The sequence below is a fragment of the Onychomys torridus genome, chromosome 10 (genome assembly GCF_903995425.1).
Source record: "Onychomys torridus chromosome 10, mOncTor1.1, whole genome shotgun sequence".
Lineage (NCBI taxonomy): Eukaryota > Metazoa > Chordata > Mammalia > Rodentia > Cricetidae > Onychomys > Onychomys torridus.
In genome coordinates this window covers 45,124,876-45,269,054 of record NC_050452.1, presented here as the reverse complement: position 1 = coordinate 45,269,054, position 144,179 = coordinate 45,124,876, and the positions used below count along the sequence as shown (strand labels likewise).

At 44.7% G+C, this 144,179-nt stretch overlaps 3 protein-coding genes across 4 annotated transcripts; 1 reads left to right on the top strand and 2 right to left on the bottom strand.

Moving 5' to 3' along the window:
* Positions 1-17,742: 17,742 nt before the first annotated feature.
* Positions 17,743-27,141, bottom strand: Tlr1 (toll like receptor 1). Of its 2 annotated transcripts, XM_036201126.1 has the most exons (3): positions 27,122-27,141; positions 26,572-26,695; positions 17,743-20,240 (listed from the first exon to the last, which is right to left on the bottom strand). In XM_036201126.1, exon 3 carries the CDS (start codon positions 20,172-20,174, stop codon positions 17,787-17,789), a length of 2,388 nt encoding a protein of 795 aa, XP_036057019.1. In that variant the 5' UTR covers positions 20,175-20,240; positions 26,572-26,695; positions 27,122-27,141; the 3' UTR covers positions 17,743-17,786. The 2 variants fall into 2 exon arrangements, with proteins under 2 accessions (XP_036057019.1, XP_036057018.1); XM_036201125.1 differs by lacking the exon at positions 27,122-27,141 and having other exon boundaries at positions 26,572-26,760.
* A 9,137-nt stretch (positions 27,142-36,278) lies between these two features.
* On the bottom strand, positions 36,279-41,325 carry Tlr6 (toll like receptor 6). The gene is made up of 2 exons (XM_036200920.1): positions 41,089-41,325; positions 36,279-39,985 (listed from the first exon to the last, which is right to left on the bottom strand). The coding sequence occupies exon 2, from the start codon at positions 39,950-39,952 to the stop codon at positions 37,532-37,534; it is 2,421 nt and encodes an 806-aa protein (XP_036056813.1). The 5' UTR covers positions 39,953-39,985; positions 41,089-41,325; the 3' UTR covers positions 36,279-37,531.
* Positions 41,326-59,595: 18,270 nt separating this feature from the next.
* Fam114a1 (family with sequence similarity 114 member A1) lies at positions 59,596-126,395 on the top strand. Its single transcript, XM_036200994.1, has 14 exons — positions 59,596-59,635; positions 68,508-68,863; positions 84,650-84,737; positions 94,800-94,913; positions 95,045-95,154; positions 98,177-98,311; positions 102,087-102,239; positions 108,047-108,170; positions 114,446-114,537; positions 116,298-116,459; positions 117,599-117,738; positions 119,331-119,403; positions 123,648-123,701; positions 125,472-126,395. The coding sequence occupies exons 2-14, from the start codon at positions 68,516-68,518 to the stop codon at positions 125,586-125,588; spliced, it is 1,710 nt and encodes a 569-aa protein (XP_036056887.1). The 5' UTR covers positions 59,596-59,635; positions 68,508-68,515; the 3' UTR covers positions 125,589-126,395.
* The last annotated feature ends 17,784 nt before the right edge of the window (positions 126,396-144,179 follow it).

Here is a 144,179-nt window from a genome sequence, read left to right as displayed (position 1 = left end):
GGGACTGGAGACTTTCCTTTCCTACACAGCTTCCAATGCAGGGAGTAACGAGACATGCCGATAAGGACTCCTGGGCAGGGTAATTGTGGTGAAGGTAACGGTGTGTCTCTACCACACGCCGGTAGATACAGCAGGGGAAATAAAACAAAGATCAGTTGAAATATCAGGCACTTTGAAGGCTACTCTACTCCTCCAGATTTCTCTTTCTCTGGCACCTTTCAAATGCCCTCTCCTTTCAGTGGAGAAATTCTAAAAACTATGTGGCTACTCCCAAAATGGTTTAAAAATAAAACCCCTCTGTTGTTTTTAGTCCATGTTGCTGTACAAGTCACCTCAGACTCAGCAGGCACCACAGCCAACAAGCAGTTACCCCTCACGGTCTGGTACTGAGAAATCAAGATCCAAGGCAGGTGATGGCGGCCCATGCCTTCAATGCCAGCACTCGGGAGGCAGAGGTAGGTGGTGGATCTCTGTGAGACAGAGGCCAGCCTGGTCTACGGAGTGAGTTCGAGGACAGCCAGGACTACACAAAGAAACCTGATGAGTTGTTTTGTTTTGTTTCGTTTTTGCAGCCCCATAAGCCTCTCTGCCGATGCAGCAATCCAAATCAGACCAAATTAGAAGAAGCCCCAGTTTAATGGGTAAAGTGTTCCCCGGTGATTCTCCGGCCCCCCAGAGAGGAGACTGGGACAAGAGATCAGAAGACCACGTGTTGTTTTCTGGGATGCAGCTTATGTACCCTGTGGGAGTGGTCTTGAACCTCCCTGGGGGAGGAGCCCTGTTTGGCGGGCTTTGAAGGGGCGGGTTTGGGAAAAGAGAGGGGAAGGGGAGCTGAGGTGGGTCTTCCACCAGAACATTCCAGACTCTTTGGGTACATGGATGCCAGGGTGCCAGGGGCTGAGGTGGAGCTTCCACCAAAGCAAAATTCTTGTCTCAAAAAAACCAAAAAACAAAACAAAAAAACAAAGGCGGGCGAGGAGTCATCAAAACCCAGGGCTGGCGGACTGAGCGCCTGGTAAAGGGTTTCCCTGGTTCACAGAAAAGAGGGGAGAAGAAAAGAGAAGCGGACCGGGTCAGAAGGGAGAAAGTCAGGGATTTTCTACACAGCTGTGAAGTGCAGCTAGCCTTTTATTTACATAATTGCTACATTTTATAGAAAAATACATTAGTTATCCGTATTGATGATATCATTCTTATATTTTGTAAGCTTTTGCTCCTGGGAAAACTCTTCGAAGGTCCTGGAGGGCCGACTCATTCTGGTGGTGAAGTCTCTTAACCATCTGACTGCCGATGACCTAAGAGGCCTTCGGGGCTATTTTTCTTTGCTCACATATTAGTGATTCCCCAGAGGACTACATGTACTAAAATATTATGGGCTGTGAATATGCAAATATACTTTAATTATCTTAAGTGCATTTAGTTCCTGACAGACTTTCAAACCATCGTATATTTAAGGGAAAGTTTTCTGTATCTACTTCAAAATATTCCCAGAATGCCAGTTTGTAACATGCCTAACAGGGTAGTTACTGCTCAGTGGCTGTGCCTATGGCATCTAGTGTGTAACTCTGAAGTCACATTTTTCCCCCATTTCTTTAAGATTACATGTTAAATATTGGGAGATCTCTCAGGCTAGCAAGGTGGCTTACTTACTAATTAAAAGAAAACCCACAGACCCGACTAACCTGGGCTCATCGGGCCTCACAGAGACTGAACTGACAGCCAGGGAGTCAACATGAGGCTGACCTAGGCCTTCTACATATATGTGACAGTCGTGTAACTTGGTCTTCCTATGGTACTCCTGGCAGTGAGAGCAAGGGAGGTCTCTGACTCTGTTGTCTGCTTTTGTGACCCATTTCTCCTGCCAGATTGCCTCATCCAACCTTGGTGGAGGAGGGCATGCCTGGTCTCACTGCAGGTTGAGATGCAATGGCTGGCTGATGTCCATGGGATGCCAGCCTGTATCCGAAGAGAAACAGTGAAGGAGGAGTGGATGGGATGGGGAAGGGGAAGATGGGAGGTAGGGGGACTGGGAAGAGGTAAAGAAAGGAAAGCTTAGGTTAGGATCTAAAACAAAGGGGGAAAAAAAGAATCAGGACTTACTTAAGATTACAGGGGGAAAAGGCACTTGCTGCCAAGCCTGAAGACCAGAGTTTGATCCCCAGAGCCACATAGCAGAAGGGAACAACAAACTCTCCTCCGACCTCCACATGTGCACTGTGCACAAACATGTGTATAATAAATACACGGAAAATAAAATGAAAAAGATCGCCCACAACACTTGTCGCAAACAGTAATTTCCATGCATTCAGGGTCTCTTCTGAAGTTCTGTTCACTGTTCACTGCGCTCAAGTCCAGACTTAACTAGTCGTGGTCTGTGCAACTCTTAGACCATCATTTAACTTTTGAAAGGTTTTCCATCCACACAATGAGGCTCGTGCGAAGGTATGTAAACAGATAAAGTCCTTTAGCAGTGTGCTGACCACATCACACACAATAAATAGCAGTTATTATAGACGAGAGCAGGACAAGGCAGCTAATGTGCCACTTTTAAGGCTTGGAGAGAACTCAGTCGTCAAGATGAAGACTGCTTAAATCGGAATGAGTGTGAAACCTACATTAAATAAATATGAAGACCTTCACAAAGGCAGAGCTGGTACTCTGATTTCCTCCTAGCCTTCAGGCAAGGTCACTGGGTTGACAGAGGTAATGTGACTCTTTTCATCTCCCAGAGCTCTTTAAGCTTTTAGATCTGAGGGTCATGGCCCTTGAAAAACCACAGTGACCCCCACCTTGTGGCATCGCTTGGGCTGGGATGTCAGACTTTCCATCTCTTGAGTGATGCTTCCTCCTGCCCGATGCCACAACCTGATGGGGAGTTAAAACGAGAGAGGAAGCACTCCCACTGAACTTCTCTTAATTTAAGAAAATAACAAGTTCCTGTTTCTCAGGCAGTTCATACGTGTTGTGGCGTCTCATTAAGACATCTTAGGAGTAAGACATAAATGTTATATTATTGCTATTGTTGTATGGAGGATTAAATCAAGGCCACAGGCATGCTAAGCACACACTGTATCACTGAGCTCTGACACCCACCCCAACATAGGGCTTCATGAAAGACGCCTCCAGTAAGTAAGTAGTATATATTGTCACTGCATTAACGCTATTGTCATTATGTGGGAAGCAGCTGAAAAGCAGAGAAAGTCCTCCATCCACTGACTGTGATGTAATGTCCAACCCAAAGACACTGCACAGTAGCTGTTGGTGGCTTGCTAAAGAACATATCCCTAGTCATTTCCCCTTTAGTGATTCTAGTAAATGGAGAAAAACTTACAAACCCACCAAAGGTTGAATGATGCTGCAATATGAGAACAGGAGAGACCAATTTTTAGTGTTTCTAGGTGTCTGACATGGAACTGTATGTCTTCCATACAATGTCTTATTCAATCTTTTCAATAACCTGACAAAATGGTGGTCACTATTATTCCTGTTTTTCAGATCTAGAAGCTAAAACTCAGAGATTAAGTAACTTGCCCAGGGCAGCCTAGAAAGTAGTAGAATAGGGATTTGAATTGGGATCTGTTTGGTCCCTTCTGGGTTGGAGCCAAATCTCAACCAAAAGCATTTTCAAACACTCGAGGCTGCAGCTTAGGCTGTGATGACCAAGGTGGGTACCACTCCCCTGCCCAGCTGCTATGGGAGCTTCTTTCTCAACTTCAGTATGCTGCTGTGATGGGATGCTCTGCTATGTGTCACATATATTGTGTGTAAATATATTGAGAATTATTAATTTACAAGCTCAGCCTAGGTCCTCCATGAGAATGCTCTTGTAGCCTCAGTTTCCTTGATGTGACCCCCACAGCAACCCCTCAGCCGTCTTTGGCCACTTCGGATTTCTGGAGCATCCTTTTGGAGCAAGAACTGCAGTGTTGAAGACCCATCTGACCTGCCCCACTCCTTAGACATACAATGAGATGTAGCCCTTTCAAACAGTGATGGAGCTTTAGGTTGTTAACATAGAGAAACTCACCACCATCCCTAAGACCATCCGCAGTGGGCAGAAGAGCTGGCCAGGTGCAGCCTGCAGAGAAAATAAATGCAAACCCTCAAGCCCCTGCAAGAGAATTCCTCAGATCAATAGCCCCATGCTCACTAACCATTCATCTTTAGTCAAAGTAGTAAACACTGAAAAAAGATGCAGATGATTTCTTGGACAAGGTCAGAAGTGGCTGTGGGAACAGTTTGAATATGAGTTTCCTGTAAGGTTCAGACCTCTCTGAACCTCAGGTTTCCCCCTCTGCTGCATGCTGATGGCATTACATCAGCTAACACGGAAGAGCACTTTTTTTTTTAAATTGTGGCAAAATCCATATTAAACTTGCCTTTTAAAGACTGTAATTCTGGGGTGTTAAGTGCATTCCCATGTTCTGCAGTTGTCTCCACTATCATTTCCAGAACCTTTTCATCATCCATCGTCACAAACTGACACTCTGTGCCCATCAGCACCATCTCCTATTTCTCCCCCTTTTTGTCCTCTGAGATCTACTGTTCTATTTTTCAGAACACGATGGTTTTCGGTGCCATCTGTAAGTGAACTCAGACAATATTAGTTCTTTTTATTCTTATAGGCTTGTTTCACTTAGCGCCTTTCCAATCCGTCCCTCCCCCCCCCATGTTCCAGCATGCCTCAGAATACCCTTCCTTTTTAAGACTGAATAATACTCACTAAATGCACAGCCACATGTTGCTTATCGTCAGACATTTGGGTTGCCTTAGGACTCTGGCGAAAAATGATGCTATGAAAAGGGAGCACAAACATGCATATTCCTGTATGTAGAGTCGCTGGACCATCAGGTGTTTCATGTTTCCTTATCTCTTGAACTGCCAGCTGGCTCCTGAGCATCTTGGAACACGTTGGTGGTGCCTTGCTTCCAGGTTCAGACCAGTTACTCTCTCTCTCAAATTAGGTGGGTTAGCAAAACGATCAGAAGAAGAAAGTAATCCCAGGAGTCAGTCACAAGGAGGTGAGACGTGGGTAGAGACTGTCTATTGAAGGGGATCCTTAAAACAAGTGTTAGTCTGCATCCAGTCACTATGACAAGCTCCAGAGAAAATTGACTGACAGTAGAAGAACTTTATTCTGGCTTTTAGAGGTTTCAGTGCACGGTTCCATCACCCTGTCACTTGGGGTCTGTGCGAAGCAGGACATCATGGCATGGAAATCATTATGAAGCAAAGTTACTCATCTTGAGACACCCATGAAGCAGCAGGGAGGTGATGGGGGGAGGTGATGGGGGGAGGTGATGGGGGGAGGTGATGGGAGGAGGTGATGGGGGGAGGTGATGGGGGGAGGTGATGGGGGGAGGTGATGGGGGGAGGTGATGGGGGGAGGTGATGGGGAGGGGGGCAAGGGGGAGGGACACCAGAGGAACGAACTAGAGACAAAATACATCTTTAAAGGGCAGGTGAACTCTCATCTATCTATCTATCTATCTATCTATCTATCTATCTATCTATCAATCTATCTATCTATCAATCTATCTATCTATCAATCTATCTATCTATCTATCTATCTATCTATATCTCTATCTCCATATATATACATATATAAACACACACACACACACATATATAAAATCTTTACACACAGAGAGTGAATAAGGGGTTGACTGAGGCGAGAGAGGAAGAAAGGAAAGTCTAAGTCTGTATTTCTCACTAGATATGTACTTTTTCAGCTTGTTTTCATTGTGGAGAGTTTGTGTGTGGGTGTGCACATCCGTGTGAATGCGCATGGAGGCCAAAGGTCGACATCAGATGTCTTTCTAAATCACTCTCCACCTTATTTTTTGAGGGAGAGTTTCTCACTGAACCCCCTACTGACAAATTGACTAGACGGGCTGGCCAGCACCCTGTGATGCACTTGACATCTCTGGACACCCAGCACTGGGCAGCCATGCACCCAGCTTTTACCTGAATGCTGGGGACCCAAATTCAGGTCCTCATGCCTGTTCAGTGAGCACTTTGCCCCTACCAACTTGTCTCTCTAGTCCCCTTCTTTCTTTGTTTGGGTTTTGTTTTGTTTTGTTAAGTACAGGGTCTTGCATGTAGCCACGGGTATTCTCAAATTTACAACCCTCTGCTTCAGTTTCTGGAGTTCTGCAATTTCAGGGGTGTGCTCCATGTCTGGCTTGCTTCCCAGCTCCAACAATTTGTTCTTGTTTGTGATTGTGGTGATACTGGGGATGGAAGTCAAGTCGTGTGTGTGATAGACAAGCCCATACCACTTAGCCACACCCAATACCTAGCAGAGCTCTCTTTGTGACTCTAGTCGGGAGTTACCGTGGATCCAAAGCTGAATTGCAGAGGTCAGGCACGTGATAAACATCTTGTCAGACACTTGAGCTCAAGGATTTCCCCCAAGATTCCCTAGTTTGCATCGAAGCCACCTGCCATCGTTTTACATTGAGTGTGGGAAAAAAACACCCCAATACACAATGAGTCATATCTACTAAGATCTTTTCTAATACATCCGGTTTATATTCACTTAGGAGAGCCAGTTTTTAACTTCCAAGGATTTTTGAGAGACAGTTAAAGGCAGCCAACACTGAAAATGGAGTTGTGTCTACTTGGTATTTGAACAAATGGCCTTAAAAACAAAAAACAGTAAGCACTCTAAGCTCTTCACCATGGTTGTGCCTGACTGTTGTACTGTGTGCCCACCATGGTTGTACCTGACTGCCCTACTGTGTGCACACCATGGTTGTACCTGACTGTCCTACTGTGTGCACACCATGGTTGTACCTGACTGTCCTACTGTGTGCACACCATGGTTGTACCTGACTGTCCTACTGTGTGCACACCGTGGTTGTACCTGACTGCCCTACTGTGTGCACACCATGGTTGTACCTGACTGTTGTACTGTGTGCACACCGTGGTTGTACCTGACTGTCCTACTGTGTGCACACCGTGGTTGTACCTGACTGTCCTACTGTGTGCACACCGTGGTTGTACCTGACTGTCCTACTGTGTGCACACCATGGTTGTACCTGACTGCCCTACTGTGTGCACACCATGGTTGTACCTGACTGTTGTACTGTGTGCACACCGTGGTTGTACCTGACTGTCCTACTGTGTGCACACCATGGTTGTACCTGACTGTCCTACTGTGTGCACACCATGGTTGTACCTGACTGTCCTACTGTGTGCACACCATGGTTGTACCTGACTGTTGTACTGTGTGCACACCGTGGTTGTACCTGAATGTCCTACTGTGTGCACACCATGGTTGTACCTGACTGTCCTACTGTGTGCACACCATGGTTGTACCTGACTGTCCTACTGTGTGCACACCATGGTTGTACCTGACTGTTGTACTGTGTGCACACCATGGTTGTACCTGACTGCCCTACTGTGTGCATACCATGGTTGTACCTGACTGTTGTACTGTGTGCACACCATGGTTGTACCTGACTGTCCTACTGTGTGCACACCATGGTTGTACCTGACTGTCCTACTGTGTGCACACCATGGTTGTACCTGACTGTTGTACTGTGTGCACACCATGGTTGTACCTGACTGCCCTACTGTGTGCACACCATGGTTGTACCTGACTGTTGTACTGTGTGCCCACCATGGTTTTGCCCTAGAGAGCCTTTCTGTCTATTTATCAGCATGGTGAAAACATTGTACTAAGACATTCATGGCCACCTCTTTCCAACTCCACCTTCTATCATTGACACATTGAAATTGACCACGAAGGGAGTGTGTGTGTGTGTGTGTGTGTGTGTGTGTGTGTGTATGTGGGGGGGGTGTGGGGTGTGGGTGGGTGTGAGACAAAACTGGCAAACACCCATCAGAAAATTGGAATTTAATTTATTACGTTATTAAATTCCTAGATAAAATAATGAAGGGCTGGAGAGATGGCTCAGAGGTTAAGAGCGCTGGCTGCTCTTCCAGAGGTCCTGAGTTCAATTCCCAGCAACCACATGGTGGCTCACAACTACCTGTAATGAGATCTGGTGCCCTCTTCTGGCCTGCAGCCATACATGCTGTATACATAATAAATAAATAAATAGATAGATAGATAGATAGATAAATAAATAAATCTTTTTAAAAAAGATAAAATAATGAAGAGAGTGTTACTAATTTTTCAAAGCATCCCCTCCCCTTTGAAGTCCATTGTTGGGCATTTATCAGCACACTGCTGTATCTGTGTTGTTCACATCTGCCACGGAAAAGTGAAAACACTCAGGCTTAGTGGCACACTTCTATAATCCTGGTAGGGGGGTGGTTGAGGCAAGAGGATCATCGTTCTCAATTATACAATGAGTTCAAGGCCAGACTGGAGTACATACGCCTCTGTCTCAAATACAGAATGAAGGCTGGTAAAAATGGCTCAGGTAACGAAAACACTTTCTGTACAGTCCCTGAGTTCAGTCCCTAGAACCCATGCGAAAGTGAAGGGGAGAGCCAGCCTCACAAAGTTGTCTTCTGACATACACACACACACACACACACCATGGCATGTGTCACCCACCACCCACATAGATACACAAATAAATAGATAAATATTACCAAAAAAGAATATTTCTTATAACTCATTGGTTCACTTTTCCCACAGCAACATTTGTCTTTGGTAAATTATTCAGGGTTTACATTATCTTCTATTTAAATGCTGACACGTCACTCACTGCAACATCATACCCTATGACAATCTAGCACCATACTTTTTAGTTTTTCCACTTTATTTGTTTCATTTTTTCTATGTATATGTCGTGTTTGAGATAAGATTTACCACACTCTCAAATAGCTGTCTACTCAAAATTTTAATACACTTAAAGTGACTCCACATTCAAATGATACCACCACCTTCTGCCATCTTGTACTAGTGTCTTTATCACTGTTCTATGGCTGTGAAGAGACACCATGACCACAGAAACTCTTACAAAGGAAAGCATGTAATTGGGGCTTGCTTACAGTGTCAGAAGTTTAGTCCATCATCATGGTTCAGAGCATGGTGGCATTCAGGCAGTTATATGGTGCTGAAGAAGTAGCTGAGAGTTTTGCATCCATATCTACAGGCAGCAGAGACAGCCACCAGGCCTGGCTTGAGCATTTGAAACCCCAACGCCCACCCCTAGTGACACACTTCTTCCAACAAGGCCACACCTACCCCAACAAGGACATATCTCCTAATCCCTATCAGGTGATGCCACTCCTTAATAACCAAGCATTCAAATCTATGAGCCTATGGGGACCATTACTATTCAGATCACCACACTCCATTCCCTGAACCCCTGGGCTTGTAGCCATATCATAATGTAAAAATGCATTCAGTCTAATTTCCAACGTCCCCATAGTCTATCACAGTATTGGCACTGCTTAAAAGCCCAAAGTCTCTTCTGGGACTCATGGCAATCTCTTAACTGTAATCCCCTGTAAATCAAAAAGCAGGTCACATATTTCCAACACAATGACCCAGGATATCCATTGCCATTCCGAAGGGAGGAGAGGAAGCGTAGTGAGGAAATACTGGACCAAAGCAAGACCTAAAGCTGCAGAGCAAACTCCAAACTCTGCATCTCCATTGTCAAAGCATTCTTCAGACCTTCAACTCCTTTCAGCTCTGTTGACTGCAGCTCACTTCTCTCTCTTGGGCTGGTTCTGCATCTTGTCTGCAGCTTCCTCAGCAGATATCCCACAGCTCTGGCATCTCCATCATTTTGGGGTCTCCAACAAAATCCAGACTTCACCTTCACAGCTTCACACAATGGCCTGAGCCTCCATGAAGGGACACCCTTGACACATACCTGACCTCAGGGGCTTTCTTTAGGCTCTGGGGGAAAGTCTATAACCCCTTTCTTATAACCTTTACTCTAAAGCCAGAACCACATGGCAGAAGCTGCCAAGTTCTGGGGCTTGATGGGGCTGAAACATGGTCCCCTTGTTCGATTACATCTTCACTAGCTTTCTGTTTTTGATGGTTTCCTTCCCTGCTTAAGCTTTTCCTTAATTCCTTTTCACAAGTTGGAAGCTTAGCTGGGTGGAGTCTTGCCCTGAAGTTCAGCCCCCACTTTATTCCACTTAGGCTTTTCTTAATCTGTTTATCCCTGAGTACAGGACTTAGCTCCATCCCACTTTCTAGTGCTCCTTTCTCCTCGGTATATCTGTAATCTTCTGTCCACTTTGTTTTTCTCTCCTTGCACAGCTTGCTCTTTTTCATTAGAGATCTGCAGAAGACTGGCCACTAATAAGTGTTCTAGTGGAAGCCCCACTTAGCCCCTGGCATCCATGTACCCGAAGAGACTGGGATGTTCTGGTGGAAGGTCCACCTCAACTCCCCTCCCCAATCTCTCTCCCAAAACTGTTCCCTCAAAGCCTGCCAAACATCAGCCCCTCCCCTACAGCTGCCCTCCTGTTCCAGACCCCCACCCCCTTAAAGCCCACCACAAGCCAGCCCCTCCCTGGGGCTGCTCCAGACCATGCTTACAGGTTACTTAAGGCCTGGCAGCCATATTTGCCATGTGACTCTTCCCCAGCCTTCACAAGGGTCATCCAGGATTGCTTTGCTCTGTTTATTAAACCTGGATTTATTAATTCAGTTTTATTTGGCATATTACATCAGCAGCAGTGGGAACCCAGCAACCAGGGATTTCAAAACTTATCAATAATCCCATGATACAGTCAATACTAGGCTGTTTTGAAATCTCCTCTGCCAATGCCATTAATCCAAAACTCTTCAATTTAGCCTTAGTAGACTTTTAAGACAAGGGCAAAAAGCAGCCATATTCTTTGCCAAAATATCACAAGAATGATCTCTAGGTCTTTTACTAGTATTTTTTCTTCTATGAAACCTCTTGAGCCAGGCCATCATAATCGACATTGATGTCAACACCACTGTCTTCCATGCTCCTACTAGGATAGCCCATTTAAGCCCAGTTTAAAGAATTCAATTGCTTCCTAATCTAAAGTCCCCAAGTCCATATTCCACCAACAAAAGCTACAATCAGGCCTATCATAGCAATGCCCCACTCCCTGGTACCAGCTTCTTCTTAGTCAAAGTTCTATTGTTGTGAAGAGACACCATGACTTGGCAACTCTTATGAAGGGAAGCATTTCCTTGGGGCTGGCTTACAGTGTCAGAGGTTTGGTCCACTATCATCATGGCGGTAGTAGGTATGGTGGCACACAGGCAGACATGAGAGTTCTACATCTGGATCTGCAGACAGCAACACTGGCCTTGGCTTGAGCATGTGAAACCCAAGCCCACCCCTAGTGACACACTCCCTCCAACAAGGCCACATCCCCTAATCCCTGTCAAGTAACACCCCTCCTTAACAACCAAGCCTTCAAATCTATGAACCTATGGGGGCCATTCCTAGTCAAACTACCACAGTGCCATTTACTTTTTCAAGTTTTAATAGACCCCTATAACGTCAAGCGGTCTTGGAAGAAGAGAAGTATTCTCAGGGCCAGCCCGTGAGTAAGTCACCAGCAGGGTAGTGTCTGCCTCCTCATTCTCCAAGGAATAGTGTTTGTTAGCCTCTTCTTAATTCGCTTCAGTAATTTTTTAAAATTAAATCCCATTACCTTCTTGTTTGGATTGTTTTACCCAAGAGTTGCTTTTCTTTTCTTTCCTTTTCTTTTCTTTCCTTTCCTTTCCTTTCCTTTCCTTTCCTTTCCTTTCCTTTCCTTTCCTTTCCTTCCTTCCTTCCTTCCTTCCTTCCTTCCTTCCTTCCTTCTTTCCTTCCTTCCTTCCTTTCTTTCTTTCTCTCTTTTCTTCTCTCTTTCTTTCTTTCCTTTAAGTAACCCCATTTTAATTTGAGAATACCACCTCTGGCACCATGAACTCTGGCAGAGCCAAGGATGAGGATACATACCATCCATCATGGCTCTGGCAGAGCCAAGGAAGGCAGGGAAGTTGCTCTGAAGTGAAGAGGAACCATCGGAAGAAATGAAATGATAGGCAGCGAGAATGAGTGTGAGCCAGGGAGCCCAGCTCCTTTCTGCATTCCGGCCGGCCAGCTCTTCTTCCCTGTCACCGTGCAAGCTGGGAACTCGGTGATTTTACTGATTACCAAAAAGAAAACAAAGGGCTGGGGACTTAGTTTAGTGGGTAGAGTGCTCGCCTAGTGTGGACCAAGCTCTGGGTCCTGTCCTCAGCACTACCCAAAGCCGAGTGTGATGGTGCACACCTATAATCTGCACCTAGGAGGTGGAGAAGGCAGGAAGGGCAGAAGGGCATCCTCTGCTACGTAGTGAGTTTGAAGCCAGCCTGGACTACATGGGGCTTGTCTCAGGGAAAAGGAAAAGGGGTGGTGATCCCAAAGAACAAACCTTGGGGACACTTGAAGGGACACTTGGGCAGCACCCAATTCAACGGAAACCTTTTACCTTCATTTCTGGGTCCATTTTTAACAAGGAAACACTAGTGTGTCTATTTTACAGATGAGAACAACGAAACTCGGGGAGAGGAAGGACCTTATTCAGTGGCACAGAGTTATTGGAAACTGAGTGAGGAATTCATGACGGAAATGCCTTTGAGAAAGTCCGGCTTTAAACTTTGTTCTCCACTGTTCCATCTCTTGGAGATGACGTTTTTGACCTCTGGACCCCGTTTTCTCACATGCTGGTTGGAGACTTTCCACGTACAGAAAAGTGTAGAAGCAAATCAAACGCTCAGCTGCAGGCGAGCAGTGATAATGCTTTTGCATATTCCATCTAGGCATTTTTATATGTGTCTTAACATAACAGAAACCATGGAGCGCTTGCAGTTTCGTATGTTGGCTTAATGTCATGTAGTTGTATAAGCATTCTTCTGTGCTAATAAAACGCTTCCTCCATGTTTAAAATGTTATGGTAAAAATACACAATGCAAAACCATCCATCTTAGCTCTTAATACTTTACTATATTTCTTTATTTTGTACACACACACACACACACACACACACACACACACACACGTACCATGGTATGCATGGCGAGGCTAGAGGGCAACTTGTGGGAATCAGTTCTTACCTTCTATTATGCGGGTCCTGGGGACTGAACTGAAGCTGTCTGGCTTGGCGGCAAGCACCTTAATCCCCTGAGCTATCCTACCAGCCCATTAACTCTAATATTTTAAATGGCTATCCAGATGTCTATAAAGGAACACAACACATTTGTTCCTTATTGGAAAATTCGAGTGTTTAAAATTTTCACTGTTACCAAAGACTCTGCAATCAACAAACTTGTGAAGAAATATTTGTCCACATCTCAACTCAACTAATTTCTCTGGGACAGATTCCAAGAAGTGCAATGACATGATAAGGAACATGAGCATTTAACAGGTCTCAGCCTTTCACCAAATCACAGTACCCTCCTAAAGTTACTGTAGCCACAGAAAAACAGTCATTCCGCTGCTCCCTCACTGTGGTGACAGTTTGATAAAATGGGATTATGTCAGCCTCAGTTGTGAAGGTCCCCAAAGCAAGTGGACCCACGTGTCATTAGTGCCGCTGCTGCATAGCATGTTGCTACTCTACCTCAGGAAATAGCTCAGCTCCAGGGGAAGGGAGAGCCCACTCCACAGAATAAAGGCAAGCTAGCCTCTCCTTCACCTGGAAGCCAGAGAACCCAGCCCCTGACAGGTGACCGTGGTGAGCACATTGACAGAGATGAACAGCCAGAGTTGGTGGCTTTACAAAGGCCAGCTGTGGCTGCTCATGCCGGTAATCCCCGTTCTCAGGAGGCTGGGCAGGCAGATTGCCTGGAGTTCAAGACTAGCCTGGGCTACAGCGTGAGACACTGTCTTGAGCCTAAACTCCTGGAAAAGGAGGAAGCGAGGCCAGCAAAGGAGGTGAGGAATGAGCTCAGTGGATAGAGGACCCTCTGGAGAACACCAGGTAAGCCTCTTCCCATGAGGGAAATATTCACGTTCAACAGGAAGATCTCTTCTCCAAGAAGAATGAAATTGAGGGAGACAAGCGGGACCCACAGCAGCGGATGGGAAACAGCAGCTTCCTTCCCGTTAACGGGGAGGAGAAAGTAAGTAGACACATTCGGGCCTAGTTTTCTTTGAAAGCATGAGGTGCTGTTGTTAAATAACATTTTTTCTGTATTTTTTTTAAATAAAACTTCCCCTGACATTATAAGTTTATTCCAGAACATATAAAACATCCAGGGAAGATATTTAATAACAATAAAAACAATATGTGTTGATTAGTACACCACTGGATATCAACACTGTAGAAGTTAATTACTACTAATGTTTAATTATGTCTCATGTGTACAGACACACACACACACAGACACACACACACATACACAGACACACATACACAGACACACACACACACACATACACACACATACACACACATGCACACACACATACACACACACACACACACACACACAGACACACACAGACACACACGTGTACACACACATGCACACACACATACACACATACATACACACATATACACACAAACATACACACACGTACACACACACGTGTACACACACACACTCACACATACCTGTACACACACACACACATACACACACATGTGTACACACACATTCTCACACACACACATGTCTTACTTTCCTACTGCTGTGATGGAACACATAACCAAGAGTAATTGGAGAGGAATTTATTTGGTTTACATAACCTGAATCAATAGTCCATAAAGGCCTATTTGCTTTTGGCATTAACGTGGAAAGACTGCAGAGGCTTGGACCATGAGAGTGTGTACCAGCTGCAGACTGCTGACAGGTCGAATCAATGCGTGAGAAGAATGCGCCCCCTGCTCATTTCAGTGGAACACCGTGGAGGTGGGTTCTGTTCTTTATGGGTCCTATAACTCCCCGAAGAGGAAAGATGTGCATCTCAGACTTGAGTGCTGGGTCATAGAACTGAGCCACACGGAAAGCTTGCCCTATGACTGCTACACTTTGGGGAGCATTTTGAGCAATTTTAAATCTAGAGGTGTTGATCAGCTCCCTTATGGGTACTTTTTTTTTTTTTTGAGCTGAGGATTGAACCCAGGGTCTTGCGTTTGCTAAGCAAACCCTTTACCACTGAGCTAAATCCCCAACCCAAGGGTACTTCTTGAAAAATCTATAACATAAAGAATGAAATTAGCTTAGAAAATTTAAGTAGTTTGTTTATAATTGTCACAAATGAATGTAGAAGTTAAAACTGAAATCCAAACTGGCTTCGGATCTTGCATTTAAAGTCTGTATTTCTTTTCTTTTGCTTTCTTTCCTTTTTTTTTTTTTTTTTTTTGTTGTTGTTTGTTTTATTTTGTTTTGAGACAGAGTTTCTCTGTATAGCATTGGCTGTCCTGGAACTCACTCTGTAGACCAGGCTAGCCTTGAACTCAGAGATCCACCTGCCTCTACTTCCCGAGTGCTGGGATTAAAGACATGTGCTACCACCGCTGGGCTGAATTCTATTTTTCTTCTCATTTATCTGTTTCTTACTTTCATTGCTTCATTTTTTTTTATCTGTGCTTTGACATGAATTCTTCATCTCTCAGCTTGGAATTCTTTGGTGGCAGATGCCAAAAGTGCCGCTGCAGCCTCAAGGCAACCTCCACGAAGTCGCTTGTGAGTTCAGCTGTCTTCATACAGGACTTGATCTAATGTCTCAAAATCCTGACTTGGTTGGATAAACTCCAAGAGTCTTTGTGCCTCCCTGCAGAGACTGCCTTTTAACTTTGGGAGTTAGGTGTCAGGGGCTGAATTGTATCTTCCAAATGCCTAGGTTGCACTCCTGAACCTCAGCACTTCAGAATGGGACCTTTCTTGGAAATGGGAGCGTTGTGGGTATAATTAAGAGAGAAGCATTAGTACCGGACAGAAGCCAGACCATAGATGTCTGTATGAAAACAGGAAATGAGCACACAGAAGCAGACAGGCAAACGGATAAGACAAAGTGGAGAAACAGGGAGAAAACAGCCAGATGCAGATCCAGAAGAGGCGGGGAGCAGGCCCTTCCCTCCTGGCTCTCACAAGGAGTCGACCCCACCTTGCCACGACCGTGAACACCCAGCCCCAGAACCGTGGTCTCCCCAAAGTCCCCGAAGCTACTACAGAATCGCTTGCTAAGGAGTTGAAACTGGATTGTGAAATCTAGAAGCGTCACGTGGGGAGTGGAGTGGGCCTAGAGGGAATGGAAGAACCAGTTAGAACGACTGTTTGCAACACCACTACAGAGTAACAGTTTCATGGTTCACGGTTTACGTTCACCTCCCATTGTCCTTCCTAGATGTTGTGTTTGATAAACCCCCCGTCCTGGCTCAATAGACAAATTAAGACCATTGACCATATGCTCCTCCTTTACTTTCTCCTCCTCTTCCTCCTTGAGATAGGCTCCGACTATGCAGCCCAGGCTAGCCTAAAATTCAGGGATCTCCTACCTCGGCCTGGAGGTTGCTGGGATCACAGGCATGCACCAGTATGGCTGACTGCAAGATGGTTTTTGTTTAACTGTCGACAACTATATACTAGTCTCATTGGTGGTGAACCTCATGTCTCACCACACTGGGACAGCAGCCCCAGAGTAAGCCTGGGTGCTTACTGTCTTTATTATAACGGCCTTTTTGTTCTTCACCATTACATATTGAGGCTCCCTTCAAGACCCAATGGGAAACCTAACCTACCAGTTCCAGTTTTCTTGGTTTGGTTTTTGTTTGTTTTGAGACAGGGTCACTCTACAGAGCCCTGGCGGTCCTAGAACTTGCTATGTAGAGTAGGGTGGGTGGCCTTGAACTCACAGAGATCCACCCACCTCTGTCACCTAGGTGCTGAGATTAACTACCTGTTATTTCTAAGATGGCCACATTAAATCACCTCTGAACATCACTGTAGCTCCTTATTTCATTCCTCTTTCTGGATCTGGAGACATACTGGCTACTCTGACTCACTGTGAGTTCCTCAGGACAAGGGGTTATCAGTACATGCAGTCACGTGTAGACTACACCATCAACCCCTCCATTAAGTGGAAACAGAGAGGAGAGCTTTATAGGCAGGCAATTTATGTGGGAAAGTAATATCAGGACCTAAGAGTGAAGGGATTCAGGGGTTGAACCCAGAAAGAAAGACGGGAAAGTCAACCTGAAGTGAGCTGAGTTGGAGTTTCTCTTCTGTTGACCCAGCACACAGAAATACACGCATCTGCAGAAGGAAGGGTTTCCCCCCATTCTATGGTAAATTCAAGGAATTTGGTGATAGCAAAGAAACAAATGATTCCCTTCAGTGTTTGAAATTAATGGTTTGGGGGCTGGAGAGATAGCTTAGCTCTGCTGTTTCAGAGGACCCACATTCAATTCCCAGCATCCACACGGCAGCTCCCAACTGTCCATAACTCCAGTTCCAGTGACTCTAGTGTCCTCTGCTTCTGGGCTCCAAGGGCACCAGACATGCATGTAATACATACAAAAATACATGCAGACGAATACCTATACACACAAAACAATAATTTTTTTAAAAAGAAAATGAATGATTTCAACCAAAATTATAGCACTCATTTTGGGGTTCATGCTAAAGCCAACGGCACCATTATCAGAACTGTCCAAAGTAGCAACACTGATAAGGAGAATATTCTTTTTTTTTAAAGATTTATGTATTTATTATGTATACAGTATTCTGCCTGCGTGTGTCCCTGCAGGCCAGAAGAGGGCACCAGATCTCATTACAAGTGGTTGTAAGACACCATGTGGTTGCTGGGAATTGAACTCAGGATCTCTGGAGGATCTCTTAACCACTGAGCCATCTCTCCAGCCCAAAGAGAATATTCTTATCTCTGTATGTGACACATGGCTTCCGCTTGGTTAACCAGCTTGACATTAATGGCTGCTCTTAGGTTTGCCCAAAAAAGTCCATGTTTGCTCTTCTCTGTAGGCCACTCCAAGTAAGTCCTTCGTGCCATGAGAGTTTTAAGCTTGTGGTAGTTGCTAGGGATAGAGTACTGTGGAATGGGCTCCAGCAAGATCAGGATTAAGTTGTCAGACCCTTCATGGAAGAGATTGTGGTGTGCAAAGCAGAGTTCATAATGGCACCACTCACTCTGGATGAAGTGAGGAGACAACACGAAAATGGACTTGTAACTCTTCTCGATGAAATGGATGATATTCTCCACAATGCTCTTGCCAGGGACAAAGTTTCTCTCATGGAGGCAAACCCGTATGCCATCTTTCTCTAGGTTTGGGAGTAATTCATTCTTCACCCAGGCAGAATCGTGCCCACTGTATGAGACAAAAGCATGAAACTGGAAATCCCTCTGGAGTTCTTCTACAGGGGTGTTCCTGGCCCTGTGCCGGGTCTGTGTCCACTGAAACACCATCCTCAGATACCAGGGCAGATCAAAGCAGAGGCAGAGGAAAGCCACGATGGCAGCCAACACCAGCAAAGTGACCCCGATGGTGACAATCAGCAGAACAGTATTGCAGGACAATGGAGACATGTGGAAGTCCTGCAGTGGGGTCCCCCTAGCGCTTGCTGGGGAGTCACACGTGTACAAATCAGGCCAGCCCTCTACCACTTCTCCTGACACTTGGCCCATGTTTTTGACAAATTCTCTCAGCTCACATGTACATTGGAATGGGTTGTTCCCTGCTGTTATGGACCTAATCTTCTGACAGCTCTGGAAGAAATCTGCTGAGGGGTGGGAAACTAAATTATGCTCAATGACCAGCACAGAGAGGCTGCTGAAGGCCCCGCATCCAGGAAGGTCCGTCAAAGAATTGGATGCAACGTTGAGTTCCTGCAAAGCTTGCAGGTGGGTGACATCTTTGGGGATGCTCATTATTCTGTTGTTGTGAAGGTCAAGGACCTTAACCTTGGGAGGTAAGCATCTGAAAACAGAGTCAGTGAGCATATTTGAAGACAAATTTAAAACTAGCAAGCTCTGAGTCCAGGAGCACAGGCTTCCCCCCCCACCATAGCTTAGAGAATTCTGGCTAATGTCGAGCTCTTGAAGAGATGTCATCTCCGCAGACATAAGAATTGTGTTTTCAAGTTTCTTTAACTGGTTCTTTTGTAAAATAAGTGTTTTCAATTCAATCAAGTTTCTACAGTCTTTAAAAACCAAGTCTGTTAAGAGGTTATCTGTAAAGTCCAAATGCTGGAATGGGCTGACTTGGGATGGACAAAGCATGTGAAGCATGCGTGTTCCAGACACTGTGAAGTTTTGGATGTTCATATTGGAAAAGATACTGTATAGGTAATTTTGTGATAAACTGAACGCATTACTGACAACTTGATATATTGACAAAGCCTTCAAAGAAGTGTCAGAATAATTGAAATCTCTTGGCTCAAGTTCACCTTGTAGTTTCATGTTTGAAATTGAGAAATACTTTACGGGTGTATGCCATACACACTGGAGGATGCCCATGAAGGAATTCCATGTTGTTTCAACGTTGTTTAAGGTAAGGTTTGATAGTCTCTCATTCTTTCCAAGCTTTGACAAAGCCCTTAAGAAATAAGAGGCCTCGCTGTCTTCAACTACACACTTGATGTTAGATAGTTCCAAATTGACTACAGTGCTGACCGATACATCCAGAATAAAATTAAATTCTCTTTTCACAGGGAAAACAATATGCAGGATCCTAGTGCTGATGTGCTGAAGACTCCCGGGGTCTTCTTTTTCCCCATAAGTGTCTCCTAAAACCAGCAAAACCTTACTCATATTCAAATGAGCAATCGGCTGCACACTTGAATTTTGTAACTTAGTACCACTCAGTCCTAGAAATTCTAGTTGGGACATGTCACCAAACTCCTTGCATATGGGCAGGGCATCAAATGCATTGAAGGAGAGGTCTAAGTGCTTGAAGTTGGCTGTTGAGTGGCAAGAAATCACCCTTAACTCATTGTGGGACAAATCCAAATATTCCAGTTCCGGGTTGAATTTGAAGACACCAATATCAAGACACTGGAGTCTGTTGTAGGACATCATCAAGACCCTCAGCTTCAACAACAAGATGATGTCAGAAGCCTGAAGTACAGATATATTGTTTTGTGATATATCTAAAGTAGTTGTTGCCAAGGGTAGGTCTTTGGGCACATGGGTGAGGTTTGCTCTTGGCCTTCTAATGATGAGCTCACTTCCATCAGATAACTGGATTTCGGTAAGTATCAGTTCTAAGACAACGATAAAATAGAAGATGATGGAATTTGTTTTAGTCATTGTGTGGCAATAGACATTCCTGAGGTGGCTGCTGTTCTTCAGAGCATCTCGACATAGGAACAGGTCCTAGGAAAAATTCACATTAAATGGTTACATTAAGTTAGGCATTAAACAGTTTTTGTTCTTAGAGATTCATAAAATGAAGGCTATATTCTTTAGAGTTGTACAACCCAAAACCAGGAAGAGTGATAAATTCAGTAGACGGTGGATAGATAGACAATAGGTCCTATGTATGTGCCACGGGGCATGCGTGGAAGACAATTGTGGGAGTCAGTTTTCTCTTTCCACCGTGTGAGACCACCTGGAGACTGAACTCAGCTTGTCAGGTTTGGCAGCAAGTGCCTTTACCCTCTTAGCCATCTTGCCAGCCCCAAACAACTTTGCATACGGCAAGAGTTGGAGGAGGCTCTAGAGAGACCCCGGTCCTGTCCATGTCTGTAGTTTCAGCCTCCAGAATAAACTGCTGTTGTTTTAAGCCAATTCCTGATCATCTATGGCAAGAGCTGTAGGACTGGAACACAGATGGTCCACGGAAACTCCTTATACTGGATAGTTTAATGTCAACTTGACATCTGAAAGGAGGGAACCTCAATTGAGAAAATGCCTCCATAAGATCCCACTGTAGGGCATTTTCTTAACCAGTGATTGACGGGGAGGGCCCAGCCCATGATGGGTAGGGCTGTCCCTGACTGGTAGTCTTGGGTTCTATAAGAAAGCAAGCTGAGGGTCTAGAGAGATAGCTCAGAGGTTAAGAGCACTGGCTGTTCTTCCAAAACTCCTGAGTTCAATTCCCAGCAACCACATGGTGGCTCACAATGATCTACAATAAGAGATCTGGTGCCCTCTTCTGGTCTGCAGGCTGAACACTCACTGTATACATAGTAAATAAATAAATCTTAAAAAAAAAAAAAAAAAAAAAAAGAGCTGGGCCCAGGTGGTGCATGCCTGTAATCCCAGGACTCAGGAGGCAGAGCCAGGTGGATCTCTGTGAGTTTGAGGACAGCCTGGTCTACAGAGCTAGTCCAGGACAGGCTCCAAAGCTACAGAGAAACTCTGCCTCAAAAAACCAACCCCCCCCCCCCACAAAAAATAAAACCAGGCTGAGGAAGCATGATGAGCAAGCTAATAAGCAGCTCTCCTCCATGGCCTCTCCATCAGCTCCTGCCTCCAGGTCCCTGCCCAGTTGGAGTTCCTGTCCTGACTTACTACAGGGATGGACTATGGATATAGAGGATTATATAGATATATAGATTTGGTGTAAACCAAATAAGCTCTTTCCCCCACAGCTTGCTTTTGGTCGTGTTTCATCACCGCAACAGTAACCCTGACCAAGACACTCCCTGGCTCTGACCCTCTCATTCACTCATTTAGAACCGAGGCTGAGACTCCCTTTATGCTTTGAGGGAAAAGATCAGGTGTCCGTGAGTTTCTGAAGAGACCCCTGGGTGGCAGAGTCAGAACTGCCGGGCATCACTGGCACTACTGTTGTTACCTGTGCAAGTTTTGCTTGTAACTTTGGTCTTACCCAGAAGCTGATAAAGATCACAGTAAAAGGTCATTCATTCATTCATCCATTTATGTATCCAACAATATACGTTAGTGCTTTAGGGCCTAGACACAGAAGAGTGAAGAAGAACCCTGTCTCTCGAAACCAAGTCCTGTTAATAAATAGCCAATTTTAATTTCATGCAGTGGTTAAGTATAATCTAGAAAAAAATGAATCAGGTTAACTTCAGGTCTGAGGCAATGCTAAGTAATTAGTTTTGGCTGGTTTACTGGAGAAAGCCTATTGACAACCTTGGGGCTGAAGCCAAAAGAAAGCCAGAGAGCTAAGGGAAGAGCCCTTCCAGTGAAAGAAAAGGAAATTATAAAGTCCTGAGATGGACCTGAGGTGAGCTGGTCTGAGGAGGAGCGAGGCCAGCATTAGCCTGGGGTGAAGCAAACACAAGAGGCAGAAGGGCCAAGATCACTCTAGGCTTTGTTGGCCATGACAAGGAAGTAGGGTTAGATGCCATCTTAGTTACTTTTGCTGCTGTGATAGGAAGTTGGGTTAGATGCCATCTTAGTTACCTTTGCTGCTGTGATTAAAACATCCTGAGAAGCCAGGCGGTGGTGGCATAAGCCTCTAATCCCACCACTCGGGTATGGTGACATTTTATTTGTACTGAAATGTGACTTTATTTGTATGTTAATAAATAAAGTTGCCTGGGGGTCAGAGCTAATAGCAAGCCATAGCAGAAGCTGGACAGTGGTGACGCACACTTTTAATCCAGATCAAATGACAGGCTGATCTCTGTGTGTTCAAGGATACAGCCAGCATGGAGACACACACCTTTAATCTCAATACCAACCATAGAAGACCTGGAGGTCTGTACAGACAGGCAGTGACTAGGAGGTCATGTGGTTGGGTTTATAACCAATGAGAAGGCAGAACAGAAAGTCTGTAAAAAAGATACAGACACGGGAAGTAGGTCTCTTGCTGAGGGAAGGACAGGAGCTGCAGTGAAGGGTAAGAAAAGGTTTTTAGGGGTTGGGGATTCAGCTCAGTGGTTCGGTCCTCAGCTCTAGCAAAAAAAAAAAAAAAAAAAAAGTAAAGGTTTTTAGCTCTTAGCTATTACTCTGACTTCTTGGCTTTCATCTCTGCATTGGCTCTGTGATTTTTATTTAACAAGGTGGTTAAATCTACCCTCGGGAGGCAGAGCCAGATAGATCTCTGTAAGTTCAAGGCCAGCCTGGGCTACCAAGTGAATTCCAGGAAAAGGCACAAAGCTACACAGAGAAACCCTGTCTCCGAAAAACCAAAATAAACAAATAAATAAATAAAACCTCCCGAGAAGAACAACTTAAGGAAGAATGGATTTAGTTTGGCTTATGGCTCCAGCGGGACAGACTATGGCAGAGGAGGCAGGCAGCAGGAGCACCAAGGCTGGCTGGTCACATTTTCATCCATGCGCAGGAGGCAGAGAGAGAGAAGGAGGGTGAGGTGAGGCTATGAAGCTTCAAACCCCACTCCCAATGACAGACACTTCCTCCACAAGACTCCACCTCCTAAAGACTCCATAACCTCCCCAAACAGCACCCACTGGAGCCCAGGTGTTTGAATACATGAGCCTAGGTGGCACATTTCACATTCAAACCAGAATAAATCTGAAGAGTCACGAGGAAATTGAGTCATAACAATAATCCACTCATTCGTTCGTCCATTTATTTATCCAGCCAATACTGGAGGGGTTTGAAAATGGAAAAGCTTCAGAAACTCTTTTTTCGTTCATTCATTGAAGGAATGTTCCCCCCTCTGAAGTGCCAGGTCTCGTCTGGGGTTGTACCCATTGCTCTCTCATTGTCACATGCTACCTCACCTACCCTCCTGTTCTCACCTTTCCAGTGACATGCGAGAACAGAGGGAGCTGTGTTGAGATGTATGTGAGAGGCGTTTTAATTAACAGCTGCCCAGCTCTGCAGTTGTCTCCGTGAATTGATTAAAAACGCCCTAGGATGGTGTTAGAAAACAAGCCAGCAGTATACCAACACAGAGCCAGATCCCTGCCCACAGGTCCCTCAACACACATCCAATGGCATAGACAGATCTACAGAATTCAATTCTGGCTGGCTGGTGGTGGCGTATGCCTTTAATCCCAGCACTCAGGAGACAGAGCCAGGTGGATCTCTGTGAGTTCAAGGCCAGCCTGGGATACCAAGTGAGTTCCAGGAAAGGCGCAAAGCTACATAGGGAAACCCTGTCTCAAAAAACCAAAAAAAAAAAAAAAAAAAAAAGAATTCAATTCTGAGAGAGAACCCTGTGTTATGAAAGTTCCCCAGGCCAGACATGCAGACCTCTCTGGCTCCCAGTGCTCTGTCAGGGCTGATCTTTCTGTAGGGCTGTCCACGGATGCCCTGGCTATCCTGATTTCTTCACCAGCTGCATTCATGAAGACTCGGGGCAAGAAAGATGACAGCATCAAAGTTGATGTGAAAAGCAAGACTAGCCTTTTCATGGCATTGATTGCCCTGGGAAAGGCCGAGAAGTGTTCAATTATCCCGCTCCAGCTTCCCAATGAACTCACACACAAGGAGCAGTATTTACGTCAGTGTTAAGTGCTGGATTTGAACATTAACCTTCAAGTGGGTGGGATTAGGATGGTGCTGGATTTGAACATTAACCTTCAAGTGGGTGGGATTGGGACCTGGAACCCTTGGGAAGGTAATGAATCTAAGATCATGAAGACAGAAGTCTCATGAATGGTATCAAACCAAGTGCTTACAAAAAGGACTTCATAGGGCTCTGTTCCTTCCATGAAGACATGAGATGTTGGCCACCCACAATTCATAAGAGGGCTTTTGCCAGCCCTCCAAGCATAGGGCACTCTCAAAATGCACTTCTGGCTTCCAGAGCTATGAGGACAAACTTCTCTTGCTTTGTTATTTCTGTGCATGCGTGCGTGCGTGCATCGTGCGTGCGTGCGTGCGTACGTGCGTGCGTGCGTGCGTGCGTGCGTGTGTGTGTGTGTGTGTGTGTGTGTGTGTGTGTGCTTGTATGTAGCCCCAGGAATCAAACCCAGGGCCAGCACATGCTAGGCAAGCTTCTACTATGAGCTACAAGGTCCTGTCATTTATAAGCCGCCATTGTTCCTATTATGAAGCCCAGTCTTATGAAGACAATGAGAATCAAAATCATACCCAATAACATCTGGGTAATTCTGGATACTGGCCAGGGCTCAGTATCCCAGGGCTGAACTGCATGTTTTAATCAGGTCAGAGTAAACACAGTTGGGTATAAGACTCACTTGGGGCTTCCCTACTTATTTCCACCTGTACATCTAAATCAGAGACTTCCCCCAACGGCAAGGCCCGATTTCAATGAAGCAGTGGCCAGCACTGTCAGGCATAAGGCATGGAGAGCGTCTGAGGCAGACAGAGATCTCCATGGGCAGAATGAAGCGTCTTTGTTCTCTTAACCGCAGCAACCTCAAACGGTTAGAATCTGCCTGTGGCCAAGTAGGTGATGAAGCAGCCTGTCCCGGGGTGGGAAAGAAGTGTCCTCCAGTTCTGGTCTCACCTAAAGCAACTGACCCCTTCCACTTCAACTTACTCGTGGAGATATTCGGGTTATGAAGCCACTTTTCAATTCTATAATTAAGACATCAAAATACTAGGGCTGGTGAGATGGTTTGGCAGGTAAAGGAGGCACTGACATCTTGAGTTTGATCCCCAGGACCCACACAGTAGACGGAGAGAATCCCATAAACTGCCTTCTGAGATCCACATGTACACAGGCAAACACACACACACACACACACACACACACACACACACACACACACATACACTGAAGTAAGAAATGTTTTTTAAAAAGAAATCAAAGTATTATATGTGTAAAAAGATGAATTTTAGATATTTGTTGTAGATATTTTTAGATATTTAGATAATTTTAGCTATTTGGAGTTATCAATGGTAGATAATGCAATAAAGTCACTGAAAAGTCAATGTCTAGATCTTCTTGTCCAAACAAAACCAAATTCTTTTGTTACTGTTTTTGTTTTTGAGACACCTCTCAATATGTAACCCTGGCTATCCCGGAATTCATTTTGTAGCTATGAAGATCAGGGTGGCCTCAAACTTGCAGTGACCCTCCTGCCTCAGCCTCCAGAATGCTGGGATGACAGGTGGGTAGCGCCATGTCCTGCCAAAACATTGTTGAGCAACGTTGTGATAGTCACCGACCCCCCATCTATCTTGGAACCTCAAAACTGTTTTACCATTAACTAAAAGGATGATTCATTAATTGCACAGTGAAAGGAGACTTTCAAAGCATAGAAGTCTTCAGATACATTCGTGTCTGTTTTGATGATTCAGGGCAAGCTAAGCTGCCCTCAGATGACACACGGAAGTAAAGTGTTCACGTTCTGAAACTCTGGGGACATCAAATCAGGGTTTTGCTGGTCTTACATGGGACAACACCCACACAATAAAGCTGGCTCATTAAGTTCAGTTCTGCCAACATGTGTGAAGAGATTTTCTCCGAACTAGCGTAAATATTAACCACTGTTGGAGGGACCGCAAAGAGGCCAAGAGCTTTTCTGCCCGGCCTCCTATGTGACTTTGCAAACTTCTGCACTGAGCAACTTGAATGTGGCTTGGAGAGTATTTTTGAAGCCTACAAATCCAGTTTGACTTCTATCTCCCCAGGACAGTTTCCACAGTCTGAGACAACAGACAAGAGTATCTAGAAAGACTAACTCAGAATAAAAGTGAAAATAACCCTCACCATGAAAAAGGAACTGTACATCATAGCTCTTCTCCCGGAGAAACGGGATGACACTGCACAGACCGTTTTCATTGGTCTAATGGAACGCCTGAGACAGACTTCTTGATAAGAAAAGAAGTTCGTTTTACTTACAGTTTTGGTCCACACTCCAAGGGGTCACTTCTGGCAATGACCTCGAACGCAGAATCTCAGCACACCAGTGGGGGACATCCCATGGCAAGAGATGAGGACAGATGTGTGTACTCTGGTCACTCCCCTGCCATTTTTAAGCCACCAGTATTCAATCATGGACCTCTACTCTGATGATCTGGTCAAATCCAACCCTAGGTTCCTCCCAAAGGGCAAGTCTGACCGAGCTTCCTCTGTCTTGCTGCCTCACAGAAGGTAGTAAGTTCCAACACGTGGACTCCTGACTCATCTACACACACACACACACACACACACACACACACACACACACATACACACACACGGCATCTTGAAAACAAATCACACAAGATGAAGGTTTTCTCTGATTTAGGTTGAACAAATACTAGTTTCAAGTCACACAGTCACACTAAGCAATTACCAGAAGCAAGCCTACTTAGAGAAATACATATGACTTGATTGTAGAGACATTTTCTATTTCCACGTGGCACCTAGCACTGTCCTTATTTCTAGAAGAGTAATTTGTTTTACTTACCAAGGCAACCTGCCTCTCTGGCATAGCAATAGCAATAATGAATTCAAGCACTTACTTCCTCAAGGGTTTTTTTTGTTTTTTTGGTAACTCCTTTCAGCATTGAAAGAAAGGGCTCTTTACTTCCACCTACTGTTCATTACTGGAATCACACCACATAGAAAGCTTAGGTCCAAGTTCTCTGTTCCTAAGTAGAACAGCTTATGAAATGCATTCGTAGACTTGTAGTCAAATAGAGCAATCTCTTTACGGTTCTGTCTTTCTCCTTCACTCCAGTGGGCTCACTGATGTCTCCACTGGTGGAGTGAAGTTAGTAATTTGTAGACTGTTACAGGCTGAAGTCAACCTGCTTACCTGGGTTGTTGAGACGGTGTTGGGTGTGGGGGGTTTCTGGCGCATCTCATCTGCTTCGCTTTTCCTCTGGCTTTTTTGTTGGTTTGTTTTTCGAGACAGGGTTTCTCTGTGTAGCCCTGGCTGTCCTGGAACTCCCTCTGTAGATCAGGCTGGCCTCAAACTCACAGAGATCAGCCTGTGATTTTCTCTCATAAAGAGAATTTCTGAGAGACTTGTAGGACAAATGCTAGTCTTCTGGGTCGCTAGTTTCCAGATGCAGTTTGGAGCAAAGCTCTTCCATTAATATTTTCGACCTTTCTTCAGAGCTTCAGTTTGAAAGCTCTGTGTTAAAAGAACAAAAGACAAACAAAAACCTGCCAGCAAGGCTCTGCTTTCTCAAATAAGACCCATGATACTTCCTCTGACTCGGTTTTGGTCAGCAAACTCAAGGACTCTGTTCTGAGGGCCCCACTCTTACAAAACAACCACAACAAATGGGTAATCAAAGCTAAATGGCAGCTGCCCCCACGCTTGTTCAGTCACTGTGCGAACGTGGAGACAACACACCTCCTTCTGTCTGCCCTCCGCACATCTCTGCTGGATGCTTCATCCTCCAGAGTTCCCTAAACCAAGGACTCTGGGATTTCTTTTGACCTGTCTCTGTTCCTCATCTCAGAATTTGTTTAATGGAGAATATTTAGTTCAGTAGTCAAATTGACAACCAAGAATAGTTGTCATAGTTCCCAAATGATCTGTCCCTGTTCCCCATCTCAGAGTTTGTTAATGAGGAAAACGTGTGGTTAAATGTGTTTCTGAAACTGAAAAATAAATAAATAAATAAAGCACCCCCACCACTTCTTCCTTTAAACTCATAATTGGAGATAGGGGATGTCTTTGAGAATCCAGCCCTTGGCTCCTGTAGTAGTCAGGGTTCTCTAGAGGAGCAGATCCGACAGAATGGATCTGTATTTATATATATGGTTTATTAGAATGGCTTACAGGCTGTGGTCCAGCTAGTTCAACAATGGCTGTCTACAATGCAAAGTCTAAGTATCTAGTAGTTGCTCAGTCCACAAGGCTGGATCTCTCATCTGGTCTTCAGTACACATCGGGATCTTGGAGAGTAGGCTCTAATAACTGTGAAGGAATGGACTCACTGTAGTCAGACCTTTTCTAGCCCACCAGCCAGCTCCCAAATAACCACATGGAGACTCCTTATTAATTACAAAAGCTCAGGTGATAACTTAGGCTTGTATCTAACTAGTTCTTTTTTGCTTTTTCAAGACAGGGTTTCTCTGTGTAGCTTTGTGCCTTTCCTGGAACTCACTTTGTAGACCAGGCTGGCCTCAAACTCACAGAGATCCTCCTAGCTCTGCCTCCCGAGTGCTGGGATTAAAGGTGTGTGCCAACACCAACACGCTAACTAGTTCTTATACCTCAAATTAACTCATATCTTTTAATCTATGTTCTTTAACCTGTTACCTTTACTTGGTAAAGCCCATTCTGTTTGCTCTATGTCCCTGGCATCTCCTCACAACACTTCTTCCCAACGTTCTCTCTTCACCCAAATCCTGCTTAGCTATGGGCCATCTAGCTTTTTATTAAACCAAGTAGTAGGTAGCCATTCCAGCATTAGCCTGGAAGGTCCAACCCCCATTGAGACTTCAGAAACGGTCACGCCAACAAGGCAGGGCTGAGAGAGGACGCTGAAGACCCAGGATCCAGATGTGAGGGCTCGCTTGGTGCCTGGACCCTGAACACTGGAGGTAGACCAGGCAGAGTTCTCCAGAGAACACTGCTGGACTGCGCCATACCTTTGCCAGACCCTACAACCTACCTATCCCTTCATTTGTAAGTTACGCCACAAAATAATCCTCCCTTTTAACTTTGTGGAGTTGCCTTAATAATTTCACCAATAAAACCAGAGTGACATTTCTTCACAGTGTACAAAATGATTATTCCATAACACTTGCCAGTGAGAGTGAGGACAAGCAGGCAAAGAGCAAAACCTTCCTTCTTCCTTGTCCTCTCCATAGGCTGCTGTGAGAAGGTGTGGCTCAGATTTAAGGTGGGTCTTCTGATCTCAAATGATTGGACTTCAGGTGGGTCTTCCTACCTCAAAAGATCCAATTAACTGATAATTCCTCACAGCAGCTTGAGTTTTTAGTTGATTTCAGAGGCAGTCTGAAATAACAACCACGAATAGTTACCACAGCTCCTAAAGGCACGGGATCTATGATCCCAGCTCTAAAGAGATGCCCAAGGATGTGCTGGTGCAATTATGGCACAAAGGTTATGAGATAACCAACCACTCTCAGGGCAGATCTAATTAACAGGAAGGAAGTCCTTCCTAGTACCTAGTACTGTAAAACTGCTAAAAATACTGTGAATCAGGAGGTTATAAGCCCTAGAGGGGAACTTATCACTGTTGTCTTGCTAAATGATCATGTTGTCAATCTGCCTTCTAACTATGAATGTTTATAAGCATAGGGTAGTGCTGCCTTCAACCTTAGCCAGAGAAGCCCCTCTCTGCAGTGGTCAACACTTCACAGACTCCTAACTTGTCAAAGTGCTGGCAAGAAGTGATTACTGAGGGCTCAGTCCTAAAAAGGGCATCTATATCAACCTTCACCCAAGGCTCAGGGGGCATCAAGGAAGACACAGCATAAAGCCCATGAGAGCTGGAGAATGGGGAAGAGGGCTGTGAAATGCTGGCTTCTGGTCATCTCACGATTACAGCACCAACTGGGTACAAAGTGGAACTCACTGTGCCTTGAATTTGTGTTTCCCAGGCTAATAATGGCATCAAACATCTTTTCCCATATATTTTGACCATTTCTACATCTCCATTCAGATTCATGTCTTGTAGGGGTGGTTGTCTGTGCTTTACTCCCTGAAGCACCGCCCCTAGTAGGCAACAGGTAACTGCTAGGTACTTGTCCCCGACCCCATGCCCAGCCCTTTTGTTTTATTTGTCCTATGAGGATCTCAAACCCAGATCTTTAGGCATGCTAGGAGAGCACTCTGTCACCAAGATAAACCTGATCCTTAGCATTTGGTGATCTTTTATCAAACATGGTGTGAGGCAGGGATCAGACTGTTTTTGCATGTGGATATCCAATTGTCTCAGCCCCGTGGTTGAGGATGGTCTTTTTTCCATGGGATGGTCTTGGCACCATCGTTGGAAGTCAACTGAGCGTCGATACACAGGCTTACTTCTGTTCTCTAAATTATATCCTGTTAATTAACTTGTTATCCTTGTGTTGGATGGCTCCATTTTGGTCACTGTAGTCTTGTTGTGAGTTTTAAAGTCAGAAGAGTACAAGTCCTTCTTTCTCAGCTCATGTTGACTATTATGGATCTCTCTATGGTAAGAATTTTAATGTCAGTTGCAGAACGCCAGGCAGGTGAGCTGTCACTCGCCTTGATTTGTGAAGACAGGGTCTTTCTGTGTAGACCTGTCTGTCAAAAAAAAGAAAGAAAGAAAGAAAGAAAGAAAGAAAGAAAGAAAGAAAGAAAGAAAGAGGGCCAGCTGGTTGCTTCTCTGCCTCTCTGAGCTAGAAGGTTTTCACCCCAACATCTGACTCCCAAGTCTTTATTGGTAAAAAGAACAACTTAGACAAAAACAACAGTTAGATTTATTTTGGCTCACAGTTTGAAGGCACAGTTTCTCATCATGAGGAAGTCATGGCAACAGGCAAGCGAGGCAACTAGTCACACTACATCCATAGAAAGGAAGCAGACAGAGATGAGAGCTGGTACTAGCTTGTCTTCTTTTTATTTACTCAGGAATCAGCCCTTGGGATGGGACTGCCCACATTTAGGGTGTATCTTTCCACCTCAGCCTAATCTAGAAATCGCTCACAGACAAGCCCAGAGGTTTGTCTCTTAGGTGGTCCTGTATCCTGTCAAGCTGATAAGCAATACTAACCATACAGGTAAATGGGCTTCATTATGGCATTTGTGTATCTGTCATTATACTTGTCCCAATTTGAACATATAATTCAACTATAATCTGAACCGAGTAACTGGGTCATAGGACAGCTCTATTTTTAGTCTTTTGGTCCAGCTCTGTTCTGATTTCCATAGTGGCTGCACACGTTTGCATTTACACCGAATCTGTATAAAGATGCCCCCTTTCCACATCCTTGCCGGCATTTGGTGTCCTTTGGTTTCTTGGTTATGGTCCTTGTGACTGCAGTGGAATGGAATCTTAACACGGTTTCAGTTTGTATCTTCCTAATGCCGAAGGGTGTTGAACACTTTTCAAGCATTTATTGGTAGTTTATATTTCTGAGAATTGTCTGTTGGATGCATTAACTCATTTAGCCCAATGATTTGGGCTCTTTAATGTTTATTTAATTCTGTTGGCTGTCTCTTCACTTTGGTTATTGCTTGCTTTTCTGGGCAGGGGTTTTTAATTTCATGCAATCCCATTTGTTGGTTCCTGGGATTGTTTCCCAAACTATTGGACTCCTTTTCCATGTCTGTATCTTGAAGTGTCTTCCTCTAGCAGTCTCAAGGTTTTAGGCCTTTCCTCCAAGTCTCTGAAGCATTTTGAATCTGTTTTTGTGTAAGGTGGGAGATATGGATCTAGTCTCATCCTTTTACATGTGAATATCCAGTTTTTCCTACTCCAATTGTTGAAGAGGCTACCTCTCTCCAGGGTCTGTTTTTGTGGAAGTTAGTTAGTTTTTGTTTGTTTGTTTGGTTGGTTGGTTGGTTGGTTGGTTGGTTGGGTTGGGTTTGTTTGCTTGCTTGGTTTTTTTTTTTTGTTTTTTTGTTTTGTTTTGTTTTTTTCAGGTTTGTTTTGTTTTGAGACAGTGTCTCACTATGTAGGCTTTGGCTGACCTGGAACTTACCACCTAGACAAGGTTGAGAGGTTGATCTCAAACTCATAGAGATCATCTTGTCTTTTCCTCCAGACTGCTAGGATTGAAGGCATGACTCACTGTGAATGTCTCCAATGCATGGTTTTGACACCTTTGTTAAATATTGGGCATGGTGGAGCACCATATTACACTTAATAATTTGTGTTCATTGAACCATGGATTGAAATCAACTTGGTCATAACGTATGATCTTCTTAAAGAATTTAAAAATTGGATCTTACCTTATTGATCTTCTTGTATTTATAAAGCAGAGACTAAAAGAGAATATAATAACCATACTAGAATTATGCAAAGAGGTAGTTCTTTGAAAATTAATGGGGTAGACAACATGCTAGTCAAAACTAGTCACAAAAAAGAGAAAACCTAAATTAATAAAATTAGAGAAGAAACAGGGTAGATTATGGCATATCCCAGAGAATTATTAATGAATACTTTTTGTTTTGGCCTGTGTTATGTATGTGCATGAGCACATGTGTACATGAGCCTCTGTGTGTGTGTGTGTGTGTGTGTGTGTGTGTGTGTGTGTGTGTGTATGTGTGTGTGTGTGCATGTTTGTGCATATGTGTACACATGGGTGTAAAAGCCAGAAGCTGATGTTGTATGTATTGTATAATTAATTACTCTTTACCTTGTATTTTGAGGCAAGACTTCAACCTGGAGCTTGAACCTGAAGCCTTTGGATTCATCTAGTCTTATCTAGGTCGGCTTGCTCCAGGGATCCGTTGTCTCTGCTTCCTCCGCACTGGTATTACAGGGCAGCCTCCACACTTGCCTGGCATTTATGTGGGTAATGCATATCCATATTCAATTCCTCACACTCGTGCAGCAAATGCTTTGCCCACTGAGCAATCTCTCAGTTTCTCCATCTTCATCAAGGAAAACTATAAAAACTCATCTTAAAAAAATAAACTGAAAAATCTCCCAAACGTTTAAGGAAGACCTAGAACCAATGTTCCTCAAACTGCTCCATAAAAGAGAAATATTAAGACTGTATTTCTTCCACCTCTGTGTATACATATCTTCTACAGTACCAGACTAGTATCATGAACTGTCTTAATTTATTCTTCTCTTGAAGAGCGCTTATTTACCCACCAACTTTAAAAGATAGTTTAATTGGGTATAGCAAACTTGCTTGGCAATAACTTACTTTTAGAGTCTGAAATACACCCTCCTGCATTTCCTGGATTTTAGGGTTGCTGACAAGAAATTTGATGTTATTCTGATGTTTGTCTTTATGAATTTTCTCTTTGCCGCTTTTAGTGTGGCTGCTTTGTATTGTTGACATTTTGACTATACCACATTCTGGGAAAGGGCTTTCCTGGCTATGTCCACTTGGAGCTCTAATTGCGTCTTGTGTTTGAATGTCCAGATTTTGAGAATTTTTGCTGTGACTTCATTGACTAGATGCCCTCAGCCCCTTCTCCTATCCCACGATTCCTTAGCTCTGTCTCTCAGCCATGTCTCAGTATTCTTAGAGGCTGTGGGTCTGCTCGTTGTTTTCCCTATTGGTATTTCAGTGCAGTGTTTTTTTTGGCCACGTCCTCCATCCTTGACACTTTTCTCTTCAGCTTGGTTTAGTTGATTAGCGACATCCTCCACTGTGAGTCCATTGGATGTGTTGAACTTTGTCATCCACGACTTTTTTTTTTCCAGAATCTTAATTCCCTTGCTGAATTTTCTTCCATGTTGTTAGCTTCTTCATCCATATTGCTGATTTTCCTCACCCCTGTGGCTGACGTTTCCTTCTCTGTTGCTGCCTCTCTGGTATTTTATTATCTCCCGTAGCTTCTACATTCCTACTAATTCGTTGAAAGTTTTGTACAATGTGTATCAATCAAATTCATCCCCCAACTCTTCCCAGATCCTCTCCCCTTCCCTAACCACCCAACTCTGTGTCCTTTCAAGAAGATTCTTCAAGACCATTTTAGGTTACTCAAACACTCTTGAATGTGTGGTCTTCCACCGGAACGTGGTCAGTCACCAGGGGTGACATCATTTCGGTATCTTTGTATTCCATAGTTGACCTTTCTCGTCTGATCTTTTGGAGGGCTGTGTTGCTTTGCTTTTCCATCCTTCTTGTGTCCCTGTGTTGTGATTTTTGTGTCTGCTTGTTTGGATAACTTCAGGTTTTATCTGGGCATCTTCTGATTGAGTAGCTTGTGCGTGGAGGCAGGATCTCCAGTACCACTTCAAAGGGGGAAAACCCCACCACCCTGCTGTAATAGCCATGGCATCAAACATTCAAGACCTGGAAACACATCTAAAAGCAGGTGTAGCCCATTAACATATCATCACCTATGATCACAAAACTGAAAATGCAACACCATGGGTGTCTTCTGTCCACACTTAGGTTTGTGATGTGTGGGCTGGGCAGAGTCTATCAACTTAAGTGATGTGCAGCATTGTTTCCTAATTGTTTCTTTTTCACTTTATTATAACGTTGAGCTTTTTTCATGTTTAGTGATAGTTTGTACCTTTTCAGTGTTAGTACCTTACTATATATTCTCCATTATGTTACTCACATTGGCCCTTCCAACTCTGTGCAGACATTTGATTCCATGCTCATCTTTCTACTGCATGATTTTTTGTGAAACAATGAATCTACATATTTTATGTTAATAGATTTCCTTGGTTATTGCTGCCATTCAGCTGAGTGTTAATAAACTTAACAAGACTCGGGTTTGTAGCATTTGTTGATATTTGGTATGCCAGCATTCCCTCCACAGCTGATTTCTGGCTGCCAGCTAATCTGGCTGCAGAACTGATGGATATTTAGCAGTTGGCCATGACTAGTCTATACAAGCTGGCTGTGGTGGTTTGAAGGAAACTGGATCCTGTAGGCCCATAGGGAGTGGTACTGCTAGGAAGTGTGGCCTTCTTGCAGTAGGTGTGGCCTTGTTGCAGTAGGTGTGGCCTTGTTGAAGGAAGTGTGTCATGGGGGCGGGCTTTGAGGTTGCAGATGCCCAAGCTAAGCCAATGTGACTCTCTCTTCCTGCTGCCTGCCAATCCAGATGCAGGACTCTCAGCTACCCCTCCAGCACCATGTCTGCCTGTGTGCAGCCATGCTTCCTGCCATGGTGATGATGGACTAAACCTCTGAAACTGTAAGCCAGCCCCAATGAAATGTTTTCCTTTATAGCAGTTGCTGCGGTCACGATGTCTCTTCACAGCAATACAAACCCTGACAAAGACACTGGCTCCAGCAGGCCATTGGCACTTTATTTTTTTGTTTTTGAGATAGAGTCAACCAGGTTGGCTTCAGACTCAGAGATCTGTCCTCTTCTGCTTCCCGAGGACAAGGTTAAAGGCACATGCCCTGCTACTTTGATATTTTAAAAGTTCTTTCCTACAACAAGTTCAAATATCTATGTTTTTCTCAAATGAAAGTTCTTAGTAATTTCAATTTTTTATTAAACAAATAAAACCCGTCTAAGAAAAATCAGAACACATAAATAAGTGAAAAGAAAAAACATTAAGTCCACAATAATCCCACCACATTTTTGTAGCATCCGTGGAGTTTTTTGTTTGTTTCTTTGTTTTTCTCTAAACCTATGAGTGTGCTTTGGCTCTTCATTCCTACTGACAAACTGTTGTTCTGAAACTTTTACCAATCTACCTATACACACACAGGAGGAAAAAGCTCAGCCAAAGGCCAACAAGGAGCTACAGGACACTCTGAGGACTAACACATGCCATTGCCCTCTTTCCTGCTAACATGAAGCCATGTAGACTCCTGCTCACACTGAATCCATCTGGGAGAGGAGGAGGGAGAGGAACTCTATATGAATGATGGAGCATTTACTTAAAAACGGCTGTGTCAGCTGGGCGGTGGTGACTCACACCTTTAATCCCAGCACTCGGGAGGCAGAGGCAGGTGGATCTTTGTGAGTTGGAGGCCAGCCTGGTCTACCAAGCAAGATCCAGGGAAGGTGCAAAGCTACTCAGAGAAACCCTGTCTTGAAAAACCAAAAAAAAAAGGGTTGTGTCAATATGAGAGCAGACAGCTAAGCCAAATGAAACTGAGCTTCCTCTGACTAACAAAATGAGCGCTACACCCATCCCTCAGCTTCATCCCATAGCTCAGCAGCATCAATGCTTTCATCTGCTCTCTGTCAAAGAAGTGAAGGAGACAGAAGCCAGGTCTGTCAGCTTTGTGCCACTGTGACTGAAGATCTTGCATAAACAAAGGAGAAAGTGCTCATGGCTTCCCTCCAGGTTCACCTGAGGCTTGAGGACCTGTGGGCATGCAGAGTATCATAGCAGTGGGGGCTCGTGATGGAGGGGTGGTTCACCTTCTGGTGATGAGGAAGCAGAGAGAAGGGGGTGGGGGAGAGAGAGAGCACACTTGAAAGCTAATTGTGGTGGTTCATCCCTGTCATGCCAGCACTTGGGAGGCTGAGGCAGAAGGGTCACTCTGAGCTCAGGGACTATCTGAACTACATATGCTCAGACACTGACTAAAGAACAGTAAGAAAAATGAGTCTTGAAGAAAACATAACCTTCAAAGGCATGAACCTAATGACCCACTTCCTAATGGCTTCAATCCTAATTATCCATTCCTGTGGGAACTCAGCAGTGGGTAAGTCCATTGATTAAGTTAGTACTTAATCATAAACTACTTACAAATAGCACTATTAGATTTTCCCCCAAGGCCTCCAAGCAGAAGCCTTTGGGGACATTTTATCTCCAAACCATAGGTGTTAGTTTTTGTTCTGTTTTGTACACTTGTCACAAGCTAGGGTCACATTTGGGAAGAAAGAACAATTGAGAAGATATCTCAGGCTGCAGGCAAGCTTGGGGGGCCCTTTCTTGATTAATATTGATGTGGGAGGGTGCAGCCCACTGTGGGTGGTGCCACCCCTGAGCAGGTGCTCCTCAGTGCTATAAGAAAGCACAGTGAACAAGGTGTGGAGAGCAAGGTTGAAAGCAGCATTCTTCCACAGTCTCTGCTTCAGTTCCTGTCTCCAGATTCCTGCTCTGAGTTCCTGCCCCGACTTCCCTTCATGGGAGACCACAACCATAAACCAAAAGAGTCCTTTCTTCCTCAGGACGCTTTTGGTCACGTTGTTTATCACGGTCACAGAAACCAAACTAGGATACCATATAAGAAGTACCTCCAGATATGGACTTAAAACCACAGTGCTCATCAGAGTCCAAGTTGACAGATTATTAAGTGGGAACTCCAAGCTTCACGTCTTTGCATCTTTTTCGTTGACTAACATTAACTTTGGAATAAAAGAAGCTCTAAGGTTGGCCCAAAAGAGCCCATGTTTGCTCTTCTCTGTAGGCCACTCCAAGTAAGTGCGCTGTGCCATGAGAGCCCGCAGCTTGTGGTACCTGCTGGGAATGTTGTCCTGGATGATGGGCTCCAGCAAGATCAGGATTAAGTTGTCAGACCCTTCATGGAAGAGATTGTGGTGTGCAAAGTAGAGTTCATAATGGCACCACTCACTCTGGATGAAGTGAGGAGACAACACGAAAATGGACTTGTAACTCTTCTCGATGAAATGGATGATATTCTCCACAATGCTCTTGCCAGGGACAAAGTTTCTCTCATGGAGGCAAACCTGTATGCCATCTTTCTCTAGGTTTGGGAGTAATTCATTCTTCACCCAGGCAGAATCATGCTCACTGTATGAGACAAAAGCGTGAAACTGGAAATCCCTCTGGAGTTCCTCTACAGGGGTGTTCCTGGCCCTGTGCCGGGTCTGTGTCCACTGAAACACCATCCTCAGATACCAGGGCAGATCAAAGCAGAGGCAGAGGAAAGCCACGATGGCAGCCAACACCAGCAAAGTGACCCCGATGGTGACAATCAGCAGAACAGTATTGCAGGACAATGGAGACATGTGGAAGTCCTGCAGTGGGGTCCCCCTAGCGCTTGCTGGGGAGTCACACGTGTACAAATCAGGCCAGCCCTCTACCACTTCTCCTGACACTTGGCCTATGTTTTTGACAAATTCTCTCAGCTCACATGTACATTGGAATGGGTTGTTCCCTGCTGTTATGGACCTAATATTCTGACAGCTCTGGAAGAAATCTGATGAAGGTTGGGAAACTAAATTATGCTCAATGACCAGCACAGAGAGGCTGCTGAAGGCCCCGCATCCAGGAAGGTCCATTAAAGAATTGGATGCAACGTTGAGTTCCTGCAAAGCTTCTAGTTTAATAATTTTTTGAGGGATGTTCATTATTCTGTTGTTATGAAGGTCAAGGTCCTTGACCTTCGGAGGCAAGCATCTGAAGACAGAATCAGTAAGTACATTCGAAGACAAATTTAGCACCAATATGCTCTCAGCCCAAGTGCATGTTCCTTCATGTGCACGAGAGTCCAAGGAATTCAGACTAACGTCCAGAGTTTCTAGAGAGGACATATTCTTAGTCATGAGACCTACCTTGAAAAGGTTCTTCAAGCCGTTCTTTTGTAAGATAAGTGTCTCCAATCTCTTTAAGGTGGAACAGCCTTGAAAAACACTGTCAGTGAAAACATTCTGGCTGAAGTTCAGAAACACAAATGTGCTTGGGAATGGAGGGCAGAGCATGTGGATGAACGGTGTGTCTGAGATGGTCAGCATCTCGATGTTCATCTTAGCAAACAAAGAGTACAATGCGTCCTTTGAAAAGATGAACACCTGGGTTGTCACATGCTCGATAGTCAATGCCTTCAGTACAGTCTCTGAGTAAACAAAAATTTCATTATTGATTCTTTCAACTATCGTTAAGTTGTAAATGTTGAGGTACTCCACCGGTCGGGGCCAAAGGAATTGGAAAAGTTGAACCAAACATTTCCAGGTTGTTTCCATGTGGTGGAGAGTCAGATTTAATAAGGTTGGACCTCTGGTGAGTTCTAATAAAAATGTAATTAACGTTTGACAGTTTCCATCATTCAATTTAATATTGCTCAGTTGTAAACATCCTAAGGCATTCACAGATATGTTCACTTCCACAGAGAACAAGCTATTTGGATGAAAGACCAAGTGGAGAGCACTGGTGTTCAGAACCTGAAGACTTTCTCTCTCGCCATCTTTTACATGATAGCCCACTAAGTCCAGAAGAACGTAGTTTAGGTGCAAGTGAGCAATTGGCAGCAGATCCAGGTGTCGGAACTTTGTGGCACTTAATCCCAAGAAACTCAGCTTCGTCAAGTTGCCAAACTCTTTATACACAGGCAGCACGTCAAAGGCATTAGATGAGAGGTCTAAATGCTTCAAGCTCAGCACAGGACAGCAAGAGATGTTCCGCAACTGGTTGTGGGAGACATCCAGGTACTCTAAATCTGGGTTGAACTTGAACACACCAAAATCAAGTCTCTGGATTCTGTTATGGGAGAGTCTCAGAGCCCTCAGCTCTGGCAGAAAGCTGACATCAGACACCTGAAGCTCAAGTATAAAGTTTTGAGACAGATTTAAGGCTTTTGTTCTTGGTGGCAGGTCTTTGGGGACATGAGTAAGGTTCCTGTTTGAATAGTCTACCACGAACTCAAGTGCCTCAGAGAACTGGATCATGCTTCTGACTATGAAGGCCAGGATGCAAAGAAAATGAAAACTTCCCAGAACAGGTTCTCTGTCTCGGGTCATGTTGCAACAGCTATCCCAAAGAGTCATTACCATTTTCTCCACAGCACTTTTACTTGGGTTCAAGCTCTAGAAATAAGAGAGACTTTAAGGTGAATAAAGATTAGGTAATGGCTTTTACGCTTCCATTTCCCAGAATCCCAAGTGCCTTCTTTATCCACTCTAGCATTCATCGCTATCCCATGCTTTTATGTAATATTTTCTCAGTCTGTAGCTACAGGGGACAATATGAACTTTTAGTGATTATGTGTCTTGACTAGTGTGGGGGCTTCCAAATGGATTCTTGGGAGGGTTTGCCTTTGTTCCACACCCAAAACTTTCTCAGGGCTGGAGCAGGCTCCTGGGTGGTATTTGCCAAAAAAACAAAATTTGAAGACCAAATACAGGAGCTGCAGCCACCTGAGCCAGAGGTAACAGGGCAGCAGAAACAGCAAAGGAGTAAGAGAAAAGGAGAGGGTATAAATATCCACAGGGAAAGCGGGACAAGGAGAGAAAGGGAGAGGGGCCAGAGGCAGGGAAAGGAGGCGCAGAGGCGTCCACACAGATACACACTCAAGAATTCACACCATCCAAGCTCTGAATTGCACAGAAAACTATCTGAGCGCCCCCCCCCCCCATCCCCTGACACTACCACCCTAGCAATTCAGTGTCCACATACACGTTTCAGAGAACACAGAAGCATCTGGATCCTAGCGGAGGTTCATTGCATTGGTCCTTTTGATGCTAGAGACTTATTTTTAGTCTCTGGATCTCACTTTTTGACATATGTTTCATAGACAGGAATATGTATTTCTCCAACAACTATTAGCCTAGAAGCTGCAAACTGAAGGAAATGAGATGAAGACTTTGAAGTTCCTGCAGTTAACACAAAATGTGGGAAGAGAGAGCTATGTCAAAGCATGTGAGAGAAGCCAGCCACAGTGGTACAGGATCATCTCTGCCCTAGAGAAGCCCAGGCAAGGGGATTGAGAGCTTTAGGTCAGCCTTGGCTACATAGGGATAGCATGTTTCATGAAGAAAAAATAAAGTACATGGAAGAATCTAGAAGGTGTGTGAGGCTAAAGTATGTCAATAATAACTATTTTCAGAGCCCAGAAGGTCTCACAGGCATCACATCAGGTCACAGACACTGATGTACATATCAATGACATTGAATAATGAGAAAAGATTACCTGAATGAGCCATGGAGGCACAAGCCCACAGACCTGTTTCACTGAGGACAAATGGCTGAGACAACCTGGCTGGCTCCACCTTCAGGTTCTGTTTTATACATAAAATTACTTGTGAGCTTGGGGCACAAAAGCAGGCATTTCTTAAATAGAGGCTTGAATTGCAGAGTAATTGGGAGAGGCTTCATCCGGCAACTGATGGAAGCAGATGCGGAGACCCACAGCCAAACATGAGGCAGAGCTCAGGGAACCCTGTGGAAGAAGGGGAGGAAGGAGGGTAAGAGCCAGAAGTATCAGGTACCAGGAGAACATGGTCCACAGAATCATCTAAGCAGGGCTCATCGGGGCTCACGGAGACTGAAGGGGCAATCAGGGAGCCTGCATGGCTCTGAGCTAGATCCTCTGCGTCTATGTTGTGGTTGTGTAGTTTGGTGTTCTTGTGGGAATCCTAACAGTGGGAGTGGAGGATGTCTCGACTCTTTTGCCTACTTTTGGGACCCTTTTCCTCCTACTGGGTTGTTTGGTCCAGCCTTGATATGAGGACACGTTCCTAGTCTTATTGTAACTTGTTATGCCGTAACATGGAGGACAAATGGTTCTGGGAGAGAGGAGAGCCTTGGGGGAGAGGCTGGGAGGAGTGGAGGGAGGGGAAACTGTGGCTAGGATGTAATATATGAGAGAAGAATTTTCAAAATGCAGAGATAAAACACCCAACATCAGTAGGTGGGAACTAAGAGAATGACTCTCAGCTACTACTCAGGCAGGAAAGAAAAATTAGTACAGTTCTATTGGGTGATGGTAATTTATGAAAATTCTTTTAAAACACACCTCTCTTTATGTTGGCAGTCCTACTGCTGAGCGTTCACTGAAGGGGTCGTTAGAGGTACTCACAAAGGCGAGATTACGGGACCGTGCATGATGTGATGAAAACTGAAAAGGTAAGCCTGGCTAGTGTAGAAAGCGATAACTCGTTCATAATTGACACAGCACACAGCTTCAAACACGGAATTTAAAAAAGTCTTGCAAGCCGGGCAGTATAGCTGGAGTTTTCTCCAGTCCTGCCCAGTCCTGTGGACTGACCCCACAACCGCTTATAAAATAATCACTCAGAAGCTCATGTTAATTAAACTGTTCGGCCATTAGCTCAGGCCTACCACTGTCTAGCTCTTACACTTAATCTCAGATCATTTCTATTAATCTATATCTTTCCACGTGGCTCCTGGCTTACCGACACTTTACATCCTGCTCCTCATTGCGGCGGCTAGCAACATCTCTCTCCTCAGCCTTCCACTTCCCAGAATCCTCCTCTCTCTTTGTCCCGCCTATACTTCCTGCCTGACTACTGTCCAATCAGCATTTTATTTATAAATCAATCATCCACAGCAGGGCAGTGGTGGCATACACCTTTAATCCCTGCACTCGGGAAGCAGGGGCAGGTGGATCTCTGTGAGTTCAAGGCCAGCCTGGTCCACATAGTGAATTCCGGGACAGCCAGGGCTGTACAGAAAAAAAACCTGTCTCAAAAAACAAACAAGCAAACAAAAAAAAATCCTGTAATATAACATTAAGTGAGTGGAAGGTTACCAAAATGCATATGTACCGAGAGTCTACTTGTAAAAATGCAAATTAAAATTTGGCACACACTAAACCTAGCGGGGAAAGAATATGAAAAAAAATATGCCAAATGCTAATGGTAGTTGTGTCCAGATCATAGTTTAGTTTTCTTTCTTATACTTTCAAGTATTTCTAAAATTTCAAAAATTTAACATCTTTTATTATTTCAGAATAGTATCTCACAATCAATGTAAAAGTTGTCTTTAACAGAATCCCAGCGTGGAGAAGGGAGGTGGTCATAAAGTCCCCCTCTAGCTGAGGAACTCCTGGCAATTGACAGCTGCTGGGGGTGGGGAGGGTCAGTTTTCTTCAGGTTGGAGCCCTTGGTAGGTCTGATGCTCCAGTGGAAGGTCACATACCCAAGAGTGTATGGATAGCACAAATTGGACTTGATGGGTTTAGAAGGAAAATAGAAGACTCTAAGGTGGGTGGGTGGAGAAGAGGGGTGGGTCAGGAAAGAGTTGGGAGGGTGAATACAATCAAAATACATTGCATGAAATTCTCAATAAACTATTGAATTAGCAAAATTTAAAATCCACCTGAAACATACCCAAAATAAAATTTTACATGTAAATAAGCATACTTGTATTATTTACAGTATTAATACACATACAAAAGAGGGCCATCCCCTTCAACACGATGGTAGAGAATTGATATGCATGGATGAAGTCCCATCCTACAAATTCCTCTGATAGCTTGTGTGTCTTGTCCAGGGGACTGTCATTCAGCCATCGTGTGGCCATAAGGATACATGTGAGTCCTGGAGGTTGCTCCAAACCTCAAGCAGTTCTTAGTACACGTTCTGTCGGACCTCAGGGTATGCGCGGCTGAGGGGGTGGGAAAATGGGAAGATACCACTGGAAATCAAGAGTTTATGTTTTTAAAAGGAAGTATGGGTTGGGGGGGGGGGGCAAGAGTTAAGAGTTGAATACAGCAAACAAAAAGTGAAAGGAAAAAAGGAGCGGTCAACACAACCCCTACTCCAAAACCAGAAAAGGTGGCGGATGGAGGGGGTTGCTGGGAAAAGTCGCGCTGAGAAGAAGGAGAAGCGGAAGGGTAGTTAATAGCCGTAAAGCAAAGGCGAGCATGAGAAAAGTTTTGTCATTAAAGTCTGCCAAACTTTGGGCGGAGGGAGAGGGCTGGACTCAAAAGTTACAGAGTGTGGGAATCCGTCACTTGCAACCACTTAAACAATGTTTGTTCAGAGTCCCCTTTGGACGCGGGGCACGGTGGGAGCTAGGGATGGGGATATGAGATCGCATAGGAGTGGCTGAATTAGTCTTCCCTCCAAAATGCCCATAAATCAGTGAGAGGTACAGAGCAATTAAAGATCCTAAGTTCCACGTGACCGGGAAATGAAACACTGTTTCCATACATCCAGCGCAGACAGTGTGATGTCAGGACCACAAAAGACTTCGTGAAAGGAGAAAACAGCCCAACACCACCCCCGCGGGTGTGGGGGAGGGACGGGGGGGGGGGGGGGACGGGGAGGGGAGAGGGGACTGAGGACTGACTGTCACACACACGAGTCGGCTCACTTCCTTGGCTGCCCGAAATGCCAGCTCTTGTCTGTCTCCCGTTAAGTCACACTGCCTTAGGTACTTCAAAGGACAGCCACACTTTAAAACACCAACCACAGAATCGTTCTGCAAACATTTCAAAGGAAGGCTACCTGTTCCCTACACGGCCCTTGCCATTTTCTTTCCCATTTGAAGCGTCAACGCAATAATTTGGAAGAAAAAAAAAATCCAGACAAGCCTTCTTACTTACCAAGACTTCCTTCTCTGAAGAGAAAGTAACCTCTGAAGTGCTCTGAAATAAATAAATAAATAAATGCTTGACCAAGCCCAGTCCTTAGCCCGGGAACAGCGGTCCGTGAGCGGTTTGGCGCCATCTCTTGGCCCTCGGTGGAATTACCCCACATATAAAATCATTTTTTTAAAGCGGAGCTGCCGTCTAAATCAGCGTCTAACTCCTTAGAAGCACAGAAGCAAGCAGATTATGAATGGCTTGGGATTACTAGAAATATTTATCTAAGGTACGTTTTGTCTTTCTTGCGTTTTCAGGCTGAATTTTAAATCACTATTAGAATAGAAAGTTACGAGACTCGGCCAGTTCTCTGCTATGACAGTTCTTCACATTTGCCCCCAAAATCGCCCCAGCCGTTCAAGCATGTTTTGAGCATTCTGAGACTGACAGAGATACTTTAAAAATAAAATAAGGCTCATGGTTTGCTGTTTGGAAAGTCAGTTCTTGTGGCTGATACACATTTAGCCTGACTTCACGGTGTGATGAACATTTGATACTATTGGGTGTCCTTAGTTTTAATCCTGGAAGAGCAAGCAACGCTGGGATCCTTCTATACCAACTTAGAAATTCGTTTTCTAAAGACCGTTTAGAATTGGAGAGTACACGCAGTCACGGCTGAAAGGCAAAGAGAATGAAGGGCTAGCCAGACACTTTTAAGAAGTGTCCCTGTACACACGTTCAGCTCTTGCAAAGAACTGAATACATGAGCTACGTGATCACCCCCTAATTGATCTCACTGGCTGCCATTCTCCCGTCTTTACAAAAAAACGAACAAAGCAAGTTAAGACTGTACCCTGGCCAGTGATCAGCATGTGTAGACATCACTTCTGCTTTCAGGAGGAAGGGAAAAGCAACCTCTTACTGTTCATCCTTACTCACCAAACATAAGAGGAAGTCGTCTCAGACTGGGGAGGGCCAGCAGGGAGGGGTGGGGCAAGGCTAGCAGCGGGTATGAGGGGAGACACCGGAGAGACCTGTTTGGAGACATAGGCAGAGGTGAGGGAGCCAGTGAGATGGGGGAGGGCTAGCAGGCGACACTGGACATGATACAGATGTATACACACACGCTTGTGTGCACGCACACTCACACCTATACCCAGGCACATATGCACACACCACCGAAGACTGGTCACATGACTCATGTCTCAACTGCATTGCATAATAATGTTGACATTTGGGAAAGTAGGCACTTTTCTTGCGAAGGCTGTCACAACTCGAAGAAACGCCTTTAAGGGGAAGAAAAAAACCAGTCGAATCCATGTAACACAGAAGAGGCCATATGATAGTGAGTTGACCAGAGGAGAGAACACATTGGGCTGCATTCCTCGCTTGGCTCCTTGAAAACTTTGGGCAAGTTGTGTAACCTCACTGAGATTGTTTTTTATCTACAGAATGGTCAGAGTTGTGATTTTCAGGGATGACAGCGAATATCAAATGACTAGAATGGTGACCGACATGAAAGAGAAGCCAGGAGAGTCAGGGGTTTGAATCCTGTGACAGCCATGTTTTTAAATGGGGAAGCAGAAAGACCACAGGACAGTGAGACCAAATGAAGCCAAGCAGCTGCAGAACCATGGCCTGGCACACACTGGCAGGGCCTGTCTTCCTGCCAGAACCATGGCCTGGCACACACTGGCAGGGCTTGTCTTCCTGCCAGAACCATGGCCTGGCACACACTGGCAGGGCCTGTCTTCCTGCTAGAACCATGCCCTGGCACACACTGGCAGGGCTTGTCTTCCTGCCAGAACCATGGCCTGGCACACACTGGCAGGGCCTGTCTTCCTGCCAGAACCATGCCCTGGCACACACTGGCAGGGCTTGTCTTCCTGCCAGAACCATGGCCTGGCACACACTGGCAGGGCCTGTCTTCCTGCCAGAACCATGGCCTGGCCCACACTGGCAGGGCTGGTCTGCCTGCCTGCTTGACCCTGAGCTCTTTACAAGTACTTGCCACTCCTCACCAGGGTGCTGTGAGATAAGTATTTTCATCACCCCACCTAACATTGATTGGTTCAGGAGTAGCTAGGAAGCAGGTTGTCAGGGGTAGGCATCCCCAAGGCTGTGTGCTCAGCATCACAGTACGCCAGGTTCTAAGACTCACAGGAGGCATGGACAGACAACCATTCGAATCAGACACAGAGACTGATGTACAGAGCCTATGAATACCTGCAGGCGGAGGCTGGAGGGAGAACCACCCTGCCTTCATTTCCAACTTTCTGACTTCTGGAACCTTAAGAAGAACAAACTGCTGTTGTTTTAAGCCACATGGCTAAAGGTAATTTATTACGCCAGCTATGGGAGATTAATACCAGGAGGGCATACATCGGCTGAGACACACACATAATGCTTTTCTCAGAGGTTACCTCAGAACTCTTGTCTTCCAGCAGAACCATCTTATGTCCCTGTGTGTGTGCGTGTGTGTGTGTGTGTGTGTGTGTGTGTGTGTGTGTGTGTGACATTTTTTTGGAGATAGCATCACACAGATGGGACTCAAGTTTGCAATCCTCCTGCCTCAGCTCTCCAGTGTTAACATTGTAAGCATGTGCCACCCTACCCAACTTTATGTGTTGTGTTACTTTAATTTTTAAAATGCCACAGTGGGATAAATAAGATAACATGGCCCAAGGCCAGCAAATATCCTGTCCCAGTTCAGACAGAAGCAAAACATTATTAAGTATTGATATTAAAGCTTACATTTGCTGTTGAATTTGTGGGGGGAGACAAGCCATGGCTACATAAAAAATGTATTTGTAGCACATGCAACCATATAATAGAATAAAAGATATATAAGGCCTTCAACAAATCACCATAAATGTGATTGAGAAACCCACAGGAGAGGACAAAGGATGCCAAAGATGTAAACAGATGGATAGCAGAGGGAGTAGAAACGGTCTCACGCGGGGAAGCACCCAGCCAAGCACCCTCACTTCCCAGGGGAAAACCCAGATTCAGACGCCCCTGGTGGCGTATCACTGCACACTCCTGAGACAGACACAAACTCAGACACTTAGTGATGCCAAGCCTGAGTGAGAACAGCAGGAAACAGGAGCTTGCCAGCATGCCCAGAGGTCCTGATTTGTTTGGAAATGGTCAGAGGAGCCAGGCACTGATACCGTTTTGATTTCTTGTTTGTTTGTTTGTTTTGTTTTTGTTTTTCGAGATAGGGTTTATCTGTGTAGTTTTGGTGCCTGTCCTGGACTAGCTCTGTAGACCAGGCTGGCCTCGAACTCACAGAGCTCCACCTGGCTCTGCCTCCTGAGTGCTGGGATTAAAAGTGTGCGCCACCACCGCCCAACTGATACCATTTTTGAAGCTCTTCTTTTTTTTTTTTTCAGAGCTGAGGACCGAACCCAGGGCCTTGTGCTTGTAGGCGAGTGCTCTACAACCCCGAAGCTCTTCTTATGAGCCTATCAAAGACATAGGAGGATCTAGGAGCTGAGACCTGCACACTAGCCTGGTGTCTGGTTTCCTAACTGAACTCTCACAGGGACCTGCAGGTGTCTGTCCTTGACTTTCTTCCTGATTTCCCTATTTCTGTCTTTCCCTCCAACATTTGAAACCAGTCCTTGGCATCAGTCTGCCTGATGATTTTGTTCATCAAGTTGAGTATGACCAGCCCTTCGCCAATTCTAGGGTTTTCCGCAGTCACGTAGTAAGCCCCTGCTGTATCCCAGATATTTTTAATACCTGTGGCTGTACTCCAGCCATGATCTGATTCGTCAGCATTCTGATTTCTGTTTCCACCTCAAGTCTTTCCCTCTGATGCCAACAATTCCCCAGCCTCACTGCGTTGGTCAGAAACATCACGACCCATCCCCTCACTGCGCCTCTGCATTCACACCCAGCTGCCTCTCTCCTCTCTCCTCAATCCGAGTTAAGCTGCTCTCTCCCCTGGACCACAGAGCCCTGCTGTGGGATGTCATTCTGTATGCTGTGAATATGTGTTGCTCTGATTGGTTGATAAATAAAACTGCAGTTATAATTAATATAAGCCCCTGTGTGCTTACTTGGGGGACATGAGTGGGAGAGATTTGTCCTGACCGCTGGCTGGCCAGGACACAGGAAAACTTCTGACTACAGAGCCCAAGTTGCTTAAGGGAGTTGGGAATAAATACCTGTACCTCTCAGGGCTGGTCTCATGGGCAATGCACACTGTGTCCTAACCTCAAGGGGGCGCAATCCTACCAGCCTCCCCACCATCCTTCCCTGGCCCGGCTCTCTCCTCCCCTTCCACACCCTTCTGCCCACGTCCTCCTTTACTTGTCTAACATTACTCCCTCTTCTGCTTTCTTGGTTGACGATGCTTCATGTCAGACAAAGAAAACACCTCTCCAGAAGAGCAGTGCTAGAGCGGTGCCCTCTGCAAAGCTCTGCCAGCCAACCTGAACTGCTCGTGGGGCAGAGGATTCCCATTTGCCTTGTGCCCTCAGTAAGCTACTCTTGGGATTAGCCTCTCTCTGCTTTAACATGATTCTACACACAGCGTTGTGGTTTCTTCACCTCTAGAAAGCAGACCCCTTACTTTAAAGGCACAGCCTCCTCATCCCTGTTCCTCCTCACATTAGAACACGGCTGATATACATACATACATATATATATATATTTTTTTTTTTCTAGTCACTGTCACAGTGATTCTCCTTCTATTCTCTTAAATACGCACCGATCAGGTTTCCTTCCCTGATGCTCAAGAGAGAGAACTCTTTTCAAGGCCATAAACCCACTATCATAATGCCAAACACGAGTGGTCAAGTTCCATTTTTCATCTCACTTGAATCATCAAGCAGCATTTTATATGGCCAGAACATCTAAAGAGGGTTTCTTTCTGGGCATTCTGGACATCCATCTTCCCTCCCTTTCCTTGAGTTAATTCCCTGTGAACTCACAGGCCTTACTCACAGGCACTGAGCTTCTCTTCCTTAACGCCATCCTGTCTCATGGCATCAACGCCAGTGAATCCCCAGGAACCGTCTCCAACCCAGATTTCCCTGAACTTCAGAATCTTTCAGCCAATTGCTACTAAACACTTGTGAGGCCATTCTTGCTGAGAACCAGACACTTGCATCCTCTCCTACCTTCATCTCCCAAACCGCCCTTTACATTCTTTCTCATCTGCCTTTGACCTTTCTACTCTCCCAGAATCTCGGTCCAAGATCCTGGAAGTAATTAGTAACTCTTTTCCCTTGTTGAAGCTATCAAGACTTACATCCAATTCAAGGACAAATTTTTCTGGGTTTTCTCCAAAACAGATTCATAAGCAAAGCCCTTCTCATGCTGAGTCTCACCTTCTCACGATGACGAGATTGTTAAGGTCAAGGCCATAAGGTCAAGGCCATCATCGCCATCATTGGTTCACAGGGATAAGTGAAGTAGTTTCTTATTGGCCTCTACATTTACCTCCACCCAGCCAGCCCAGCTAGACTCAGACCCCCTAATCATGGCACCCTTCTATTAAAAAACTGCAAAGCTTCCCTTTTACTCAGAAGCATGGATGGAGACTCCTGCTCACACACCGTACTCTAGGCCTCATGGGCTCCACAAAGTCTTTATCCCTGCTGGTATGCTGTCAAGCTAGGGCCTCCAGGGTAGAACCAGCATTCCTTGCTACATAATACACGCTTTTGAAAAGTTGTGGGAAAGCCTGAGGGTATGACTCAGTGGTTAAAATACATGCCACAGAAGTGGAAGGCCTGGAGTTCAGATCCCCAGAACCCGAGTAAACACTGGGTGGGCTTAGCAGCTGCTGTAATTCTAGCCTTGTCTGGCAGACCTGGGATTCTCAGAGCAAATTGGCTGTTGAGACTAGCCAGATCAGTGAGCTCTGGGTTTGAACAATAGGTCCTGCTTCTTTGAATAAGGTAAAAGAGCAATCGAAGATGGTTCATAACATCAACCTTGAACCTCCATGTGCATGTGCCCACACACACGTGCCCACACACATGAAAACATGCACACACATACACACACACACACAAAGAGAAAAAGAAAGAAAAATGTTGAAAACATTGTTCAACCATGCTGAATCACAATGGAGGGCGATTGGGACATGTCTGGTAAGGACAGCCGACTCTTCTACTTCTAACCTCTTGGAAGAGAATGTGTACAAAGATAGTTATTGCAGCATTTTCTGTAAATGAGTGAAATATGAAACACAGTACATATCCACTGACTAGGAAACTGATACACTGTGACACAAATGGATGTCTAGAGGACATCAAAATGAGTGTCCTAGAGCCACATGTATGAGCATGATTTGTAGCTAGAGTTTTCCTGCTGGCCCACAATCAGGACAAGTCTCTCTCACCCACCAGTCCCGCAGCTGCTCAGACCCAACCAAGTAAACACACAGAGACTTATATTGCTTACAAAATGTATGACCGTGGCAGGCTTCTTGCTAGCTGTTCTTATATCTTAAATTAACCCATTTCTATTAATCTATAAGCTGCCACACAGCTCGTGGCTTACTGGTATCTTAACATGTTGCTTCTCATCATGGTGGCTGGCAGCGTCTGTCTCCTCAGCCTTCCACGTCCCAGAATTCTCCTCTCTCCTTGTCCTGCCTATACTTCCTGCCTGGCTACTGGACAATCAGCATTTTATTTATACAGCAATGATTATTCTCAGACAAAACTTATTGTTGGAATTGGGAATGTAGCTAAGTTGGTAGAGTGATTGCCTAGCACGCAGGATGCCCTGGCTGTGATTCCCAGCACCATATACATTGGGTATAATGGGGAATTCCTGTAATCTAGCACTGGGAAGGGGAGTCAGGAGAATCAGGAGTTTCTTATTTGGGGGTGGGGGCTGGGATTTCAAGACCAGGTTTCTCTGTAACAGCCATGGCCGTCCTGGAACTTGCTTTTTTTTTTCAAGACCAGACTGGCCTGGAACCTTGAACACACAGAGATCATCCTGCCTCTGCCTCCTGAGTATTGGGATTGAAGGCCTGTGTGAGAATCAGGAGTTTAAGAACATCTTTGTCTACATAGAAAGTTTGAGGCTAGCCTGGGATACCTGAGACCCTATCTCAAATGAATAATTTAATGTTGAATTAACAAGTATTTATAGTTATTTGTGAAATTCTAACTAACTTATATACAATTTAAATAATTTATAGCATTTAAATATTTGTATACACTTATAGATAAGGATATCGGCACTCAAAAATATGGGTGAAGGGATTCACAACTACCTCAGGACAATGGTGACCTTCAAAGAAAGTGGAGAAGGAAAGGAGAGAACTTTCAAACAGATCCTTAACATTTTTTTTCTTTTGAAATAAAGGTTCTAAAATAAATGTCAAAAATTTAAAACTTGATACATCTGAGCATTTTCTCCCTTTTTTGACCACAAATAAGTATTTATCCTATTATCTTTGACTTCTATGTTTCAAACAGCCCAAGGTGTTTTAAATCAATTTAAGACAAAAATTAAGTTAGGAAAAAGTAAAGCATTTGGAAAAGAGCCGATTGGCTTGGAAGTAGCTGCCTTAGAATACAGGGACCAATTTTCAGTGCGGCCGGCAAGAGCAACCGCCTTGGTTGCTGGGGTTGTTCAGTTGATGAGTCTTTGCTGCATAGGTGTGGTGTTTGCGTTGAAGGAGAAGAAGGAACCGCTTCCTGTCTGACTGGGCTGCTGCCCTCAGCAGAGTGCCTGATACAGCAGAGGCAACGGCCGCCTCTAGGCAGGCGCAGAAGTCACAGCACAGATGCTGACGTCAGTGGTTCATTGAAACACACCTGACTCACCTGGGACACGATTTGATAAGGGTCACAGTTTCAGAACTGGAAGAAGCAGGGAGAGAAACACTCTGTGCTGCTTTTGAAGTGGACAGTGGGTTACAGGGGCTAAGGACGACATTGGGATTAAGTTCTGGCTCAATTCACAAAGAGCAATCTCGACCAAATTTCCACCCTTCGTCACATCCAGACAACTTTCCAGTTTTTCTGTGACTATGAAAATAAAAAGCATTCATTAGCTTCAATTTCTTTATTCCATAGGGAAAATATAAGGAAAAGAACCAGAAATGACCTGTTTGTACAGTAATCAGATGCATTGTCATACAAACAAAATATAATGTTGACTTTAGAAGAATGCTTTGATTAATACATGTTGACCAAGATAGGTTTAGCATTTATAAAGTCCTGGGTTTATTCCTAGTACTGAAAAAATGATGATGATGATCATGAAGAAGAAAAGGATTATGGATTACTCAGGGTCCGGGGATTTCCGCTATATCCAGCATGGGATATCTGAGGGGAAAAAATCTACATACACTATGCTCTTACGTCTGTTAACTTTATTTCTCTAAGACAAAATTTTATTAATACAGCTACAGCTCTGTCAGGAGACAAGAATAAATCTAAATCCACCAAGCTCTTTGTCCGCCTACTTTATTTCTCTGGGATGAAATCCTGTCTACATAGCTTCAGTTCCTCATGGTCCTCTCTTTTACTGTTCCCTCAAAGTCCTGCTAACAACTAAGCTCTTAAGCTTCCGGCCTCATCTTCATCCTCTGTTCCTTCTCCATTTCTACTTACTCTCTACTCAAGAGTTCTGTCTTACCATCTACCTTACCTCTGTGTTCTTCTCTTCTCCCTGGTCACACTGTTCTGTCATCTCTACAGAAAAATGTCTGTCTGTCCTTCCCCTGGCCACATTCTCCGCTTCCTCAGGAATGTTATTCCATCTTACCTTCCACCTCGATATGTAAAAACCTCTTTTGTTCTCAGTCAATTCTGGAGAGCCTCTAGACCTCAAGGCAGAGAGATAGTCTGAGCTTCATTAGCACAAGAAACAAAGCTATGTGTCTCCTGCCAGCTTGTTTTGCCTAGATGACTTTTTTCCAAGTACTAGCTCCAACAGGGAAGTTACTTACCTAGAAGTTCAGCAGGTCTGAGGAGCTGAACTGTTTGCCAGATGGTCTGGGAATATTTTGGCACACGAGAATTTCATAGCAGAAGACAGCTGAAATATTAAAAGCTGGATAACACCAAATATTCATAGTAAATGGCTTGCCTTTTGACAGACCCTTGGCCAGTCAAAGTATGGCTTTAATACACAGCTGGATCTCTATGAAAGACCCGTGTGGCCCACTGTAGCAGGAATCTTAAAGAGTCTTATTAATAAAATCAAACCTGAGGCCATTTATTGGAGTGAATGCTGGAAGCTCAGAGAAGCAGAACAAGCCACAGCTTCCTCACCTCACCAGTTCCTCAGCTGGTCTTGTTTCCTCAGACTGGAAGCTTCTGAGTCCTCATCCATATGAATCTCAGCTGAACTGTACTGCTCAAAACCTAAAAGCTTAACCAGCCAAATGCTGCTAGTTTCTGGTCCTCAGGCCTTATATACTTTTCTGTTTTCTACTATCACTTCCCTGGGATTAAAGGCGTTGATTCACCATGCTTGGCTGTATCCTTGAACAGATGGATTTCTGCCTCTGGAATGCTAGGATTAAAGGCATGTGCTACCTCTGCCTATCCTCTATGTTTAATATTGTGGCTGTTCTGTCTCTGATCCCAGTGATAGGAAGTCACAACATGCCCATACAGTTGGGCTTGCCTAGCAGACCGCCTAGTTATTTCCGGTTCAAAATAGCCATTTCCGGGTCAAAACATCTCGCGTGACTAGGACTCCATGGCTTTGCATGGCTGCGTAAAGCGCGCGCGTGCGTGAAGTAGCCACATGCATTCCTGTACGCATGCACGGCCCACTCTTTAAAAAGCCGGCACCATTCTTGCACCGGTCTGTTCTTCTCTCTTCCTTTTCTCTTGACCACGTGTATGTTTCACACAGGCCTGTCACGTCTGTCTCTTCCTATCCTATATCAATAAACAGCTCTTCTGTGGATTTGTTGTGTTCGGGACGTTTCCTCGCAGCGTAAGAGCGCCAAAATAACTAACACCCAGATAAGTTTATTAGGGTGCACAATATCTTGGGGAACACAATACCACCACATTTCCCCTTTTTTGTCTAAAATTAAAAAAACTTATAACTAATACAAGAAAAACTATCCAATAAGTATATACAATATATACAGTCAAGAATTACATTAACAATGTCTAGTCCATTAACATTTGACAAATTCAGATAAAAATTCCATTACATATAATAACAATTCCAGTCCAGTAACATTTAAAAAACTCAGACAAAAAATTTTCATTACTTATCCTATTTAAAACAAGTAGTTCCTTTTTAAATGTAGATTCAATAATTGACCTTTTTATTTTATCATATACATCTTTTTTCTTTTCATAATAGATTCAGTAGTCTACCTTTTGTCATGTTTATTTCTTCCCCTTTTTCTTTTTACAGTAGATTCAGTGATTTACCCATTTATCCTATTATTCTTTATCTTTTTTCTGAGAGAGATTCATATCTACTTCATATCTATATTCTTTTTTTCTAAACAAAAACTCTGAATCTAATCTCCTTGTTCAGCTTTTTTCTTGACCATTAACAATTAACAACTTGCAACCAACCATCATAAACAATAACAATTATCCATAAGCCATTGAACGACCAAAACACACTTACCCCACCTCTTGGGAATATGGGCTTCATTTTCTTAAAATTACTTCCTGCTTTCTGGGGTGAAGACATCTTTAGGGGATCCTGAGAAGAAAATTTTGGGGTTAATTGTCAAGTCCTGTATCATTTGTCCAGTCTCTCTCTGCATAATGGGAAAGTGCAGAGCTTGTCACCAGTCCTTGTTCAAGTAGTCTGTCAGGCTGGATCATCTCAGCTAGCCATCTCAAAATTGTCCTAAGCAGTTTGTAGTCCAAAGTCAATTTTTCTGTGGTGTTAATCAGCTTAATGGCTTTATCATAGTCCATATGGAATCATCATTGTGGGATCCTGTCATCTTTTTGAAGATTTCAAAGTCACCGTTAGGTATGGTCATGGTTCCCTGCAGATTTTGTGTGTGTGTGTGTGTATCTGTGTGTGTGTGTGTGTGTGTGTGTGTGTGTGTGTGTGTGTGTGTGCCTCCTCTGTGGTTTGGAGCAATCACAGTCTGATAAATGTCTGTGTCTCAGAACCATGAACATTCTTCCCTAGAATAGAAAATCTTCACAACAATTTCTCCCACTATTTGTCTTGCCAAACTTTTCCAAACTGACCTTTGCCAATGCTTTCTTATAACACCATGGTCCTGGCAATTCTTCTCTGAACAAGCAGTAATAAACCCTTTGTCCCAGGTAGCAGTATCACCCAGTCACCAACACAAGGAGAAGCCAGCAACTTGGAGCAGCTGGAGCAGCAACCTCGGCCTCCATGGTCCCAACACCGTTTGTGGCTGGCCCAGTCAAAGCTTCTCCTTAGCAAGCTTCCTAGGCTGGCCTCAAACTTGGGATCCTCCTGCCTCTGCCTCCTTCAGTAAGTAAATCCTACCGGCGTGAGCCACCACAACCGGCAAAGTGTAGCTCGGGTCTGAGCTGGGGTCCGAAAGGCCAGAGGCAAGTGGCGTTTTCAAGAATTTGTAGCACAAACGTTGGGCGCCAGATGTAGCAGGAATCTTAAAGAGTCTTATTGATAAAATCAAACCTGAGGCCAGTTATTGGAGTGAATGCTGGAAGATCAGAGACTCAGAACAAGCCACAGCTTCCTCACCTCACCAGTTCCTCAGCTGATCCTGTTTCCTCAGACTGGAAGCCTCTGAGTTCTCATTCAGAATGAATCTCAGCTGAACTGTGCTGCTAAAAGCCTAAAAGCTTAACCAGCCAAATGCTTCTAGTTTTTGGTCCTCATGCCTTATATATCTTTCTGGTTTCTACCATCACTCCCTGAGATTAAATGCTCACTTTCTGGGATTAAAGGCATGAGTCACCATGCTTGGCTGTATCCTTGAACAGATGGATTTCTGCCTCTGGAATGCTAGGATTAAAGGCGTGTGCTACCCACTGCCTATCCTCATGTTTAATATTGTGGCTGTTCTCTCTCTGACCCCAGATAAGTTTATGATGGTGCACAATATCTCGGGGAACACAGTACCACCACAGCCCACCACGAATGATGATGATAAAAGTGGCATCAAAGGGACAAGAATGAGGTTTGTTGCCTTTTTTTTTTAAATTTTGGATTTATAATTTATTTGATTTTTAGGTAAAGGCATTTCCCTTTATTCAGTTGAGAATGAGTACATAGTATTAATGTGTCTAAATTCACTGATGGGTATAAAAGATCAGAAAAACACTGGAAGGCTATATGATATCATGCATCATTTAAATGTTATAAAGTTCAAAGGAATAATACAGTCTCACTAGAATTTTTTAAAGGAGTTGACATACCTTTGTGAAAATCAGACTAGAAGATGAGTAGAAGATTAATGGCTTTTTTAAAGTAGACAAATATGAGGAAACGGGCCTATATGATTAAAAAGAATATAAAACTTTTTCTTCCTCACAAAGGTGCATTTCAGACGGTTTATAAGTGACATACAAAAGTTAGCGGCCAATATAGCCTGGCAGCAACCAGGGCAACCAAGGTTTGAGGGCTCAGAACAGACCTCACCCACACCATGGAGGGCCAGGTAAGCCTTTCAGCCCCCTTTAGTAGTCTCAGTATGAGAGAACAAACAAAACAAAGTGGATGGAAGCAAGTGACAATACCTTAAGCAGCTTAGAAATCCCAAAGCATCAGTCTCGAACGTCTCCATTGGGAGCCCATCCCACTCGGAAAGTTCTTCCTCATTTTTTCTTAAAAGAAAAAAAAAAACAACAACAACAAACTTTCCAGCAAAAGTCAACTGTCTATATTAAAATTAAGAATGCCTGCCTGGTGAAAATCTCCCTAAACACACAAAGTCCTATTCTAAGGGTTTTTGTTTGTTTGTTTGTTTTGCAATTGACCAGAAATGGACCAGCAATTCCTCAAAGGAAAGAAACAAACACAAAAAGAAGTTTTGCAAGAAAGTGAGAGCAGCTTACAGAAAGAAAAAAACCAAAAAAACCCCAAAAACCCCAGAAAGGTGGACGTGTATAAGAAATGGTGCCCAGGTGGCGGCACCTTTGATGCCAGCACTCGGGAGGCAGAGGCAGGCAGATCTCTGAGTTCGAGGCCAGCTTGGACTACAGAGCAAGTTCCAGGACAACCAGAATTACACGGAGAAACCCTGTCTCCAACACCACCCCACTCTCCAAAAATGGTGATCAGATAAAGGAATGGTAAGATATGTGGCACTTTATATGCAATGGACTGGCAAAATCAGAAAGTTCAGCAACACCAAATGCTGGTGAGGGTACAGAAAGAGAAGCCCCAGGAAGGAGGCCAGTTCCATTTGGAAGAAAAACCTAGAAAACCAGAAAAAACCTGTATAACCCATAGTCCCATCCTGGACAAGGATGTCAGAAAACCATCCTAGAAAACGATATTTGCTATGGCCTGAAATACAGGTCCAAGGAGCTGGAGGCTCAGACATCCTCCATTTAAGGCAATGTGGCAGTAAAATTCATCTGATGTCATTATGGGGCACTCCATAGCAACCAAAGATCTAGAAGGCACCAGCACAGCTAGATAATCACTCATGAGTGAAGACTGAATGTCTATTGCATAACATCATGTCGGTACAGAAAAAAGTATACACACTCAGAGACATATCTTATAATGACATTCATACTCAAAGACATAAACACATTAAATGGATGCTCACAGGAGGGAGAGCAGGAAGGAGGGAGGGTCACAAAGCTAGAGACAATCTAAGTGCAAGAGCTGTGTGTGTGCTTGGGCGTGGCTTGAACGTAGATGCCGGGAGGTATGTACCAGTCATTGGCTGGCGTCCTAAAAGAATATCCATATACCATCACCCCACTAGTCTACCAGGTCCTCCGCTTCAGTCTGTGTCCTCATGTGTCTACTTCCCTGTGAAACGAGGCTCCCCATCTGGGGATGCACCTCCAGCAATCTTTATTCCCAGGCCCCAAGTGAGAATTGGAGTAACCGTTGGCCCCAGTGGGGCACCTAAATGCAACTTTCATTGAGTTCAACTACTCAATATGTGCAAAGTTTCGGAGAGCAGATATTTGATGAAGCAAAGGGCAGTAGTGGAGGGGAATGGTAGGGAGCTGAGATCCCTTCTCCGTGTCCCTGGGGCTACTACACACTGCACAAGCGAGTGCACACAGCCACGGGCAACCCAGGGCTGCCACAGCCACAGGACTACCAAGTAGTCAACTGCTTGAGCCCGAGACCAACAAGAGACAGGTCAAAGGTCTTAGTTTTACCTCAACTTCATAAATTCTTAGCAAGTGCAAGCCATTTTTTTTTTTTTAAAAAAGGACTGTGACCCGTGAAGGGAAAGAGAGAAAATTAGCCTTAAGCACACTAGTCAGAAAGACCCACTGTTTCTAAATTGTTTTCCCGAATTTTTATATGAATCGTGTACACATACATATTTACGAAAGTAGTTCCTACTAATGCATACATTTAGTTAGCTTCCCCCGCCCCTAACTAATCATTTAGACCCATATTAAGGAAGACCTTACTATATGACCTTCATCGAAATGAATCATGTTTTTTGATACTGCTGACCTGATTGTTTGGAATTACTATAGTTCGTGTCACTAGCATAAGTAAAATCAACACACACACACACACACACACACACACACACACACACACACACACACACACACACACACACAATTTGTTTGCTCTGGACAAATACTTTTTTTCCACGCCAAACGCAGATGTGCAATTCCCAGGCCAAAGAGAATGAACTTGGGCTTTGCTCCCCATTTCCAAGTTGGCCTTCTAAAAAGTTTGATTGATTCCTTTGGTGATTGTTTTTAATAACATCCCGCTGCCACCGATGACGTGGTCAGAGAATTCCACGTAACTTAGAACCTGGGGATCCCTCAGTGTAGCCCTGGGGACCCCCTTCCTTAGGAACGTGCAGGGCTCTCACGGTGCTTCAGAAAGGAAGGCAAGGGACCCGGCACTGTGCCGGGACCACCGAGCTGGGACAGCTGACTTCCCTGCGGGTCCGGTTGCAGTTGGGCCTGCCCGGGGCGTAGGCGGGCGGCCCGGGGCGGGGCAGCTCGGCCGGTCCCTCCCCTGCAGCCGCGTCCCCGCTGGTCCTGCCGACGTGGCGGGGCGGGACCCGGGGCTCCCGCGCGCACTCGGCGGCCAAGCGGTAAGAGCCCGGGGCGCCTTCTCCCCATCCCCTTCCCGGGCGGGCGGGGACCCGAGCACCGCGACCCCGGTCCTCTGTGGGTCGTGAGAAGCCGTCGGCGGAGACGTGGTCCCGAGAAACCAGCCAGCTTGGGGACGAAGGTCGGGGGAGGCGCGGGCGGCGCGGCCGAGGGCCCTGCGTGGGTGCGGGCGTGTGAGTGTGTGTGTGTGAGTGTGTGTCGCTCGGTGTCCACGCTCATGCACACACCCACACGCCCGCACGCCGGGTCTGCACCCTCGTCCCGCCTGGAGCTCCGCGGAGCCGGCTGCCGGAGTCTTGGCACCAGCCAGTCTGAAAAGTTTCCCCAAGTGTACCAAGTCCGGGGCGAGCGCGGTAGGGTCTTCCCAGGGCAAGGCACTGAGAGATCCGGTCCCTGCAAGGCAAAGGCCTCCATCCCTAGAGTGTGCCTGCCCCACACCTCATCCTCGGAAAACCAAGCTCAGGCCCTGGTCTCCATCCTGGTCCATCACCCCTCCCCGGCGTGATCCCCCGGCATGCCTGCTCTCCTGCCCAAGCAACACCGGAGGCTAGAACCGCCTGGATTCCCCCGCTTGGGTTCCCTCTTCCCCACCCCTAAATACAGCCCCTCTACCTAGCCAGCTTGTCTTTTCTGAGGAATCTGGTGAGTATCTGCCAGTCAGCGCCCGGATTCCACCGGCTTTTCTTAAAGGAGCCCTCTCTGGGCCATACCAACAGTTTCCACCCTAAACCTCTTGATTGAAGCAGACAGCTTTTAAAATCATTATGCCTTGAACTCCTCCGTGGCACACCACAGCCCAAGCCAAGGGTCATTCTGAGAGGCCTCTCCCCAAGTTCCCTGACTTCCTAGAGGCTCCTTCCTCCCCAACCCATATTCCTAAACTCTCTCCTTCATTTCTGCTATTAATGCTGAGACGTTCTGATTAACTTCTTACATTGAAATCTGTCAGCGAAGGAATGAAACTCTAAGGATGGAATCTGAAGCACCAGCGAGCCAGTGCAGAAGGAATTTGAAGGGGGGTAGGGGGGCCTTCCTGAGTCTCAGGGATTCAGATGTGTGAGTAGCTATTTCTTCCATCAGACTAGGCTTATGTGAAGCATCGTCTCTTTCAAGTCAGTATCAAACGCGATATATTTCGGTTCAGTAAAGATTTGTGGGTCGGAATGAAGCAAGGTCCTGTGGGTCACAGGCCTGAAGGATGATACAGAAGAGACTTCTAAAGGCAATAGAGAAGTCGGTGAAAGCCTCGGCACGGGAACAGTTCGTTGTTTGGAGGGTGTGGAGTAGACAAAGACCATTTTCAAAGTTAAGGGTGACACTGGATGTTGAGTAGCTAAGGGCCTGGGAATTAGTCGTGACATCAGTGGAGGTTCAGGAGCAGTGTGAGTAGCGAGGACCGGTGTGGGAAGGCAGAAAGTATAAGAAGTGTGTTGAGTTGCAAGAGACAGGGTGGCCTTGGATCATGAAGGGCCACCGAACATCCCTAATATTGATTTATTTACATGTGTATGGGCATACATGTGTCTGTGAGCCGTGTACATGCAGTGCCCATAGGCCAGAAAAGGGCGTTGGATCCCCTGGGGCTGTAGTTACAGAGGGTTTTGAGCTGCATTGTGGGTGCTGGAAATCCAACCTTCCTGGGTCCTCTGGAAGAGAAGCCAGTGCTCTTAACCACTGAGCCATCTCTCCGGCTTGGTTTTGTTTTGTTTTTGTTTTTTTGTTTTTTTTTGTTTGTTTGTTTGTTTGTTTTTTTTGAGACAGAGAAACCCTGTAGTTTTGGTGCCTTTCCTGGATCTCACTCTGTAGACCAGGCTGGCCTTGAACTCACAGAGATCCACCTGGCTTCTGCCTCCTGAGTGCTGGGATTAAAGGCGTGCACCACCACCGCCCGGCCCAACTTAGTTTTCAAACAAAACAAATACAGGTTTCTCCCATGCGGGACAGGTCTGGGAGCCTCTCCTCTGCAGGTTTACTCTGTCCTTCTCCAAGCCTCACTTTTGTAAAGTAAGGGAGGGGATCTGGGACAGAGCATCATGTTACCACATTTGCATCTCATCCAGTGAGGCCATTTAAAAAGTAAGTCACTACATTTTCACCACATTTTAATACCAAGAAAAGCATGAATGCTAAATGGCACGATGAAGGCGGAGCTTTTACTTTGAATAAATTTAGATTTATGAAATCCTTGAAACCCTGTCCTGATGTTTCCAAGCATCCAGGACTTGGGAACAAAGTTTCCAGATCGGGCTTCACAGAGGAGGGAGCAGGAAGCCAGGGAGAATGAGCAAACTTCTTGTTTGCCTGCAAAGAGACACTGCAGCCAGACCCACAGGCCATTATTGCTTAGCCCTCTCCACTTCAGAGTCTACCTCACTGTTCCTCCATGCAGCCACACACATCTAGTCTCAGCCACACAGATGTGCATTCTGACTGTCTAGGCTCATTTCCGGGCCTAGGTATTTGCACATATTCCTGCCAGCCTGAATACTTACGCCAAAGCTGTGGTCAAGATTCTCCCTTAACGCTAGTTCAGGGGTGTTGTTTATCTATTAGGCTATTTTTCATAGTTCTCTTTCCATTTTCCCTTCCTTCTGTTAATATGATTTTCATTTTCCATTGCTAGGAATCAAACCCGGTGCCTTGTGCGTGTTGGGTAAGCAGTCTCCCACTGAGCCACACTCCATCCCTCGATGGCTTTTTAACAGTTTTGTTTTAGCCCCTGACACATTTCTCATTTCTGAAACGCCGCCCCCATGGCCTCTGCACTTACGGGGGTGCTGTGATGTGGCTGCTGTGATGGGCCTAGGAGCATTTTTGGTGATGCATAAATTTGCTCCTGAAAAACTAACTTCTTCCCACCCTACAAAGGCTTCATTATGCGTCCCTCTTCCTCTCCTTGGAGCTTCCTGAAGCAGCCTCCTTGTTTGTGTGGGTCAAAGCCATGGAGGACATGGCTGCAGCGATCAGCTTACCACACCAAAATCAGAAGAGACTCCCAATTGTGCAGATAGGAAGTGATGCACCTATCCCGGACGGGTGGCGCTCACTACAGCTGAGTCCTGTGGGCTACACCAGTCCCTGCTCAGAAACAGCTGTCCGTTCAGAGCACAGTTTCTGGTGGTGACAGACAGAAGGGCACAGTCTTAAAACAGATGACATGTCCCCCCGTCACAGTATTGTCTAGAACCAGTGACAGTCTATCTGAATGGACAGACAGAGGGCTTGGGATGTCGCTCAGTTGGTAGAGTGCCTGCCTAGTATGCATGAAGTGCCATCCACTCTGTCCACTGTAAAAACAGATGTATTGGTGAAGGCCTGTAATCTTACACTCTCGAGGTGACAGCAGGAGAGTCAAAGGGTCAGGGTTATCCTTGGCTACATAGCAAGACCAGGCTAGGCTAAATGATATCCTCTCTTTAAAAAAAAAAAAAAAAGCAAAACAGGAAGAAAAGGTGAAAAAGATTGTTTTGTTAGATAATAGAGAAAGAAAACAGAAATAAATTAATGTAAATAAATAAATAGATAAATAAAAGCCAATTAGGAATATAATTAGATGTTAAAATAGGGCTCATCCTTGTAACTATTTCAGCCTTTCTGAAGTATAGGCATTCTGTAAATTCATTTTAACAACCCCCACTGAACTTGAGGATTATTCTTTGCCTATTTCCGAAGGGCTGGTTTTTGTTGGTTGAATACAACACGGACACCAGGAGACCTTTAATTGCAGCGGTTTTTCTGTACTTGAGAACTAATCAAAGGCACTTTGGCCACCAGAGGTAGCTGAGGGCTGGGCTCCTGTCCTCTGCTGCTTCCCTACAAGACTGGCGTTCCCATGATGTCCTCCTGGGCTTCTGCTGGATGCTTACGTGTATGCTAGCACGCTTGGTTGCTCCACCGGTTCCTGTAAGCCTGTGGTCCTAGTTCATCATCCTTTTAGGTCTCTGTTCTGGAGACAGGGCTGGACCACTGCTCAGCTAGCCTCAGGCTTCAGAGTTCTGTAGTCGGCTAGAAAAGAAGTCTTGCAGGAGCTCTTGAAAGAAACCCACCACGGGCTGCTGGTTTGACTTAATTTTAGGCCCTGGGCATGGAAGGACAGGGGACACCCATGCATTATTTCTGCCCGGAGCATATGTCTTAAGGACTTGCTATGTCATGTGGAAATGGGTTTCTACATTTATGCAGTTTGGCATACCCTAAAACATACCTCCAAGGGGATGGTAGCTGAGACCTCTCAAAGGTAAAATACCCAGTGATAAACTTTGAATGCCTACTAAAGACCTCTGGATATTATGTCCCTAGATAGAGCAATATAGGTATTAGCCAGTCACTCAGGATATAAATTAAATTAGATTAAATTAAAATTCATTAACACGCACGTAGGTCATATGGCATATGTCACAGTATGTTAGAATATTTGTAAGTGTTGTAATAACATAAATAAGACAAATCACAGAAGTAGTCATTGTGGTTTTCATTTGCCCATTGATGTTTATCATAGCCACATTTGTTCTCATATTCCTGCTTACAGAAAAGTTAAAATTGCTGTACATGGTGATACACACCTTTAATCTCAGCACTTGGGAGGCAGAAGCAGGTAGATCTCTGTGAGTTTGAAGCCAGTCTGATCTACATGGTGAGTTCTAGGCCAGTCTACAAAATAAGACCCTGTCTCAAAAAGAAAAGAAGAAGGAAAAAAGGCTAAAGAAAAGTAAAATAGATTGGTGCTTCTTAAATGGTCCAGACTAATAATAAGGATGTTCAAGTTAGTTTACAAAGAAATTAAAGTATCAGATAAGATAAAGCTGGCTGTAGTTGAAAAATAAAATAAAACAAACAAAAAATCAGAGATAAAAATGATGCGGATGTGCTGTTTTTTCTTGAAAGATTGTCTCTGGAAGATCGGGCATGCAGGACACAAGAGTAAGAAAGAGAAGTCTTTAGGTCCCCAGTCTAGGGCTGTATGGCATTCTCTATGCCAGTTTTTAGGTCCCCAGTCTAGGGCTGTATGGCCTTCTCTGTGCCAGTCTTTAGGTCCCCGGTCTAGGGCTGTATGGCCTTCTCTGTGCCAGTCTTTAGGTCCCCGGTCTAGGGCTGTATGGCGTTCTCTATGCCAGTTTTTAGGTCCCCGGTCTAGGGCTGTATGGCCTTCTCTGTGCCAGTCTTTAGGTCCCCGGTCTAGGGCTGTATGGTGTTCTCTGTGCCAGGCTTTAGGTCCCCAGTCTAGGGCTGTATGGCGTGCTCTGTGCCAGGCTTTAGGTCCCCGGTCTAGGGCTGTATGGCGTGCTCTGTGCCAGGCTGGACAGGAAGTATTTGCATCTCGGTTGCTTTATAACCACATGGTTGGTGTTACATCTGCAGTGATTTGCCATTGTAGAGAAGCAGTAACTGCATGTGAACAGAAAGGTTCATCTGTGTTCAATAAAATTTTATTTACCCAAGCAGGGCAGGGCGAAGGGCAAGATTTGAGCAGCAAGCTGTACTTTGCCAGCCTCTTACCCTAGGCCAGACCCAACTCATGAAGTTTTCTTTTCTTTTCTTTTCTTTTCTTTTTTGTGTTTTGTTTTTGTTGTTGTTGTTTGTTTGTTTTTTGTTTTTCCAGACAGAGTTTCTCTGTGTAGCTTTGCACCTTTCCTGGAACTCACTTAGTAGCCCAGGCTGGCTTTGAACTCACAGAGATCCACCTGGCTCTGCCTCCCGAGTGCTGGGATTAAAGGCGTGCGCCACCACCGCCCCGGCCAGAGTTTTCATTATCAGCTTCTAAATGACAATAGCTTTCCCCTGCTGGCCAGTCTGTTCTAGCTTGCTCCTGTGACCCAACACAACAGCCCCCTCTCAGCACGGTGGCCTTGAATCATCTTTACTGTTTTAGGAAGGTTTGGAATGGATGCCTTGGCCTCTCACAGCCAACTCTGGCTGCCTTAGACTTCACATACCAGCTAGAGCAAAGTGAATAATCTTTGCCTTTCTCATCTGTAGACTCACTTACAGGAGTTTTGAAGTTCCAGTGCATACTTTGGTTTAAAAAGAGATATTCTAATCTAATTTTAGAGTTTATATTTAAAATTAAGTTTTCTTCCAAGGCTCATGGGCTCGCAGCTTAGTCCCTGTCTTAGGGAGGTGGGAACTTCAGAAGTGGGGCCCATTAGAAGGAATTCCAGTCACTGGGAGTATGCCCTTGAAGGAGAGAGAGAGAGACCTCAGTTCTTCTATTTTGTTTCCTGACTATGAAATGAGAGGTTCTGGCCACAAAGTGACATCCATTCTGGATATGATGTGTGACTTGGCTCAGAAGTTATGGGCTAAAGAAACATAGACCAAACCCTCCCAAGATCTGAGTCAAAATAAAACTTTCGTCTTCATAGGTTGATTATCTCAGGAATTTGTTATAGAGACAGACCACATCTGAGACGTGAAGGAACATCTCATCATAGAGTCATTTAAAACCACCTGCCGAAAGCACGCAGGCATTCTCCACACAATCTTAAGTGTTGAGAATATTTCTTCAGCTTCCTAATTTATGTAGAAAACACATGTGTAAATTATTTTAAAAAAAAATCAAGATCCCTGTCTTCACTGAATTTACAGTATAAGAACAATACCTCAAGTAACCTTAATCAGATAATTGTAATTGTCTGAGATGAGGTAGAAGCAAAGCACTCTGGGAATTCAGAAGAAACATTGCATCTAGTTGGGAGCCACAAAGAATGAAGGATGTGATCATTTTACCTGGATCTTAAATATATATATATATGCAAAACAATGTATTGTTATAGAGAATACAAAACAATGTATTGTCATAGAGAATAAGTACTTAACAGACTTCTTATCTGATCAATCAGCCATTACCAAAGCCGGTAGAGTCACGCATGCCATCATAGACATTGCTTTGCCTATGCTGCACAGTTTGGTAACTGCATGCACAGCTCACCTGGCCTTTGGTGAGTCAATGCTGCCTTGGCAACCAGGCTACTCTGGGCCCAGTTAAACTCATTACATTTAATTCGTTCCAACTGAGTGGCAGTGTCTTCAACCCTGAGATTTGGTAAAAGGAGAAGAGCCCTGTCGAATGTGCTGGCCCCTCTCTCCATTCTGTGTCTGACCGTGTTAGTGAAGGGCATGGCTCTGGCCCTCCCACTGTGGAGGATTCGGTTTTAATCGCCAGCTGCAGTCTGTTGTGAACGTGTCTGCAGACGGTAGCGTCTCATTTCATGTTTGGAAAGGAACAGTGGGAGCCAGTCCTCATGGGATCAGAGCGTGAGGCCTCCGATAGCAGCAGGAGTGTATGGCTGCCCCTCAGTGGAGCAAGGAATGGGGAGTCTCTGAGATGTAGGCAGGAAAGCCATATAATTAGACTCAAGAGGCAAGGAATGTGGATTTGGGGAATGGCCAAAGGGGAGAAGGGAACCCAAAGTGGGAAATCATGAGCAGGTTCAGGTTGAGGAACTGAAAATGAGTAAGTAGGAAAACAGCCGTGGCTTCTGAACACCAAAGGCTCTGATGGGGTTCAATCTCAAGGTCAGACATTTCTCAAACTGTGATTCTGTCATTTACTGAAGGGATGTCCTCTAAGCCTCAGTCTTCTGATCTGCAAAATGGAGCTTACCGTATCTCACTCACAGAAGGCAATACATTTGCATAGCCTGGCTACTGTAAGCAAATCATAGCTGTGGATGTTTTATATTCTCTTTTAATTTAAAATTTTAATTTCAGGATTTTATGCACTTGTATGTTATTTACATCACTTCCAACCCCGTCATCCCTTCCAACTCCTCCCATGATTCCCATTCCCTCTAAATTCATGACCTCTTCTTAATGATTATTACATACCTATGTACAAATATGTGTAAATATGCTGGATACAACCTGCTGAATCCATTTAGTGCTGCTCATATGAAAGAAAAATGTCCTATTTATTTATTTTCATTCATTCATTCATTTGTTGTGTGGAGGGGTTCCCACTTGAAGTAATTCTCTTGTGGAGCCAGAGGACCACTCACAGGAGCAGGCTCTCTCTTTCCACCGTGTGGGTCTGGGATCAAACTCAGGTGGTTACCAAAGCCGTTCTTCATTCTTTTCATTCTTATTATTTAGTTTTTGTTTTCTTTTGTTTCCTTTTTTGAGGCATAGTCTCTCCCTCGGTAGGCCAGGCTGGTCTCAAAAATCATTTTCCAGATCAAGAAACTGAGGCAAAAAGGGCACACGTTCAGGAAGTGATAGAATGGAAGTTTGACCTGGAGACCGAGTCACATCAGAGCCTCCTTCCAACAGACTCCACAACTCATACAACACACATTTACACTCTTACGGTTTAGAGGTCCGGCATCAGACATGGATTTCCCCTGAGCTTAGATCAAGATGGTGGCTGGGCTGTTCCTCCTAGACCCTGGAAGGGAAGAATGGTTCCTTGCCCTCTTCAGCCTCTGGTAGCTGCCTCAGTCCTTGGCCCCTCTCTTTAGTCTCAAAGTACATCACTTCAGCCTGTCATCATGTCACCTTCTTCTCTGCATGTCACTCTGCTTCTCCATCATGTCCAACCCTCTTCTCTTCACTCTGACGAGGACACATGTGACTATGAGGAACACTCATCATGACTATGAGTGACTACAGTTAGGGCCACTCAGGGAAATGAAGGCAGCCTTCCCATGCCAAGATCCTCAGTAGCAACCAGAGTTCTTATTGCCATGTAAGACAGCACTCAACAAGGACCAGGGATAGCGGATAGATATCTTTATAAGCCATTATTCTGGCTATGCAAGGTCACATAGAGTTCCTACGAAGAAAGCTTACCCCCACTTGGCATGATTGAATTGAATGGATTGTTGCCAACACAAGTGTTTGTGATTCCTTTGACAGATATTAAAATGTCTGATGATGCCAGTGACATCATAGCCAATGACGTCAGAGAAGATGCTGCTGAGATGCCCCCTAGTGACTCCCCAGCTGAAGATGCAGAAGTGCAGTGTGGTCCGGCCACAGTGGCTTCAAATGAGCCGGTGCCAGCTGACCACACAGGAGAGCAGTATGAGATCACAGCTGCATGTGTGGAGTCTGTCCCTACAGGGCTTCTAGAGCAGTCGGAGGCCAGTGCTGCGGAGGAGAACCCCCTCAACGGAGAGGTGACTGAGGACACGCTGGCTGAGTGCATTGATTCCGTCAGCCTCGAGGGAGATCCCGGATCTGACATACCTCTGAAAGAGCAGGGTGATGCGGTAAGAGTCGCCATCTTTGAGCCCAAGCTCTCCCTGACACCCAGTCTCTGGCTGCTCGCTGTTGCTAACAACACAATGTCACAGAGTGGATAAGTTATCAATAAGAGAGGTTTATTCTGATTTACAGCTCTCCACCAGGGTTGAGGGGTTATATAAGATGATGGCCTTCTCGGTGGCAGTGTCCCATTGTAACTCAAAGCATCACTTGGCAAAAGATACACCTTGCCAACCGGCTGTTAGAGCTGCTCCATTCCCAGGATAACCCAGGGATGGATTGAGCCCAGGAATGAGTTTATCCATTTATGATGGCAGAGCCCTGATCGCCTGTGTTTGTTTGTTTGCTTTGAGCGCTGGGAACCAACCTTGGGATCTAATTCTAGGCATGTTCTCTACCAATAATCTACATCTTCTAGCTAGTTCTATCCCATGGAAATTAGATTCCAATGTAAAAAGGGGACTTCAGAACAATACTCTGAAGTGATACCATATTCAGCCCACCAAGCACAGCACTATATGCCAGACTCTGGCACTGAGACTTGAGAGTTCAAAATGTGCTGTGGCACTGCGTGTGTCCTTAAAGCACGCTGCATGATGGGAAGGAAGACATTCAGAAGAGGAATTTGTGGGTCTGATATTTGTATTTTGTTAAGAATCACGATAGCCATTACTTACTGGACATAGCCTGTTTACCAGGAGCTCTGGTGGCCACCTGATGAGCTGTGCGGTTCACTCCATGCTATAGTTCAAAGCTAGGTATTTCTGACTCCAGCTGATAGGTGAGGCACCTAAGCTCAAAGATGACAAGCAGCTTATCCTGGGCTGCTCAGTGGGTAACGAAAGATATTATAGCTTTAGCCTTAATAATTCCAGATGACAAGGACCAGGAGCCGCTAGATAACCCCTGGAATTCTGCTGCATAACTAAAAATCTACTGTGGAGACCCTCAGCATTTAGATCACACATTTATCATCATTGGTCACCTTACTGGGAACCAGAAGCAGAGCTCACTTGGTGCCCATCCCCTTAGGGCCTGCACTTGTCCCTCTGCAGGATAAGCTAGGCCAGAGTAACCCTGTGGGTACCTTTTATTTGTAGGGAGTTTTTGAGACAAGATTTTGCCATGTTCCCCAGACTGGCTTCCAGTCCTTCCATCTTAGCCTCCTGAGTGCTGAGATTATAGACATTCCTCGTGTTACAACAACATGCCATCTAAGCTTGGTTTCCTGGTGCCTTCCCCTCCAAGCATGGCACAGAACAGGGGGCATTTAGCATTGTAGAAGATGAGCTGCTTGGGTGGTCTAGAATGATGGTGTCTGAGAGGGTCGGGGTCCAGCTCTCACCAAGGACTAGCCTTGTTAATCTCAAGGTGTGCACCTCAAGTCACTTAGAAGTGACTGAGTGGAATGTTCTGAGGATAGACATGAAACAGGGAACCAAGATGTCTGGCCATTCATTTACCAGTGTGTTATTAACAGTGTGGTCGAAAAACATCAGTTCTCTTGGTCTCAATTTTTTCTCTATAAAATGAAGACTTTTCACAGGAAGACTTTGGTGATCACTCCCCATGTTTTATGACTTGTGTTCAAGGAGTGGTTTCTCTTTATCTTCCTCAAAGGTTTGACTCTCAGATCTGCTCAAAGGTAGTATGAGCTTTGAGATGGGGGAGGGTTTGGTTTCCTATCACTGGAAACATTCAACCTTTGGTATTGTAACAGGCTGCCAACAGGGTTCTCTCTCAAGAGCCACATAATCATCAAATTACAAAAACAAACAAACAAAACACACAGAACAATCTCGGTGTCTTAACAATTTTGTGTTGGGTTGCATTCATAGCTATCCTGGTACAGAGTGGACAGGCCTGGAGTTCTAACACAAGCTAAATGGTCATTCTGTGGGGATGGTGTGGAGGACACTTGAGAATCAGGTGGGCATTTGGATCAGATATGGAACATATACACTAAAGTTTATCTCTTCTGAGAGGTTACGTAAAGGCCTTTGAAGCCAGCCGTGACCTCCTAAATAAAGGACCACAGACTCCCAGACCAGAGGCTCTCAACTCTAACCGAGCATCCCAGCCACTGGGGATGCTTACAACATCCTTACTCCTGAGCCCCGCCCTAACGGAGTCTGATTCATGGATGGGGCTCTGACACATGCCTTTTAAGGAGCCTTAGATATATCTCATGCTTGTCTAGGGATAAAAATAATTGTTGCAGGCCAAAGAACCTTGAGCAAACATTTAATGCCTCCTTGAGTAGGTGATCTCTTAGGGCCACTTCAGCTCTAAAATTCTGTGGTGCTAACCCAGTGCTTTGAAAGCATCTGAAGAGGATTGGGTGTTGGGCACAGCGATAGAGCATTTGACTAGCATGGACATGGTCCTAGACTGGGATCCTCAGCATCACAAAAATGAAACTAAAGATAACATCATTTGGAGAGAGCAAGCCAATTCATCCTTTCAGTGCTAGGTAGCTTTTGAAAGTTAGTTTTTAAATAACTATAACATGCCCAAAAATAAGGGTGGGACACACCTAAGCTCCAAGCTGGTAAATTGTATACTATTAAGTATGTACAACTGGAGATCCTGTTATTCACCCAGAATAGAGCAAAAGAGGGAAGAGTGGAGACTCAAGGTAAGTCTTCCTAATTCTGAACCCATCCTACATACTTGTTTCTACTGCAAGAAAGAGGTTTGAAACTGTAGTAGTACTGCTGACAGACATGTACATGGTGAGGACATAGCTCAGCAGGCAGAGGCTTGCCTAGCATGCTTGAAGCTCCGGAGTCAACCCTAGTGTCAGATGAAACTGGTAAACTCAGCAGGATGAAGAAGCAGGAGGACCAAGTTCAAGGTCATCCTGAACTATAGTGAGGCCAGCCTAGGCAAGATGTGACCATGTCAAAATAATAACAATAATAATAGCAATAGCAATAATAATAATGATAATAATGTAGGTACAGTTTAAAAAAACACATCATTGGTTAGGAAAGATTTGAAGAAATCACACCAAACCACTTAAAAGAAATTCCTCCGGGGCTGGAGAGATGGTGTGGCAGTTAAGAACACTTGTTGCTCTTGCAGAGGACCCAGGTTCAGTTCCTAGCACCCACATAGTGTAACTCCAGATGCAGGGGATATGATGCCTCTTCAGATCTCTTCTGGCACCAGACTGAAGCATCTCCCAGGTACCAGGTCCACACTTGGTGCACACACCCACATGCAGACAAAATACTTATACATATAAAATAAAACTTTTTTAAAAAAGTCAAATTTCTCATTTAAAAAGTGGCTCTACTAATTCAGAATCCATGTACTGATGAATAAATTATGCATTCCAACTTCAGACTTCTGATAATATAATAGGATCATTTGTGAAAATAACAGTTAAGAGACACCATTGTGCTCCTACTATATCTGCCTTTACAAGCGGCTTGAACAAATGGAGTAAAATGAGATGAAACTTGCTTTGAACATACCTTATAAAGCTCTACTGTACAGGAGCAGAGCTGAATGGCAACAAATATCCCACCCTTCACACACACACACACACACACACACACACACACACACACACACACGCCCCTCCCTGATGGCATCGCATGAACTTTGGAAATGTGTGCATTCCTTCAAAGAAAGCATCCCACAGATACCTAGATGACTGTGTGGAAGCTGTCTGTAGCCCATCGCTCTGGGTCTGAGGCTGTGCATGTATCTGTGGGGCATCAAGAGCTTAGACAGAACCGAGGAATGAGGGAATGTTTGTGTGCATGTTGGTTGCCAGAAGGACAGAAAACAGAGAGGGTCTGGAGGTCAGTCCCAGGTCAGATTTTCTCTTCTTTATTTTTGAGAATTTCATATATGTACACAATGAAATATAATCACGTCCACTCCCATTTCCACCTCTCTAACACCCCCATTTCTCCCAAGTTTCCTGTCCCCACTTCATAAATTTTAAATAACTTACTGAGTTAGTTTTGTCCATTTGTTCACGGGTGTGGAGCCGCCCACTGAAGCATGGGAAGTCTATCAGAGGCTGCACCCTCAAAAAAGAATGATTAGCAACCTCCAGCAACTATTCATGACTAATGGGACTTCAGCAAGTGGTGGGGCCTGGAGACCTTCTACCCCATCTGTGCCAGAATTTTGGCTGGCTTGATCTTGTACAGGTAATCATAGCTGCTCTGCACCCATGATTGTATTAACCATATCTCATGTCCAGAAGATAGCACCCCTCAAAACTCTTCATAGTTAAGTTCTTACACTCTTTCTGCCTCTCAGATGTCCCCCAAGCCTTGGGGCTGATGGGGTTAATATAGAGGGATCATTTAGGGTGGTACACTGAGTCTCTTCCTCAGCACTTTGACCAGTTACATCTCTCTCTATCCACTACTGTCCACTGCAAAGAGACGCTTCTCTCCCCATGGTTGAGGGACTACAGGTGAAATCAGGGTTGGAAGGGATGGGCTAAGGCCAAAGAAAGCAAGGTATGATATAGAAGCCTACTATCTCAAAATCAACTTAAAAAGGAAAGTGGAAGGATAGTAGAACACATGTGAAATGGAGGAAGGTGGGAAACAACTTTAAAGAATTAAGTAAGGATGGGAGTCAGGGAATGGGGGAGAGGAAAGGGTGGTGGTGGGTTAGGGAAAGCTAAGGATCTATTAAAAAGCTTGATTTGTAAGCTAATTTCAAAATACAACTTAATAAAAAAGAGTTTCAACAGAATTTTACCCTGTATAGCTGGACAATGTTGCTCCCAGAAGACAGGTTATTGAATGAATATCACAGTTGAAGGCAGGCCCCTGAGCTATGCAAAACAATACAGGCTATTATGTTACCATTGTCCTTGGCTGTCCATCACCATCACTACATGGTATGACTCTACTGCTGAAGACACCACCCACTTTTTGGCTGGAGAACGTAGAGAAATCGATCTCAGACTTATTGGAGAAACTTCTTTCCCATTGGCCAACTTTCGTAGTATTGGAAGTTACTATGCAAGCTGTTGGGGAAAGACGACATCAGTTGTCTTACTCAGCACTGCACCCTGATTGCTGCAGTCCTGACCTGGCAGGCCAGATGTACTGCTGGTGCATGAGTGGCATGGGAGTAACCCGAGTAACCAACCACTCTGTGATTTGCTATGAGGCCTGCTCCACAGGAAAGAATTTCAAGTTTGGTACTGTAGGCTACTGGCTTGGGCAGTCATAGGCTCTAAGGTAGAACTTGCTGTTATTTTGGTAAATGGTCATGCTATCTCATTGCCTTCAAAATATTTACGTTTATACCGCAGTCTCAGATTTTAACCCTTCTGTGTGGAGGCAAATTTAGTCTCACTTAAGGAATTACCAGAAAAGTACATTCTACTATCTCCCTTGTTATCTTATCCTGAGTTCCTTAAGTTGATATTAGAAGTGATCAATTTTGTGCCTAATCTTCAAATACTGGTCATTTGTTATATTTGCCTTTTGTTGGATATTTACAGGCAGTCTTCTTGCAATGATGAAAATAACTCTATCAAGCCAGATAAGAATAATCTCTTTTGGAAAAAAAAAAAAAATAGAAGCAGGCAGACAGGAAGGAAGCCCTTGAAATAGAAGTTCATTTCCAAATTGGTTGCTTGGCTACTGAACACAGGTTCAGTAATGAAAGATTCTTTTGGGAAATAGTCAAGCTCAGAAGCCTCCCTGATCCTAAGGTGTCTAAGCCTGATAAAGTCTCATCAATCCCTTTAAAGAAGTTTTTGTAGGAAAAATGTCTTCTGGAACACATGAGAGTTTTGTCACACTGTACACAAATGTCTGCTTTAAGTGATCTGTGTCTGCATAGCTGCCGTGAATCTGGGTCTTACCATTGTGTTCACTTTGACTACAGTGAGTGGAGACCATGCCTTGACAGTGGAGTGGCCAGGACAAGGTCAGAGACCAGGATGTGGCCAGTAGTCTACCTGGTGATGACTGTATCAGTTATTGTGTGTTGCTGTGCACAAACAACCTAAGGAGAGGGAATATTTACTCTGAGTCATAGTTTCAGAGGGCTTGGGCCATGGTGACTTTGTCCAAACATCACAGTGGTAAGAGTATATGACGGAGGACATGTGTCACCTTGTGGTAGACAGGAAGCAGAGATAAGGAAGGTCCCGGAAGAGGCTAGGGCCAATCTAGCTCCCCAGGATATCCCCCCAGTGATGTTCTACTTCAAATGTTTACCATCTAATAATGCCTTAATGTTATGAATCCACCAAGGATTAGTACACTCACGAGGTTGGCGCCCTCATGTGTGACTGTCTCTGAAAACACCATCAGACACACAGACATGCTTCAGGCTCTCCTAGGCTATCTTTATCCAATCCTTTTGTCAACCAAGACTTTCCATCACACTGCTCTGAAGGATCACACCATTTATGCTCTCAAGGAAACTATCTTCAGGATAGGTAGCCATAGAGCTAAGCCTTTCTGCATGATTTACTCAGAACATCTGTGAGAGAGAGTCCCCATCCTCACTTGAACATCGGATGTTAGGATACCTCCTCTTACACCCTCTACCAGCTGCATGCCACCAGGAAGCTGAGAAATGTGGCATCTGTAAGATTTCTGCAGTCTAGCTAGGGCGGGCAGTCATATAGGAGCAATTATAGCTGCAGCTATAATATAACATATATAATATATTTGAGGGAAGCCTTCAATGGAACATTTATTTAAATCAGTCTTGAAGATCAGGTAAGTCTCACCTCAGTTCTGAGAGGTTTGTCTTGGTTCAGAATGGTACTTGAAAGATTTGATGGTGTAGCAGCCTAGCGACCCTTAAAAGACCCAGCCCTGGTCAAGTTTCTCTAGATTCTGGTGTGTGTGGGTGTGTGTGTGTGTGTGTGTGTGTGTGTGTGTGTGTGTGTGTGTGTGTTATGTATGGATTACAGTGTGCACACATGTAGAGGCTAGAAGTTAACACTGAGTCCTTCACCTTTGTATTCCACCTTTTTTTTTTAAACATTTCATCTTTTTTTTTTTAAAGATTTATTTATTTATTATGTATACAGTGTTCTTCTTGCAGGCCAGAAGAGGGCGCCAGATCTCACTACAGATGGTTGTGAGCCACCATGTAGTTGCTGGGAATTGAACTCAGGACCTTTGGAAGAGCAGCCAATGCTCTTAACCTCTGAGCCATCTCTCCAACCCTCCACCTTATTTTTTGAGACACTGTCTTTCTCTGAACCCAGAGCTCACAGACTGGCTAGTCTAGCTGGCCCAAAAGCTTTCCTTATGCCTGGACATGTAACGGTGGGAAGACTCTCTTAAATATCTTTAGCCATCTACAAATCTTGAATACCTTTCTTTTCAGATATTCCGGGTGCTGGTAAAAACGACGCTGTGTTCACCAATTAAAATCCATTTCTGCAATTCAGAATGCTAATTAGTAAAGCATGAGATTGCTGAGAGCTGCTGGTCGCAGTGGCTTTACCAGAGGCCATGGGAGTATACAGCAGGTGAAAACTAGTGTTCAACAGGTCAACCTACCAGCAGATAAATAACTCTCTGTTGGGGAACACCCCCTCCCAGGCAAAGTTCGTGGGGGTCCCTGGCTTGGAAAATGGTTGTTTTCTGTCTGTAACTTTCTCACGTGCCACCACTTACTTCTCCCCAAAAGAACAGCCATGGGGTTCTTTCCACAGCCCATTCTGTAGTGTAGTTTATATCTTTGGGCACACATACAGCTGTGGGTGATCAGGAAGATGATTTCTGTTTAAGCTGTATAATTCTGATGGGTAGAATGAAAACATACTAGAATATTTTTCTTAACTGACACAGGAAAATATCAGTATTCTCAGTCTCAAAGACAGCTAATTTTAGACTTCAGAACAAATTCAATATAGGCCAAGCTGCCCCTGCAGAAAATACACAAAGACCAGTTCCCAGGTGTTTATTGCTAAATCAAGGTCAGACTGTTTACACTGAGACATAACTCCCTCCAGTAATTGACTGCACTATCCCTACCACTCAGGATTCTGCTAACTAACTGTTATTGTTTAGTCCTGAATTTCAATGTCATTTACTGTCTGGGAACCCTAACCAACTCAGGCTACCTACTTGGACAAGTGTTACTCACTGGCCAGTCAATGTGACCCTCCTAGAGAAACCGAGTGATTCCTTATGTGTATCATTTTGGCTCTGTTTCTGATTGTTTACTAAAGAAATGCCCTGAATATGTAACTCGGAATTGTGCTGAGTTTGGCTGGGGGTGGGGGGCTGTGAAAAGAGCTGTGCAGAGGGTGTGTGTGTGTGTGTGTGTGTGTGTGTGTGTGTGTGTGTGTGTGCTGAGGGAGGGATGTAAAGGAACTGTGTAAAGAGCAGTGAGGGGTGTGTGTGTGTGTGTGTGTGTGTGTGTGTGTGTGTGCTGAGGGAGGGATGTGAAGGAACTGTGTAAAGAGCAGTGAGGTGCGTGTGTGTGTGTGTGTGTGTGTGTGTGTGTGTGTTGAGGAAGGGATGCTAAGGAACTGTGTAAAGAGCAGTGAGGTGTGTGTGTGTGTGTGTGTGTGTGTGTGTGTGTGTGTGTGTGTTGAGGAAGGGATGCTAAGGAACTGTGTAAAGAGCAGTGAGGTGTGTGTGTGTGTGTGTGTGTGTGTGTGTGTGTGTGTGTGCTGAGGGAGGGATGTGAAGGGACTGTGTAAAGAGCAGTGAGGTGCGTGCGTGTGTGTGTGTGTGTGTGTGTGTGTGTGTGTGTGTGTGCTGAGTGGGGGATGGAGCAGAGAGAAAAGAGTGAGAGATAAAAGAAGAAGTGTGAAGAGTAAGTTGAGATGAATGAGTGAGTAAAGAGTGAATAAATGATGTAGTATGTGAAGGAATGTAACAGAGTAGAGAGAAGAAATGTATTTATATAGAAGAGAGCTTTGGAGTTGAATAAAAAGATGTAACTGTGCGAAAGAGGCATATGGCTGTGTGGAGAATTTAGGGAGAATGTAAGAGTGTGGAATGTATCCATGTGGCCACAAAGAGATTTACTGAGAGAGGATTTTTTAAGACGAAGTGAAAGAGTAAGTTACCATCAGAAAGCACGAATGTTTCCTTATTTACCCCACAGACAGATAGAAACTTATTTCTAAATACCCTCAGATAAAAAAGTTTCCTAAAGCCCTTGCTCCTCTGAGGTCTTCCATTCACAACCCCGGAGCGGTTCTCAGGAGCTGGCCTCCCTGGTGGACTGTGATATCAGGTGTTAATGGAGGCAGAGATAATAGAATTGCTTGTTATGGCTGCCTCTGGAGCATGGCCTTCCTAATGAGGATGCCCTGCTGACCTGGACTGTACATATTTGATTGGATTAACTTAATTGTAACTCAATCTAAGAAGCATACATAAGATCATACTATGCATGTAAGAGTGTTCTAAAAATAACTGAAATTGTGATACTAAATGCTGACCATAAATGAGTAATAATGAAAAGATAGGGCAAAGGCAGTGCTGTTGGATATAGTTTGAGTTGGATCTCTGTGGTAGTTTGAATGTAATTGGCCCCCATAATTTCATAGGGAGTGACACTATTAGGAAGTGTGGCTTTGTTGGCGTTCCTACGGTTTTTTGGAGGAAGTATGTCACTGTGGGGGCAGGCTTTGAGGTTTCCTATGCTCAGGATACCACCCAGTATCTCAATCGACTTCCTGTGGCCTGCAAGATGTAGGAGTCTCAGCTACTTCTCCAGCATTTTGTCTGCCTGCACCCTGCTCTGCTCCCCGCCATGATGATAATGGACTGAACCTCTGAAACTGTAAGCCGATGCCTCAATTAAATGTTTCCCCTCATAACAGTTTCTGTGGTCATGGTGTCTCTTCACAGCAATAGAAACTCTAACGAGGACATTTTCTAAGGGATAAGGTTAGAAGATCGGTTCTCAGTGTGGTGATGTTGGAAAGCTGGAGCTCTGGGAAGTAGGGCTCAGTGGGCATCCTTTAGATTCCTGGGGAAGCTGTTCTAAGAAAGACTCTTGAGCTCTCACAGGAATGAGTGCTTAAGGTCTGAGCCTAAGCCCTGAGTTGTTCTCTGGCTTCCTGTTTTGAGATGTAATTCCTTCCTCACCTGCTCCCACTACTGGGGACACCATCCTCCTTGAGGTCCTCAGCAGAACCGAGCCAGTACTGGAGCTTGCCTTGAGATCTCCAGAACTGTGAACTAAGTAAACACCTTTTCCTCACAGAATGTGCCTGCCTCTGCTATTTTGTGATAGTCAAGGAAAACTGAACTGATACCGACGTAAAAAAACTAGAGTGCTTTAAATCTAAATATGGGGCCGGGTGGTGGTGGCGCACGCCTTTAATCCCAGCACTGGGGAGGCAGAGGCAGGCGGATCTCTGTGAGTTCGAGGCCAGCCTGGACTACCAAGTGAGTTCCAGGAAAGGCGCAAAGCTACACAGAGAAACCCTGTCTCGAAAAAGAAAAAAAAAAAATCTAAATATGGTTAAGCTTCAGATCCTACTGGGAGATCGAGTAATCAAGACTAGCATGAGCCCATAGCTCGACAACAAGGAAGCCATTGTGTCTTTGATGCAAGTGGCCCCATAAAGTGGTGGCAGGCGGAGTCTTGCTGTGGGAGATGAAGGAGTGTGACGGTCGTGGGTACAGAAGATAGTCATCTTCCTGAAGAGGTGGAGAAGAAAGATGTGGGGCATAAGCCAGAGGAGTTTGAAAGAAACCTTGTTTCTGTTGTGCTTCGGTGCTGGAGACACTAAAGATAACGATCAGATGCGAGAAGTCACCATATGGAGAAAATCAGAGGCAGGAGATGGTGAGCCATCCGACTCCGGCCCCGAGGGAACCAGGTGGAAGAGACAGTGATCACTGAGAGGATGCCACTATTTCCATGGCAACAGAAAGGACAAAATCATTGCCAGTTGGCTTTGGAATCCTTAGATTTAGGTTTAGATGGGTTTGGGTGTAAGCTGGTATGTGTGTTGTATGTAAAACAAGATCTGCTTAGATGCTTAATTTGAATAATTGGTGTTTAGTTTATTAAGACTGCAATTTTAAACACTCGACTCTTCCTTGGGATTATGTTGATCTCACAAATCATAATGCTGTATACAGGTCCAGCAAAACTGAGCAGCCACTTTCCAAGGAGTTTTGATTAATGTTTGGTCCTTCTCTCCCCCCATCCCCAAGTTGAATACATTCAAATGTTTTAAATAGCAAAAATGTAATACATTCTATTTCCCTGTTAAGTACCTCATTTATCTATAGAATACAAACCTTGCTGAGTGCTTAATTGTTATAAAGCTATTAAATTTGTAGAGTAGGCTTAAAGAACTAAATGTTAATGTAGTATTCCTAAATGTAGGACAGTTTCAACCTAAAGTCTCTAATGTGATAATTCAGCTATTCATTGTAAATTGGTTTTCAAACCTTGTCACCCTGTTAAGTTCCATAAATATTACTAGGACAGAAAAGGTCAAATGTGCACAAAAAACATTAATAGCATGGCTTTGGTGCCTTAGCCTTTTGACATTTAATTTTTAAATCTTCCCAGAGTTGAATTATGTATACTTATCAGGGAAGAAAATTACTTGAAACTAACTGAGGCCATTGTGAGCCAGACCTTGTGACAGGGCTGTGGGTACCCAAGACAGCTTGCAACCTCGCTGCCACACTGAGGCTCTTTTTAGAATATCTATGCCGTGAGTTATAGAACTTGGGGAAGGCTTGGTCTCCTGGGTCCGATGGACGACATCTCTGGTACAAGATATACACAATACCTGATTCCTCATCTGTCTTGGGGATGGGACATCCTGGTTGGTCTTTTACCCTTAACATAGGAATATATATTTTCCATCTAAATGTGGATGTTCTTTGTATTTGATGGACTTCTCAGATTTTTTTTCTAAAATTTATTTTTTATTTTATGTGTATTAGTGCTCTATCAGCATGTATGCCTTTATGCCAGAAGAGAGCATCAGCTCCCACTATAGATAGTTGTGAGCTTCCATGTGGGTGCTGGGAATCAAACTCAGGACCTCTGGAAGAGCAGCCAGTACTCTTAATCATTGAGCCATCTCTCCAGCCTCTGAGATTTTTACTTTATCTATGTATAGTTTTGAATATGTTCACCTAAAATAAATAATAGTTCATTGTTTTCCTAGAAATCTAACTTAGGGTTTCACACAAGCTAGGTGAATGCTTTGTGACTAAGCCACATTTGCAGCCTGAGTAAATGATGTCGTCATTTTGTTGGTGGTAATGATGGTGTTGGGGATGGAACTTGGGGCCTTGCTCATGCCAGGCAAGTACTCTACCACTAAGCCACAGCTCCAACTTAAAAAGTACTTTTTTTAAAACGTTAAATGGGATACTAGGTATTTAAATGTCTTTTCTAATTAAGGAACTTTGAGATCCTTGGAATCTTGCACTGTTAAATGTTTTTAGGACCACACAAAGGTTGCTGTTGTTCAAAGGACCAACTAGGTTTTATTTTTTATTTATTTTATGTATATGGGTGGGTTTTTTGTTTGGTTTGTTTTTTGTTTGTTTGTTTTACTACATGTATGTTTGTGTATCACCTGCGCGCCTGGTGCCCATAGATTTCAGAAGAGGGTGTTGGATCCCCTAGGACTGGGTTATATAGATGGTATGAGCCACCATGTGAGTGTTGGGAATTAATTCCAGGTCCTCTGAAAGAGCAACTAGTGCTCTTTACCACTGAGCCATCTCTCCAGCCCCACTAATGAGGTTTTAGATAAATCCTTGATAAATCCAAGCCTGATTTGCTCCTACTAGACAAGGTCATTTTTCTGAATCTGTGAGAAGGAGAAAAAAGTGTAGAGAATTCTCATAGGATGGTTTCTGCTTTCTGAGTTGGGCCATGATGGCCTCTGTTAAAGGAGGTGGAGATACATGGGTGAAGGGTGAGAAGAAAGCTTTATGGCAACATTTAATCCTATGAGATGCGAGCTGACCCACTCTGCTTATTTAATTTTTACTTGAGTGTGTATTGTGTGTTTGCACATGCTCACATGCCATAGCACACATGTAGAGGTCAGAGAACTTTGTGGGGAAGGTTCTTTCCTTCTGCCTTTAGGATGGTTCCAGGACTTGAACTTGCATCACCAGGCCTGCATGGCAAGAGCCTTTACCCACTGAACCATCTCATCGGTCCTATGCTGCAATTTTCTAGGATTCTAAGTGTGTGGTATAATGACCAGTTAGTAGAGACAATATTCATGATGACATATGTAATTCATGGTTAATATTTAATTTATATTTTTTTTTGTCCAATGTGCACAGCTAGCCAGCTGAGGATTTTTCTATTGATTTAATAAACATGCCTTGTAACTAGTCAAGAAGCCCCAGCTCAATGTCAAGGACTCTGATGAAGCAGTTGAGGTGTCATTTACTGTATGGCAATAATAATCTCCATTTGCTAGCCAATTACCAGCTGTCAGGGCACATTCAATATTGTAGACTTGAGTCAGATGCTGTCACCCGGCATGTATTGTTCTTCCTAATCACGGGCACTGATTGGCCATATGAAAGAATGATATTAGTCATCAGCTTACATCTGTCTTCCTGATGGCACAAGACTGTCCCTGGATTCCATTGCCAAATCAGGTGAACAATGTAGGCACCTCCAGCAATGTAGGCACCGCAAACGAGTTGAGACAGTCACGAGTCATGGGTGTTCCACTCATGTTAACAGGCCTCTCTCTGTTTCCAGACAGAAGGAAACAGCCAGCTTGCAAAGCTCTCTCCTTTGTAGTCTGAAAGCTGGTGTTCCTTGTTGTTACTACCTAACATCCATGGAGTGTTTATATGTCTGGGACTCCACTCACAACTTTATATAAAATAATTCTTTTGGTCTTCACAAAGCCTGTGAGGTTATTGGTTCTGATATATACATTCATTGAGTATACTACATGTACAATTTCATAAAAGTCTATGATAGCATGGAGTATATTCCCCTACCTCCCATTTTGAGCTCTCCTCTGCCGTGTCTTGCATTTTGTAATGAATGAATGAGTGTTTAGAAGAACTTTAGTAACTCATTGCCCAGAGCGACAGAACCTCAATTCAAACCCAAGCAATTTAATTCTGTGACCTTTTCTATTGCGCACATCTCCCTGCTGAATGGATGATGTTTGGTATGTACTGGGTACATCAGTTAGGAATGCATCAAGATACAAATAACTAAAATCCAACACATAGTGGTTTACAGAACAGCGATGTATTTTTCTCCTGTAAAACAAAAGATGGAGACAAGCAGCTCCTGGCGCTGGCCTAGTGCTCTGTCAGCATCAGGACCAGGGATGACCTCCTTGAAGCAGCAAAAGCGACTGCTTCACTGTCAAGCATCATCATTTCCACATTCAGGGCAGGAGAAAGAGTTGGCAACGGCCGTCACTGAAAATTTATCACAAAAGCCAAAGCTTCCCCAGTTACACGCGTCTTTGGGAAAACCTGGTCATGATAACACCCTTATCTGGAAGAGTGAGAGGCAGCAGGAAACAGGGAGCTGGAGATGACTGACAGCCAGCCTCAGAGCTACAGAATCTATGGATTACATAGGCCTCCTCCTCTCCTCCCTCCTATAAAAAAGCTCTAATACTTTACGTGGTTGACTCCCAGTGTATTTCTTTTTCCTGTGCTTTCTATGGTCCGTTTGTGAACAGTAAGAGAAAGCTGTGCTTCTGCTAACTGCTTCAGGAATCACTGGATACGATTAACGGGATCTACTGCAGACCTAAGCGAGAAAATGGATGAATATCAGTCATTTATCCAACAGATATCATTAAGCACTCTTCTCGACTCTAGGGATGGATTAGTGAACAAGAAAGAAAGGGAAAGAGCCAGAGAAAAAGGGATCAAGAGGCAGGGAGGGAAGCAAAAACTGAGGGAACCTTCTAGAACACAAAGGTGAGCATGCAGCCAGTCCCAAGACTAGGAACCACAGATCTGAGATACTTCAGCAGATCTATGCCGCAGCCTGGGTGCATGTCCATGGTGCACACCTTGCTTTCCCTTCGCCAGCTCGGGGAATGGAATAGGGTGGCCCACGTTGCCCAAAATTTCACTTCTGTTGAAACAAACAACTCACAGTAGTCCACAGTCTCCAGTCTGTAGTTCAGAAACCAAACCAGGGAAACAGAATGTGGCTGCACTGGCCAGGGACAGTTTCACCCCTGCAGGTGAGGGCTGGAGTGAAGCCAACAGCCTGAACACAAATATTCCATAAAGCTTTCTCTGTCACCACCCCTCTCCAGGTTAGTCCACCACCCCTCTCCAGGTTAGTCAATGCCCTTGTTGGACACTTAGGCAATGTTGGACACCACTATCCACCAGCCACACTACCGTACCCATCACCACTCCATGAATCTGGAGGTTAACCATCTTGAAAGGCACATTTATTTAGCTCTGGCAGAATGGGCTAAATCAGGGTCTTTTTAAATGTTTTTGAATCACTTTGGTGTTCTAATGTGTTCCATTTCCCTGCCTCCCTCCACTCCCCTAATCTCACCCCTCACCCCTGCCAGCCCTGGTCCCTGTCTTTCATGGAATGGGAGGACACAACTCCCTTCTCACATTGGGCCAAGTTCACAGGAGCCAACACCTCCATCACTCAGTTTGGTTCCAAAGTACATACCGAAGTGTGGGTCAAGATACTCTTTTATGACCCATATAAACTATAAGCCCGGGAGATATGGTTAACTTAGTGGTTTTTGTTCCTGAATCTTCTCTGCATCTCTGAATGAATGAGTTTCCATTCAGGGGCAAAGTGAATATCTGACCTGCTGCTAATTTGTTCTTCTGCAGGCTGTGGACTCCACACCACAGGCAGGAGGATGGGCAGGCTGGGGATCCTGGGGAAAATCTCTGCTCTCATCCGCATCAGCCACAGTAGGTAAGTGTTGGGTGTCGTACCAGAACAGAGTTCAGAAGCTGGACAGGACAAGGGATGGTAACTTAGCATGTATTGATGGAGTTTAACATTTGCCCATGAGAAGTCCATTTTCAGTGTCTCGTGCTCTAAGGACACCATGTATATTAATATATTTGTTCCTTACAGTGACTCTGTGAGGAGATATTCTTACTCTCCATTTTACAGATAAAACACTGAACTGCTAAGAGGCTAGGTCACTGTTCAAGTCAGGATTGTTTGGGGTGGGGTTTGGAAAACACATAATGTGGTTTTAAACCACTATCTTATATGATCCCTTGAAGTATAGATTTCAGATACAGATATATGCATATGTATGCACACATTTATGCATATTTATAGATACAAGTACACACAGTTTGTTGGTTTCTTTTTTTTAAGATTGAGTCTTACTGTGTAGTCTAGGCTGACCTTGAACTTGTGATTCTCCTGCCTCAGCCTCCTGAGTGCAGTAATCACATGTGTGCACCACCACACCCAGCTCACTCTGTTCTGCTTATCATCCAACTCTAATAGTCGTTGTTTGTTAGTTTTATGTCATTTTGGTGTTCTGTTGTTTGAGAGACAGTCTTGCCTCACTTGAATGTCTTTAGCCAAACCACTCTCTTATTCTGTAAAGGAACTTGAAGTATCTTGATAAAAGGCATTCCATAGCAGAGCATTACAGTAAGAATAGAACAAAACATACAGATGGGAAACACATATTAATATCCCAGGGCTAATAATGCTACAGTAACTGAGAACTGACCTTAGCCCTGAGAGCCCTGGCTCCTGCTACATTGTTTATTTCTAATTGAATGATAAAATTAGCTTATTTAAGTAAATCTATTCTCCTGGAGTTACATTTTAGGATAAATTTTATATATATATATATTTGGTTTTTTCGAGACAGGGTTTCTCTATGTAGTTTCGGTGCCTGTCCTGGATCTTGCTTTGTAGACCAGGCTGGCCTTGAACTCACAGAGATCTGCCTGGCTCTGCCTCTGCCTCCCTAGTGCTGAGATTAAAGGCGTGCTCCATCACTGCCCAGCTCTATATTTGTTTTTAAATAAAAAGAAAAAATAATGGCTAGTGTCTTTCCCAGCTCTGGTTTCTTGGTATAGTCTTACATTCTAAATTCTTTCCCCCCCTTTTTTAAATTGAATGTTTTTTTCATACAGTATATTCTGATCATAGTTTCCCCTTCCTCACCTCCTAGTTCCTCCCTACCCATCCAACTCCATGCCTTCTTTCTCTCTCTCTTTAGAAAACAAATGGGCAAACAAAACAAACCAGCCAGAATAAAACAAACAGAAAACAAAGCAAAAAGCACAAGGAACACACATGCACAACCCATAGAAACATAAAATTGGTAAATGTAATAAATAACCAAGAGACCATTAAGTGTTATGAGACAAAAAAATCTCCAAAAATACTTTGAGTTCATTTTGTGTTTCCTATCTCCTGCTGGCCATGGGGCCTTTAGTGTGGTTTGTATTCCCAGCAAGACTCATTGGAGAAAACTACATTTCCTTTGTGAGCAGTTGCCAATTGGAGATAGCTTCTAGGTTAGGGGTGGGGATTTGTGTCCACTTCCCCTCTCAGCCCTGGGACCTCATGTTGGTTGGATCTGTGTAGGCCCTGTGCATGCTGCCACAATCTCTGTGAGTCGTGTGTGTGTCAGTCCCATTGTATCTGGAAGGCACTGTTTCCTTGGTGTCTCACACCCCCACTGGGTTTTACGCTTTTCTGCCTCTTCTTCCTGAATAGCTCCCTGAGCCTTAAGTGGAGGAATTTGATGAAGACATCCCATTTCCCCCTTTTTGTTTAAAATAAAAAGCAAAAGTTTTAACTAACAGAAAAACTATATACGATGAGTACAATAACTACATACAAATATATACAGGCAATAATTACATTAACAACGTCTAGTCCATTAGCGTTTGACAAATTCAAAGAAGATACTCCATTATCTGTCCTATCTTGGTGAGTCCAAAGTGTTGTACCTATTTCACTTTCCATCTTACTTGCATTACCAACCCAAAACTATCTTTTGATGACTCTCAAACTTACACACTTTACACCTCTTATGTGAGTGTCATTTCTGAATTTCTTAAAAAGAAAAACTATCACTATTAAAGTCTTCAAATCCATCAGAGAACTAAGAAGTATATAATACTATCTGAGTAAAAAGGAAGTGCAAATGCAGCTTCCAAAACTATAGAAATGACAGAAGCAGCTGGCTACTTGGATGGTTACCCAAGTTTCCTCTACACCGTTGGGGCATCTATCTTTGGCCTATAGGCCTAGAATATCTGACAGACTTTTCTATGAAGCAGGAACTTTGAAAGACTGTCCCACCTAGTCTTGGCAAAATTCAGCTTTTTCTTTTGTGTCCTGCTTGTCCAGTTTATACAACATACTGTCAGCAGTCGAGGCAAAGGCAGTTCTTGCCTGAATGGCTAGCTTTGCCACAATGAAAGCAAACTTCATGTGGAAGTTCTTCAGCACCCATCATCCTTTTATGAAGTAGATTGGTGCTGCCAGGAACAGACGTGACTCACAGTCATGAAAAGCCCTCTGTTAACAAAACATTTTAAATGCCATATTCTGCAGGTCTTTGAAGTGTTTGAAGACCATCTAGCTATCTAAAATGTATCTCTGTATGATCTTAAAAACATACCTAACATAATTACAAGTTTGATTGTCATAGATGAATAAATAGTACTAATATTATTCGTCACTACTTGTTGTTGCTGCCCCAATGACTATAGAGGAAATGTCACCAAATGTTATTCCTAGATTGCTCTCCAGGCATATTTTATAGACTTCTGGTCAGTACATATTGTAGCTCTGCAATGGTCTGTAATAGCAATGACTCGTTATACTGACCTTTGTGTCATGGTGACCAAAATACCCAAGGATAACTTAAAGGGAGGAACCACGTATTGGCTCAGGAGGGAAACAGAACAGGACAAAGTTCTAAAGACACTCTCCATGAGACTTATTTCCTCGACATAGGCCCCTTTTATCACCTCCCAGCAATGATATTATTTTGTAAATTCGTCCATGGATTAATCCATCAATCCTCCCTGGGAAACACCATGAAAGACATACCAAAGGCATCCACTATTTGTCTAGGTGTTTCTTAATCCAGTAAAGTTGATAATCAGAATTAACCATCATAGAGCCCAAACAACAGCAACATATACTGGGTTTTTCTGTCCTTGAATCTCTTTCTGTGCTGTGTTTACCTGGATTGATTTGTGTGTATTGAACCATCCTGAGATCAGTAATACTTTAAACATAGATAAATTTCTTCAAAGTCCTGACATAGGAACTAAGTCAAACAGCATGAGAGGAGATGGTGTTAGGGGTCCCCAGACTGGAACCAGAACACAGTGGTCAGGAGTTGGACTCCCAAAAGATGATGGAAAATCACAGCCAGAGTGAAGGTTGGAGTGGGACCTTCTGTGAACAGGGACTCTGTAAAGTTATGGATTCCACGCTGCTCAGCCTATCAGGCTCCAACAGATGACTCAGATGACTCCAAACCCGTAGTCACACAGACAGCCCTGGTTAATCTCAGTGGGACACACCAACCCACCAACACACACACACACACACACACACACACACACACACACACACACACAGACATGAATGGGTGAGAGAGAATTGTGGGGAAGGTGGAGGGTGGACAAGAATGGTAGGACATTGGAGGTGAGGTTAGTAAGTATGCAAAGTGTACATATGTAAAATTGTAAGAAGCTGAAAGATTAAGAAATAGAAAAACTTTTTTTTTTTTTTTAAGTTATGGGTTCCTGCCTGAGCTGCTAACTCAGTGTTGAGGGGTAACTTCCAAGACATTCAGAAAGAATGTCAATCCCAGGGCTTTGTAGCATTAACAGTTTATCATCATGGGGCAATGAAACTTATTAGAAAACAGGGCACTCACAGCCACAGAGAAGCTCTTGGAGGTTTATAAATTGCCTGCAGAAAGTCAAGAAAGAAAATAACCACATTCAACTGTGATTGATTTCCACTCAAAGCCTCATGTTACCCCCAGGGTAATTCCCAGTCCTTCACATAGGGCTGGCAACAGGACTAGAAACACAAGCAAAGCTTACAAAGGCAGAAACTCTGCAGTAAGCAGTCACAAGTCTTTAGAGTTGTCGAGAACGTGAACAGAGAATAGAAACATTTGGAAGGAGGTGCTTTCTTGGAATCAACACTGAACCATGCATGCTAGGATGGGAAACTCAGTCTTGAGGATTTCTGACCTGTCATGGGAAGACACTGACTCAAGAGCACCTTGTAGGTGTTCTTTGTGACACCCAGGTTCTCTGTTTGGAAAAGAGAGGCCAGGGGAACTTGAGAACGCCTAAGCTCCCTTCCCATGCTCCATCTCGTAGCTACCTGCAGAAGGAAGTCTGCATGTGCAGCCACTGTGCCCAGTGGAAATAAACAGCACACTGATTGATCTTTGTCTTCTCTACATTGTTCTAGCTTGTCTTGTGGCTTTTTACTTTGATGCTAAGGGAAGAGGAAGTGAGAAGAAGCGACCATCCCACTGTATTATGTGAAATCAAACATTTCTCAGCCAACAGTTCTTCTCGGGAGGACCCTCCCTCTTAAAAGACATCTGCATCACTCATAGACAAATTGTGTCACTGTCTAGGAAGACTTAATCATCTGCTACTCATGCCTGTGGGAAAAATTCATAAAATGCAATAAAAATCTTTGTCATTCCATGTAGAAACCAAAATGGGGAAATCCAAAACTAGAAAAATTACCAAAAAGTTGCTAATATTGGTAACTTCAAAATGATATTATGAAAATTAGCTATAACTTTCCACAAGCATGTCGTAGACATGGCTTACCTTTAGAATGTATTGCTAAGAGTAAAGTGATGGTCCCATTGTCAGAATAAGAGCTAACAGTGCCAAGATACAGATTCCAGAGTCGAACCTCTACAGAACGGAGCAATTTATTACCAGATCTGCTGAAGGCCTAAACACTTATTTGAAAAGTTGGTTGTGGTGGTTTCAGGACACTAAACATCTAAGACTATCTGGTTGGGTGATAGGATGCATCTGATCATATTAAGGTCAGATGCATTATCCCTGTTCTTTCCCATCCTTGCCTGCAGTTTTTCACATTCTAATGATATCCTCTACCAGACCTGTCCAGATAGCATCGGTATTCATTACAAAGAATGGCAAACTCATCAGAACTGTGCTTCTGTGAAAACTCCCCTCTGTATAAATTACCACTGACTGCAAGGGAGTCTTTATCTATCTATATATCTGTCTGTCTGTCTGTCTATCTATCTATCATGAAGTGATGCTAAGGACGTAAAAATTCCTAAGGGTTCTCTAGAGTAACAGAACTTATAGAATGAATGTGAATATATACAGAAATTTATTAGCGTGGCTTACAGAGTGTGGTCCAGCTAGTCCAACAATGCCTGTCTACCAATGGAAGGCCTAAGAATCCAGTGGTTGTTCAGTCCATGAGGCTGGTCATCTCAACTGGTCTTCTCAATCTCAAAGAAGTAGGCTCTAATGCTAGTGAAGGGATGGACTAGCTTCCTTCTTCCATGTCCTTTACACAGGCTGCCCGCAGAAGGTGTGGCCCAGATTAAAGGTGGATGTCCCCACTTCAAGAGATCTTAAATAGAAGTGAGTCTTCCAATTTCAAAGGATTTAAGAAAAAAATTCCCTCACAGGTGTGCTCAACCATTTGGGTTTTAGTTCATTCTAGATGTTGTCAAGTTGACAACCAAGAATAGCCATCACAGGGGCATCCATGAAAAGGTGATGGGATTAATGCTACCGTTGCCCACAATGCTTTGCAATCTCTGTATTAGGAACAGGTTGATGGATTTCTGGTGGACTTTGATGCAAATGCTGTTAGCTCAGTAGCACTTTTTGCTAATCCTGACCCTAGGGTAGGGGTGCATATGAGCTATTTGACTATAGAGAACCTTGGTCATCATTCTGGAGAGGGAAGAGTTTTCCAGAAGGAGAGTTGATTGGCATCTTTTAAAGCTGCATTTAGTTTGCTTTCGTAGAGCAGAGCAGCCTCAACTGTATGTGTCTCTCAAAGTACATTCTGGTACTTGTTACAAGAAAAAGGCTTAGGAAGGAAATGAATCTGGTGTGTGGTATCACCCCATACCTCACAGCCCCAAGCCAACCGCAACCCCACATCATACAGCACAGGGGTGATTCCTGACTATAAGCCCTGGCCCTGCAAGGCACGGCTGGGACAAGGGTGAGGTTACACTGTGAAGGTGAACTTCACCTCGCTCTATGGTCAGAGTGAGGTAAGTGAAATTCCAAATCAAAATGTTTTAGAGGAGAAAGCTCTTGACCAAGGTCCTGACTTCCGAGGAGTTAGAGAATCAAGGTTAGAATGGCACCCCACTATGACTCCACAGAAAACTTGCTCAGTATAATGAAGAAGTACACATGTTAGTCCTGGTATCAGATGGACTGGGTTTGAATCCTACCTCCCCACCTACCAACTTGGGGACCTTTGGCAGGTGATGTCATCTTGACAGGCCCCAGTTTTCTCGGTTATGGAAGGGGTGTACACCCCCTTCTAACACACTGTTATTAAGGAAAGTAGATAATGTACTATTCTGAGGGTGTCTGGGATACCCTAAAGGTTCAAGAAAAGTCCACAGTGGAGGGATTTCCCCACATTACAGGAAAGTACATATTATTCTCCTGGTAGAGAAAGCATGGCAGCAGAGAGACACGAGGTGAATTACTGAATGAACACCAGCTGAGAAATGGAGGAACCCAAGTTCCTAGGTTGACGTTGGTGTAGATGGCTTTTCTTGAGCGTGTAAGTACAGGCGACTGAAATACCAGCCGACCATCGACTGTTTATAAATGATGCTGTCCTGGGACTGTCCTGCAGGCTTGTTTTGATTTGGGTTTGTTGTTTTTCTTTTGGCTTTGGTTATTTGTTTTGCTTTCCAGTGCTCACCTACTGCAGCATGAAAACCAGACCCAGTCCCAGCCCAGCCTCAGAGCCTTGCGATTCCGGGGGCATCCGTGTTTTCGGATGTTTCAAGTTTGTAGTGACGTGAAGTTAATCCACAAACTACACTAAGTAGTGTCACACATATTTGTTGTCTTTCTCTTGCTGGTAGACTCCAGCCACTGTCTCTGGAAATGGAGTCATCAAAGTACCAGCTGCTCTGTTATGATTTCCTTATTCCGGGCACTAGATGTCACACTAAGTCAAGTTTTAGAAGTGACTCGGCTGAGTAGGGTGTGGCAATCTCTCTACCTATGAAAGAATTCAAGCTTTTTTAGGTAAATGTAATGCTTAACTTTGAATTTCTAGCAGAATTCAGAAAATATTTTCTTTTGCTCTCACGCAAGAAAATTGGAACTGTTAATCAGAAAACAGATAGCAGCTTCTTGGCATCTCTGTTCAATTGATTAAATACATCTTGCTCGCATGCACATAAAAACTGTTTCATTCCAAAAACAAAAGGATTTTTCTAGAGACAGTTTATACACACTTATGTGCGGTCATTGGTGAGGCTGCCCCCCCCCCCCCCCCCCCCCCTCCTTCTTTGTTGTTTGTGTGTTGAGACAGTGTCTCTTGTAGCCCAGACAGTCCTTGAACTTGTTAAGTAGCTGAGGCTGGTCTTGAACTCCTGATCCTCCTATCTCTGCCTTCCAAATGCTGGGACTACAAACTGATAGTCCTTTGTGTTCTGAGATGGTGAGAAACTGTTCTTCCCAACAAAGAAACAGACAAGACTCTAACCTGCCAGGAGCGGAGAAGGCCAAAGGGGCAATGATGAATGTCAGGCTTACTGAGCTCACACAGAAGGCTGTGTCCCCCAGCCTCTGAAGCTCACTTACGCTGGTTTTGACTTTCAGAAATCTATAGCTGTGAATCATGGGTGCAGATTTGCCTGCGCAAATTTTCCTTTTGGAAAATATGTAGGTTTTGTTGTTGTTGTTTATTTCATTAAAAACAAAACAAAAGCAAAACCACGACCTTAAGGAATCTGAAGTCAATGACTTAAATGTTTGCTGAAATTTCAATGAAATTCTATTGACATGTTTAGAATTCATTGGAGGCTAGAAAGAATTAATTCAAGCCAGATTGAAAGCTTATAATTAAGTCTTAGGCTTAGCAGTTTGTTTTTTCAAGTAGCTCAGTAATGAGTCTGAGCTGTGTTTAATTATCTGCATGAGTGTAGGCACATATTTCTATTGTAATTAAAGTTGTAAATCATCTTTCCTAGGTTTTCAAGGGTTGTAGGTAATATATGATGACAAATCACTTTCACTGGAACGAACAGTAAATATATCATCATCTTGTGTTGAGGTTGCTTTGATAAACCAGGTTATAATTGATAAACGAGCACTTTGTGTGTATGATGTGTTTGTATGTGGGTGCGCATGTGTGAGTATGTGCAGAGGCCAGAGTTAGACTCAGATGCCATTTCTCAGGATGCTGTCCACCTTGCCTTTTGGGACAGCATGGCTCACTTGGCCTGCAATTTACACATTCAATTAGAATGTCTGGCCATCAGGCCCCAGGGATCCACCTGTCTCTGCCTGCCTAGTTCTGAGACTATAAGCTCATGGTACCACACCCAGATTTTTACATGCATGGGTTGTAGGCACTGCCATCAGGTCCAAACTACTACTTCTTGGATTCATCTGTGTCTTCCTCTAACTCCGGAGATGGATGAACGGTCATTTGAAGAGCGCTTTGTAATTTTGACTGGTTCTGTTCAGCAGTGGAGTCTCCTCTGACTTGGCACTTTGCTCCTAGGTGTTATGATTACCACTGCCTTGGGTTTGTACAACCCAGGGTCCCTGGAGACATCCTTCCTTTCTTCTTGCACGCCAAGGCAGGGGACAGGCACTCACATGGAGATAGCAGGGCTGTTTTTCCTTCTAGACCTCCAATAGCCATGAGATCCATAGTGAGCTACCCATCTTTTGGTTGCTTCATCCTGTCTAGAAATACAGAAAGGCGAGAGCCCATTTGAGTGGAGTATGTCAGGCTGTCTTTGGATGCAGTGGGGACAAGACTCTTTTCTACTGAGTCAAGGATTGGTTTCTGCTCAGTGGATGGGAAGGTCTGCTCTGTACTCATCAAGGACTTACTGAATCCCAACTGCACCAGTGTCTTGGAAATAAAGGACTGTCTCGTTTTGGAAATACAGGTGTAACCTGTCCAATGGAGTAAAACCAGTGGCCCTCAGTCTGGTTTGCACTACTAATTACTGCTTCCTGGCTTTCCCACTGACTGACCTTTTTGAGTTAGAGCCTTCAGGTCAGCTTAAGATCTTCCAAGGTGTACGCATAAGTAAATGTAGTGTTTGTTTGTTTGCTTATTTGTTTTGATTTGGAGGCCTTGTTTATTTTGTTTGTTTTGTTTCGAGACAGGATCTTGCTAAGTAACTCACACTGGCCTATAATAATGCTATGTAGACCAGGCTTGTCTCAAACTTGCATCCTCCTGCCTCAGCCTCCTGAGTGTTGGGATCATGGGCATGTGCCACCGTATCTAGGCTCACACCTAGAAATGTACTGAAGTTCATCTGACTTCAACTCAGCCAGTGTTAAATGAGCATTTGCTATGTGCCGGGACTTCAAAAAACAAACAAACCATGACAAACATGAATGACAGATCAGCCACATGACACTTAAAAAGCATGAGGAAGACAAGACAGCCAGGCCATTCAAAGACGCTGGCTTGAGTCTGAAATATAAGTGCAGCCAGTGTGAGGTGCAGAAGGGAGAAGGGTCTGGAAACACAGTAAGGAAACTGAGTTACTACAGGAGGGTGGTTTCTTTAAGGTCACCCAGCCTTGACCAAGCTGAGCTCATCTTTGGGCCCTACTCCAGGGAATCTAAATACCCTCCTGTTGAGCATCTTGTTTCATTCAGGGTGGACACCCACTAGGCCAGGTGTTTTATGAGATCAGCCTAGGGGTTATAGACCGTGTGGCTTTCTAATGTGTCTGCAAACTATATATTTATTTCCCTACAGGTCATGGGTTAACAGCCGTCAAAGAAAAGGCCGGGGCGACCCTACGAATCCACAGTGTCAATTCCGGATCTCCTGAAGGGGCACCCACTGATGCCAGAGATGGATTCTCTGAAAGTGAGTGATGTGTTCACCTAGTGTTTGGGGCATTTTTATTATGCTGTGTGCACAATTGCACAGTGGGAAAGAGCCCAAGTTCAGATCAGCAAAACACATTCTAACAGGGGCCTTCTCTCTTGCCGCAACAGATGTGACTCCAGATCAGGACCCTGCCGGAGGCCCCCACCCTTCTCCTCCACCAGGGGCTGCAGGGTCGAGGGGCATGCTGTCAGCCCTCACCCATGTGGTTCAAAACACGGTGAGTCCCTAGCTGCTTCCTGTTTTCCCTAGTGGCTCACTCGTTTTGATCTCTCCATCTCGTGACCCAGATACATGAGAGAAAAGGCAGTCTTGCTCACAGCTTTGGAGTACGGTTTGTTATGCTTTCTGCCACAGAGTAGGTATAACCTTGGATCTGAAATAATAAGGGCGAGATGAAATGCGGCCCGTGTTTAAAAGGAGAGGTTTAGAAGGGACATTTTTTTTGTTCCTGATCTGATTTAACAGTGTCCTTTCCAGCTGCTGCAAGGACAGCCTCTGGGTGGGGGAAGGATCCCAGAGCTGGGACAGCTGTTCTTCCGGGATCATGGCTCAATTTCCTTAAAATTACGAAACCATCTACCTACAAAGGACTAATAGCAAGTCAGGAGGAACAGTCCAGAGACCTACCCTGCCAGATCCCCGCAGTCCCCACTGTGCCCTTCCTTACAGTAAATGGATCCCAGCAAGTCCTACCCTTCCTGTTTATTTTTACATTTTCATTTAGGCTAAGTTGATTTTTAGAAGACAGCTACATAACTATCTCATTCTTTTTAGTTCTTTGGAGACAGGGTTTCTCTGTGTAGTTTTGGTGCCTGTCCTGGATTTCACTCTGTAGACCAGGCTGGCCTCGAACTCACAGAGATCCACCTGCCTCTGCCTCCCGAGTGCTGGGATTGAAGGCGTGCGCCACCACCGCCCGGCATCATCTCACTCTTAAAGGAAGCTCGCTACGGACAACAAAACACTGATTCGTATTGAAAGAAAGCAGAGGCACCCCGAGTCGGGTGAGGGAACTAGCTGGTCCTCAGAGGCAGGTGTGTGTGGGGGAAGACTCAGTCTACTATCTAGAACAAATTAACTAGATTTCCTAGAAATCTGGCTCATGTCCTTTTCCAGTCATTTCCCATTTGTGATTTTAAAGAGAGATGACTGCCCTACTGTGTACCAGAAACCTCACCAGACTCTGGCCACGAGCTGATGCCAGATCTTGCCCTAGCAAGTCAATTCACCCATGCACTAGGGGAGCAGGGAAGGTTATCTTACCCTGTGTATGCCAGGAATAAAAAAAAATGACCCTCCTGTGCTTGCTCCTTGACGGCCCCTGGACTGGGCAGGAAGAAGGAGACATACCAAGAATGTTTTAGGAGTCACACAGCGAAGCAGTTCAAGGGCACCCCATGAGAGTGGGGGCAGCTCACTCGCTAACTCTGACGTAAAAAAAATGAACTCATGGCTTGTCACCTCCTTTGTTTTTAAATTAAATTTTTAAAAATTATTTATTATTGTGTATGCATATGGTGGGGGAGGGGCACCTGTACCATGGTACTCAGAGGAACATCAGAGGAAGACTTTGTAGAGTCCGTTCTCTCCTTCCACTTCATGCGTGTTCTAGGGATGTGGAGCTCAGTCATCAGGTTCGCACAGTGACCGCCTTTACCCGCGGAGCCATCTTGCCAGCCCTGAGCAACCCACCCTTGAGTGCACCGTCCACATCCTCAGCTCCCTTTCTGTGTTCTCCTGGACCTGCTTGGCCTCCTTCCCACAGTCCCACCCCATCTGCAGGCTGGCCCTTGCCCAACAGTGCCCATACACTTCCTGGTCTCAGTTTTGGAAGCGGCAGGATGTTGGGGGCCCTGTAAATCAAAGTGTGCCAAAGTATGAGCTGCCGAGAAGCCCAGCGTCATCTCTACTAGTTGCTTTTATCACTGCTGAGACGAACTGCTCAACAGAAATAACATAGGAAAGGAAGTTTATTTTGCTTATGAGAGGCTCTAGCCGTGGTTGCTTGGACAGGACGTCGTGGTGGCGGCAGTCAGTGAGCAGGAGGCTCTTTACCTTCTGGCGGCCAGGATACAGAGAAGGAGGAAGGGACTGAGGACCAAATATAACCTTTAAGGTACACCTCCAGTGGCCTACTTCTCCAGTTAGGCTCCTCCTCCTGAAGTTTCTAGAACTTCCTAAAAGAACACCAGTAGCTGAGGACCAGGGATGCTTATGAGCTGGCGGGGGGTGGGGGGGTGGGGGGGCACTTTATATTGAAACCAAAGCTTCCTTCAAAGTATCTGCTTTTAAAATCCCTTCTGTAGCATGATTACTGATTTGGTCCCTGATCTGAAAACAGATTCTAAATGCCGGAAATGGAAATGTCTGATAAAGTATATCCAGTAAGGTTGAAAACTGCCATTTAAGTAATTATGGGGATTGAAGAGCATATGTAGACGATTTAAAAAACAAAATCTCACATTTTCACGTAAGGTGAGAAAGATACAGATGTTTGCAGGTTGTGGCTAGAGTTGTATGGTTAGGAATATGTCTGGAGGCTTCAGAGCAATGCAGTTCTGTTCACTTGAGCAGTGTGTGTGGGTCTCGGGTGTTTTCATTTCTGTTAAAAGGGAAACAATGGCTGGCAAAGGGATTTTTCCAGAGTGATACCTGGCTGGTAGAACAATTTCTACAGCTGGAAGTGCATGGAAGGCGAGCTGTCTTACTTCATTAATGTACCAATTATAGTTGGTGTTCGCCAGTTTCTGAAAATACGCAGGAGCCGTCTGAAACAGCCTGAGGCTCCCATACTTCAGGACCCTGAATTAAAAAATCATCTAAATTAGCCTGAGTATTTGACATTTTAATAACCCACCCCAAATAATTCTGTTATGTATGCTAAAATTCTTTCAAATGAACACTGCAGTTAGGCCATCCGTGATTTTATGTCTTAGATACATATCTATTGATACACTCAGAGCTACTGACATGAATCCCTAATGTGCACTGTTTTTTTTTCTCCTAAGCATCTTTTTTTTTTAATAACACTGCATGCTCTACAAATTATACAGCATATGGCTTTTCAAGAAAAAGAAAACAGGATTTAAACAGATGATCAATCTCACAGTGTGAAAAACTCATGGCTTTCTATTGATTTTAATATTTGAAGAGAGTGTCAGGTACACAGGAACTGAGGGCCACCACGAAAGAGCAAGCTGTAGAAAAATCTAATCTCACGTGGGTTTTCTCATTTGCAGGGCAAAAGCGTCTTAAGCGGAGGTCTGGATGCTCTGGAATTCATCGGGAAGAAAACCATGAACGTCCTGGCAGAAAGCGACCCAGGGTTTAAGCGGACCAAGACACTGATGGAGAGAACTGTCTCCTTGTCCCAGGTTGGACTAGATTTATTGACTTTCTCCTTCTGGCCAGTAAAGTTGAAGCACAGGGTTCAAATTTAAGTGGCACAAAAGTAGAAAGAAAGCTGAGTTCCCGACCACTCCGCTGGAATCCTCGTCGGAGGCAAGCATTGTTAGTGGTCCTTGTGCACGCTGTCCGTTATCACACAGACGTAGTGATAAATAAGCATTTGGGTATAGGAGTATGCATGTTGCTCTGCATATAGATGGAACATATGTGCTCTCTCGCTCTCTCTCTCTCTCTCCTTCTCTCCCTCTCTCTCTCTCTCTCCCTCTCTCCCTCTCTCTCTCTCTCTTTCCCTCTCTCTAGCCAAAGGGCAGCATATCGATCACACTTGCATACTTTATTTAATCATCTGCTGAAGATTTTTCCATGTATGTCATGTAAGTACCCCAGTTCTGCCACTTATTAGCTGTACAACCTTATGGGTTTGCTCTGTGCAAACCCATCTCTCTGCCTTAGTTTATCCCCTGTGCAGTGAGGTGACAGCAATACCTCCTGATAACTTTGTTGTGGCATGAGCTAGAACAGAACCTGATGAAGACACGTATGTGTACACACATGTATAACTTCTAGGTAAGACGATGATGATGTTGGAGCGAGTGAGACCAAGTCTGACAACTGGCAAACTCTAGGTACCTTTGCTGTAAAAGGAAGAGGGGGCCTGAGTTAATGTAACAAACAACCACAACGTTTGTGCCACGCTCCTGATTTTTGTCACGGCTAGCTACAGTTAACAGATTGTACTGCACACGGAAATGTGTTACCCAGCACCCATAAGGGCCAGCCACAATGAGCACTGTCCAAGAGGAGAGCAGAGCAGCAAAGGTTGGCATGCCGTGGAGGGCATTTGCAGGGCTGCTAATGAGCTGGGGGAACGGCTGCAGCATTTGGAGAGGTGATGGGGACCGGCCTGGGCGTAGAGAGGACTACTGTGGTTGCTATGGTGAAAACCGAGTGGTGGAGGGAAAGCCTAGGGCAGGGAAGCCGTTCAGTAAGTGGATCAATCTTGTTCCTCGAAGAAGTAGATCGCCAAGTGGGCTGAGATGGTCAGGGATTTGCTATATGAGAGAAAACAGGCAGGGAACTTCTGAAGCCTGGGAGGACCGTCAGAACAGGTTCATGTCAGAACCCAGAGAAGGAGGACCAAAGGGGAGACTGGATGGAAGTGTGCCAGACTGCCATACAGCCTAAGTAAGGAACTTGGCCAGGGCCACGGGGAACCCTCTGGATGATATCAGCTGCTGCCAGCAAGATGACCGTACCCTGCTCCCCAGCAATGTCCTGAGGTCAGGGAGGCAGCTGAGTTTTATTACGAGTGTCAAACCTTCCCGGCAATGGTTTCACTGGGTTATTTTGAAAACTTTAAAAGCCGGAGCCATACTAATTTAGTCTTCAAGATTGACAAGAGAGAGAATTCCCTCCACGGCCTAGTGGGTTCTTGGCTAACAACCTCAAGAACCCAGAAGGAAAATGAGTCTGAGTCTGCCTGTTTTATTGGCACATAGTCAACATTAGGTTCTGTTCTTGGATGCTCTTCCCCTGTGACCTTGTGGCATTGGCCCATGTATTTATGGGGCTCTCTGCCGATTTTAAAGGACTCCTTAAACTTAATGTCCTTGTAAACTTAATGAGAAATCAAATAAAAGACGCTTAGCATCAAAGCAAGCAAGTGCAGAATGTTGTTAATAATGGATAGACTCCGGTCCATTCTGTCTTTGTGTTTAAACCACAAACTAACGGGGTAGGGGGTGGAGGGTGGGGTTGTAGCATGCGCAAGGTCTGGGTTCCATATAGGTGAAAGGAGTGGAGAGGAAGTGAGGTGAAGGAAGAAAGATGAAAAGGAGGAAGGGAGAGAGAGACAGAAGTTATTAATGGGAACAGAAAGCCAGCCCAAGCATCTATACGCCAATTTCTATTCCATGTCCACTGATGAATACTTCATGAGTTTGCATTTATTAACTCTTCTCATTGAAGACGTCTCATGCTTCATCCATGGAAATTTTTTTAAAATGTCACAGAGGAAATTCAAACCAGCCTCTTTCCGTTTTGAAATCTGCCTGGGCGCAGAATTCTCTATAAGGTTGCAAAGAAACTTGGTACAAATGGCTAACTGTGGTGCTGTTAGCATACCGAAGTGTCTGCTGACCTGCTGACCTCCGCACTCACTCAGTACCTGTGGCTCCTCCCAGCTGTTCTCACCCTCCCACCCCACCCCTGTACCCTGCACTTTCTCAGACTGTGGGCTTCCCTGCCTCCAACTTCTCATTCCTGTACAACCCAGCTCTTTTTTTTGCTCTTTCCTTCCGCTTTCTTGGCCCTCTCTCTCTTACCTCTTGCCTCATGATCCTCTTGACCCTCTCTCCTCTCCTCTCTCTCTCTCTCTCTCTCTCTCTCTCTCTCTCTCTCTCTCCCCCTTCCTCTCCCCCCCCTTCTGTCATGGCTGGGTTCAATCTACAGGCCGCATTTAGTCCATTACTCTCTCTCCCTGCTCTGGACTCTTCCACATGCCTCTGGCTGATCTCTCTCTCATAGCTACAATAAAAACCTTATCCTCAACCATCCCTTGGGGCGGTCATGTCCTCACTTTATACATCCAGTGCACTGGAAACTGTCAGTATTGAAAATCTGGACACTTTGGGAAAGAATCGACTGCATGTGGGAAAGACGTCAGTGGGCAGCCAAGGATGCCTTGCGTGTGTGCATCCTGTCCTCTAACTCCTAGACACAGAAGCCTTGCCTTGGCTCAGCCCCCAAATAAAACAGAATGTGTGAACATTAATAAACAGTATCAATCTAGTATCCACTTAACATCCTTTTAAAATGTATTTTTAAATAAAATATAATTACATCATCTTCCCCCTTCCTTTTCCTCCCTCCAGCCCTTCCCATGAACCCCTTTGCTCTTTCACAAATTCGTGGCCTCTGTTTCCTTAACTATTGTTTGTGTGTATTTCCTTAATTACTATAACATATATGTGTGTGTGTGTGTATATATATATATACATATATACATATATCTATACATATATATATATTTCTAAATGTGTAAACACAACCTGCTTAGTCTGTATAAAGTTACGTGTGTGCATATATTTTCAGGCCGACCATTTGGCATTGGATAATCAATCGGGCCTCTTCCCTGGGCAAGACTGTTTCTCCCACTCTCAGCACGCCTTAGTTACCTACAGTTTCTTGCAGAGGGTTGAGGCCCTGTGAGCCTCCCTCCTTTCAGATTAGCATGCCTGTTGGTGGTGTTGTCTTTGTTCAGGTCTTGTTTAGGTAGCCGTGATGATTAGACTTCCTGGGGACCCGCGAAACTCCTCTCTGAGGACTAGCTTTTATGGTGTCAGGAGGCACCGTGCAAGCTTCTAAGGAGCAAGAGCAACCCACAGTCCTACCCAGCTATGATGCCTCTGAACTAAAACAATGGCCAGCATGGGGAAAGTGTGCAATAATAGCACATATATGTAGGCAGTAACCAACAGCTTTCTAATGGGACCCAGTGCCCTCTCAACCACAGGGAAATTATACCCAGTATTGGAAACCAACCCAACCACCCAGAGCTAGTGAGGTCATGGAGGCGAACCTACTTACAAAGAGGTATTTACAAAGAGTCCTTTTGAGAAATCCCAAGTGATAGAGGTGATTTCTTTCAGATAATGTCTGTCTGCTCCGTCACCTCTATGTCTTGCACAGGAGGGCAACATGGCAAGATCTGCCTAGTGCATGAACATTGTGTCTCTGCAGATGTTGAGGGAGGCCAAGGAGAAGGAGAAGCAGAGGCTGGCACAGCAGCTCACGGTGGAGAGGACGGCACACTATGGGCTGCTTTTTGATGAATATCAAGGTTTGTCACACCTGGAAGCCCTGGAGATTCTGTCCAATGAGAGTGAGAGCAAGGTACGGTCACATGGGTCATTGGAATGGCATTGTTCGGTGATATATTTCCTGAGCACTTGGTGGGTAGGGGGGGTCAACCGGGAAGAGGCACAAAGATCTGTCTGTTTTCTCACCTCCCGACTTATGCTAAGGTCCCACTTGCTTTACAGCCTGCTTACAGTTTCCTCTGTGCCCTATACTAACCTACTCATCCCTGAAGGCTCAGCAAATCAAGAATCCTCACTACCCCTCCTCATGGCAGAAAAGGCTGCTCTAAAACTTGCCTGCCAGGCTTTCCCTCCTTTCGGGGACCTCACTCCCAGATCAGAGATCCCTCATTAACCCCGTGCCTTTAGTCTACCCAGTGAAGACAGAATGGCTCGTGGGCATTGCGTGTGTACTGCTTTGTGAGTTAGTGTTGCTCATTTAGATACCTTTATCAGATGATCTGGGCCATAAAAGGCAAAACCATCCTTTTGAGAACTGTTTCCCATTTTGAAACCTGAATTACCAAACAGATAGCCTTATACATACACACGTGACCCCAGGAAGACAAAACAATTTGCTATATATTGGAGCAAGGCTAGGCTATGTGAGACACTGTCTTAAAAAAGACGCCAACAGGGTTGGGAATTTAGCTTAGTGGTAGAGTGCTTGCCTAGCAAGCACAAGGCCCTGGGTTCGATCCTCAGCTTAAAAAAAAAAAAAAAAGACGCCAACAGGCCTAGTGGGATGGCTCAACAGGCCAAGGCATGCGCAGCCAAGCCTGACTACCTGAGTTCAAGCTCCAGGACCTACAAGGTTAGAATGGGAACTGATTGCCCCCTGCAAGATGTCCTCTGACCTCCGTGTGCACAGACAAATAGGATTAAAAAAAAATTAAACTATTAAAAAAAAAAACAAGCAAGCAAAACACTATTTTTTGTTGTTGTTGTTGTTGGTTTTGTTTGTTTGTTTGTTTTTCGAGACAGGGTTTCTCTGTGCAGCTTTGCGCCTTTCCTGGAACTCGCTTTGTAGACCAGGCTGGCCTCGAACTTACAGAGATCCACCTGCCTCTGCCTCCCAAGTGCTGGGATTAAAGGTGTGCGCCACCACCGCCCGGCACAAAACACTATTGAAGGATGATTTTTCTTTTAAAAAATGAAGCAAAAAGACAAAAATCATGACTCTCATACCGATACAAAATGAGCACCTAATAAAGATCTTATTTAGCTCATTAATTAAGTGAGGAAAATAGGCAGGTGTTATCACCAACTGTTGAATCATAGTCGCAGACACAAACTTGCCACCCAGTGGGGCAGACTGCCCTCCACTTGCAGAATTCGTCTCCGAGTCTAACAGAGAAATGGCTTTGCTTTGCCATCAGCCATCCACAATTTGCGCAGTGGTAAAATTGCTCCCCTACATTCAGAATCTCATAATCCGGTAAAAAAAAAAAAAAAAAAAAGGCAATTTCCCACCAAAGCACAAAATTTTCCCCGTGAAAGCTGAGTCTGGAATCAGCCTTTATGTGATTATACATCAATATGAGGCTGTGGGATTTTGGACCTCTCTGATTGCAGTCTGCTTGAAAGGACAACGATGATAAAGCCCGCCTTGTGGGGTTTCTAAAGGGATTCAATGAGACAGCCTATGGAAGAACTCAGGGCAGTGTGCCTGGTACACCGTGCTCAGTAAAGGCTGGCTGCTGTTTTGTGCGTCCATGTGTATAAGTACACATTACTGTTGGTGGCTTTGTATTTTATATGCACTCTTATGTTGTAGATATCTGTTGTTATTATGGTTTACAGTATTACAGGAGGAGACCAGCCCCTGCCTGATACTATAGAGAGGTTGCATTCTGGTTGATTCCATCATAGGCCTCAGCGGCAATGTGTTCCTAGATATAATCCCTGGAGTGAAACACTCATCTCCAGTGTGTACACATGTCAGATCACCACATTGTGTTCCGTAGATACAAAGCGGGGCCTGGTGGTTTTGGCCTGAATCCCAGTTACTGAGGAGACTGAGACACAGTGATTTCAAGTTCAAGACTTGTCTGGGTTATAGAGTGAGTTCAAGGCCAGCCTTGGCAACCTAAGGAGACTCTGTCTCAGATTAAAAAGTGAATAAAAAATTTTTTTTTAATGACTGAAGATAAAGCTCAGGAATAGATCATGCGCAAGACCCTGGGTTCAGTCCCTAGCACTGAAAATAAATGATTTAAATTCAATGTATATTTAAAAATAAGGGCCAGCAAGACAGCATTTCAGGGGAAGGCTCTTGCCACCAAGGCTGATGACCTGGGTTTGATCCCTGGAACTCACATGGTGGAGGGAGACAATCTCTGCCCTACACACACACACACACACACACACACACACACACACACAAATGTGAAACATAAAGTGAATAAGAAAAGGGCTAAAGGCCTTTGTAATTTGGGGTGAGGTAACATGCTACCTAGCATATAGGAGGTCCTGAGTTCAAGTCTCAACCACCTCAAAAACAGACAATAGAAAAAAAAAAACTCACAGGATGGTTTGCTAAAATTTAACTCTCAATAAACACATCCTGTGAAATAGTCAGGACACCCTTAAACTAAGGAAACATTCGTTGTGTGTCTGAAACACAAATGTATCTAAGTTGCCCATGTCTGTCTGGCGACCTTACACGTAACCCATCCTTAAAAGTTAAAGAATCTCTGAAACAAACCACTGAAGCAATCAATCTTCTTTCTCCCTTGACAAACCTCCCTCCCAACCTGGAAGGCTGAGGTCCCCCATGGAATTCTCAGTCTCCCCAAATTTCTGTTCCATCCTCCACTCTGTCCCTTCAGTCTCCAGCTGTCTTTTACCTCAAACTACTGTGCATACATAAGTGAGACAAGTTATTCCGGCTTCACCCACAGCCCCTTGCAAGCTGCCACCTCTCGTCAACTGCTGGGTTCACACCACCCTGCCCTCCGCCCTCTGCACAGCTTGGGACAGAGGCCCACCCAGTAACCTGGAGAGTGGAAGGGGACTCCCCTGTGTCCAAGTCTAATAGGAGTGTTGCATGTCACCATCCTCTAGTGTTTTATGGTCTTCTGAGTCCCACCATCCAAGGAAGTAGAGAGGACACTCCCACTGGAAAGCTGTGGACAAGAAAGGATGCTCATTATGTCCACTCTTATTTCATTGGCCGAGAGTCGGGCACCACAAGAGAAAGGAAGGATTGGTTCTGGAAAGACAGCTCAGTGGGTAAAAGTGCCTGCTACACAGTCTTGAGGACTGGAGTTCCTGCCATCACATAACAGCATAACAACCCATGCACCCATCGCGGCATGCACACCCGCACCCGCACCATGCCGTCATCATGCACACACACAACAATAAATAGAGTCCGATTGATTCTAAGAAAGACCTGGCAGTGCAGTACATGATAAATGGGAAGACCCAATCATTTCATTTCCGATACACGCAGTTGCATTTTTTTTTCTTTTCATGGACGAGGGGTGTAAGATGCCCTGTGTGACCTGAACAATAACTCTACCTAGTGCCAAGCAGTGCCAAGCAGTCAGTTGGCATTCCTCGAGTGTTGAAGAATGCATGATCATTTATCATTTATTCTTGAATCCCACTACACACCACTGTGGCAGAATGGAGTAAACTCAGAGGGAGAAACTGAAGCCTACAAGTGAAATGGAGGCTCTGAGAAGGCCAAGATGAGAAGGACTGGCCCGGAGCCATAGAGCAGGGCACATTTACCTGCCGACCTGCGTGGCTAATGGGTTTTGTGATGATTTCCTGCCAGGCTTCCTGCCAGAGCCTTGGGCAGGTGCACAGCACCCCGTGATGTGCATAAACACTTGGGGAAAACGGAGTCTGTCGGCCTGGATGCCGGGCCTGACTCCTAGGCCAGTGTGCTGATGTACAACCACATGAGCATTGAAAGCTCTCCTGGGGAGGACCGAGCTCCTCTGCTGGTGCTCCCACCAGAGCAAGAATCTGACTTGCAGAATGCAAAACCAAAAACCTACAACTGTACAGTCACACCTCGTTTTTAATATGCTATTCCATGCCCTGTGACCGACTTGGAAATTCAAATTAATCTTCAGGGGATGGTTGGCCATCTGGACTTGTTTTGACGTGTACACAGAGAGCCTCGGAAGGTGAGCAGGGGTGGTGTCAGCCCCAGCAGAGCCTCCTCTCCCGTCCTGCACAGCTCCTCACCTCCCCGCAAGGCAGAGTGACAATCCCCTTGTCTGTGACCCTACTGTGCCCCTCTCCACACCCATTATGGCTAACACTGGTTGACATGGGCTTCCTTCCTCTACACCAGGGGTTCGCAACCTTCCCCATGCTGCGACCCTTTAACACAGCTCCTCGTGTTGTGGTGACCCCCCAGCCATAAAACTATTTCACCGCTGCTTTGTAACTGTAATTTTGTGACTGTTACGAATCATCATGTAGATATCTGATCCGCGGTCCCCAAAGGGGCCGAGACCCACAGGTCGGAGAAAGTGCTCTAGACACTTAGCCCTCGGAACAGGAAAACGTATCTTGGGTATTCTTGTAAACTCAGTGCAAGTCATGTCTAATCAGTACATATGTGGATATATGTGTGTGTGTGTATGTGTGTGTGTGTGTGTGTGTGTGTGTGTGTGTGTGTGTGTGTATGTGTATGTTAGATATTTCATTATTGAGGAACCACAGTGTCTTAAGTCAGTTTTTTACTGCAGTGATCAAAGTGACTTTGTAAGGTAGATATAAACAGCCCCCGTTTCATAGACAAAACCAAGGCATCGGAATATACATTACACAAGGTTGACAATTACCAAGTGAGGAACTGATACTTGAGCCGTGTGGCGGCCAAAGTGTGTCTTAACCAATCTGATAAAGAGATCCCCCCCACACCATTGGCCTGTGCCAGTCTCTTCATTGTGTTGGTATTATGTTCCCCAAAATATTGTGCACCCTAATAAACTTACCTGGGGTCAGAGACAGAACAGCCACAATATTAAACATGAGGATAGGCAGTGGTAGCACACGCCTTTAATCCTAGCATTTCAGAGACAGAAATCCATCTGTTCAAGCATACAGCCAAGCATGGTGACTCAGGCCTTTAATCCCAGAAAGCAAGCCTTTAATCTCAGGGAGTGACGGCAGAAAGATAGACAAGATGTGAAGACCAGAAACTAGAAGCAATTGGCTGGTTAGGCTTTTAGGCTTTGGAACAGCAAGCAGTTCAGCTGAGATTCATTCTGGATGAGGACTCAGAGGCATCCAGTCTGAGAAAACAGGATCAGCTGAGGAATTGGTAAGGTGAGGTAGCTGTGGCTTGTTCTGCTTCTCTGATCTTCCAGCATTCACCCCAATACCTGGCCTCAGGTTTGATTTTATTAATAAGACCCTATAAGATTCTGCTACACTTCATAGTTGTTCTTTATCGAACAAGGGATCACAAGGAAGTGCGGGGCCTGCTTTAGGAACAAGATAATCAGTCCTGTGTGGTGGCTCGTGCCTATGGCAGTAATTAAGAAGCTGAGGCAAGAAGAGCTGGAGTTCAAGACCAGCCTGGACCATAAAGTCAGTTCACGGCCAGTCTGGATGATATTCTGTGATGTAACAGGAGTAGCAATAACAAAAGACTGGGAAGACCGAGGCCTGGGAAGCTGATGCTGTGGATGGGTGTAGCGCTAGCCCTCTCTTACCTCCCACACTGCTGCTCACTCACTTAGGCCTTGGGAAAGCTGGAGACAGGCAGATGTACCTCTGTGAGTTCAAGGCCAGCCTGGTCTGTGTTCATGAGAAAAAAAACGATGACAGGTACACTGACCTGTTTGTTCGTTTGTTTGTTTGTTCCAGGTTCAGTCATTTTTAGCTTCACTGGATGGAGAGAAGCTAGAACTCTTGAAAAATGACCTAATTTCTATCAAAGACATCTTTGTAGCCAAAGAATCAGAGGGTGAAGCAAGTCCAGAAGAACTAGGTAAGGAGAAGTAAACAGCAAGATAAACTGGTGGCCTGGCCTTTAGACACAGCAGCTGAGAACAGCCCTTAGAATGGGGTAGGATTGACTTAATTCAGGTGCTCCCCTAGATGCCCTGTGCAGCTGTCCTGGGGACCTGGGCTGGTCCCAGTGACGTATAGCCCTCTCTTTGCTGAGCAGGAACTCCGTCCTTCCTCTGGCATCCAGCATGGTCCCTGGCACATCACCGGCACATAATAAATGCAAAAGGTCAAGGGAATAGAGCACAGTTTGCTGGGCCTAACAACTACAATGTATGTTGCCTTCTAATCCCATGTGTGGATGCTGTTCAGTGTGGTTGGTGATCATGGTGCATAGGTCTTGCAATAGATTTCTTTGCATAACTGTATTATTCCTTTTAATTCCTGTGTGTGTAAAGAGTTGTGTATTTGCACATGCCCCACACTGCATCTGAACAATACAGTTCTTGCTGTGGGAGGCTGGTAGCCTAGCAACATAGCACATGCCTAGGCGTATGAGGCCCCGAGTTCAGTTCCCACAGTTCTGACCATGGCTGTGCCATTTTCTCCAAGTGCCCAAGGATGAGGTGTTTTGAGTTGAAGATCATGGAGTGAGTGAGGTAGACACATCTCAACAGTCTGCCTTGGTTACTTTTCTATCACTGTGAGGAGACATCATGACTAAGGCGATTTATAGAAGAAGGCATTGAATTACAGTTTCAGAGGGTCAGTCCATGACCATTATGGTGGCGAACATGAAGGCAAGCAGACAGGCATGGTGCTGGAGCAGTAGCTGGGAATATACATCATGATAGAGAGAGAGAGAGAGAGACAGAGACAGAGAGACAGAGACAGAGACAGAGGAGAGAGACTGGGCCTAGCAAAGACTTTTGAAACCTCAAAGCCATGTCCCAGTGACACACCTTCTCCAACAAGGCCACACCTTCTAATCCTTCCTAAACAGTCCACCAACAGGAGACAGCATTCAAACATATGAACCTATGTGGCCATTCTCATTCAAAGTGACCTGAACCCACAGGCGTCTAGAGCATACTTAAGAGAAGCAAGGCTTCTTTTAAGAAGGTAAAAGATGTTCTTGAAGTTGGCGATTCCCAGTGATGATACTGGTCATCCACTTGGGAGTGGAATAGATTTAAGATTTGCTATGTGCAGGGCACCTTCCTACAGGTGGTGGTTCCAGGCCCCACACCACATTCCTGAAGTTTGTACCAATGGGCAGAGCAACTGGCAAGGCCAGCTGCTTCTAGGACCAATAGGGAAGCCCACTGGAAACCTTTTCACCAACTGCTTGAACAAGTGACATGGCCCTGCTGAAGTATCTAAGGTCCAGATTAAATACCATACATAAAAATATACATTTCGGGGGTTGGGGATTTAACTCAGTGGTAGAGCACTTGCCTAGCAAGCACAAGACCCTGGGTTCACGGTCCTCAGCTCTGGAAAAAATACACACACACACACACACACACACACACACACAGAGAGAGAGAGAGAGAGAGAGAGAGAGAGAGAGAGAGAAAGAGAGAGAAAGAGAGACTACAGATCTTGACATATAGAACTGCTCAAATACGTCAGCTGGAACTGTCGTTATTTAGTGTGTCAACACAATAGCAGGAAGGTTGGAAAGTCAGAGCAAGCTGGAGCTTTTAGTCATTAGTGTACTTGTCATCCCCCCACCATGCACAGTTGTGATCATAAGCATTCACACTGTCACAGTCAAGTCACAGGAACATTTTGTCCCCAGGTACATTATACACCTTTAATCAAAGCTCAAACCTAAGGACTCATTCGCTTGAGCCTTGAGGCTCAGGGACAATTTTTCTGTGCATTCAGAAACGTGTTTCATCACTGTTTCCTCCTTAACCTCACATCCTGACCTTCCGTGTCTTCACCTTAATGAGATTTATACTCATCGCATCAAAATAAAAAAACAAAAAACCAATCATACTGAATTGTAGAAAGAGGCCAATACCAAAGAGGCGGCTGGGAATAATCTTTTTGAGCATTTTTATGCTCCTCCGAAAGTCACCAAAGATGGCAACCTTGTCATTTTTCTCATGAAGAAACTAAAATACAAGCTGTCAAAGGAGATGCAATTCACATTGGGGACCCAGGATGGACCTACAGATGCCCCCTTCCAGCACTAACCATCACCCCAGTCAGGCTATTCTTCAAACTCATGATCCTTGAGTTAGAAATTGGTCCTGATGGGTGTGTCATTCAGAAAGGATTTTTTTTTAATGGAGCCCAGGGCTGGGGAGAGGGCTCAGGGCTCAGCCAATAAGGTGCTTGCCTTTCCAGTGTAAGGACTGCGTTTGAATTCCCAGAAGCCATATACTAAGCAAAAGCCAGAATCAGTGACATACTCCTGTAATCTCAGCTCTGTCTGGAGAGGCGGGAAGCAGAGGCAAGCTTGTGGGCCAGCTAGTCTGGCCTCTGTCTCTTTGGTGAAGTTCCTGGCCAATGAGAAACCTGGTCTCAAACAATATGTGAAAGGTCCCTGAGGACTGAACCAGTGTTGTCCTCTGGACTCCCCACACATGCTATGCATGCACATACCCACACCCCCAGATACACTCACACCCACATGGGGACACACACACACACACACACACACACACACACACACACACACACAAGTGCTGAGTATCGTATTTTAAGAAAATTAGGGGCTAGGAAGGGGAAGATGGTAAATTTGTCTCTCTGTTCATGACAAAAGCCTATTATCTCCCATAATAGATCCATTTTCCCCAAAGGGCATCACCAGGTTATCAAAACACTATTAATTTTCATTAACTAAATTTAATAAATAAATGTCATTCAGGCACTTAATGAGGCACTGGGAGAGAATAACAGAGGTGTTGTTGTAGAATCAACCCTGTCACATGGCATGTGACAGCTCCAGGAAGATGGAGGGGTTACCCCAAAAAATGACAGAAAGGAATCTTATCTGTGGAATGTTTAAAAAAAAAAAATCCAAGAGCAAAATTCTGGCAGAAATCTAAGCATTTTCACCAGGTTCTGCTGCTCTGTTCTTTTTCTTACAAATGCACTTATATTCCTAAAAGCCTCTAACAACTAAATAATTTATTTGGTAGTCTCAGGAAGCATAATAATAAACTGTCATCTTCTAGATAAATTTAATATCGGGCTCCTGCACACTGAATAAGACTGGTTTGCGGATTTGTCTTTCTGGCATGATGTGGTCTCATCACACGACCACGGCTCTCTAATTTGCTTTACCATGGCTGTGAGGAGATGTTAAAAGTCCATCTTCTGTTTTTATTGCCTCGGGGAAGTTCTCTTGGCCATGTATGCAGACCGAGAATAGCAGTAATATTCAGTAATAGTCCTTGTTGTAACGTTTATTATCATCCGCTTTTACCTGTGTCTAGTGATCCCCCCCCCCCCCCCCCCCCCCCCGCTCTGATCTGGAATACATGCTAGAAGTCACTGGTCTGTATTTAGTAGAATTGATGCACATCTCCAAGCTGGACCCTCCTGAAGTACTTGTGTTCTGATCTACTGTCAACTTCCACCAAATGGGCTTAATCTTGTGTGTGCACGTCAGTGTGGTGCGTGACAGTTCGTTCACGCAGTTTCCCATTTTTACAGAACAACTCAGCACTGGTGTGTTTGGTTCTTATAGTAACTGAAAAGGGAAGGTGAAGTTGGGGCCATAGCTCAGAGATAGAATGCTTGATGGTGTGAGGAAGTCCCTGGATTTGATCCGTAGCAACCCTCCAAAATTACAAAAAAAAAAAAAAAAAAAAAATTTAAAAAAGGACCAAGGGTGAGTTTTATTATCCCTAGTTGATGGGGTGGGGGTTGTTGGAGGGGCAAAGGGTGGTAAGCTGAAGAAGTCTGGTGGCTGGTTTTGGGCCCTGAGGCTAAGGACGGGGCTGGGGTGGAACCAGCTGTGGGTCTCAGCCAAGGGCCCCTGCTCTGCAGCACAGCCTCGAATTGAGGGAAACCAGGCAGTTCCGGGATGAGGCCTTGCCCACCTGCTTTTGGTGGACTCTCCCTTCCTCTCTCTCCTCCCTCTCTCTCCTCACTTCTCTTTGTGCACGGCTGTGGGAAGCTTTCTCCACGCTCCTCCTCTGAGAACGACGACATTACAGCTGCGGAGGAGCACTTGGCTTCCCGGTCACAGCGTTTCCCCTTGGTACTTCATCACGAGCCAAGGCAGTTGTCTCTGGCTCCAGTACTCACACCTCACTCGCTGGCCGCTGGCTGCTGGGCCTCCACTCCCTGCCACTGCCAGGCTGCTAGGACACTCCTCCCTGACCTCTGAGCCTGTCCTCAGGTGGTGGCTGCACCCCCAACTCCGTCTTTGCCGTTTTAATCACTATATGAACCGAACACAACATCAGTGAACTGTTGGCAAAAAAAATGGGAAATTTGTGTAAATACATTATTCTGAACCACACTGACACGAACACGCAAAGATGAAATGTGTTTGGTGGGAATTGACGTGACATCAGAACACAAATGCTTCCAGGGTCTCCAGCTTTGAACCGTCCATTAGTTCTTCATAGCTCCCTTCCTGTCCGGATCTGTCCAGGTTTCCATAGCAAGTAGCACAGTGCACCTTACTAACAACAGGAACTTGCCTCTCATAGTTTAGGGGGATCTCTAAGATCCACGTGCTGGCAGATCTGGTGTGTCTCCAATGGGAGTGGTGGCCAGCTCTCTGGGGACTCTTTAACAGGACCCTAATCTATTCATGAGAATGCCATGCTCATGACCTAAAGCCCCAGCTGCTAATACTACCACCCCTGGTGATTAGGCGTCAACCTATGAGTTAGGGAAACACAAGCATTCAGACTCTAGCTCTTGCCGAGGACCTGGGTTCAGTTCCCAGCACCAACTGGGCTCATAGCCATCCATCCAACCTCCTCTTCTGGCCTCCACTGACCTCAGTGGGCACCAGGCGTGCACATGGTACACACACAGACATGCAAACAAGCACTCATACACATAAACATAAAATAACTCTTTAAAGATGTTGTAATAAAATTTCTAGGTTCTGGCTACCCCTGTCTTTCTGCCATGGTTTGTATTTCTCCATAAAACTCACCACTTGACATAACTGTCCTGTTTATCCATTGTTTGTTGGTCTGTCTCCCTTGTGAGACTACAGATCATAACAAACAGTTCAAATAGAAACATTTTGAACAGACCTACAGGCCCCCCTGGCTATCTTTATGAGCTACCCATTAACCATTTTTCTATAAAACTGAAACCAGCAAATCCAGGCAAGTGTTAGGTATAATATTTTTCATGTGGCTTAGCCTTCCCCTAAGGTACGCCTGGGCTCTGACATAAGCCTGAGTACCTTCTCCACAGAGGGGTTTGCGCACATGCAATCAGGCCAGACTACTGATGCTTTAATTCTCCCCCAGAGGAGCTAATAAGCCCGTTATGGAATCAGTACTTCAGCACTGACCGGAAGCTTTGAGATGGCATTGTCTTGAAGTTACAAATGAGAGACTACAGCTTTCAAGGAGCTCTGTTGCCTACCAGAAATATTTATTTTCATTTTAAGAAATATAATTATACTATATAACAAATATTCATGATTACTGTATTATTTCCTTAGCACTTACTGTGTCCTAGACACTGTGTTAGGAAACTCTTCTCTGTCCTTAGATAGCTTCCAGTCTGAGAAAATGGATCATTAGAAAGTATTATAGGGCTACACAGGTATCCTGGGGAACCTTGGGAAGTTTCTCCAGAGAGCTGGTGTTACATCAGAGCACACACCCCACTGAGAATTCTACTCACTCAGCCCTGTAACACTTCCTTCCTCAGCAGGGCTCCCTGGGCGTCATCAGAGTTATAGTATGAAGCCCAGCAACACTCTGAGTACCAGGCATCAGAGGCCTGACACACGTCATACATCTGTCCACTCAGTCTTTCAACAACTAGCTATGGGCCACTAGTGCCGTGGTCCCAAGACACGCTAGGTCTCTCTCTGTCCTCTGTAGCCTCTGAGCCAGCCTAGGGGTGCCCTGGTGCCAGAGGCCTGCAGCTCGGCCTTGGCAGCCCTCGCCAGGCAGCCTGCCGCTTCCCTACTGTGCTCACCCATGGAAGACGTGACATCCATCTTCCCAGGCAGCCCCGGGGCACACTGCCACAACCTCTCCCGAGTCTACTCCAAGTACAGGCTGCAAAGTCAGGAGAGCTGCCACATTCTGAAGGATGAAAAGTAAATAAATCACGCTTCTGACTTCTGTCGTGTTCTATTTCTAGGCCTAGAAGAAAAGGGTGAAGAATTTGCTAGCATGCTTACTGAACTCCTGTTCGAATTACACGTCGCCGCCACACCTGACAAACTCAATAAGGTCAGGACCAACCCCTTCCGAGTCGCCGCTTTTAAAAGGGGCTGGGGAGATAGGGTCTCAGTTGTAAGATTCCACAGATCCACATGAAATGGAAACCCACTGAACCCCTATGGCACAGAGCGGGAGGGGAGCCTGAGGTTGGTCATTAGTACCTGAGGAGGCAACACTGTGAATGCAGGACTTCTGAGACCTGCGTACTGTAATTTTACTAGTAATTATCTTGTGACCTTGAGAAAGTCAGTTCTCACAGTGAAATAGAATTTTCTGTCAGAGGATGGCTATCTTCAAAGTGAGGTGAAGGGGAATCACCAGGGGACCTTTGCAGACTCTGCTCCCTAGCCCTGCCTCTTAAAGAGACAAGCCAGTTTTAGAGAAAAGAGATTCACACCTCTCCTCCACCCAGAGCTGCTGCTGCTGCTGCTGCTCCAACACATCTCAGGACAGGCATCTTGGCATTCTAGCTTCCTCTGGCATCACAGTGCATTTTGCAAGTTAGTACAGGGTCTTGCCATGGGATTTCTTCAGCAGGCACTGACCATTAATTATTCAAAGCTACATAATTTTTTCCCCTTTTCCTCTTACCTTACTTAGCAGAGGTTTGCATAGGCACTCACCTATTATAAGGAAGGGCAGAATGAGGTACAGGGGTGGCAAGATGAGTAATTTCTTTCTCTCTGTTAGGGGTCACCAATCTGGCAGGCCAGGGACTTGAGCACTGGGAAATTACCTCATTCATCTCCTTGCAGTGCCTGCTACTGCTTGGAAGCGGGTGTGGGGGGGAACGACTTCTCAGTTGTGTGGGTGAGCCTTTATTCCCCAAAGAGGACTTTTTAGGGTGTCTCTTCCCTAGTCCCCTCTTCAAGTACCCCCCATCATTCCGACGGGTTAGACTTTGACACATAGGATTTAAGGTAAGTCAGTTTAGCATAAGATGAGCGACACCAGCTACTTAGGCAGACAGCTTGAAGGAGCCAATGAGCTCCGCATGAGTCTGTCTCTTCTCTGAATTCAGGAAGCTGCCAACAAGGCTGGAGAGATGGTTTCTGCGGCTTCCACAATGTTGTAGGTCACGGGTAGCTTATGATTCACTCCTGGACCCTCCAGGCCTCTGGTCCCCCAGAGGTGGGAGGGTCTGCAGTGAATCAGAAGCAAAGCCGCCATGGTTCTTCCTTCCATCCCATACATTATTTTCTGGGATGATTAGGAAAACCACCACATGAGGAAGTTCGCTCTCACCACCACCCCTGACAGATTTCCAGCCTATACAAGAAAAATTACAGTCTGTCTTTTATCGCTGACCATGAAACACGAAGAACACACGGTCACAGAGTGTCTGTCCTTTTTATTGTCATCTGAATAGCATTTTAAAAGGCCCTCTTTTAGGAGCTGGAGAGATGGCTCAGCGGTTAAGGGCACTGGCTGCTCTTCCAAAGGACCTGGGTTCAATTCCCAGCACCCACATGGCAGCTCACAACTGTAACTCCAAGATCTGACACCCTCACACAGACATACATGCAGGCAAGGCACCAATGCACATCAAATAGAAATGGATAATTACTTTTTAATGCACTTTTTAAAGTTCTCAGGCCCTTCGATGGTCTCTATAGACTTTCCATTCTGCCCTGTTCTCCTAGTTCACAGTTTCTACAAACAACAAGGAGGAGCTCAAGGAATGGTCCCCCACTCCCCCCCCCCCACTTGAAATGACTTGGTTTTCACGTTCCCATGGTAATCGTATGGTTTGGTTGGGGCCTTTGCAGGCCATGAAGAGAGCTCATGACTGGGTGGAGGAGGGTCGGAGCCTGGTGTCCATAGATGTGACCAAAAAGTCAGAGGAGGAAGAGACGACAGGCGAAAAGGAAGAGCCAGACAAAGAACCCGCAGAAGACAAAATGGGCGGGAAAGGAACTAAGACTGTAGAGGTAAATCCACTCCACGTCACCCAGCGTCATCAATGGAGGTTTCTGAGCAGCCCCGGTTCAAGTGAGGATAGCCCTTTTCCATTTACACTGTGCCCTGCGTTCACGAACGTGAGACCGCTGGAGACACTCAGTCTCGCTGTCCAAGACAACGTATGGCCAAGCTTCCCATACATTTTGTAGCTTTTCTCCATAACTTTGTAATTTAAAAGCAGAAAGATCTTCCAGAACATAATTGATTTATCTTTACAGTGAATCTCCATCTTATATGCAAATGTGTTACTATAAATTGTCTTTATGTTCCCTCACTAATGAGGTAATTGAAGCTCTTTCTTCCCCCCCCCCCAAAACCTTGCATTGCGGTGGCTTCTCTGCAGTTTAGATTATAGGTGTAGACTGTATGTCCTGCCCATGCCCCAAAAGTCATCTGCAATAATTGCTCTTTCTGCCGGATTCTCATTTTAAAGCGACTAAGGTTGATCACTCCAAGGGAACATGTTCACTGACGTGCTTCTGTTCATCTTTCCTTCACGAACCTTCCTCACCATCTGCCTATCGTGTGCCCAGTGTCACTCTGACTGTTGAGGACACAAGTGTGACTAGGCTTGTCTTACCCCTGGGGACCTGGCAGCACACGCTCACACACACACACACACACACACACACACACACACACACACACACACACACGTTGTATGCATGGTTTGTCTCTGTGCAGAGGCCAGAGGTTGATTTTTCTAATTCTTTTCAGTCACTCTACACCTTATTTATTCATTTATTCATTTATTTATTTAGTCAAGGTCTCACACTGAACCTGGAGCTCACTATTGTCTATGGCCAGTGAGGCCCAGGGATCAGCCTGTCTCCATCCTTCAGTCCTAAGGTTAAAGGTGTGCAGTATTTATGTAGGTGCTGAGGATCCAAACTCAGGTCCTTGGTGCTTATGCAGAAGCTTTAACTGACTAAACCATCACCCCTACCCTTTGAGTTATAGAGGACACAGGATTACATCTTCTAGGGATCAGGGTGTAGCTCAGTATTACAGTATGTGCCTATCATTGTGTTCTTGTTTTTTTTTTCAATGTGACAGGAATTTTTGAAAACTGATTGGTGACTAATTCTGTTGTGTGTGGTCATTTCAGGAAGTGTACATGCTGTCCATCGAAAGCCTGGCTGAAGTAACGGCGCGCTGTATTGAGCAACTCCATAAAGTCGCAGAGCTGATTCTTCATGGCCAAGAAGAGGAAAAACCAGCTCAGGACCAAGCAAAAGTTCTGATAAAGTTAATGCCACTTTTAATTCTTACTTTTTTAATTGCATGTGCGCACGCTGGTGCATGTGTGTGTGTGTGTGTGTGTGTGTGTGTGCCATTCAAAATGCACATACTCCAAGCAACTGAAGATTTATATTTTCATGTCAACTGTTCTGTTACTGTATGCTCATTTTAAAATATAAGGACTCCCTTAGGAAATGTATTATACAGCAATAAATAATAATAATAATAATAATAAAAAAAAACATAGGAGTTGTTTATGAGATTTAAGAAGAGACCCACATTGCCTTTAATCCCAGCACTTGGGAGGCAGAGGCAGGCAGATCTCTGTGAGTCTGGTCTACAGAGTGAGTTCCAGGACAACCAGAGCTACAATGGGAAACACTGACTTGAAAAAGAACAAAAAAGGAAAGAAAGAAAGAAAAAGGAAGCACACCAGATCATTCAGAGGTGTGAACAAGAGCCAAGTTTTCAAGGCACAGAACATTGAGAGAATTTCTACTTTCATGCTACACCCACAGAGAAAGGATATCTAATGTAACTCCTCAGCTACCTGCACAAAAGTAGGAAGACACACACCACCCTTTGCAGAGATTTTACCTGCCCTGTATAGTCTATTTTCTGGGCATGACAGCCACTAATGCAAGCCAGTTCTCTGCAGGCTGCATTTCTGCATTATCCATTGTAGTTTATGTTCTTTAATAAACAGTTGTTGTTATTATTAGTTTATCTAGTGTTATGCAAACACAAATATACATATATATATATATATATATATATATATATATATATATGTATATACACACACACACACACACACACACACACATGTGAAAACAGTATGGAAACTTCTTGAAAATAGAAAACAGAGCTAAAAATAAGTCATTAACTATTATGTGTATAATTATATATAATAATGACATGGAATTTGAGCTGATGTCCAAATACCGTGCCATTATTATTGAAACAAGGGAGCCAAAGTAGCCCCCAAGAATACACATAACAGCACACTGCTAAAAGGGGAGAGGAGGGTCGAGTGCTTACTTAGTATATCCAAGACCCTGGGTTGTTCCCGAGGGCCAAGAAGTGTTCGAGTGTGCGTGTGTGTGTGTGTGTGTGTGTGTGTGTGTGCGCGTGTGCTTGTGTGTGTGTGAAATGCCTGAGTTTGAATCTCCTTTCTTCGATTACTACTGTATGTCCCATGCAGGTTACTTGGCAGGCTCAGTTTAGTCATCAGATGACATGTGATTAAGTGCCTCGATGAATATCCATTATTTTAAAATGACCCAGATACTGGAGGAAAGCCCCCTGGCCTGAATTTCCAGTCCTATGAAAATGAGACTCAAGCTTGATATTTTCCTGCACATGGCTTTGACTCTAAAAAGAGGGCAAATTAATTAGAGGATTATTCCTTTATTAAACTGGAAAGAAAACTGTGACCTGTGGAAGGTTGTTGAGGAAAACTGCTCATTTCTGTAGAGTGACCTCACACTTCCGCACTGTCCTTTTGATGTCGTACCGAGTTCACATCAATCATTGTCTCGAGGGTTAAGTTACTGTAGTTTATTGAAAACCTCCAAACTTCCTTTTCCTTGTTTCAGATTAACCACAGCGATGTGCAATGAAGTAGCCTCCTTATCAAAGAAGTTTACAAATTCTTTAACCACGGTCGGGGTAAGAGTACAGTTTGGACCGCTTTCTTACATTGTTTTAGGGAAGTGGAGGGATGAGGAGAAGTCAGGAACATGACACCTTTGGAGACAACTCCATACGTAGATCTGTGATATGCTGTTTGCTAAAATCAGGCTGAGGTCGCCTCTCTAAACACCATCAGCTCTCCTCTGTCTGGGCTGTGGACTTCAGTCTGCAGTCTGTCTGTCTGTCTGAACTCCAGTCTGCGGTCTGTTTGTCTGGGCTGCAGACTCCAGTCTGCGGTCTGTCTGTCTGGGCTGTGGACTCAAATCTGCTGTCTGTCTGTCTGGGCTATGGCTCCAGTCTGTTGACTGTCTGTTTGGTCTCCAGTCTTCTGTCTGTCTGTCTGGACTCCAGTCTTCTGTCTGTCTGTCTGGACTCCAGTCTCCTGTCTGTCTGTCTGGACTCCAGTCTCCTGTCTGTCTGTCTGTCTGGACTCCAGTCTGCTGTTTCAGACATCTGAGCTGTGGGGTGAGTGGTGAGATCTCTGTGGACCTCATTTTATTCATATATCAGAAGAATGGATGTCAAAAGTTCCTTTCCATTGCTTAGTATCTATGATTTCACTACTCAAGAATCTCTCTTAATATAATTAAATTTAAATATTATCACTCACTATTGCCCCCTCTAAGTCACATGTGATAAGAGTTTCAAAAGAAAAACAGAATGTCAATTAACATCTAAGTGTTTCTGTTCTCGAGATAATAGCCTTGAAAAACTGCACTTATTTCAGTGTGTGGTTTCTGATTACATATCCAAGTTATCTTTTTCTGTCCTTTTCTGCCCCAGGTAGTGCTTGTGGGCTGGGAAGATGGCTTAGTAGATAAACGATTTGATGTGTGAGGATGAGAATCTGAGTTCAGATCCCCAGAACCTGCCTATAATGTCAGTGCTCTGGGGGACACTAGGGCTCCTCCCACCCAGGGCAAGATGGCTAGCTAGGGTAACCAAACTGGCTAGCTCCAGGTTCAGCAAGAGTCCCTGATTCAGTAATTAAAGTAGAGCATGACTGAAAAAGACCCAACATTAACCTCTGACCTCCACACATACGTGCACACACATGCAAACATGTGTGATCCCCCCTCCACACTGCACACATACACATGGGGGTGAGAAATCAGTCACGTTGCAAAGCCCCACCTTTGGGGATAAGAGGGAACCATTCCCCTTTAACTTTCTTCCTTCCCTTTAATGTCTCGGATGCAAGCTCTGATCCTTCCCAGAGACGCAGCAAACAGGTTTTAGTTAGGGTATTTCTGATTGCAATGTAGAGTTTACTGAGGATGACCGGAAGTCTGAAGCCAGGGTTATGCTCTCTTTTAGGCCTCTAGGGGTGGGTTATAAATTGCTCAGATAAATGGGGGCTTTATGGACGGAAGGCAGTCGAAGGCTGTGAACAGCTTTGGGGACCCAATGATAGAGCTCATCCCGCACTCTCTGAAACATTGCTGAAGTATGTTTCTCCCTTCACCTCCCTTTTTCCTGGGTGAGAGGCTTCAGAAAGACCCTTGGCATGGGTCAGATGGTCAGATGTCCACCTTGGTGTCACTCAGCAGTGGCTGGGGACAAGCTTGTGTCCTGAAGACTACTAGCTGCTGTGGTGTTACTGCATTTTAGGTCAAGAGCAGTCCTTAGAAGAAATCTGTCCCCACACTTCTGTAAGTGGCTCTATGAATGGAGGGTGAGCTACAGGCCACCAATCCATACTGCTGTCAGGAGTCTGGTTTGCTTGGCGGATCTTGGGCTTTTCTAATTGTAGGCTTTCAGCAGTGATGTATCGTTGTCTGTAAGCAGAATGATGGAGAGATGGAAGCCATTGGTATATCAGGGTGGATGAAGCGCACTCCTATACTCCCAAATTACTTGATGACGGGCTTTGGTGGGAATGGTGGGTTTACACAGGGCTGGCCTCATCCATTCAGGTCCCCAACCTCTTCTGTTCCATTTCCTCACATTCTGCAGCTCACTAGCAGAGGAACCCAAGTCCCAGAGAAGTGACCATATTTTCCCGGGGCCTCTTCATTGATCTCACAGCTCCCCACAGCAGTCTATGGAGCATCAGAGAGATAACCAACTATTTGGTGTCCCCGAGGTGTCTGTGGGTTTTATTTGATTTGTGATAAACAGGCTTTCCGCCTGGAGTGGGTAATGTCTGTGACAGTGTTCTCTTCTCCATGTACCATATCATACTCTAGCATAATGCTTCCCAAACCTTACCATGCACATCAACCACCTGGAGACCTCGTTCAAATGCAGATTCTTAGTGTAGGTGAGCTGAGGACTGAGACTCTGCATTGTTAATACGCCCTAGGTGACCAAGCCAAGGTCTGTTCCTAAGCCAGGGTCTCCATTGGCTGAGCCATGTTTCCAGCAGGTGGGTATATGCTTGCACTTATAATTGCACACAGATTCAAACACAGGTACAAACATTTTTGGTTTTGCAAAAATCAGCAGCTGTGTTGTCCATTTGGAGACGGTGAAAGCTACATCTTAAAATGGAGCTAACAGACATGGCATCACCACAACAAAGCCCGTCTGCAGCTGTGACGAATCACTTGCATCTGACATTGTTTCCGTCCTCCCAAACAGCCATTTTTCATAACTTGAAGCTAATGAGCGTGCATTGCTCTCCAGACTCCGTTCAAATTGCCCACACATCTCATTGATTCTGAAAACCAATGTCATTTTCCTGCCCTCATTTTGATGATCTCTTAGAGGTTTATCGATAATCACATAAACATGAAAGCAAATCCTGTAATGGATTCTTCTGGTTACTTACTACAATGAGTGGAGTGCGTTTTTAAAGAGCTGCTCTCCCCACCTCCCACAAGGCTCCACCGTGGTTTCCTCAGCAAGGCATTACCCTCTGTAGAGGAACGCCAAAGAAGGGAGGCTTCTCTGCGAAGATATATTTAATTCATATGCTTTTGTTTGCCACAGAGCCTCCAGGTACGGTAAGGGAGGGCAGCCCACTACTCTTGCCCCATTAATGATTCATTGTTGTAGGAGAAGGTTCAATAGCGAAGAGTGCTGATTGACAGCCAGATAATATACCTAAGGATAATGAGCATCTTGGCCTTTTGGAGCACCTGAGATAGGGGTTTGTTCTCCATGCTTTACACACCCATGAGCTTTTCAAACCTGATTCTGCAGGTGTATTTGGAAGTTATAGTTAAGGACATTTTCACCTTGCTGCTCTTCTGGTAGATAACGTAGACCCAAGACTCGTGTTTGCGGCTGCCGTGGAGGAAGAAGGAAAGAGAGAACAGCTGGAGGAGCAAGGAAAGAGAGAACAAAGAAAGGACAGACAGACTGGGCTACTAGCATCAATAAGTGAGGGACTTAACTGGAAATTTTGAGAAAGCCAAAATATGAAACTAAAATTTAAAAAACAAAACAAAACAAAATAAAACAAAACAAAAAAACCCGCTCAGGGCCTGGAGAGATGACTCAGTAGTTAATAGCATGTGCTGTTTTTGCAGAGGACCAGAGTTGAGTTCCCAGCACCCACATAGAACAGTTCATAACTGCCTATAATTACAGCTCCAGGGAATCTGATGCCCTCTTCTGGCCCCTGAGGGCACTAGCACCCACATGCACATATCCACACCAACGTCTACACACATACACATAATGAAAAATAAATAGAATAAAATTCTTAAGAATAAAAATCTCAGTAAGCTCTATAGATACCTTAATTAAAATGTGCAATGGGGCATGATACAGGTCCGTAATCCCAGCCTCTGGAAGCGTGAGGAAAGAGGATCATGAGTTCGAGGCCAATCTGGGTTACATAAAAACCAAAAAGACTATTCAAACACAATAATCAAAATCATGACAAATTCACATTCCAAGTGTAGCTGATCTGGGTATAGGATGGTATCAGGCAAATTGTGCACATAGAAGACAGGATCCAATTGGCTACAAATGTCCAAACAGATCTGAGTTTTCTTTTCTAGCAACGTGATCTTACACAAATCGCTCAACCTTCAGGATTGCTGTTTCTTCATCTAGCACATCACAACCCCAACCCCCTCCTAGGATCGCTGCTAGAATTAGAGATCACATAAGGAAGGTGCAGACACGGAGCTTGGTCTCCAGTAAGCACACACGTCTCTCCGTCGTCTCCCTAAGACATCCCTCTACAAAGCGGCGTCTCACATCTGATGTGCTAAGCCTTACGTGTAAACCCCTAATCTGTCAATTTCTTACTTTCAATTTCACAGAGCAACAAGAAGGCTGAAGTCCTTAACCCCATGATCAATAGTGTGTTTTTAGAGGTAAGTAGTCCCCGGAGAGAAAAGGATTCCAAATCAAAGCAGATGCTACAACTATTCTTTCCTCTTTCTCCCAGTCAGCAAGTGTTATCAAAATTCAAATCTTATCACCAACAGTCTCTAGCAGTCTGTGTGTGTGTGTGTGTGTGTGTGTGTGTGTGTGTGTGTGTGTGCATTCTTGTAGCTCAGCCAGCTGTAAAGCCTCTGGCAAAGCAGCAATGCCTAATTTTTAAGAATTCCTGGTTATAAAAGAAAATGCTAAGCTTGCAGGTTATTTCCTGCTACTCCCCCTCCCCCCCAGCAGAGGCAGATTTCTGCTGCCAAGTTTGGCACTGTGATTATTGGCTGCAGTGGAAGATCATTGCCTCCTGGTGATTTTCGTAAAAACGGGCATTTCCCTTCATTGGCGATAACCTTTGGTGTAGCTGAAACTGAGTCCCAGGTTAGTGAACATGCTGCAGAATGTCTGCCCATTCAGCGACAAGGGTAGAATCCCCCATGGTGCTCACTGCCTGACTTGCCTGCTCACTTCATTGTACCAGCTACACAGATGGGAGGCCGTCCCAGCACGGCTGTGGCTCTGCCAAAAAAAACGAACCCAGCGATGTAAAAGAGAAGCTGCCCAAGATGCCTCCTTACTCGTAGAGCGTGGGCACGCGTTCTGCATGTGGCCAGTGGAGGGGGATCTTCCGATGGAAACCAGACTGTAAAACACTCGAAGTGGGTAGCCGCAGGGCCGTGCAAGCAGACGCAGAGCATGGGCAATGCACATACGGTCATCTTCCCTTTTAGATGCCACCTGAAAGCTTTGGCGGTCACAGAGCATCAGGAATGCTAAGAATTGATGGCAGTATTGCTGGGGATTGTGCCCCATCATTAAGCCAAGCTGTCAATGGACAAAAATTAACAAAGTGCTGGCAGCGAGTGCCATCGCTTAGGACACAGCTACATGGTGGAGTGGAACCGACCGGAAGGGGCAGGGACTATAGGGACAAATCCAGTGGAACAGACACAGCTAATAAAACCCTGGAAGTCAAAGACAGAGTACAGTCTAAGAAAACCTACCTTCTGGAAAGCCGGGTGTAGTGTATACACCAGCAATCCTAGCTCTCCAAGATCTGAGGCAGGAGGATGGTGAGTTCAAGGCCAACACAAGCTATCTAGTGAGACTCTGTCTCAATTCTCAGTCTCCTACCCCAAATCTCTGTCCTGGCTTCCAGATTAAAAGTTCACATTAGCACATTAATTTACCTTATTTGTGCACCACAGATGTGAGACCCAAGACTCACTGGCCCAGAAGAAATGTTCATGTTCTAGATATCCTAAACTTCACCCATTCACCAGGTTTACAATAATCTCCCCCAGTGTACTCTGTGCAGAGCTTTCTATAAATCATCTGTGGTTTGGACTCTAGTCTCCTTAGTCCTGTGAGTTCAAGGCCATAGGGTTGACCTGAGAAAGGGTGGCTCATACTGGCCGTACTGGGCCATGGTGGATCTGCACACGCTCACATCCCTTAAAAGCCTGCGGAAATGATTTATCTCGTTCTGAATGAAGTCTCTTTGTTAATTTACATAATAAAGACCCGGGCATACTCCAGCCAAAGCGATGTGTGGACATTTGCTGCACACACACGACCATTCTAAGAGTTTCACAATGGTGTAGTCTGGTGGTGTTCCCTCTCCTCAGATGAAAGAGAATGTTGTCAAACAGTGACAGCCGTCGAAACTGGACTGTGAAAATATCCCTCAGCTCCATTTTCCCTTCCTGCAGGGCTGCAATAGCACCACATACATCCAGGACGCCCTCCAGCTGCTTCTACCGGTGTTACAGGTCTCCCACATCCGCACCAGCTGTCTGAAGACCGAGACCCAGCTAGACTCCAGCTAGTGCAGTGGCAGCCGAATCTCTTCACTACATACCGTTCAAAGGCGATGGTCTTCACCGACACAGGCGGGACCCCCCATCTGAGGACACTACAAGCAACTTTGCACAGTTTAACAAATACAGAGAGTTAACATTTCTCTTAATGTACATTGTTGTTGTTTTTATTGATAATTATATTTTCCATATATTAACTTAAACTTATACTTGTTATATTGAAACTGTCCTTCAATTTACAGTTCTTCCACAAATACATGTTTTCCTGGTCAAACATGCTATATTTAGAAGTTCTTAGGGAGACCCTAGGTTTTTGTGCATCTTTGAAATGTCTACCTTTGAGTGCCCTATTTTTCTAAGACGTGTATTTAAGTCAGTTCTTATGCTGAACTGCATTTTGTTGCATAAATGTCACAAGCAAAAACAGCACTACTTATTTGGTTTTTTAAAAAGGACATAAATATATTTTTGTAGTCATTCATTTTGTGACAAGATTTATTGAGCATCTACTATGTGCTTACCGTAAAGGAATAGGACCTCACTCCAAAAGAGACATGTTCTGAAAGGTGATTTATAATAACCCTTAACATATTTTAGGATATTAAGATGTTTTCTAAACTTTAAAATGCTTGAAGAACCGAGTAAATTGGTGGTTACTTAAAATGTGCTACCCTTCAGTTTATTACCATTTTTTAACCTCTTTGAACTTTTTGTTAAATACCAAAATTACCTCTAGGGTGAAAATATGTATGAAAAAGGGGTATGAAAAACTATTTATTTCTGAGACAGGATCTCACTATGTAGCCCAGGCTGACCTCAGACTCACAAAGATCTGCCTGCCTCTGCCTCCCAAGTGCTGGGATTAAAGGTGTGCAGAACCACGCCTGCCTGGTCTGAAGAAGTATTTTAGTTCAGGGTAGATGGTGACAAACTTAGAACGCTTGGATGTTTTTCAATAGAGAATAAAAGGGGCATTAACATAATAGAAGCCCAGACCTGCATTCCAAAAATACCTACTAACCCGATCACACACACTGTGGTGGCGCAGGGTAGAAAATACTGATGTGCATTGGCCAGGTGGTATGTTGATTCAGGGAGATGCTGCAAAGACCTTGCAGCTAGAAGTGACAAGAACATTGGGCTCTTTCTGAGCCATACCTGTTCTTGGCAAGTTGGGATTCTGTGGCATGCTTCTGTTCCAGACCCTCGCTGACATCGGTACCACAGTGTCCCAAAATAGTCATGTCAGTGGCTATCCCAGGGCAAATGATGCATGTAGTCTTAAGAGGGAGAAATTCCCTTTGCCTTTCTTTATGTCTGTGATAGAATCAACAGTGTCTGTTCCCTGCAGGCCACGTTGGTATCTGAGTATTCTCAGTAGCATTTTTGTGTGTGTGTGTCTTGTTTTTCAGCTGAATATCTCCTGAAACAACCGAATAAAAACATAAGAACAATTTATTTGCAACCTAGAAAAATAAAACTCTCTTTGAAAATTCAAGTAAAGGCTCGTTTCTCCTTTTCTGACATCTGGAATGTTGCTGATATTAAGTATGTTGGTGGTTAACTGATAACGATGTCACATTTACCTTTATACTTCTATAATTCTTACGTATAGAGCAGAAGAAAAATCTAGATCTGTACATTTTTTTGCATCAGATGGATTTGTATATTAACTAGAAATATAAAAGAAAAACAAATGCCTCAAAGGAATTCTATTCCCAAACTTAGTCTCTCAGCCGTCAGCACTGTGGTGGTGGCTCAGCAGGTAGAGTGTTGAGAAAACACAAGAACCTGGGTTTGCATCCCAGCACCCATGTAAAATCTGGGTGCACATCTATAATCCCAGCAGCAGGTGGTGGAGCCAGAAGGACCCCTGGGGCTTACTCCCAGCCAGTCTAACTGATTGGTGAGCTCCAGCTTCAGTGAGAGTCCAGGTCTCAAAAGAAAATAACATGAACAGTAGAGGAAGAAGGCCAAGGTGGCCTGTGGCACAGGGGTCTGCACAAATACATGTGTACTCCACACACATACCTGAAAGAGAAGTTCAAAACACACAGTGGTGTAACTGGAAGTTTTCCTGTGTCCTGCCCAGTCTGCAGCCACTCAGAGCCAAGTAAACACACAGAGGCTTATATTAATTATAACTGCTCGGCCATCAGCTCAGGCTTAATACTGACTAGCTCTTACACTTAAACTCAGCCAATTTTCTGTTAATCTGTATGTCGCCATGTGTTTTGTGACTTTACCTGTGTGCCATTACATTCTGCTCCCTGGATGGATGGCATCTCCTGACTCAGCCTTTCTCTTCCCAGAATCCTCCTTGTCTGCTTATCCCACCTATACTTCCTGCCTGGCTACTGGCCAATCAGCATTTTATTTATCAACCAATCAGAGCAACACATTTATAGAATACAGAGCAACATCATCCATCATGGTGGTGTATGCCTGTAATCCTAGCACTCAGGAGGTCAGGGAAGAAGATCAAAAGTTCAAGATCATCCTTGGCTACATAGCAAGTTCAAGGCCAGCCTGGGCTACATAAGACCCCATCTTTAAAACACCATCTAAACATCCATTTAGTGTACAGCAAAAGTTTTAATTATAAAACAAAATTTTAAAAAACTCTTTAAAATAATAGATAATTATTCTTTAAAGTAAGCAACATTATTGACATTTCCTTTATTTATCTTTTAATGAAAAAAAATAACCAAGTTGCCAAGTGGAGTCACGAACTGAAAGTATTCCCTGGTCCACAGTCTGTGAATTAAACTGTTGAAGAGAGATAATCCTTGACTGTAGACCCATTGTCTAGGATTTCTCTCTCATTACTGGTTTGTTTCCACCATCACTTTGAAATAATTGCTGCTTTGCTTTGCTTTAAAAGCTGTCAAAACACATGATCCAGACCTGGGGAAATGTGAGTCTATTATTGAATGGATGATTTAGCAGGCTTACCATGGAACTTCGGTATTCAATATTACTTTACATAAACTGAATTCATTGCACTGCACACAATTACCCTGAACAAGCAATGCCAGATTTTCCATCAAGTACAAAATAAATTCTGATCTAAATATTGAATATATCCCTGTGTCTGTGCCTTATTACATAAAAAGCATACAAACCGTGTTTCAAAAAGCATTCGAGAAAAATTGCTTTGGGTTATCAATACATGTAGATCTGAAGGACAGAGTCCCAAATCTTAAAGGACAGGCCTAAGTTAGCATTCTCTCCCACTGAGAACAGGAGTATGTGCTATGTCTGGGTCTCACACAAGTTCAGAGTTAAAGGAGCAGCGTGACTCGCTGAAGCCCTGACGAAAGGAAGCCTTACACAGCAACAAAGGAACAGCACACCCCAAATGCAGAGCAAGAGGGACCAGGAGTGTGTTCACACTTATGTATCCCTGCAAAGGAATGGCACACCCCAGATGCAGAGGGAGAGGCACCAGCAGTGTGTGCACACTTTTGTGATCCTGTGCCCATCATACCCAGCTGAAACTACATAATTGGGTTCAATTTCAAAAGATTTCAGCCCATCCTGATGGAGAAAATAGAGTGAAACTGGGAAGGGTATGGCTGTGGAGCATGCAATGGAGGCTGTTTATGTTACTGCAGACCAAGGGAGTTTGGGCATCTCCTTCAAAGGCCCCTAATAACGTGCTTTCACCAGCCAGCTCTTCCCCTCCACACACCAAACCTAAAGCTTCCAAGGTCCCTCTCACAAAATGAACAAACAAAAAACCACCCCACCAATAGGGGAACGAGCGCTCCAAACATGAGCCTGGGGTGGGAGGCCGATTTCAGATTCAACCCATATGAAAGAAGCATCAACAATGTTCTGGCTGAAGGGAAGTGCAAATTACTGGATAGAGCCCAGTGCAGGAAGCAAACGTCTTCTTGTACTGTGTAGGAATCCCCTGCCCCAAGGTGCTTATCATTCCAGGGAGGCACCTTCTGCCCACACTGTACCTATTTGAGAAACAAAAGCAGACAGAGTCCGTTCAAATTTACAAATTTTTGAAATTACCATGGCGTTTCTCCTTGTCCTAAATGAAAAGTGCTGTGTGTGTGTGTGTGTGTGTGTGTGTGTGTGTGTGTGTGTGTTACTCGCACGTGCTCACATGCACACAAGAGCTCACATGCACACATGTGCTGAACAGATGAGGTTGGTCATGCTACACTTCCAATGGTATTTAATTTTATAAAAATAATTACTCTACAGGGCCAAACTGGGGTTTTTGTTTGTTTTGCTTTTTTGATAATGTAAGAAATTGCCCTTTGATCCTCGTCTTAAGCATGCCCTACATTCTGATGTTCAGATCCGGGCTTCAACTTGGCTCCTTAAATTACCATGCCTGTACAGGCTCCTCAGAAAAGATCATGCTGAAATCCGTCTTAGAACGGCGACTGGGTTCTGGTTTTGTAGTTGATTAGAATTCATAATGCCGCAGGAATGGCTTCGGACCAGCCATGCTTCACATGAAAGACAATAAATGAGGTGCTTAGCCGTGTGTTTTATCTTCAGAGCGATCTCATCCCATAGACAGATTTGTGTTTGTTTTCTATATGTTCACCCACACTGAATGATCTTCCAGAATATCTGCCACTAAACAGGTCGGAAAAAAGATATTATTTTCTTCATTTCTTATCTTTCATCCTAAACATAAGGAGTTATTGCACGCTTTGAATGCACAGCCTTTATGGTCAAATCATGACAACCCAAACAGTGAGGATGTATTGATGATGCTTCTACTATTTTTAGTGTCTGGGGTCATCATAGATTGGGTATAGAGACTGACGGCAGAGGTTAGAATTTTGTGTTGAGATCTGAACTAAATTTACCTTTGTCTGGATCACAGAGGATTTTTCTCTGCATGAGCTGTTAGCCAAAGAGCAATAGGATTATGTCAGCCCATAGTGACTGCAGCTCACCTGACTGGCCTGCCTCTTGCATTAGTCTCAAAGGATGTTTAAGCTGAAAAGAATAATGCGTAGATGTCTTCAATGCCTTCACTGAGTGTCGACATTTGGAGTGATTCTGAGCTGATTTGTCTTCTGCCCTTCATGTTCCACGAGCAGGCTTCTCGGATGCTGTTTGGAAGAAAAAGTCAGTATAGACGCCAAGGCCAGATGGGTGAAACCTTGGCACAAAGCAAAGCCAAGCTCTGCCTTTGAGTCTTTGCCATCTTTATCCTGTTTCTCTAGCAGGATTTTTTTTTTTTAACAGCCATTAAACACACAGCTTCCAGGACCAGTGTTTTAACGCTCTCTTTTCCCCATTTATCAGAAAACCATCCGCTCAGAACTTCAACCGTGATCACTAGTGTGTACATATCGTATACTGGGCTGTGTGCTCAGTGCTTAATACATGGTTCCATTACATATTCACAGTCACCCAATTGGGCAGATACGGATTACAATCTCTGCCACAAGAACAAAAGCACTGAGACCCAGACAAGTTATGTAACTGACCCAGAGCTGCATGAGTAACAACAGAGCCGGGATTCGAACCCAGGTCAGTCTGACCTCACTAGCTAGCATTTTGAACTACTGTCTGGAACCACCCAAGGAAAGAGGAAGGTCTTAGGGAGAGCTGAATGCTCAGGTTCACAGGCTTAACCCTCTGAAGCCCTGGATCGGCATACAACCGAAAGCTTTAACTGTCGGCTTTGCTCATTTTCACATAGCTGAGAACAAACAGGAACTAGAAGACCAGATTGGAGCATGGGTCCCTGGGTGGCTCTCACCACAGGTTTTTTTTTATCCTTTCACAGACATTTAAACCGGGCAGTTTAGCCATCCTGTCTCCCAGGTGCCCTTGACAACATGAAAACCTCTCCATCTCCTCTTCTCTCCCTGCCCCCTTCTCCAGTGCCAGGGAAGCCAGTCTGTAATCATCACAACAGCATTGAACAGCTACTGGCTTCCTGGACCATGGCAGTTTTTAATGCTCTCCCTGCCTTGGAGATCACAGCCTTGTCTAGACAAGCTTTAAACTGTATCTTCAATACTGAGTCTCATATTGATTTGGGGATTTTGAGAAACATCCTAAAAAAGAAAAGGCTGGCTGATCCCTCCTGCCCCCTAACCTTGGCACTGCTGCCAAGATACAATGGCGGCGGCGGTGGTGATGGGGGGCAGGTGATGTTGTTGACTGATGAAATGACAGCAGCCATCTTGTTACTTCCAGTGTTTCAGACACCTGATAGGAGCACTCTGCCATCTATCTCATCTAATCCCACACACCAGTCTCCTAAAATAGCTACTATTATTATCAGACCCATTTACAGATGAAAAGCTCAAGTCAGAGAGATAAAAAAATAAGCTGCCTATGATTATCCAAGTAGTCACTGCAACAGCAGGGATTTCTAGCCCAGCTGTATTAAAAAAAAAAGATAGACAGAGCCCTAGGACAAGCTGATACTTGACAATAAAACAGAATACTTGTTGCTTTGTTTTCCCATCGGCTAAGCTCTGCTTCTAATAACCTCTGTATCCCAGAGCCTCAAGCAGAGCGATTGGTCCACACTGTCCCTGCCAGTGCCTTGGAGCCCAGGAGATAGCAAGTCACCTACATGTCCCCTTCTCCTTCATTGTCCTCATGTTGTGAGCGTCATGTTGAGTGACCCATTGTTCACGGAACACTCAGATCATCTTTTGTTGACAGAGAAGCTGCTACAGGAAAGTCTGCCATCTTTGGACAAGGTGAGGAGTAGGGGACGTGTTCACTGCTGGAAACTGATATAGGACAAGAAGGCAAATGAACTATGAGACACACTCTGCCCTTTCTTTGTCAGTAAAGAGGCATTTGGTACTAGTGAGCATCTTGGGGATGTTGTTCCACTGCATGGCCTCACGCTTCCTCCATCTTTTTTTCAGGTCCACTCTTCAAAAGCCTCCTCTGGGCACATGCCTGTAATCCAGCAATCAGGAGGTATAGGCCAGAGGATCAGGGGCTAAGATCATCCTTGGCTACAGAGAGAGTTCAAGGCCAGCCTGGGCTACAGGAGACCTTGTTTCGAAAACAATAACAACAAAGCCTTTTGAATGGAGCACCTTCCCTGCTCCATCTTTTTCCCTTTAGGGCGTATCCACGTAACATCCTTTATGTCATACCTGCCTCTACTCTCTCCACTGGGGTGTGCGTCCCACACGGGAGCATCTCCCATTGCTCTGCTCTCTGTCATAGTCCCAGCACCCTACTTAGAACTTAATTGGCCTTCAGTGAGTTTTGCTTTGAAGAATTCACCCTTGGAGGCACCTGTCAAGACTTCAAAGTGGGATTAACTGGAGTGAAAATTAGGTTAACTGTTGGAATGTTGTGAAACTATTTAAAAAAAAAAAAAAAAAAGAATCCGAAGAGTGAGATGGCTTTCTGTACCATTGACTTGCTGGGTGGACAAGAAGCCTTAGGTTACTTATGTAAAATAACATGTACGTGTGTTCAAAACGCATTGCACACATCACACAAAACTATAGATAAAAAGCCATCAACAGGGCTAGAACCACAGGTCCAAGAGAATGGGACAAGTGGAAGAGAAGGCCAGAATTGACACAGTCATCCAAAAGGATTCTAGCCCCGTTTGTAAATTAAATTAAAACTTTTTAAATGTAGATTTTTAAAATAGGTATGTGTTTTACCCAATGTATGTCTGTGCATCCCATGCATGCCTGGTGTTGGAGGAAGTCAAAAGAGGCATTAGATCCCCTGTGAGTGGAGTTACAGACAGCTATGAACTACCATGTGGGTGCTGGGATTGAACCTGGGTCCTCCGGAAGAGCAGACAATGCTATTAACCACTGAGCCCCAAGTCATTAAAATGTTTTAATAAAAATGTATTAATGGGAGGTTGGGGATTTAGCTCAGCAGTAGAGCGCTTGCCTAGCAAGTGTAAGGCCCTGGGTTCAGTCTTCAGCTCTGGTAAAAAAAATTTTTTAAAAAATGTATTAATGGTTGAATTATATAAGTACATTTAAAAATCAAAACAAAAGTCTAAATAAATTGTTTCTCACGGGGAGATGAAATGGTAGACTCTCGCCAGATACAAAAACCAAGAAACACACAGATTAGTTTTCATGAGAAAAGACAAAAGTATCTGGGGATGTCTATGTCTTGAGTTTCTTATAAGTTTTCAGGGCAGATGTTGAAAACTACGCAATCTCCCCTTGATTTTCTCAGGCTAGTGCAAACAGTATTCTAAATGCCTAACTTCTAAAGATAGTGATGATTTAAACAGAAAAACGTCGAGTTCTGCCTCACTGGAAAAAGACTCCAGCTGCTTCAGCCAGATCCTCTCTCCAGTCATCCTTCTCAACCAGAATGGTTCTGGGACCCATCACGACTACAGAAACTTCTGGAGAGAAATGCCAGGCAAATGAATTGAGTCTGTGATTTGGAGTTACTAGCTTGATGCCCAGATGCAGATCATATTTGCAAGAGACAGTTTACAATCTGTTCATCTCCAAAAATGTAGCACAAGGGCATTTAAATCCCCGTGTCTGCAACTTCTCTCTCTCTCTCTCTCTCTCTCTCTCTCTCTCTCTCTCTCTCTCTCTCTCTCTAAATTGATGGGAAAGCTGTAGACACAATGTGTCAGGGTTGAGTGGATCCCAGTCTCTGCTCTGCTCCATGGCTCCATTTCACCCAAAGGAGAACAATAAATAGGAAGCACATGATGAACCAGAGTCCTAATGACCTCCCAGAACCAGAACACGGGTTTGTAAGTTCCTTGGCAAAGTACAAACCATTTGGTGCATATACAAAGGTGTGGGATCATTTTGGCCATTCTGTGCCTTTGAAAGTACTTTGGTAACTATTTAAGGCTTGGAAGTACTTTTCCACTTTATTGTCAAAATAAAATCACCCATCACTACAATGGAAGTCATATTCCCAACCTATCCAGTTCACTGGCTCAATGGTGCTCTGAATGGTTATCAAGGGGTCTTGGTCTATTCTGTAGTCTATGAGGTCATAGCAAGGCCAGACAGATCAGATAGAATTGTTACAATTCAATTCCTACTTATCCATCAGACTTTCATTGCTATCAACAAAAATCAGAGAGAAACAACTTCAAGCCGGGCGGTGGTGGCGCACGCCTGTAATCCCAGCACTCGGGAGGCAGAGCCAGGCGGATCTCTGTGAGTTCGAAGCCAGCCTGGGCTACCAAGTGAGTTCCAGGAAAGGCACAAAGCTACACAGAGAAACCCTGTCTCGAAAAACAAAACAAAACAAAACAAAACAAAAAAAAAAAAAAAAAGAAAGAAAAGAAAAAAGAAACAACTTCAAGTAGGAAGGACTTATTTGGGCTCACTGTTTCAAGGGGTCCTCCCCTACACACTAGGGTGTCGGCCCTACACACTGGGGCTGAACACCATGGCTACAGGACAGTGAGATAGAGCAGAACTGTTCACTTTGTGGCTGCCAGGAAGCTGAGAAAGGGAGAATGCCAGTGTTCAGCTGGCCCTGCCCTTCCCCGTCCTCTCCTTTTATTCCAGCCCAGCCACCACCCCACAGCATTGTGCTGCTCACACTCAGGTGAGTCTTCACCTTTCAGAAACACTACCCCAGACACATTCCAAAAGTGTGCCTCACCGATTTTAAATCCAGTCCAGTGGACAGTTCTACCCATCACAGCAGGCAACCCCTCTGCATCTCTTTTAAAACCACATGATCTCTGGCAAAGAATGTAGAACAAAGTTCCCCAAGAGAAGTCATGCACAAAATAATACATTTGCTTGCTGAAGAGCGCCCAGTCTGCTGCTCCGGCTGGCCATTTCCACCTGAGTCTGCTGCAGAGACAGTAGTCGGCCCAGTCGCTGCCAGTGCATCAGTACCAAGTGGGAATACGCATTGAATGGTCTGAAATTGGCAAGCTTAAAGAACGAAAGGCTCATTGATTTTTAAGGACAGGAATAAAGCCCTCCACATACCGCATCCAAATGTTGCCTCTTTGGCGTCTTTGAAGTAGTCCCACTTTAAAGCTGAAACTGAAACAAATTGCCAGATAAAGTTCGGGATAATATCTATTGATTTCTATGAACTTGTGCTTGTCATTCCTTTAATTACAGATCTATCCAGTCTGTCCACAGACATGTTTTGAAAGCATTTTTGTGGGGCTGGAGAGATGGTTCAGTGGGTCAGAGCTCATAACTGCTCTTGTAGAGGAGCAGAGTTCAGTTCCCAGCTCCCACACTGGGCAGCTCACGACTGCCTGTAATGCCCAGTCCCAGAGATGCAACACCCTCTACAGACACCCGCAGTCATGCGACCTGTACAAACACAAAGACACATAGTTAAAAACGAAAATAAAATTTCTGAAAATAGCCGGGCAGTGGTGGCGCATGCCTTTAATCCCAGCACTCAGGAGGCAGAGGCAGATAGATCTCAGTGAGTTCGAGGCCATCCTGGGCTACAGAGTGAGTTCCAGGAAAGGCGCAAAGCTACCCAGAGAAACCCTGTCTTGAAAAAAAAATTCTAAAAATATTTTAGCATTCTTTGACAATTTCATACATGTATATAATGTATTTTAATCTATTCATCCCCATTATTTACATCCTTATTATCCCCTCCCACTCTCTCCAAATTCTTACCTTTATTAACAGTTCCTATACTACTCTCGTGTCTTTTTATTATTTTTTAATTACTGTGTTTAATTAAGGCTGTGAGCATGAACTTGGGCATAGAGTTATTTACTGGACCACAGGGAACTTGCTAGTGACTACACCATAGCGGGAAAGGTCTCCCTCCTCTAGCAGCCATTAACTGCCAGTAGCTCCTCAGTTAGGGGTGGAGTCACATAAGTTCCCGACCCCCACCTGTGATGGAGTGTTACCAGCTCAACCTTGTGCGGGTGTTGAGTCTACAAACATTTATTGCACATGTTAAGTAAAGCGGGTTTCATTTGAAATTTCTCCTATACTTCTCTTATCCAAAATTAAGTTCTTGGTCTGAGCAAAGAACTCTGCTGGACAATGCATGGCCTCCACAGCCACCACCAGCAGTGTGCTTAAAGAATGGCAAGCTTAAAGAACGAAAGGCTCATTGATTTTTAAGAGCAGGAATAAAGCCCTCCACGTACCGCATCCAAATGTTGCCTCTTTGGCGTCTTTGAAGTAGTCCCACTTTAAAGCTGAAACTGAAACAAATTGCCAGATAAAGTTCGGGAGATTCCTACCTGGAGCCCCAACGCCACTCTTGGCTTCCAGCCTTCATGTCAGCTTCCTATCAGTCATCAGTATTTGGGTATCCCCCTGGACTTAACCTAAAGATGGCCAAGTCGAACTCATCATCTACTCTGTCTCATAGTCTGTCTTAGTTGGGTACCCAGTATTCGGTTTTCCAGAACCCTTGCTACTAGATGGGTGCTGTTCCTCACTCTGATCACCAAGTGCTGATCACTCTGATCACCAAGTGCTGATCACTCTGATCACTCTGATCACCAAGAGTTCCAAGTGCTGTTGTCATTTTCTTCTTCTCCTTCTTCTTCCTCTTCCTCTTCCTCTTCCTCTTCCTCTTCCTCTTCTTCTTCTTCTTCTTCTTCTTCTTCTTCTTCTTCTTCTTCTTCTTCTTCTTCTTCTTTTGCATTACTTTCCACCCTGTTGCTTCAAGCTTGCTTCACTTTTTCTTCACCCCCTTCCCCCCACCCCTCACCCCCCCACCCCCCCACCCCGCCCACTGTGAACCAAGGTAACAGACACCCGCTGGTCTCCGTACAGGGCTTAGACCCCTTCTAATCCATCCATAACAGCAGTATCAGCACACTCTAAGGGTACCAATCTGACTTTCTCTGATTGAAGTCTCCATGGGCTCATGCCAAGATTCAGGAGCATTCCCGTACACATTGATATTGGCAGCCTGGACCCTGCCAACCTAACAAGCACTTATGTCAATTGCTCCCACAAGACTCAAATGAGAGGAAACCTGCAGAAATCCTCACCAGTTACCCATTGCACTATGCTGCCTCTACCTTCCCTACAGTACATTGTAACCCATGCAGCTGCTGCCATGCCCTGCCTGGACCCTTCAAGAAACCCATTTGAATCAAAAGATCCAATAGTATTGACATCACTGACCGATGCACTCCCCAAAGCAGAATAGTATCTTTAGTGTTAATGGGATTGTATTTATATGGCTGTATTGTTCTAAATCTGGCTATAATGTGCCCCCAGTAGGCTAGATGGAATTCCCAAAGCCTTCCAGTGTCTCAATACTCTTACGTCATTGATTTAAAAATTGGTATTTAGGGACAAGTGGGAAGAAAACAAATATAATTCCTCTAGGATATATGTTTACATCACCAGTAAGAAACATATTTGCCCATAACTGCAGAGCCTTCCCATACCCTTCAGATTATTATCGTGCACTGGAACTCTCTGAGAGCTGGGTTTAAGGAACATCTTTGCTCCGAGTTGCACAGGGAAACCTTGTTCAGGTGCACCGGCTGGCAGCAGAGGAGTGGGGGTTTTCTCTCACTGTAATCTGGCTTCCCTGCAGTCCAGTAACCTTTGGTGTAATAAATCATTCCTTCAGCTGTGCAGCAGCATTTCAAGCCTGCCTGCTTAATCTTTAATTGGCTAAGCAGTTACAAGCCCAAATTATACCTAGTAAAAAATATTGCAATAAATCACAATATTGTCAAGTTTTCCCCTAAAGAACTCCGACATTCTTGAGCGTAACAAAAGACCACATCTCCCCTATACGTTAATTACTGTGGTGTCCTTGGACTAGGGAGTAGCATAGTAATCATTTACAAAGGAAACACACTTCTGTCTTCTGAATGTTAGAAGCCCACTTATGTGCTCATGGTGTGTGTGTGTGTGTGTGTGTGTGTGTGTGTGTGTGTGTGTGTGTGTGTTGGAGGACACCTAGGCCTGGCTGAAGGATTCCATTTTTTTTGTGTACCACACAATTTTTTTCTTAGTTATTTTCTTAGTGTATCTGTATGTATAATGGCAGTGTGTGTGCACATTTGCATGTGTGTGGGCACATGTGAGGAGTCTTTCTTGAAATTCACTGGACCATGCATGGCATCGGGAATCTTTCTAGACCATTCTTCACCTTAGTCATTGAGGCAGGGTCTATTCAGTTGAACCCAGAACCATTCCAGATAGCCTCACTAGCCAGCTTGCCTTGGGGGACCTCCTATCCCTGTTCTCTGAGCTCTGGAACTGCAGGTGGGCCGCCACCCTCACCAGGTATTTATTTACCTGTGTGCTGGAGATCTGAACTCTGATCCTTAAGCTGGTGCTGCAAGGGTCTCTCTGGCTAAGCCGTCCTCCCAGTTCCCTCTCGCCCTCCTCCCTCCCACGACCACCACGTGCAGGCATGCGTTTCTTTCCCCTTGACCAGCTCATCCTTTAAAGATCCTTTACCTTACCTGTGTCCCCTCCTCCAGCAAACCCTTCCTCACTTCCGCTACCTCAATTTAGGTGTTCCTGGAGTTCTCTGCTCATAAGCAAACACTGGGTCATTTTTGTGTCAGGTACTTATTGTGCTGGGTGCTCTAATACAGTCCCTTAAGAAGCTAAGATCTAGGGCTGGAGAGATGGTCCGGTGGTTAAGTTATGGAACACGTACTTGTTGTTTATGCAGAAGACCTAGGTTCGATTCCCAGCACCCATATGGTGGCTCACAACCATCCACAACTCCAGTTCCAGGGGCTCCAACATCTGTCCTCTAGGGCATTGCATGCATGTGGTGCGCAGCCATATGTGCACACAAAATAATAACATTTTTTAAAAAGAACCTAAGACCCAAGGTGGGAGGCTGGTCTACATAGAGAGTCCATAGCTAGGACTATGTAGAGAGACCCTGTCTCAAAATAAATTAAAATTAAAAAGTCAGTAATTGGAGCTTTTGTAAATTGAAACGGTGTGGCTAGTTCTTAGCCTCCCACCTTGGGAGTTACAGTTACTGAAGAGCTTTCCCCAAAAGCATGAGGACCTGGCTTCCACGCCCACCTGAAGCAACAGAAAATGCCAGATGTGATGGCCTGGGATGCTTGTAATTCCAGGGCAGAGGAGGTGTCCAGCACCCACAGAGAGTGGCCCACAACCTTCTGGGACTCCAGTTCCTGGGGATCCAATGCCCTCTTCTGGCTTCCATGGGCCACATACACACACACACACAGACACACACATGCACTCACACCTGCACCAATACATGCATGCACCCACATGGACACACACACACACACATACATTTTGAGCATAAACAGGCAGCGTCTGTTATGTCTCTGCCTGCTTTGGTTTAATTTTTGTGTTAAAAGGCACCAATTACTGAAGCCTAGAAAGCCTTCCTTCTAATCTTAGTCTCTTAAAGCTGAAGTAAACAACATTTTATTCCTACTGAAATTTTCACTCTGAATAAAAAATAAAACAGGGGGAAAATAATCACACTATCTGACACTCAGCCCGGCAGTTGTTTTGTGTTGACACGGCAGAAATTTGTACTATTAACTGCGTAAAGAAGTCTAAAGATGGGAATGGAGCTCGGTGCAGAGCCTGGCCTAGCAGGCGAGGCCCTGGTTCAACCAATTCCCCACCCCAACTCCCACCCACAGCAAAGGAGAGAAAGGAGCCCACGCTGTCTGTTGGCCTAAATAAAAATTGAGTAGAGATATTTCTTGTCTTTCTCTAGCAAAATTCAAGTAGAAAATTGTGTTTTAAACTCTTTAAGAAGAAAGGAGCCTTTCAAAAGCACTGGGTCCTTTTTTATGTCTTGACATTACTTGGATAGTTTGCATTGTAATTAATATTTTTTCATCTCAGAGGACCTTGAGATGAATTCAAACAATTTCTTTGAAAAAGTCCAATTAACAGGTTGCTTACTGATCTTACTTTTTGAAGATCTAATCCACCCCCACCCTCCACCAAAAAATCCTAAGAACCTGTGATTGTTGTGAGTTCTCCTAACTACCACTAAGTGAGGTCTCTGAGGTCTGGTTATGTGGGTAGACATAAGAGAAGGTTATGGTAGAGAACTGTTGTGGGGTAGATCTCCTGAGCAGCCTTCAAACCAAAGAGACAACCAGAAAGGCTTCTGCAAAGGCATTTATCTGTACCTTTTGTTCCTAAGGGAAAATGACCTACTTTAGCTCCCTAGGGAAAGTGTCTGTGGTTGAAAGAATGGACTCGAAGAGCTAAGAGTGTAGCTTGGTGGGTAGGGCATTTGCCTAGCATGAGTGCGGCCCTGGGATTGACCCCAGCACAGGAGAAGGAAACACACCTGGTTGTATTCAAATCACAACTCTTTAGCTTGCTGAGAGCTTCAGCGAGGAACTTACCTCTTTGCCTTTTCTTTCCTTATGAAGAGGACTGTCTTAGTCAGTGTCCCATTGCTGGGAAGAGATGCCATGACCACAGCAACTCTTAGAAAGGAACGAATTTAATTGGGGCTGGCTTACAGGTTCAGAGGTTTAGTCCATTATCATCATCGCAAGGAGCCTGGTAGCACATAGGTAGACATGGCATTGGAGAAGTTGAGAGTCCTACATCTGGATCCACAGGAATCAGGAAGAGAAAAGGAATCTGGGCTTGGCTAGAGCATATGAACCGCCAAAGACCACCCCCAGTGCATTACTCCAGTGAGGTCACACCTCCTAATCCCTGTCAAGCAGTGCCAGTCCCTAACGACCAAGCATCCAAATGTATGAGCCAATGGAGGCCATTCCTATTCAAACCACCACAGGGAGGGTTGACAGAGAGACTCCCCTCATAGCCATGTAGGGAAACATGAATGAATTCATGCATATGAAGTGCTTCACATCATTTCTGGCATGTCTGAAGTCCTGTAGTTCCAACTCCCTTCTTAAATCTCACTCCAACCCGGGGCAGCCATGGCAGTGCTCACCTGAGCTGTGCCTGGCCGAGCACCCCTGAAAACACTGAGCAACAATGGACTTGGTAAGGCGGGATTGAAGTTTCTCCCCAGGCACACAGCTGGAAGAAGCCAGCTGCAAGTTGTAAACTTTGGAAAGCCCAGCCCATAGCTTTCCCTAGAGCAAACCACTTCCTTTCCAAATTCTAATGACAAGCGTTTGCAACGAGCCAGAGTGCAGCTCCATATAAGGACCAGCAGGGACATCTGGCTTTGTCAGCTGCCAGATCCCGGAAAAGACTACCTAGAATCAGTCTTACACTACTCAAAGTAAACTCTCAGTTGTGGCGATATCAGAACTTCTAAGTCATTATCCTCTATTAAATATTGCAGTTTCAAAGACAAAGGGATAAAGGAAGAGGCTATGCTTTATATTTAAAAAGACTTTATAATAAAATCAGTCCTACACCAGGTCTGAGGGAAGGAGACCATGTCTTTTCCTTCAGTTCTGTTCCTGCTTGGAGACTTCAATGTCCTGTGCTGGAAAAAGAGGGTGTTGAACTTGGGTTACTGGATTCTCACAGCTCCAGCAGCCTGTGGCTTTATAAAGCAATGTAGATCTTGGATGTATATGACAGGCCACAGAAAGCAATTCTAGAAACAGAAACAGGAAAGGACCTCTAAGTAAGGACATGACCACCGTCTCAAATGACAACATGACCTCGCCATAGTATGAGAAGATTTTATTGTAGAGATGAGGGAAAGAGCAGCCAGAGGCATCTGGAGGGCTTCAGAGCAGAGGAAGAAACAGACTGACCAGGGCCTGCAGACTGAGCATAGCCAGTAGACCGGACACAGCAATCTGTGAGAGGGAAGAATAGCAAAGGATAGAGAACAGGGACTGATAAGTAAAAATCCCCCCGGGGGTGAGTAACTTCACCGATGCAACAAGGCCCAAATTAGTAAATCCAGGTTCAATCTGAGCAAAACATTCCCCCTGGTGGTCCCAGGAAAGAGGAGAAGTCTACGGGTCAGAGGGTGGAGCCACTGCTTGGCCCGCTGAGAGGAGGGTTTGGAATGTCACACACCCCCACGCTCCCACCCTCACAAGATGGAGACCCCCAACAGAGACAGCAAAGTGAGAACAGCTGAATTGTAAAATGGGGAGTAGCTGGGGGAAGGAAGGGCCAGGAGACTTGGTGTGGAGGCTCCAGATGTGGAACAAGTACTTGTGAGTAGGAGCTGAGGGAGCCTGGAGGCTAGCGTGGACCTTGATGCGCTGAAAAGTGCCACAGATTCGTGTGAATTTTGTCCCTTTTGATGGAGATAAAGGAAATGACTCCTTTTGGCACACGGGAACTGGCTTCACAAGTTCCTGAGGGATTCTGGTTTTTATCTAACCACCAGAGATCCTCCTGGAGCCCAGGTTGAGCTTGTTTCTGGATATTTGGACTGTCTTGTGGAGTTTGGGGAATTGGAGTTTCCTTTGGACCTGACTTCCAGGAGCTCCCAGAGACTGAAGTCATTTCAGTGGAGCCTTCCATGGTTTGAAGGATCTTAAGTGATAACCCACAAAACTACACTCTTCCAGGAAGCAATATCATCTCCCCAGACCTGTCCAGTAATAGTCATAACTCTCAGGAGGACAAAAGCATGTGGATGATGATGATGGTGGTGATAGTGTGTGTGTGTGTTCTACATTTGTTTGTTCACATGTGTGCGAGCAAACGTGTGTGTGCATGCATGTGGGAGGGCAGAAGCCAGGAGTTGGTGCTGATGTCTCCATCAATTTATCTCTCTCTCATATATTGACAGACAGTTTCACTTGAACCCAGAGCTTACTGATTTGACTAGTCTCGTGACCCAGCTTGCTCTAGGGCTCCTGTCTCTGCCTTTGGAGCAAAGATGATAGGCAGGTTACTACATCTGCCCAAATGTACATGGGTACCAGATATAAAAACTCCAGGCCCTTCAATTGCATGGCAAGCTCTCCACGGAGCCATCTCTCCAGCCCTGATTTTTGAAGTATTATTTTTTTTTGCCTACCTGATCATGCATGCTACATCTTTTCTTTCATTTCACAGGAACCTCCAGAGTAACCATTTTACCTTCACTAATGTACATAATTATCATTGTATAAGTTTAAAATTCACAGGGGAATTTTTTAAAGCACCATTTAGATACTTTTAGATCATCTAGACATCTAAGTTTATCAGATGTCATATTTAGATGCTTTGTTTGCCATGTATGAGTGTATTAGATGGTTATTAAAATAAATAAGCAAAACCACAGTCTTGGCAGGCAGACTAGAACCAGAATCTGGAAGTGCTTCTCCCTGTCCCCAGATCATAGCCAGATTTTTAAAACGCAAGCATGCCTTTCACATCACTTATCCTAAGCTTGCCACCTGTCCTGGTAGTTTTCTGTCAGCTTGACACAAGCTAGAGTTATCCTGAGAATAGGTAGCGCAATTGGGAAAATGCCTCCGCCTGACTGGCAGGTAGGCAAGTCTGTGGAGTGTTGTCTTGGTGAACGATTGCTGTGGGAGGGCAGGGCCACCACTGGGCAGGTGGTCCTGAGATGTATAGGAAACAGGTTGAGCAAGCCAGTAAGCAGCTTTCTCCATGGCCTCTACTTCAGTTCCTGCCCTGAGTTCCTGCCCTGGGTTCCTGCCCTGAGTTCTCTCAGTGATGGACAGCAACTGTGGGCTGAGCTGGCTGGTTTCATTATCGTACTTTTAGGCCTAATTTGTTCCTGGTGATCTCTCCCTTCCATTCTTCC

What these genes read in the sequence shown, in the direction of transcription:
- Tlr1 (XM_036201126.1), bottom strand. Translation starts at nt 20,174, where the DNA reads ATGACTAAAACAAATTCCATCATCTTCTATTTTATCGTTGTCTTAGAA.
- Fam114a1 (XM_036200994.1), top strand. Translation starts at nt 68,516, where the DNA reads ATGTCTGATGATGCCAGTGACATCATAGCCAATGACGTCAGAGAAGAT. An exon ending in GAACTGTCTCCTTGTCCCAG is followed by an intron (nt 98,312 to 102,086) that starts GTTGGACTAGAT and finishes GTGTCTCTGCAG; the next exon opens with ATGTTGAGGGAGGCCAAGGA. An exon ending in CCAATGAGAGTGAGAGCAAG is followed by an intron (nt 102,240 to 108,046) that starts GTACGGTCACAT and finishes TGTTTGTTCCAG; the next exon opens with GTTCAGTCATTTTTAGCTTC.
- Tlr6 (XM_036200920.1), bottom strand. Translation starts at nt 39,952, where the DNA reads ATGGTAATGACTCTTTGGGATAGCTGTTGCAACATGACCCGAGACAGA.